At 35.5% G+C, this 121,896-nt stretch overlaps 10 protein-coding genes and 1 long non-coding RNA gene across 15 annotated transcripts in view; 9 read left to right on the plus strand and 2 right to left on the minus strand.

Moving 5' to 3' along the window:
• LOC106079453 (uncharacterized) overlaps positions 1-7,994 on the plus strand; it is a 17,616-nt gene extending 9,622 nt beyond the window's left edge. For both annotated transcript variants that reach the window (XM_056014548.1, XM_056014549.1), the window contains exons 5-8: positions 993-1,028; positions 4,104-4,187; positions 5,984-6,076; positions 7,598-7,994. In XM_056014548.1, the coding sequence (XP_055870523.1) occupies positions 993-1,028; positions 4,104-4,187; positions 5,984-6,076; positions 7,598-7,662 (278 nt within the window). In that variant the 3' untranslated portion in view covers positions 7,663-7,994. The remainder of the gene's footprint in view (positions 1-992; positions 1,029-4,103; positions 4,188-5,983; positions 6,077-7,597) is intronic.
• Positions 7,995-26,791: 18,797 nt separating this feature from the next.
• On the plus strand, positions 26,792-32,167 carry LOC106079446 (uncharacterized). The gene is made up of 4 exons (XM_056014438.1): positions 26,792-26,895; positions 26,994-27,137; positions 27,423-27,593; positions 31,275-32,167. The coding sequence occupies exons 2-4, from the start codon at positions 26,996-26,998 to the stop codon at positions 31,451-31,453; spliced, it is 492 nt and encodes a 163-aa protein (XP_055870413.1). The 5' UTR covers positions 26,792-26,895; positions 26,994-26,995; the 3' UTR covers positions 31,454-32,167.
• Positions 32,168-36,322: 4,155 nt separating this feature from the next.
• On the plus strand, positions 36,323-40,988 carry LOC106079454 (uncharacterized). 2 transcript variants are annotated; one of them, XM_013240619.2, is made up of 4 exons: positions 36,323-36,479; positions 36,717-36,864; positions 37,505-37,711; positions 39,544-40,988. In XM_013240619.2, the coding sequence occupies exons 2-4, from the start codon at positions 36,717-36,719 to the stop codon at positions 39,756-39,758; spliced, it is 570 nt and encodes a 189-aa protein (XP_013096073.2). In that variant the 5' UTR covers positions 36,323-36,479; the 3' UTR covers positions 39,759-40,988. The 2 variants fall into 2 exon arrangements, with proteins under 2 accessions (XP_013096073.2, XP_055870567.1); XM_056014592.1 differs by having other exon boundaries at positions 37,541-37,711.
• Positions 40,989-45,227: 4,239 nt separating this feature from the next.
• LOC106075683 (uncharacterized) lies at positions 45,228-52,714 on the plus strand. The gene is made up of 4 exons (XM_056014811.1): positions 45,228-45,348; positions 45,839-45,998; positions 50,985-51,155; positions 52,412-52,714. Exons 2-4 carry the CDS (start codon positions 45,839-45,841, stop codon positions 52,618-52,620), a joined length of 540 nt encoding a protein of 179 aa, XP_055870786.1. The 5' UTR covers positions 45,228-45,348; the 3' UTR covers positions 52,621-52,714.
• A 2,504-nt stretch (positions 52,715-55,218) lies between these two features.
• Positions 55,219-72,742, plus strand: LOC106078769 (uncharacterized). 2 transcript variants are annotated; one of them, XM_056014121.1, is made up of 4 exons: positions 55,219-55,952; positions 68,786-69,001; positions 70,952-71,113; positions 71,575-72,742. In XM_056014121.1, the coding sequence occupies exons 2-4, from the start codon at positions 68,791-68,793 to the stop codon at positions 71,790-71,792; spliced, it is 591 nt and encodes a 196-aa protein (XP_055870096.1). In that variant the 5' UTR covers positions 55,219-55,952; positions 68,786-68,790; the 3' UTR covers positions 71,793-72,742. The 2 variants fall into 2 exon arrangements, with proteins under 2 accessions (XP_055870096.1, XP_055870098.1); XM_056014123.1 differs by lacking the exon at positions 55,219-55,952 and adding an exon at positions 60,940-61,054.
• LOC106078766 (uncharacterized) lies at positions 61,540-65,723 on the minus strand. Its single transcript, XM_013239774.2, has 2 exons — positions 65,566-65,723; positions 61,540-62,683 (listed from the first exon to the last, which is right to left on the minus strand). Exons 1-2 carry the CDS (start codon positions 65,630-65,632, stop codon positions 61,695-61,697), a joined length of 1,056 nt encoding a protein of 351 aa, XP_013095228.2. The 5' UTR covers positions 65,633-65,723; the 3' UTR covers positions 61,540-61,694.
• A 9,634-nt stretch (positions 72,743-82,376) lies between the features above and the next one.
• LOC106078767 (uncharacterized) lies at positions 82,377-86,765 on the plus strand. Its single transcript, XM_013239775.2, has 3 exons — positions 82,377-82,817; positions 83,160-83,321; positions 85,822-86,765. Exons 1-3 carry the CDS (start codon positions 82,622-82,624, stop codon positions 86,262-86,264), a joined length of 801 nt encoding a protein of 266 aa, XP_013095229.2. The 5' UTR covers positions 82,377-82,621; the 3' UTR covers positions 86,265-86,765.
• Positions 86,766-97,007: 10,242 nt separating this feature from the next.
• On the minus strand, positions 97,008-100,244 carry LOC129923388 (uncharacterized). The gene has a single exon (XM_056014105.1). The coding sequence runs from the start codon at positions 99,674-99,676 to the stop codon at positions 97,025-97,027; it is 2,652 nt and encodes an 883-aa protein (XP_055870080.1). The 5' UTR covers positions 99,677-100,244; the 3' UTR covers positions 97,008-97,024.
• A 770-nt stretch (positions 100,245-101,014) lies between these two features.
• LOC129923390 (uncharacterized) lies at positions 101,015-105,912 on the plus strand. The gene is made up of 3 exons (XR_008775345.1): positions 101,015-101,174; positions 103,674-103,880; positions 105,817-105,912. It is a non-coding gene; the product is annotated as an uncharacterized LOC129923390 (long non-coding RNA).
• A 22-nt stretch (positions 105,913-105,934) lies between these two features.
• On the plus strand, positions 105,935-107,363 carry LOC106078768 (uncharacterized). Its single transcript, XM_013239776.2, has 2 exons — positions 105,935-106,036; positions 106,771-107,363. Exons 1-2 carry the CDS (start codon positions 105,952-105,954, stop codon positions 107,181-107,183), a joined length of 498 nt encoding a protein of 165 aa, XP_013095230.2. The 5' UTR covers positions 105,935-105,951; the 3' UTR covers positions 107,184-107,363.
• Positions 107,364-112,527: 5,164 nt separating this feature from the next.
• On the plus strand, positions 112,528-121,128 carry LOC106078993 (uncharacterized). Of its 2 annotated transcripts, none has more exons than XM_056014119.1 (5): positions 112,528-112,687; positions 114,235-114,369; positions 115,941-116,156; positions 117,799-117,960; positions 118,797-121,128. In XM_056014119.1, exons 3-5 carry the CDS (start codon positions 115,958-115,960, stop codon positions 119,198-119,200), a joined length of 765 nt encoding a protein of 254 aa, XP_055870094.1. In that variant the 5' UTR covers positions 112,528-112,687; positions 114,235-114,369; positions 115,941-115,957; the 3' UTR covers positions 119,201-121,128. The 2 variants fall into 2 exon arrangements, with proteins under 2 accessions (XP_055870094.1, XP_055870095.1); XM_056014120.1 differs by lacking the exon at positions 112,528-112,687 and adding an exon at positions 113,989-114,097.
• The last annotated feature ends 768 nt before the right edge of the window (positions 121,129-121,896 follow it).

Below are 121,896 nucleotides of genomic sequence, written 5' to 3' on the forward strand. Positions count from 1 at the left end.
GAATTTTTTTTTCTTTGGTAGCGACCAGACCGGCGCATTTGGTTCTGGCCCACCGGACATTTGCCCGTTTACCCATATTGCCAGTCCGCCCCTGGAAGCAATTAAAAAAAATATCTATGCAATTGATTAAATATTGGTAATTAATACATTTTTGTTTAATTCTTTAAAAAGGGAAATCATTCTTACAGTATTGAGAGATATGGCTGTCATGTGCAGTTCGTTCCCTTGTATAGACTTTGTATTTTATACATGCGTTATCTACATCTCATTTTTTAAAATATTTTGTTTCATTTATTTTTTTACATTGTTGTTTTTGAGAAGAAAGATTGCAAATGCATATTTCAGAAAGTTAAAAAACTGCAAAGTAATGCCAAAATACCAAAATAAATGTGTTCGTATAGAGGTGCATAATACCGTGTGGTGACTTATCTGTAGTGACTGTACTACATTAATAACTGTATTTATATAATGAGTTGTTATTAAGCACCTGCCTTAAGTTCAGATGAACTATAGATTTGTTATATTAAAAAATTACGTAAGTGTGTAGTTAAGGTATAAAAAAAGGTATAATGTATATCAAAACTGTTAAAGTATCACTCAGGCCTTTCAATTTGTCGGTCGTCATACAACGAGAAGGTCAACACTGGGATATTTTCTTTCAGAATCTTAAGGGCCCTATGAGTCCTCTAAAGGGTACTTGACTTTAGTTGGGGAAACGTAAAGGCGGTTGGACGTTGTGCTGTCTACATGGCACCCTCGTTAATCGTTTGCCACTGAGACTGACGGTCTTCACATCAACTGCCTCCTAGATCACAAAGTCTGAAAGGGAAACTTACTTACTTACAACAAGACCAAACGTCGCGGTTTACCCTTCCCTGGGTTTTGGGGGGGGGGGGTGGCTTATATTTGAATGGAATCGGTATCTAAACTTGGTTTAAATATTTCGTAATTACTTAATCATCACGCGCTAACTTAAACAAATATTTTTTCAGTTTCAGATATATTTGACGCGAGGTCACTAGCTGCTGGTAAGTAATTTACATGGTATGAAAATACCAGTTGAAACACAAACACTAATTAATTATTTTTTTTGGTGTGCAAAGGTTGACGTTAAGTAAAAAAGATGACACCTCTTTGACATAATGGAAAGCTGTTATTAATGAATGAGCTTGCTACAGCTTAAAACTCTAGTTAAGTCTAGTAAATGAGTATCTCTATAAAGATACAATAAAAATACTTTGAGATTTTAAACCAACACAATCTTCTAATACCTAATGTAGCTTCTGGTTAGAAACCTTGATAGGTGGCCGGTTAATTTAGGAAAAGAAAAACGATTCTCGAGAGCCTTGTGTATCTGAGTTCATTACACTTGACGTGGTTAAAAATAAAGAAAATAAACTTCCAGATATTATATTTAGAAGCTCATCATATAAACTATAAGATCATACATGGCCATCCTCATAAGCAGACGTTACCTACTTTCTTTAAACCACAATGTCTTCTCTTTTTTTCTAGGAATCCATAAAACATATATCGATTTTTACATATTAAATCAACCATGGCTTTCAATCAGTAATTTATCTAACCTTATCAGAGTGAAGTCCCTTTGTTCCATTTATAAATCCATAGTGTGTCCCACATTATCATAGTCCACTATTCTATGGTGATGTTACGTGCGCATCGTAGTGCGAATGGGAAATGGTGCAAATGCGTGCTAAAAGGAGGGGGTGGAACAAAATGGAGGAATAGAAACTAAATAGTATTTACAGTGTTAATGAAGATTACATTAATTATAAACTATAACATTGTCGTTTTGTGTTGTTGTAGTGTTAAATGAGTTTCATCATATAGCAAAACCTAACAGTTACAACTCCTTTTAAGTTGATTTGCAATAATACCGCAAAAATAAAAAAAAAAGATTGCTTTTGCAGTAGGGAGAAGGAAAATAATTTGAAAATCCCCCCGGGCACCCACTTGAGGGTAGACAAAAAATTAGTATTTTTTAACATTAAAATTTAAATCTAACGCTAAATTCAGGGCCATTGCAGGGACCCCCAAAGAGGCTAAGCCCCCAGGGCCCCCAAATGATGGGAAATGCCTAGCTACGCCCCAGTGCCTTTGGTTGCGCTCATCTCCAATACTGAGTGGATCATCTAGATGTCTGATCAGACGAACCTGTCGAATGTTTAAGATTGCTTCTAATCTGCATACACCATCCAACTGTTTAACATAGTTCCGAATTATATGGTATAGTCACAGTCTTACCAGCGTACGCCCAGTAGCGTCATGCATCTTTAATGGAAACTTTCAAGACCTTCACCTTTGCCTTCAGTCCTTCACCTTTACCTTCACCTATCCCTTTGTTGATGTCTGTTGAACCATTACGGCACCACACAAGATCTGTTGACCCTCTTTTTTCCATTTGTCTCTGTCTTTTGCATTAGATTGAATTTATTTCAATGACAGGCCCATTGTTAGGGAGGGCAGGCTGCCCCAGGCCTTCCACAAGAAAGGGCCTCCGCAAAAGAGATTTTTAAAAATTCCGATTTCGACGGGTCAGAAAGTTTCGCAACATTTTTTTCGCATTTTTATCGCCAGCACTTTAAATCTCACGTGGACTGTCGTAATTGAGAAGTTTCGGCTTGTAGCAGGCTTGTCGTACCATGCTAATCGTATGTAAATGCAGCTCAGCAATTAAGTAGTTTATCTACATTGGGCCTTACCCTCCATAAAATAAAATTAAAAAAAAGAAGTTAAAATTTGTGAGAGCTCAACTTTTTTCTTCAAAAGTATGGCTTCCAGAAACTTAAATCAGGCCATGGACCCGTCTATTCTTTTATTTTGTCTTTCCATCGCTTTCTCTGCCTCTTCTTCTTTTTCTGGTATTTTACCCTAAAGGAAGATCTTTGCGAGCCCTGAGGAACTTGTTATAGGGCCATAGAGATTTTTTTTTTTTTTTTTTTTTGGACAGTAGTTAGCTAGCAGGTCGTCGAGGGACTGGTGTACTAGCCTGTCTTTAATGTCTTCGTTTGCGATGCGGTCTTTGTAAATGATACCTTGGATAAATTTGTAGCATCTCAATGTCATTGCTAGGATCCTCCTCTCTAGTTCTGCAGTCAGCGTCCAAAATTCGCAAGCAAATAACAATGTGGCCATAATTAGGAAGCGCATCCGCCTGATCTGCTTCGCCTTTGACTTTCCAGATTGTTTTGAGATTTACTGTAACGGATACATATGTCTAAGTTGTATTTAAAGTATTTCTAAATACCTTAATAATTCTAGATGAACATCAAGTTCTAAAGAATGAAAAGTAATGGACAGGATCAAAGTCTCAATGACTAAGTTCACTCCAGGTGAAAATATAACAATCTTTAATACAGAATCGGCCACAGTCGAGTCAGTCACTACAACAACGTTATCCATTTGAGAGCCTAGCAATAACTGAATCTAAAAGTCTATCTTAATCTCTAACCCCAACATGTATGTCGTCACTATAAAATGTGCGTTCACTGCCATTCTCTTATAGTGTGTAACTGAACTAAATAAAATGTCTAACATCACTTATGCTGCTGTGGACTGTGGCCAGCAGTTCAGGTCCGGTTTCTTCATCCGAGACAACAACGTCGATGTATTTAAAACTATTGACACTTGTTAGCAATAAACTTACAATACTGTCCTTTTTAAGGCTATGTTGACAATTGGTCAAAGTTTTTTTTTTCCGGCATACCAAAAGCTACGTCTTGTTTATGCTCATCACCAAGTCAGAATATTTTCAAGAAGCACTCTGTAGCACCTTCTTCGTGGTCAAAAGTTAGCATGATCTCATTTTCTAGAAGCTCTAATGTGACGGCGAAGCCGCATCTTTTCGTTGAACAGATTATTTTACTCAAAGCACGGTTAGGATTGGTCTGTTTTGTTGTTGTTGTTTTTTGGCTACACATATTTAATTCGCTGATGACTGAAACAATTTAATGCTGATACATACACTCTTGGATGGGTTGGATATAGGGGTTAGTAGGAAGTCTGATGTGTGTGTGAGAGATTGAGGACCCTTTATATAAGTGAGCCACTAATTATATATACTTATTTTTTTTATTTGCTAGCTACGAGCATGGACTTATCAAATAAACTGAACAATCAGGTTTTTATTTTGGAACAGTTGTCAGCGAGATACAGCGTTTTACTAAGTAAGTCTGAAAACATAGGTCAGGGAACTTTCTTAAAAGAATATTAACTACTTACAATAGACTATCAAAACAAAACAAGCTAAACGTTGGACTTGATAAAATATGAAATATATTTAGATTTTTCTGACATTTTAATTATATGACAGAAGACTTTAATTATCTAGCTATTTTAGTGTATAGAAACATAATTCGAATAATATTTAAAAAGGTATGCGGTCATTTTTTTTTTTGCAATTTTTGACATTGTAAATTCACATGTCTTGAGGCTTGTCAAACAAAGTACATTTCATAATTAGTTGGCAATCGTGAAATTTCCATATCGCATCCTTCACATTAGCTAGTTTGAATAAGAATTCTAAAATCTTTGACAATTCCCTTTTTAATACGTTTTTTTTTTTTGGGGGGGGGGGTACCGTCGATAGCCCCCATCGCCCATATATCAAAATATACCTATCACACTGCATCCACGCCTACGAAACTTTTAATCATACTGTCCTAAAATGCCGACATATAAACAATGCATCCCTGATAGACTAAACAGACCAGTTGAACCAATACTCTTTATTATAATGTAACTAAGAAGAACAGCATGTCAGTTTTCCCATTCACAGACTTCTAATCAGCAAGCTGCAAAGCAACAAAGCAGCAAATAGATGTCAACATTTCCACATATCGCTTGTTCTTCTTTGACCAGTTTAATGTATTGCTTAAGGAACACAAGCAGGTTTCTTAAAAATCAGAAACAAAATTTCATTGAGCGAATCCCACTAATTTATTTTGGTTTGTATTTTTACAAAGCTTAAATAAACTCAGTATGTCTGTCTGTCTGGTTAAACGTTTGTTCACGCTATTTCATCCGACACTCAATCTCGGATCAAGCTGAAATTTTGCACAATTATTTCCTTTACCTGACAAAACAAGAATCAATTTTTAAAATATAAAAAAATAGTTAATTAACTATTGGTAATTCTTTATTTTGTTTGCTATCTCCAACAAGAGAAAATGATTGTATTTGACTGAAGTGGTGGTATAAGTTGAATTAGTCCCCTTTATAGGTCGCCACTTCAAATTAACTTTGAAACAAACAATACCATACTATACAATCTTCTATAGTTATAAATACGTCACCAGCAGAGTGGTTAGTGTGTCAGCTTGAGGAGGTCTGAGAACGGAGTGCGAATTCAGTTTCTCTACCACTTTATTATTATTATTTTGTAAAAAAAATATTTAAAAAACCAATTATATATATTATATTCACCCAGATAACCCTTTCTCGCCCCCCCCCCCCCCCCAAATTATCTCAACTAATCCCGGTTATTTAAGGATCATAGCGTATTGAGAAAGCTAAAAGCTAAAAAAAAAAACAATTGGTAAAAATATTTCTAGTCTCACAGATTTCAGGTTGTTGGTCTACATTTGTAACATATTTAATTACACATCTGATCCAAACTAACTGATACAAGTGTACACATCTTAATTTTTTTTATTTTTTTTTCAAAAAAGTACTTTTTATGTTTTTCTTGTTTGTTTCTCTTTTTTACTATTTCTGTCTCTTTATCTCTTCCGCCCTGTTTTTCTTTCTCTCAATGGCTCTTTATTCCTTTCTTTCGTTTTATTTATCTCGCTTTTTTTCCCCCCTCAGTCTCTTCTTCTACCTCGTTTTACCATTGCTGTACTCTACGATCAGCATCAGTCTACATCTATCTATCCTTATTCCTCCTCTTTTATCTTCATCATAGTTTGAAGTCATTTTAAACCTAATTTAAATGTTTCATTGACACTGATATTTGATTTAGAATCTAAAGGTGACGACCAAATCAATTCACTGGTACTTTCTTCTATGTACGATGTAATACTTAAAATAGCAAGCTTGTCAAGAGTGATTCAAAGTAAGTGGATTCACTAAATATCTTTTTGTATTAAGGTAATTTTAAGGAAACTTTGACATCTGCCGGTCCCAGGAGGAGGTTTTAGCGTGGGGCTAGCGACCACACTTTGTAAATTCTAAATTGCTATAGAAACGGCAAACTTCAACAGATCTTTGAGGAGAAAGCTTGCCGCCCAATCCACTAAACGGCCGCGGAAGGATCTAAGTCTAGGTATAAGACTGTTAAGGAGGCTCAGTAGCTGAATGGGAAAGAGCTTGGCTTCGTAGCCAAGAGATCCGGGTTTGATCCTGAGGGAATTTAATTTGGGAATCTTTAGGGCGCCTCAGAGTCCAACCAGCTTAAATGGGTACCTGGGTACATTAGATGGGGAAAAGGCGGTTATATTGACTACACGTCACCCTGATTAACAGTGGACCATACATCATCTAAACGGGGACATTACTGTCTCTATACATTACAGATGTTCCTTCAAAGAGAAGATAATTAGGTCCTAAGCGTATCTATATGTCAATCTAGTCATGCATGTTGGGCTGATTCAGGCAACCATTCCATGCTCTAGTATCACTAGGAAAGAAGTATAACTTATACAAGATTGTCCTAGCAATTGGAATAAGAAATAATCCTTTATCGTGTGTCTTTTTGAGTAGTATTTTAGGTTGCGATATTGTATTTGTAAATGATAGATCAGTGTTTTAGATATTATCACTACACTGTTTGTTTTTGTCCTAGAGGTTTTTTAATTTAATTGAATTCGCTAGTGGCGTTGCTAGGGTAGCAGGAATGGTCCAAATGGAAAACTCCCATCGAGCCACTGATTGAGGAGGGCATCCAAATGAATGTCTTTTTTTTTTTACAATAAATATAAAATATTACGCCACTATCATGTAATTTTGCTATTCACGTGGAGTCAAAAATACTAGATACTCTTTTTTGTCGACTATCAGTTTCTTTATATTTAATCAAGAGTAACTAAAAAGGTCATAATTAGTAGCGTATAAATATTAAAGAAGTTTAATGGACCCTTAAAAATTGCACATTTTACTAAGTTTTTATCAATTCACTCTGTCTGTCTGTTTGTCTGGTAAAATTGTGTACATGTTATTTCCCCCACATCCATTCTAGGATCAAGCTAAAACTTAGCGCAATTATTCATTGGCATAGACAAGGCATAAATCAATAAAAAAAACACTAACCAATTAGACAATTAATTGCTGGTAACTCATTATTTTGTTTATTAGCAACAGTGGAAACTAATACATCAGTATTCACATATATGGCTAAATCTGTCAGGTTTAGTCCATGACTCAATTTAAATAATAGTTAATTTATATATTCATATATATATATGAATTAATAGTTAGTACTACCCAATCCGTTCATTGACTATTGGTAATTAATTATTTTGTCGAAAAAAGGAAAAAGATTGGTAGACATAGTTTTAAAGAGAGGAGTTCTCTCCCTTTAGATTATTATTGTTTTTCTAAATATAGTTTAGGTATTTAGCTTGTTTCTTATCTACAGGAAGATTTCCAACTGACAGCCAAGTCATGACAACGACCGACAGTAATATGTTTGATCCTTTGTGACGCGATCCTAGAGGCCTTCTTCCAGGAATTTTTCCAGAAATTTGTCCAATCGTTTGCTTTCCTAATAATTGGAGAGGGGGATGCTGCTGGAGAGGAAGGAAGTAGATGATGCTTTTATCTGCATAGGCCCGGATTTACGACAGTACAAGAGAGTGTAACTACCCGGGGCATCACCTTTGTAGGGCGCCCAAACATTTTTGTTTTCAAATATGCATATATATCTAAACCAAAAAAAAAAAAAAAAGGAAAATGAGATTATATATACAAATATGACATGATTTAGCCATAGGCCCACGCACTACTAGTACCTATATAAAATCTTGCATTGAGTGGAGGAGTCTCTCTTACTAAAATGTGTCACTGTTTCTATGTTTTGAGAGCGTGGAGGATCAATTGGAATAAATGCAACCTAACAAAACTAATTTCATAAAAAAAAAAAAAAAAACTATCTTAAAAACATTTTAGAAAATCATATACCAACTAAATACACATCAAACAAAATAAATAAATGCTGGTTTAATAATAATAAGCTTTGTAAACAGAGGTAGAACCTACATAGGAAATTTAAAGAAACTAAGGTAGGAAGAGTTTATAAAAAGTACATCAAAATTAAACACCTAACCCAAAAGGTAAGCAGACTGCTGCAGAGTGAATAATTAAACAATGGAATATGTAAAGATAACAACAAAAACCTATGGTCATACATTAAGTCTAAAAAAAGGCAACAACAGGCATTTTGCCATTAAATGAGTAGATAATATATAATGATAATGAAACTGAAGCAAACATCCTAAATAAATACTTTGCATCAGCATTCTCAGCTCTAGGAGACAAAGACATATTACTGAATTTGAACCAAGTGGACAACATAGAAGATATAGTAGTACAAGAAAGGGAATGCAAAAACTATTAGCAAATATCAACATCTGGACCTGATGGTATTCCAGCTAGTATACTCAAAGAAGTAAGCAATGAGCTAGCACCAGTGTTTAAAATACTTTTTCAGGTATCTCTTAACCAGGGCAGAATACCAAAGGACTGGAAAGAAGCTAATGTCACCCCCCTTCCCATTTAAACAAGAAGAAAAATCTGACCCAGGAAATTAAAGACCCGTATCACTTACTAGCATCACATGTAAAATCCTATAACACATAATATGTAGCAACATCATAAACAACTTAGATAAACATAATGCCCTTACTCATTACCAACACTGCATTAGGAAATATAGATCATGCAAAACACAACTAATAGGACTAATTGATTATTTTTTTAAAGGTTTAGATGATAGTGATTTTTCCAAGGCTTTTTGACAAAATTCACCACCATAGTTTGATATATTTATAATACGAGTTCTAGTCTAGATATAGTAGATTCTATATCTAGATCTAGACTTAGATCTAGATATAGCCTTAGATCTAACTCTAAATCTAGACTGAGATCTATTTCTAGATCTAGACTCAGAGACTTAGATCTATTTCTAGATCTCGGCTTAGACTTATATCTTGAATTTAGATTTAGTTTAATAGGCGAGGGGAAACTCTTGTCATATGTACACAATTGTAGCTTAAAGAGTTCAAGAATTTTTTTTTTTTCGTGTTGCCAATTTATCTAATTTTGTTAGAAAAGAAATATTTTTTAGTTTCTCTTTATTACAATGTGACATGTTATTAATTTTGAATATATGGATCAGGTTAATAATTATTAATTTAAAAATATACGTCTACGCTAAATGAATATATGGAGATGCTGTGGCTGAGGGTAAAGCACTTGGAACTGGAAGTCCCGTATTCAAATCCTGATGAAGACTCTAGGTGGATCACTTCGGGGGCCGATTTTGAGTTTGTGTTTCACACAAACTGTATTTGTAACCTTGCTTCTCTTTTTAAAAAGTTAAAAAGTTTTGTATGCAAATGTAGTGGTTAATTTAACAGTACTTACTTAACTTAGCAATGCAAATGTAAAAAAAAAAATTGACAAAATCTAAAACCGTTTGAAAATATGTTTCAAAAGTATGGCTGATAGTCCTCACCCCTACTACTGCGCCTCCAGTGTTTGCTACTATTAATAGTGAATAGCTGTAAAAGTGGTGAATTTTTATGGCAAAAAGAACTGCTTGCATAAGTGATTTAAAAAAATGAGATTTTTCGCTTTCAGGAAAAAAAAAAAGTAGCCGTTGCATCAGAACTTTAAATGGTCTAAAATATTATGATGTCAGATTTTCACTATCTTTTCTAGTTTATGAGATCTAAACTGGACGGGCGGACGGACAGACATTTCACACAAAACTAATAGCGTCTTTGTTTTCCCTTTCCGGTTAATGTTCGCAGAACTTAGCAAAGTATTGTAACTCCGCCCCCGCGGTAACACTGATGGTGCGCAACAGAGCACAGTTCAAGAGAGTAGAAGACATATGGATTGTAGAGGAAGAACTGTTCCAGACCGGGCTGAAGGGATCTGCAGGTTATGAGAGTTTGAACTGTCTGGGTCTAAGTGCCGTCCTGCATGATACATTGTGAACTGTTTGAAGTAATTGAAACGACAATGGGAAGTGTGTCGGTGGTCTGTTCTAGTATTAAGTAGGATTTGTAGAACTTCAAACATTACTTCCTGTGACTTGACAGCGAAAGTCCAGGTCTCACTTTTTTTTATAGCTGTCAATATCGTCTATCATTAGCTCATTCCGTTCGTTGACTGTTTGCATTAGAGTTATTACAGTATCAATAGAACTGCTGGTGCAATTTTGTTTTTCAAGTTGTCCAGCCAACTTTTCTTAATGACGTTTAATAGTAAATAAAAAACAAATTCATTGCCATGGTAATTATTCTCATGGAAATGTCATTTGTACGAAAGATACTTCAATATAAGTACATCAGTACTATTTTGCCAAATACGTTTTTAACAGACGAACACTATTTTTTAATTATTCAAGTCTTGTGCTTCTGTATGTCTGTGTAAATGTATAGGTCTAATTTCTTATCTTCTTAAAATCAGGTTAAAGCTCGTCAAATTCAAACTTAATCCCATGCGCCACTCCTACACACTTTCATTTAGTCAAGTGCAGATAAAAGAGGAATTTGAACCTAAACCATATCTGGATGTTTTAAAAGTTTCCTGAACAAAAGGTGTTACAACTATCTCATTAGTTCCTATTTGTTAGTGATTTGTTTAGGACACATAAGTCTTTATTTTTTATTATTTACAATATATGCTTATTTTTGTATATGTTAAAATAATTCTATTTTTTAGAGCCCCCCCCCCCCCCCCCAAAAAAAATATATTCTACTAATTTTTCATGGTCTGCATGTCTGTACGTCTGTCCGTCCCGATTAGATTTCATAAACTAGAAAAGATAGTGAAAATCCAATAACATGTCTAAGCTCTACTTCAGTCTTGATCCTTCACTTGGTTTCTGTCCGATGCAGAATCGAGCAGAATAGAAGGTTACAATTCAACCAAAAATATTTGGTATCAAAGGCTTGACACTCTGTTGCTCTAGTACTTTTACATTCCTCAAAACTCAAACACTGCGATCTTATTTATTTTTTGGTCAAATGAAAACATTATTTCTTACTGTAATGTGTAAAATTGCCAATGAGAAAGCTAGTTCCAGATTATAATCTGGGAATCACTCTTGTCTTATAAAGCCAAATTCCCTTTTCATCCCCTCCCCATTTGATCACATAACTTGGTTTTATCTCTAGTTTTCTAGGTTTTATTACTAAACAGTCCTTATTATTTTTCCTGTTCAAACGCACCTCCCGCTTTCAAGGCCCTGCCCAGTAACCCTGTTATTTCCATAATTGGGTATCTGTGACACGTAACTCCTTCCACAATTGATTTGTTTTTCCTGTTATAATTGCTTTGCACGGGAGAACATGAACAAAGGGAGACTATCCACAGGTCATGACATGTTTCGGTATTGCTAGGTATTTGTTCTATTCTTTGAAAGAGATTCACGTTAAGGCGAAGGACCGAGAGGAATGGTGAAAGGTGGTCGACAGATCATGTGTGGTGCCCCAACGGACCAAAAGAGTAAGGTATAAGAAAAAGTGAAGGAAGATGGCTTTGTAGCATTTAGATCTATAGACTACATAGAGAGAGTATTGTACGAAATAACTTTGTCCCACGTTTCTCGCATAATGATTGTGAAGTAGGTGCCGGTTCTGCCATAGTGCAGGGCTGTTCTTTCAATATTAAAAAGAAAAACGAGAAAAAACATTTATCCTTTGGGGTGATGAACCATTGGGGCACCATACTTGATCTGTCAACCGTTTTCTCCTCCCCCCTCTCTCCCTCTTTCTCTTTTGAAGTAGATAGAATCTCTTTCACTTCAAGGCCCGTCTATTCTTTAACTCTTTCTCTCCATAATTATTTATTACAATTTAGTGGAATCAACGTTGGTATCGTCAGTTAGGAGAGAAAGAGTTAATGCTGTCTTCCCATCGCTGTTTCTGTCTGCCTCTTCGTCTTTTTTCGTAATGTCGGCGTTGTCAAGTTTCAAATCTCCTTCGAGTGGAAATTGACTTTGATTTGCTATTTTCCAGATAAACTTCTAACCTAAAAGTTCTCCTTTCACACTTTGCGATATATAGGGCAGATCTGTGGCCCACGGTTCACGAGGTTGTCATGTGGCCAGCACAACGACTAACCGCCATTACTTTCCCCAACTAATGTCAGATACCCATTTTTGCCGGATGGACTCGGTTCGGAATCCAAGCACTTTACCGCTTAGCCACCGTCCGTCCTAACCTACTTGTGCTGCTATATTAAACTATATATTTCTCGTTAAAGATTGGGTTTAGATGGATAATAATTGGTAATTATAAAGTGTCATTATGGATGTCTAGCTGATTGTGGCTTAAACCCGTTCCTCTGGAGTTCGGATCCCAAAAGCAGCACAGAAATCTAACAAATGAAAACCGCTTGCCACTATTCTCAACACAATACATTGGACCAGTGGCTGGTAGAACCAGAAAATGGTGACAGACGACAACAATTCACAAATGTATGCAGCAAATGTGTACGTGTGTTTCTCTTCTATCTATAGAATTCTTGAATCTTTACTGATTGACTTACCCATGATCCATTATCCCACTTGCGGAGCACGCTAAAATACGAAACTATAATCTTTTATTAGTTTACTTGCGCTTAGGTCACCGAGGCAATTTAGAAGAGTTAAACCGAAGAGGATACACATCCCGTCGTCCTGCGGGAGGTTTGGACTAGGAAGTAATTATCTTCAGCTCTGAAGGAACATCCGAAACATGTAAAACATTTTACACACAAACATTTTAGAGAATCACGCTCCCTAATTTTTTTCTCTCGCCGTTTCTTTTTGTTTTTCTCTTCTCCTTATGAACGTCTCTCTCACTCTCTCTGCTTCTCTTTCACTCTCTCTCTCTCTCACTCATCAAAGTGAATTTCAAATCCAAAAACGGGACAACGTTGTTTGACAAGGAAAAAAAAACCAGAACAAATACCAGTAAAAAAAAAACAGAACAAATACCAGGAAAAAAAAACCAGAACAAATACCAGGAAAAAAAAAACAGAACAAATACCAGGAAAAAAAAACAGAACAAATACCAGGAAAAAAAAAACAGAACAAATACCAGGAAAAAAAAACAGAACAAATACCAGGAAAAAAAAACAGAACAAATACCAGGAAAAAAAAAACAGAACAAATACCAGGAAAAAAACAGAACAAATACCAGGAAAAAAACAGAACAAATACCAGGAAAAAAACAGAACAAATACCAGGAAAAAAACAGAACAAATACCAGGAAAAAAAACAGAACAAATACCAGGAAAAAAAAAACAGAACAAATACCAGGAAAAAAACAGAACAAATACCAGGAAAAAAAACAGAACAAATACCAGGAAAAAAAAAACAGAACAAATACCAGGAAAAAAAAACAGAACAAATACCAGGAAAAAAACAGAACAAATACCAGGAAAAAAAACAGAACAAATACCAGGAAAAAAAAAACAGAACAAATACCAGGAAAAAAACAGAACAAATACCAGGAAAAAAAACAGAACAAATACCAGGAAAAAAAAAACAGAACAAATACCAGGAAAAAAAACAGAACAAATACCAGGAAAAAAAAAACAGAACAAATACCAGGAAAAAAACAGAACAAATACCAGGAAAAAAAAAACAGAACAAATACCAGAAAAAAAACAGAACAAATACCAGGAAAAAAAAACAGAACAAATACCAGGAAAAAAAAAACAGAACAAATACCAGGGAAAAAAAAACAGAACAAATACCAGGAAAAAAAAACAGAACAAATACCAGGAAAAAAACAGAACAAATACCAGGAAAAAAACAGAACAAATACCAGAAAAAAAAAACAGAACAAATACCAGGAAAAAAAAACAGAACAAATACCAGGAAAAAAAAAACAGAACAAATACCAGGAAAAAAAAAACAGAACAAATACCAGGAAAAAAAAACAGAACAAATACCAGGAAAAAAAAAACAGAACAAATACCAGGAAAAAAAAAACAGAACAAATACCAGGAAAAAAAACAGAACAAATACCAGGAAAAAAAAAACAGAACAAATACCAGGAAAAAAACAGAACAAATACCAGGAAAAAAAAAACAGAACAAATACCAGAAAAAAAACAGAACAAATACCAGGAAAAAAAAACAGAACAAATACCAGGAAAAAAAAAACAGAACAAATACCAGGGAAAAAAAAACAGAACAAATACCAGGAAAAAAAAACAGAACAAATACCAGGAAAAAAACAGAACAAATACCAGGAAAAAAAAACAGAACAAATACCAGAAAAAAAAAACAGAACAAATACCAGGAAAAAAAAACAGAACAAATACCAGGAAAAAAACAGAACAAATACCAGGAAAAAAAAACAGAACAAATACCAGAAAAAAAAAACAGAACAAATACCAGGAAAAAAAAACAGAACAAATACCAGGAAAAAAAAAACAGAACAAATACCAGGAAAAAAAAACAGAACAAATACCAGGAAAAAAAAAACAGAACAAATACCAGGAAAAAAAAAACAGAACAAATACCAGGAAAAAAAAAACAGAACAAATACCAGGAAAAAAAAAACAGAACAAATACCAGAAAAAAAACAGAACAAATACCAGGAAAAAAAAACAGAACAAATACCAGGAAAAAAAAAACAGAACAAATACCAGGGAAAAAAAAACAGAACAAATACCAGGAAAAAAAAACAGAACAAATACCAGGAAAAAAAACAGAACAAATACCAGGAAAAAAACAGAACAAATACCAGGAAAAAAACAGAACAAATACCAGGAAAAAAAACAGAACAAATACCAGGAAAAAAAAAACAGAACAAATACCAGGAAAAAAACAGAACAAATACCAGGAAAAAAAACAGAACAAATACCAGGAAAAAAAAAACAGAACAAATACCAGGAAAAAAACAGAACAAATACCAGGAAAAAAAAAACAGAACAAATACCAGAAAAAAAACAGAACAAATACCAGGAAAAAAAAACAGAACAAATACCAGGAAAAAAAAAACAGAACAAATACCAGGGAAAAAAAAACAGAACAAATACCAGGAAAAAAAAACAGAACAAATACCAGGAAAAAAAAAACAGAACAAATACCAGGAAAAAAACAGAACAAATACCAGGAAAAAAACAGAACAAATACCAGGAAAAAAACAGAACAAATACCAGGAAAAAAACAGAACAAATACCAGGAAAAAAAACAGAACAAATACCAGGAAAAAAAAAACAGAACAAATACCAGGAAAAAAACAGAACAAATACCAGGAAAAAAAACAGAACAAATACCAGGAAAAAAAAAACAGAACAAATACCAGGAAAAAAAACAGAACAAATACCAGGAAAAAAAACAGAACAAATACCAGGAAAAAAAAAACAGAACAAATACCAGGAAAAAAACAGAACAAATACCAGGAAAAAAAACAGAACAAATACCAGGAAAAAAAAAACAGAACAAATACCAGGAAAAAAAACAGAACAAATACCAGGAAAAAAAAAACAGAACAAATACCAGGAAAAAAAACAGAACAAATACCAGGAAAAAAAAAACAGAACAAATACCAGGAAAAAAAACAGAACAAATACCAGGAAAAAAAAACAGAACAAATACCAGGAAAAAAAAAACAGAACAAATACCAGGGAAAAAAAAACAGAACAAATACCAGGAAAAAAAAACAGAACAAATACCAGGAAAAAAACAGAACAAATACCAGGAAAAAAAACAGAACAAATACCAGAAAAAAAAAACAGAACAAATACCAGGAAAAAAAAACAGAACAAATACCAGGAAAAAAAAAACAGAACAAATACCAGGAAAAAAAAAACAGAACAAATACCAGGAAAAAAAAACAGAACAAATACCAGGAAAAAAAAAACAGAACAAATACCAGGAAAAAAAAAACAGAACAAATACCAGGAAAAAAAACAGAACAAATACCAGGAAAAAAAAAACAGAACAAATACCAGGAAAAAAACAGAACAAATACCAGGAAAAAAAAAACAGAACAAATACCAGAAAAAAAACAGAACAAATACCAGGAAAAAAAAACAGAACAAATACCAGGAAAAAAAAAACAGAACAAATACCAGGGAAAAAAAAACAGAACAAATACCAGGAAAAAAAAACAGAACAAATACCAGGAAAAAAACAGAACAAATACCAGGAAAAAAACAGAACAAATACCAGAAAAAAAAAACAGAACAAATACCAGGAAAAAAAAACAGAACAAATACCAGGAAAAAAAAAACAGAACAAATACCAGGAAAAAAAAACAGAACAAATACCAGGAAAAAAAAAACAGAACAAATACCAGGAAAAAAAAAACAGAACAAATACCAGGAAAAAAAAAACAGAACAAATACCAGGAAAAAAAAAACAGAACAAATACCAGAAAAAAAACAGAACAAATACCAGGAAAAAAAAACAGAACAAATACCAGGAAAAAAAAAACAGAACAAATACCAGGGAAAAAAAAACAGAACAAATACCAGGAAAAAAAAACAGAACAAATACCAGGAAAAAAAACAGAACAAATACCAGGAAAAAAACAGAACAAATACCAGGAAAAAAACAGAACAAATACCAGGAAAAAAAACAGAACAAATACCAGGAAAAAAAAAACAGAACAAATACCAGGAAAAAAACAGAACAAATACCAGGAAAAAAAACAGAACAAATACCAGGAAAAAAAAAACAGAACAAATACCAGGAAAAAAACAGAACAAATACCAGGAAAAAAAAAACAGAACAAATACCAGAAAAAAAACAGAACAAATACCAGGAAAAAAAAACAGAACAAATACCAGGAAAAAAAAAACAGAACAAATACCAGGGAAAAAAAAACAGAACAAATACCAGGAAAAAAAAACAGAACAAATACCAGGAAAAAAACAGAACAAATACCAGGAAAAAAAACAGAACAAATACCAGAAAAAAAAAACAGAACAAATACCAGGAAAAAAAAACAGAACAAATACCAGGAAAAAAAAAACAGAACAAATACCAGGAAAAAAAAACAGAACAAATACCAGGAAAAAAAAACAGAACAAATACCAGGAAAAAAAAACAGAACAAATACCAGGAAAAAAAAACAGAACAAATACCAGGAAAAAAAAACAGAACAAATACCAGGAAAAAAAAACAGAACAAATACCAGGAAAAAAAAACAGAACAAATACCAGGAAAAAAAAAACAGAACAAATACCAGGAAAAAAAAAACAGAACAAATACCAGGAAAAAAAAAACAGAACAAATACCAGGAAAAAAAAAACAGAACAAATACCAGAAAAAAAACAGAACAAATACCAGGAAAAAAAAACAGAACAAATACCAGGAAAAAAAAAACAGAACAAATACCAGGGAAAAAAAAACAGAACAAATACCAGGAAAAAAAAACAGAACAAATACCAGGAAAAAAACAGAACAAATACCAGGAAAAAAACAGAACAAATACCAGAAAAAAAAAACAGAACAAATACCAGGAAAAAAAAACAGAACAAATACCAGGAAAAAAAAAACAGAACAAATACCAGGAAAAAAAAACAGAACAAATACCAGGAAAAAAAAAACAGAACAAATACCAGGAAAAAAAAAACAGAACAAATACCAGGAAAAAAAAAACAGAACAAATACCAGGAAAAAAAACAGAACAAATACCAGGAAAAAAAAAACAGAACAAATACCAGGAAAAAAACAGAACAAATACCAGGAAAAAAACAGAACAAATACCAGGAAAAAAACAGAACAAATACCAGGAAAAAAAAAACAGAACAAATACCAGGAAAAAAAAAACAGAACAAATACCAGAAAAAAAACAGAACAAATACCAGAAAAAAAAAAACAGAACAAATACCAGAAAAAAAACAGAACAAATACCAGAAAAAAAAAAACAGAACAAATACCAGGAAAAAAAAAACAGAACAAATACCAGAAAAAAAACAGAACAAATACCAGGAAAAAAAAAACAGAACAAATACCAGAAAAAAAACAGAACAAATACCAGAAAAAAAAAAACAGAACAAATACCAGGAAAAAAAACAGAACAAATACCAGGAAAAAAAAAACAGAACAAATACCAGGGAAAAAAAAACAGAACAAATACCAGGAAAAAAAAACAGAACAAATACCAGAAAAAAAACAGAACAAATACCAGGAAAAAAAAAACAGAACAAATACCAGAAAAAAAACAGAACAAATACCAGAAAAAAAAAAACAGAACAAATACCAGGAAAAAAAAAACAGAACAAATACCAGGAAAAAAAAAACAGAACAAATACCAGGAAAAAAAAAACAGAACAAATACCAGGAAAAAAAAAACAGAACAAATACCAGGAAAAAAACAGAACAAATACCAGGAAAAAAACAGAACAAATACCAGGAAAAAAAAAACAGAACAAATACCAGGAAAAAAAAAACAGAACAAATACCAGGGAAAAAAAAACAGAACAAATACCAGGAAAAAAAAAACAGAACAAATACCAGGAAAAAAAAACAGAACAAATACCAGGAAAAAAAAAACAGAACAAATACCAGGAAAAAAAAACAGAACAAATACCAGGAAAAAAAAACAGAACAAATACCAGGAAAAAAAAACAGAACAAATACCAGGAAAAAAACAGAACAAATACCAGGAAAAAAAAAACAGAACAAATACCAGGAAAAAAAAAACAGAACAAATACCAGGAAAAAAAAACAGAACAAATACCAGGAAAAAAAAAACAGAACAAATACCAGGAAAAAAAAAACAGAACAAATACCAGGAAAAAAAAACAGAACAAATACCAGGAAAAAAAAACAGAACAAATACCAGGAAAAAAACAGAACAAATACCAGGAAAAAAAAACAGAACAAATACCAGGAAAAAAAAACAGAACAAATACCAGGAAAAAAAAAAAACAAATACCAGGAAAAAAAAAAAACAAATACCAGGAAAAAACAGAACAAATACCAGAAAAAAACAACAACATCGAGCAGAGATTGTTTCCTGGAATTTCGGGACCGAAGAGATTTCTTGGAACTGTGACTGCCTTTGTGTGAAAAGGTCTGGCCATCGTACGTTGTCGTAAATCAAATGTTGAATAATATTAGATGTCGATTGCGTGTGGGCTGTTAGATCGAATCAAATTACTTTAGGAATTCTAGTTCCTGGATTCTAGTACTGTGTTAGATAATTCCAAATGTTAAACATGTAAAATATAAACACGGTTACCAACAGTCTTTGTGTTGAAACACAAACTCATTATCCGCCCCCCCCCCCCCCCAAAAAAAAAAAGTTATCCTCTGAGGCAGGTAAAAAGGTAGCTTTCAATATTTTCAGCAAGAATATAAGCTATGCACTAAAAACTCTCAACAACCCATAACCTTGTCTCCACCAATACAAAAAGAAGACACGTGTTGAAAGTTTCGACGATATTTGAAATCAAGTGGGGCCTCCAAATGAGTGGGGTTTTATATTAAATATTAACTATTGTACAAAATTCAGGGCCCCCAAAAAGAGGTCAAGCCAAACGGGCCCCTAAATGATGGCAAATTCCTAACTACTCAACGGCTATCCCTCAGTGTAATACCTGCATAGTATGAAACACTGCTTATTAAATGATGTTTTAAAGTATATTCAACGTGTATACATACTTAGTATATTCATTCACTTCTAAAACAAAAGTAAAAATTTTATTTAAAATTCAAGTAGCTGTTATATAATAGAACACACTGAAATTATTAATATTTTTTTTCTACCTGTATAGGCCAATACCTAAATAAACTATTTTCTGAGTGGACTATTACCTGCACAGACCACTAATTGAACCCAGTTAGCTAGCACTTACTTAGAGCTCGCCAGACTGTATAAGTCATGTACAGAATACAGGCCAGTAATACGTTATTAAAGGTAAAAAAAAACAACGCTTTATTTGTTGGACACTGCGACCCTCCCCACAATATAACGTTATAATTAATAAATAATGTTCCTATAAACTCTTAAAGTAAATGCTACATACCATTGCTGGCTATCACATGTCAGGAAAAAAAAACTTTTACTATTTAACACTCAGGTTGTCAACGTGGAGTGTGGGGTGTGGGCCTCCTCAATACAGAAAAGAGAGGAAAGATGAGCAGGTTAGGTCGTATTGTAATACAAGACTTTGAGTCATCCTTCAAGTTACAGATGGGGGAGCAAGATTAAAAGCTATATGGACAGCGTAAAAGAACGAACTGGTGTCCCTCTTGATATCCTGAGAACTACTGATGACCGGAAAAGTTCAAGAATTGGTTTAGGCAAATTGTCACAGGACCAATCGCTTATTCATAGCTTCGAGAAATATAACTCTTCATCTAGTAGTATACACTAAAAAAAAATCACTTTATTTTCCTATTTGTAAGTGCATTATGCTAACCTATCGGGGCTACAGTGAACGCGAATAATATGACTATTATGTATTATGCGTTAAATTATATTCTACTATATGCATACTAAATAGATTTTTTTTCTCTTAAAAATGTATTTTTTTATATGTAGGTACATTGTAAGACAGAATATGTTTAATGAATTTTTTCCCAAAACGTCCGGCCAAACTAGAAGAAATAGCCCAGAGAACAGAGTTCTTTCTTTTTCATATCTAAAGTTTCTCTTTTCTTCTCTCTCTCTCTCTCTCTCTCTCTCTCTCTCTCTCTCTCTTATTTCCAATTTCCTTAGTCTCCTACAATTTCAATTGTTCCAAATTTCTTGTGCATTTATTTTGACCTTCTCGCTGACTATATTGACCTTCTTGCTGACTATAAATTCTGCTTTGCAAGCAAGTATTTTGTTTACTACTTACGGGGTTGCAGTAAATTAACCGTCAAAATTTTAGGTCCTACTTTATTCAAACACATTACTACCAGAAAACATTTTTTGACCTAAAATTGGCCAATAGCTTAACGGTGACCTACAAAGCACGCAAGCCCAACTGTTTCCAGGTAATATCGACCAGATTAAGTTTCCACGAACTGGGGGGGGGGGGGGGGGGGTTGTATTTGCTTGAACATGTTGTCAAGTTCTTTAGTGACTGCTGAGAATTTCCAGTAGGTAGCAACCAACACTTCAGATCACGTGCCATAAGTAGTTAAGACTTTTATTCCGCTATAATTTACGACTTTCGGAACTTTTTTTTTTTTAACTATTGATTAGCACATTCGTAAATATTTTTTTTTTTTTACTTTAAAATTTTATACTCGAATATCTCATTAATCATTAATGTGATATAGAGATTAATTATGCAAGATCCTTAAGGGTAACTTTAGTTAACTTACTTACTTGTTGATTTAAACTGTAGAACATTTAGAAAATAAATATATATCAATTAATCAATTTCGGTTTTCGATAACCAGCTGAATCTACGCTGAGTTAAAAGTGAAAAAAAAAGCAAAATAAAAAAATACTTTTCTGAAAACAAAACTCGTACAAGGGAAAGCAGTCACTGCAACATATTCAAATACTGCAATATTTATCTGTCCTTTTTCTATAAAAAAGATATGCCCACTTATTTATGAACTATTATTTGTTTTTTGTTTTTTTATATATATTGATTCATGTATTTGTCCTCTACTATGGATAAGTTTGCTAACTTTCAACTTGAGAAAAAATGTAAAAGATTCTACCCAGACAGCCAGACAGAAAGACAGAGTTTCAAAAATTCTTAATAAGACTTGTCTCCAGGTCCGAAGATTAATGAGTAACGCAGTATTTCCCGTGGCTGTGCAGCCCCAGCTGTGACCTACATATTTTGCCAGATCCATTGTCCCTCGGTGGTCGATTAAGATTTTCTTTTCGACGTCTGCCTCTGTCCTCGGCAGCGGATTTTCGTTTGTTCTCAAACGTGCATCCCCAGGTCTTTGTGCGTGACCTCCAGCTGTCTCTTTCAGAGGCCGCATGCAACCAGATGCTCTCTTCTATGTCAGCTAAGGAAAGTTTGGCGCCTATTCTGGTCTTTAAAGCCGAAGAGCCTACTTGACTCAGTGGTGACTAGGCAGAGTCACCCCACACCACTACTACAAGCACGGCTACTACGACTTGCCTGACCACCTCGCGAAAACCGCGGTCGCAACGGCACTCGAGCATGATGAACCGTGCACTTACCAAAGTGTGCGAGCCCTAGCCGACAAACGCTTGTTGGCATTTTGGTACGATGGCTGGGATTCTTCGGACAAGGGACGTGAGCTTCACCGGGCAATGAGTAGACCAGACAAAAGAGATGCATGGACACTGTCCAATTGGTGCTTACCTCGGACGGTGGAAGGAGAATTACGACACACGGTGTCGTTATTGCATGGAGGACGACGAAACAATAAAACACAGAGTTCTGCACGAAAGGCGATAGGGAGAAGGATTTGATAGAGAGATAACTGGTTCATGGCCGACATAGAGGCTGTCCATGTACGGGGACAGGGCAACCTTAAAACTCACTGCTCGCTTCCTCTCACGTGCTCTAAGGGAGTAATTCTCAGCATGGTTTTCGCTGCCAATGGGGTTTCTGAATCGGTCTTTAAAGCGTTTCCATGGGGCACCTCAGTTACGTCGACCACCTTTTAGCTCACCAACAAGTCTTAATAATAAAAGAAACGTACAATTCTCATATGCAATTAAAAACTTATTATCACTATCTTCATGTCATTTAGAATGTTTACACCCTATACAAAAAAAAAACAAATAAACAAAAAACTGATCATGATATAAGATAGCAGGTTAAAGGGGAGGTGACTAATGAGGCTGATAATGTAAAAAGCTCACCTGTTTCTGTGGTCGACGAATTAGAAAGGGTGTCACGTGGCCAGCGCAACAACCAACCGCCATTACTTGTTCAGCGTCTGTCATATACCAATAGAGTCGGGTGGAGTCAGGGGCGTCTCAAAATTTCTGATGTTTCAGAATCCCAGTCTTTACCGGAATTCGAACATGCGACTCTCGGTTCGCAAGACAAGGACCTAACCACTCGGCCCCCAGGAGATTATTAAAATTCACTCATGATCAATATAAAAATTTAAATACTTTTCTAAAAAACAAATAAAGCTTATACGAAGTGTAATTGTATCAGTTAGTTTCGGATCAGTCATGTAATTAAATTTTTAATAGTTCTAGACCAACAATAACGCTGTGCCATTATAAATATTTGTACCAATTGTTTTGTTTAGTGCTATTTCATACTTATAGCTTTCTCTATGCGCTGTAATCCAATCATTTATCTGGACCAGTTGGTGGAGGGTAGAGAAGGAAGAGGGTATATGGTGGAAATTTTGTATAGCTTTATTTTTACTAGTAAAATATAAAAATACGTAGAAAAAAAAAAGGTACTATTATTGATAGTACATCAATAATTTTGAATTAATCATGTCATTAATTTTAATTGATGTTTACTATAAATTATAAACTTGTGTAATGTGAAATACAAGTATTAATTGTTTTTGTCTACGGTTACTTTCATATTAAAAGCTTACTCACTGCTCTATGGTTTGATCACATAATAAAACAAGCGAAATGCATGTATAAAAATACGTTTCAAAATCTAACAATGCTAATAAGGTAGTATGCATTTAAAGCCATATTTCTAAATACTGTAATATTTATTTCCTTTTCTCGGTGTAAAAAAAATTATTATTTGACTTTTTTTTTATCGATTCGTGTTTTGTTAGGGACAATAAATAATTATGCCTAGTTTCAACATTGTCCTCTAATGAGAAGCCATACCAATAGCGTCAACAATATTCATACCAGACTGGGTAAGCAGAACTAATCTTTGTAATAAAACATTTTTTATTCCCTTGAATTTAATTTTCTTAAAATGGTAACTATTAATTTAATAATGAAATGTTAATAAAATGTGTTGTCATGTAGCTCTAGTTGTTCAACCCTTTTCATATTACAAAGACGAGGAGAAAAAAGAATAACTTAAAAATCAAATTTTGATAACCGTTCCTTATACTATCTAGCTGCAGTCCGGTGTTATGCCGAGCATGGCCGCATTCTCTCTCTGTATATATAAAGCATAAATTCAAATATTTCAATGAACAAAATAGATTTACTTTTTAAGCCTATTTTCTTTCTTTCTTTTTTTTTTTACAAAGCTTATATCAGCTCACGTTGTCTGTCTGGTAAAAAGTGTGTATACGCGTTATCTCCCCCACACCCATTCTCGGATCAAACTGAAATTTCGCAAAATTATTCATTGACATAGACAAGACATAAACCGAAAAAAAAGTAACCAATTAGACAATTAATTACTGTTAATTCATTTTATAAATAGCAACAAGGGAAACTAATACTTCAGTATTTACATAAATGTCTAAATTTGTTGGGTTTGATCCCCTTAAATAATTGATTACGCTATTTCGCCGTCTCGCATTCTTCGATCAAGTCGATACTTTAAAAAAAGTACGTATTGTAACTATCAAAACATGAATTCATTAACAATAGTACTCAATTAGTCAGTTAATTATTGGTAATTAATTTTGTCTGGTATCAAAAAAGGGAAATAGCTTGCACATAATTACTAGGGGCTGGGTTTAGGTTTCAGCCTAAACATTACTTGAGCTTGGGCCAAATTAGTAAAAAAAAAAAAAAAAGTCTCTTATAAAAAGCTTGATATAAATATTTTGATTTAAAAAAAATACAATTCCGAAAAATGATCATGTAGTGTTTGAAAGACTATTTTTGAAGCAGAAAAAAAGGAATGGGGGGTAGATACGTTATAATAGAATTTACGGAACGGGGGGGGGGCGTTATATTGAGGACCTTTCAAATTAGGCCTAGTATATACTGCGATTGTCAGATAGACGTTTTTGGGAGCGTTACTGAGTGGGAGCAAAAAAAGGTGACGCGGCGGCTGAGTGTTTGAGCGCTTGGCTTTCGACCCTGGTTAGAAAATCGGTGAAGACTGGGATTTTGGGTTTTATAATTTGTAGGACGCCCCTGAGACCACTCTACTCTAATGGCTGTCACAAGTGTGTCGCTGAATAGTTATTTTGTTTGTATAAGCATGGTAGTCGGTCTCTCAGGGATCAAGCTGTCATTGTGCAGACAATTGGGAAACAGGGACACTGGTCGGACATATAGCAGGGCCTTATGTTTACCTAGGGGAAAATGTTGGGATAGCAGTCTGGGTGATAAAATGATAATAAGATAATTAATTAGGCATAACTTTAGAAAATGTATAGACAGAAACAGTTTGAGCTAAAAGAGAAGACATACACTCGGCACATTTAAGTATGTAGCTTAAATAACTGAATATCAGTGTTATGTTTAATTGTAATTTAGGTGACGGTCAGAGACGGTAGATACATGCGGTGTAACCATTGCCTGCTACATCAATAAATATCACACTGGTACTGTGCGGACTGTGACTCTGGGCCGAGGATCTGTGCAGAGAAAAGAGAGAGAGAGAGAGAGACAAAATTGAGAAAGAGAAAAGAGAGAGAGAGAGACAAAAGTGAGAAATAGAAAAAAGAGAGAGAAGTGAGAGAGACAAAATCTTATTTTATCTTATATAATACAGACGTTACTTCAAAAGTGAGAGAGCGAAGAGTGAGAGAGAGAGAGAGAGAGAGTCCATCGTGACCTGCATTCAAGTATCAATGTCTTTGTGATAATCAAATTCTAATTCTAGAATCACATGAGTTAAATACAACAATTTATAATAGTAGTTTAAAAATAATTTCTTTTTACATATTAAACTAGAATATTATACGTCATATTAAACTGTATATTATATATATTAAACGAGACATGTTAATTAAATATTTATTTTTTAAACATGAGTGTGTCGGGAGATTATAATTTAGATCACTATTGACTATTCTAATAATTATTTGAGGTGGGGGGGGGGGGGAAGAGCTCTCATTTAAATTATATTTATTAATATATATATATATATATTCAGAAGTGCTTCTGTTTATCATCACCTGGTCAAGGCTGGCGCCATCCCTTGCATTCACCAAAGAAGTTTTAATCATAAGTCTTAATTCCCGAACTATCGTTCGGAACTTTGAAGCTAATAAAAGATCGTAACTTCTATGGTTTCATGTTAGATTCATTGTCATATAGTTTTCTAGGGGGCTGTAATCTTTGAAAAAACAACAACATATCTTTGATAATGTAGGTTTCTTGGGCAAGATGTAATGCTTAAGCTTTCTGTAAAAATGTATCATCTCCATTTAAGACGCATACATTAGAATACCTTTCCTAAGACATCCAATGATAATGCAGTGTTCTCTGTATTCAAATTATAAGTTTTATTTAATACTTTGCACTCCCACGTGGACGCCATTTTTCACTTTTAGAATCGTGTCAAGACTGATGGAGAAATCTACTGCCCTGAAAAGTCTATATTCCTACTGATAAGCCTTTCACTATTGAGCGTACATTTTAAGGGTTACAGAATGTCAACAGACACGTACAGGCTTGTAACTTTGATTTATTCACTCATCGAATATAATAAGAGGTGGACTGAAAAGGTAGAAAATAGTCACATGTCTTGGGGTGGTAAACGTCGTTGAGGATGGTTGGGTCACATGACTACTTTAACTTTAAAAAAAAAGTTTCATATAAAGTGCTGATAAAGTTGTGGGAAAATAAATTTGCTGCCATTAGCAACTCGTCAAAACTTCCGACCTAGCGGTCCGTTATAAAGAGTCGTTCTCTCCTGGCTATTCCACTGATGCAGTTCTCATGCAAATAAAACAAAGCCAAAAGTGACTGCTTTCGTGTTTTAATTTTATTTAGGTTTTAGTTTTGATAATTGAAATTCTAACAGTAACTTAATTTTAGATTTATTTTTTTCTTTTCACAGCCATGGGCAAGATTCTGAAATACTCTTTGATTGGACTTATAGTTATTATCATAGCATTTATTCTTATTATTGTCGGCGTGGCAACTGATGGATGGGTTTTCAGATCAGGTGTGAACTATAAAGTTAGCCTTTCATCAACTACAGGTAACTAAATATACATATCCTTAGCTTTAACCACTGTTCGTGCAAATGAATGCATCTAATTTAGTGCTAGCTGACAGGGCAGCTTTCTTTTTCTTTCTCTTGAGGCAGCTGCGTTTCTTTTGCTCGCTGCGAGGTTCTGTCTTAAGAGAGCATTGATTGAAGACAGGATCATATATCTGTAAAAATTAGAAATGTTACGATTTTATAAATACAAATAAAAATATATAGTATATCATTTGAATATTGATATTCTTGTACTACTTGTTTTATTTTTCATCATATTAGGCGATGCCAAAGGAGAAGCTTCTTATGCCTTCTGTATTATCTCTACTCTTGGGGCGGCCACAGCGTTGACTTGTGTTGCTCTGGACGTTGTGCTACAGTTTATGGAGAAAAGGAGCGAGTCTTTCGCCAAAGTTCTGCCTCTGGTGACTCTTATTGCATCGATCGTTGGGGGTAAGTGGTAGAACCGCAATTAAACTATTTTATATTTAACTGTAGGGGGATCGGGGAGTAGTGGCCGAGTAGTCCAGATGCCACGAGCTTTTACTCTTATAATGTAGTAGAATTTAAATTAAATATTTTTTGATACTGTGATCTAAATGTCATGTTACCTATAGAGTACAAATATCATGTTACCTATGGAGTACCCTATAATATTTTAATAAATATACAGTTTCGTGGTCCTTTTTACAAAGCTTATATCAACTCACTTTGTCCAGTATAAAAAGATTGTACACTTGATTTCTCCCACATCCAATCTTGGATCAAGCTGAAAGTTTGCACAATTATTTCTTTGACCTGACAACACAAAAATCAATTAAAAAAAAACAACAATTAGTTAATAAGGTATTGCTAATTAATAATTTTGTTTGGTATCTCAAACAAAGGATAGAAACTGTACTTGATTAAGTGATAGTATAAGCTGAATTAGTCCCCCTTATAGGTCGTCGTTTTACTGAATGCAAACCTTAAAAATAGGTCGAGGCTATAGAAACTATAGATGACTCTACAACAGGGATGGGCAACATTTTTGCATTGAGGGCCACATTAAAAAAAGTTTTTGAATGGCGGGCCGCATATATATATATATTAGAAAGATAGGCTTGCTGTGTAGAATGTCTTTTAATTCATATATATACTGTATTACAATTTTTTTTAATTGCTGTTGTCTTTTTATATCACAATATCCCCACAAATATACTGTTGTATTTAATGTGCAGTATTTTACTTCTTACACTCGTGCTTAATGTTTTTAACTGTGAAACTATCTTACTAGTTGTTACCTCTGTGTGTGACTGCTGTCAAATTACAGTCAGTCAACATTGACCAGTGATTATACTTGTTTAGTTTCCACAAAAAATTCTTGCTCACTGAATGAGACAATTTATGTTCCGGAACTTAAATGTTGGGAATATCGAAGCCTGCATGAATGCCGAACAAGACTCTTCAAAGACTATTCGGAGAACTGTCTGATCTGAAAACCACTACGCGGTTTATCTCACTTATGGGATTACTGATCTGAACCTTTCAACATGTAAAATGAGAACGAAGAAGAAGAACTGATGTATGTGTACCCAAATAGTGTGAACAGCAACAAAGGTTTTTTTAAATGTGGAAATACAGCTTCTGGCACCCATAAGGCTCCCTTGGTAGTGCTGACTGGAACTTCTCTTTGCTATGAGTTATGTCCTCTGGAGCTGAATCGGCTTTTCTTAATAAGTGTTGTACTTTTAATCATTTCACTAAATATAGTTTCACCTTTCAGAAAAGGAAGTTGAAAAACTATTTTTTTTTTGTGCTTGCCTGTAGAAATGGGAAAGCCTTGTTTGAAAAGATTTAACATGCATTTACATTTCATATGTAAATAATCAACTGCATCTGCTAGAATATAGTACATGAAATTTTGTCTTCCACTCTTCATTAGAAATATTGGTAACCAAGTCACAGTCAATGTCCTTCAAGTAACATAACAATTTCATCCTTGAGATTTTATATTCTTCTCCTTTGCCTTGCCCATGCTAAGCTTGCAGATACATTGGATTATTATTTATTCATCAATCAAACCTACCCGTGGTGAACTCCCCTAGCTCTTACAAGTTTCATTACCTTTTAAATATCTATATTACATTATTAAATGTTTAATAATATGGAACTTTTTGCAAACTTTCCTGTTTCAAGTTTATGGTTCTCAGTCAAAGATCGAGCTCCATCAGTTGTTACACTTGCCATCTTGTTCCAAGCCTACCCAACACTAAGACATTGTGTCTTGAATTGAGTGTATTGATGTATAGCCAATAAGCATAATCTTCGTTTACTTAAAACTTTTTTTAATGAGACAGTTTCAATAATTTATATAGATTTTTTTTTTTCAATATTTGCATTTTTATATCTATATACTGTGGGCACACCTGATTTCTGTAGGTGTCGGCGGGCCGCATAAAATACCTTGGCGGGCCGCATGTGGCCATAATTTGCCCACCCCTGCTCTACAAGCTTCCATGTTTATAACATCTCTACTAGCAAAGTGGTTACTTTATGTACGTGATTCACCATGAGTTCGAATTCAGGTCGTTCCTCCATTTATTTTATTTATATAAATGCTTTTTTATTGAAAGTCAAGATTTATTACTAGTTTAATTACATGACTGATTTAAATTGATTGATACAAATACGCATAATATAACCTTTTTTTTTTTCTTAAAGTATTTTTCATATATTTTATTGTTCTAGACATAAAACTTCCTCACACTTGAATCATACATTGTTTAAAAAATGTTTCGCAATAAAGTGTTTAATCTCTTTAGCAATTTCTTCCACTATAATAGCTGCATGTGTAACAGCTTTATGAGAACTATCAAATTAAAAAACAAATTAATGACTGATTTGGGAGATTTTCGGCTTATAGACCTCTCAGGCACTGTGATCTGTAGTGGTAAGCGAGCGTGGTCCTCTTGCCAGCACAACGATCAATCGATCAAACGCCATTACTTTTCGACAGTGTCAGGTATCTCTTAGAGTTGAGTGAACTTAAGGGAGTTCAACTAAATTGAGTTAAATTACTGTTAAAAAGTTTACTAATAAAACAATAACTTTGGGTGAATTATACCAATTAAAAATGCTACATTACTCCTATATATCATCTGGTATTGAAAACTTTAATTCATACATTGTGAATAAAAAAATTTATTTTTAATTATTTTTTTAAAACATGTGCCGGACCGGATTAGACTTTTCCTTGGGCCGAACTTGGCAAGCGGGCCTAGTTTGCCCATCACTAAGGGATAGGTGAAGGTAAAGATATTGCGCCGGGGCTATCTGGGAGAAGATTTCTATTGTCTCAAGTTTAAGTCTATTTGTCTCACATAGTTTTTCATTTGTAAAGATTATTCATTGATTTTTTCAGAATCATTAGTCATTGTTATTTACATGTCGATAGCGTTTGCCTAGTTGTAGCTGTAGACAGCAAATCTTAATTGCCCCTGTAACTTGATAAAGAATTTTGAAAACAGTACGGGCATTTTTTTTTCAATTAAAACCAGCTTTCCTTTATTTAATTGTTAGGAGGCGCGGTGGCTGAGCGGTAGAGCGCTTAGCTTCCCAACCGGTGGTCCAGGGTTCGAATCCTGTTGAAGACTGTGACGTTAAATTTCGATTACTCTAGGCCCATCGGATATTAGTTTAGTGGGAGAGTAAACGCTGTTAGTCGTTGTGCTGGCTATATGACATCCTCGTGTGTCTCATCTAACCTTTACATCATCTGCCCCATAGATCGCAAGGTCTGAAAGGGGAAACTTTACTTTTTTATTTTTTATTTTTAACTGATTAGCTGTTTTATTAATATTTTAATTTTAAAGTAGAAAAGTGTAAAGACAAAAAGTGAAATCACAATCTACCAAATGGTCAACACACTTGAGAACTAAATCACACGTGGTTCTGTCTTCGGCTCTCTCCCAGTCCTCACGTCTCTATTAACGTGTTTAATCCTTTCATCTTGCGCAATCCTCTTGACAGACAGACAGACAGACAGACAGACAGACACACACACACACACACACACACACACACTCACTCACTCTGTATAACATTGCAGTTCACAGCAAACTGATGGACATTTTCACACATTCTTTTCCTCAGGCATCTTCGGCCTTATCGGGGCGTTTCTTAACCTCGGAACATTTGTAGCAGCCAGCTTTGTGACTGACTACATTCCAGGCTATTCTTTCTTCCTGACCGTCATTGGTTCTATCATCCTGCTTGTTGGCGGTGGACTAGCACATAGGACAAAGTCCGGAGGAAATGTGGAAGGAATCTAATAGACAGAATTTATGTATTATCGCTAGTTATGGTTTTGTAAATATGAATAACGAAACCAAAAAAAAAACGACGGACCTGGACATGTTTAACATGTACACTTGCAAAATAAAGATGAATCGCAAAATAATAACAATTGTAAAATAATGTAAACATACAGTGGCGTAACTAGTATATTGCCATCATTTCAAGGACCGGGGGGGGGGGCTTGAATTCTTTAGGGACCCCTGCATTTTGCGTGATATTTAATATTTAATGTAAAAAAAACCCACTCATTTGGAGGCCCCCATCAAGTGTCGTCCGGGGGAATTTTCAAATTCTACACCTCCCTCCACCCATCCTAGCTACGCCTCTGTAAACATATTAATTTTTCCCAAACTCTTTTTCGTTATAAGAGAAGAGAGCATTAAGGGGAAATAATTCTGTCATTACATGGTTGTCATTATTTATTTTCCTATTAATTACTCTAACAAGAATTCTCATTTATTATGCCAGTGAGAATTATCTGTTATTCTTTGCATTTGAGTTTTTAAAATCCAGTTTATATTCTTTAGGCCACCCCCTTTTAGATTTTTTATAATGTTGAGTACCACTCGCCCCCTCCGCCCCCACACACCTTAATTTATTAACAGAACATAATAAATGGGCATTTAAAAAGATCAGCATAGTTAATGAGGTGAAACGCGCACCAAACATCGATTCTGCCCATTTTTTTTTTAAGAAAAGGTTTTAAATCCATAGCTTATCAACGCCTTTGTATTTCGCACACCTTAAACATCTAAGATTCCATGTAAAAAAAAAAAATCCCTGACAGGATTATTGGGAATGGATTTGTTTTTTAAAAATAAAACCACAGTGGAAGGAAGAAGATTAATGTTAGACAAATAATATCCCGATTCTAAGAGATTGAATGAATGATAAAATGAAAGCATGTTTAAACAATTGAGATGACAATATTAGTCGGCATTTTCGTTTCTGTCATGCGTATTCATAATCATTGAACTCCGTCCTAATATAAGTCTCTAGACTATCATTTGGCTAGGGGTTATCTCACTTAAAAACGATAACCTAGAACGACTCGTGTGGTAATGTAAATAAAATGTCAGTCTCGTCAATATAATTAAGCCGTTATTACTTCTTTTTAATTTTTTTTATTTTATAAATCTACACACTCTGGTATTTTTTTAAAAATGTAAACTGCACCTGTGATAAATAATTTTAATAATTTTTATTGACTCTTTTTTGTGACTATGTCGATTATACATTAGAGCACAGAAGTACATTTTTTTTTCTGGTTTGCATGATGTGATAATTTATATTGACCTCATTTTGTTTCAATTTCAACGCATGGAATAGTGTTTTCTGAGTCATGTTTTCATTTACCTCTTGTTATACCTTCCTATTTTATCTATCTTTATGGACACTGCATTCGTATTTCACCATGTCCAGGTGTCCTTGGGTCCCGCTGTAATTACAAAGCACTAAATAACTCAGTCAAGAGGAATACAAAACTATTACTCTTGATAGCATGTATCACACACTGGCCTCATGAGAACAAATACACTTCCGGTCATTCGTGCATGCATTGTAACTGGCATACATAAACAAAAAAATGATTATGATTACACACACATGCACACATTCATCAGTGACACCTTTAACCACTTTTTACAATACGTCTGTTCAAGTCCATAATCCCTCATAGAACCTGGGTGGACGAGATTCTCGAATACTGCTCTAAGGATTTGCCTATAAATTTAACAGTTGGTGTGTATCGCGAAAAGAATTACTTGCTTGTTAGCCACATTGGAAAAACCAAAGTTAGAAAGTTGTAATTTTTCAAAGTAAGAAAAAAAATGTAAATTTGGATAGAGACCAAAACTAGTTCTAGATACTTCTTCTTCTTCTTCTTCTTCTTCTTCTAGCCAGCTTTATTGCTGCTGAGCTGTCAACTCTTTTGCAGACTGTGCCAAGGAAAAAAAGTGTACTGTTTTCTTCAGTTGTTCAGCACTGCCATACAGGGTGTTGGTTATGTTGGGCTGTAGTGGAAGTAGGGTCTGCCTAAGGTGGATTAGGGACGGGCATTCAAAGAAGTTCTAGATACAACTATCCAACCATCATTGGTTTTCAAAGGACTATCGTGTTCTTGAAAGGACTGTTGTATTCGGAAATTTTGAAGGCTTTATTGAATCAAGAGTATAATAAATTAATGTTCAGGAAAAGGTTGCGCATCGACTTGTCCGTCTAGATTTAAAGGCCTGTCTTTGGGAGTTATTGAAAATTTTAAAGTCAATATAATATAGATTAATCTATATTCTAGGTGGCTGCCTGGTCGTGCGGTTGCGCGCTTGACTGTCGTTCAGATTTATCGATGGTCCCGGATTGAATCCCTGCCCGCTCCCATCCCCCTTCGTCCTTCGGGAGGTTTGGACTAGGAAGTAAATTATCTTCAACTCTGAAGAAATATCTGAAACATGTAACACGAGGAAACAAGATGTAGAAATAGATTTAGACTAGATCCTACCAAGAGTTCTATATTAGAACTTTAGGTGTAGATATTCATACAATAAACATACCAATAAATAATTGTATAGTTTGCCTTGCCCGCTGGCACAATCAGAAAAATCGTACTTTAAAGCAGCTGACGGTGTGACGAGTTCAGATTTGAGTATAAAGTATTTTTTAATTATTATTTTTTATTATTGTATTATTTTTTAAGTTTCATAACGGAGGTATTGTCTTTAAAAAATTATTTTTAATGTGTTTCTTTTTATCTGTTAACAATCTCTATTTGTGACATTTATCCACCTTAAAAGAGGATTCCAATGGCATGCCAGTCAGTGTTGTTAGCCAGTCTCTATTTCCTCGGTGACATTTGTTTTTATAATTTCCTTGTGATCGCTTTTCATTAATGTATAGACAGATAACACCCAACCCAACGGGCTAGAACAGTGATGCCCAAATTACGGCCCGCGGGCCACATCCGGCCCGCGACGTGGTTCCATCCGGCCCGGTGTAGGAAAAATAGGCGTATCTTTATTTTTTTTTTTGTGGAACATGATAATAAGCCAACATTTTTTTTTAAAGAGACCATTAAAGGTCACTTTGAAACCAATAGGGTGACATTCTTGGTTTGAGCCGCTACTAAAAGATTGTTACGCCTAGAAATTGGAGAACTCATTAGAGCATTTACCAAAAAGAGACGACAATGAGTCGGTGGTAAAGCTCCAACGTTGTTCACATTCTAATTAGAGAGATGAAGCCAGCTTCCGACAATATACTGCTCAGAGCGTTATGGCCCAATCTCATTTGTGGATTAGTGGGGGGGAGGGGTATCTGGGAGAAGGGTTTACGTGCTGCCTTTAGACTCTCAGTAAACACAACGCTGCTCGAGCCCCCTTCGTAGGAAGTCAAGCCAAGCCAAATTTGGGCTTACTTAGCTTCTCGACCACGCATCCCACAAGTCAATTTCATCTCGTTTTTGTATCTTTTTGGTCATGTGGCCCGCGACACGAGTGTCGGATATTAAAATGGCCCGCATCTCGAAATACGTTGGGCTTCACTGGGCTAGAATATCTACTGTGATTTTCAACTAACATGGGTCGATAGAAACAAGATTTGAGAATGAGAAATAGTTAGGTATATTCCCTCTAGTCCTTTAGTTGTTTTGATATATGTAAACTAAATGAGTCTATTTATGTATCCTACCATATTTAGTTATTTCTTTCCTGTAATTATCTATATTTATTTAACGCCGGTGTTTGAATCAGAAAAGATTAAGTTTTTATTCTTTTTGTTGTTAACCTCACTCTCACTTTAAGCCAAGAGACGTGTACATTTTTCGATCTAGGAGCCAAACAAATAAATACCGCAGAAAAATAACTTGTCGAGGACTTTCTAGAGCTGGGTGGCTCCGCATCAAGGTCCAGATCTGTCCCGCGTTTGGTTGTTTCGGACTTACTCTCTTAGACGGTTACCTAAAATGTACTAAAGGAACGCAGTTTAAATGTGTGTGCTGCTAAGTGTCTGCGTGTTTGTATTTAATCTTACTATGTAAAATGTAATAAAGCGGGAAAATTATTTGTTTTCATTATAGGTAGACAGTAAAATTATAGATTCTTAAAAATAAATTGTGTTTAAGAAAAATTGTCTAGTTTTTTTTTTAATATTAGCAAAATATTTTAGAATGTTTTCAAATAAAAAATCAATTAAAAAATGTTCAGATTTTATTTATTTTGTCTTCATCTAGAGTTATTTTACATTTTACTTTTAATTCTGCAAAAGAAAATGAACAGAAACGCTGAAAAAGTGAAATCAATAGAGCTGTAAATATGATTTACATTGACAGACAGATTTCCTCTCGATTATTTTGCTTTCTTTATTTCGTGTACCAGAAGTTAAAGTCAAACACTTTTAATTACTGGAATCTAGAAGCATTTGAAGGAAACAGATCAAGCTTGACTTCGATTGTCAATACCAAATAACACTTTCCTTTAAGGTTTCTCCATTAACTCAGTATCAAGATATAAAATTTGGAACGTGAGACTTTTGGTAACGTATAAATCATTGCCTATATTACTATATGCAAATTTACTGAACCTCCCCTAACAGCGCAAACAATAATTTATAGGATATTCCCCCCCCCCCCCAAATCTTTCAATGAACATTATACATCCGGGTTTGTGCTAAGAACAAGGGGTATGAATGACATACCGAGTTTGTTTCCAAGAAATGAGTTTTGTTAATCAAATGTAAATATAGTTTTATCGATCTGGTTTGGTAAATGTACATATGAAATTGGAAGGGTCAAAGGAGAGGGAGAATAGAGGCGCAACCCCCACCCCCCCCCCCCCTCCAAAAAAAAAAAACAATAATTAAAATGTGTAAAGTTTTTACAATATAGGTCATTGCCGTTAACAACTGATTCAACATTTAGATTCGACATATATAAAGCTGGTTAAGATTCAGACTTGTATTTATGTATGAGGAAGTTGGCTTAACCTGTAACAAAGCAAGAATCCAATCACAGTATGTACATTTAGCCTTTGCGATTGTATCTTTGAACTTTCTCTGAATATTACAAACTAATACTATTCAATAATAAAATGTATAGTTACGTATACTATTATAATCAAAAGGCATAATCTTAGATCATGGAAAAATAAGGATTAAAATATTTAGGCTAAGCATTTAAAGGTATAAATCTGTTATTTTAAAAATTCAATACAAATTCATGCTTCTGACATAGAAATTTATCTTCACCAGATGGAAATTGGAAAGCTGCTGAAATATACCCTAATTGCCGCCATTCTGATTGTGATAGCGTTTATACTTATTGTGGTTGGAGTTGCGTCACCTGGATGGGTTTATTTTAATAGCATCAATTCTGGAATTAAACTTCAAGATTATGACCGTATGTATTCACATAGACATCTAGTTCTTTATAGTTTATGCTAAGTTACATAACTGTTCTTTTCAAATGTATTATTTACACACTGAAAGTTACCTCTATCCTGTCAATCCCATCTGTATGTCATATATAATACAAATGAAGGCATAATTTTTATTTCTAAAGGTTTTATGCATTGCAATTATTCATTTTCAGCGTACTCAAAATGAGAAAAGCTACTATTAGTTTTGTGTTGTCTGTCTGTTCTTCCGTCCGTCCGCCCGTCCCGTTTAGATCTCAGAAACTAGAAAACAAAATGAAAATAGGACATCATGATATTTCGGACATTTCTAAGTTTTGGCAACGATTTGTTTCGATACTGAATCATTTCATTTCTAAAATTAACGATCCCAATCATAAAGAGCTAGATGAGTCTTATTATGGATGGCATGTTGTCCTGTTTGCTTTCAAGTTAAAAAATAACGCTAAAGAATTTTTGAAATTTTATTAATTTAAACTATCAAAATGAGACCATGGCTAATCATGGCTTCAATATTTCTGGTCCATGAGCGAATTTGAGTTAGGCCTCCTTTGAGTTTATGTGATAACACACACTCTCTTTCTAATGTTTTTATTACTATTATTCTCTTTTTTTTTGTCTTAGTTGCCTATTCAAATTACAATGGCAAAGACACATCAGACTCATCAGCTAGGCAAGCAGCCTACGCACTCTGTGTCATCTCGACACTCGGGGCGGCTACGGCCCTGACAGCCGTGTCGATTGATGTTTTGTTACAACTCCTAAACAAAATGAACGAGACTACGACCAAAATTTTACCTTTGGTGACCCTGATAGCTGCCAATGTTGGCGGTAAGTAATGATCATATATATGTTAAGCACTCCAGAAAAATGTTTATAAAGACAAAGGTGTAGAAAAAGAGCAATGATTTTGAGTCTTTGAGTCTTTCTCTCTCTCTTTCTCTCTCTTTCTCTCTATTTCTCTCTCTCTTTCTCTCTCTCTCTCTCTATTTCTCTCTCTCTTTCTCTCTCTCTCTCTCTTTCTCTCTCTCTCTCTCTCTCTCTCTCTATCTTGTAACAAATATCAATATTAAGACTCTCTGCAACTGCACCACACAACACTGCCAACTCATAGATTTTAACAACTCAGGTCTCCGATATAACGTACAACTTTAATATCCAATAAATCACAACCAATACTGTACAATGGGCAACAGGTAACACTCACTGTACAATGTTCTGCCGTGGATATCTGAACCGCCGTATCAACTCTGTACTGTTAAGCAGGAACTCTACTGGCTTCGTTGTACCTCGATGAGCTCTGACTCCTTAGATGGGGAGCTGTGACTGACTCGACTCTGATCATTTCGCACTTTATAAAGGTGTGAAAGTCTTGTCTATTTCAGTGGAAGATGTGAATACTTTAGTTTTTGATGCAAAGATTTCTTGATGTTACTATAAGATTGTGTTGATCAGACAATGCGCTTTCAAAGTAAAAATTCAAAGTAGATTTCTATTTCGAAATATTATTAAACACTCAAATAAAATCTTCATGCGGAGATTTAAATGTAACTATTAATTTAAACTATTAAGATTCTTCAACAATAAATGCAAAGCTTTAATTCTGGAACTAGGAAGCACTTGAATAAAACACATCATGTACAACAAAATTACATAAGTTAACTGTCTTCGTCCAAGCTCGTAATTAAAACTAGATATAATAATGGTACTGGTACTATAACTCAACCTAGAAAAGTCTGCCCTCACCTATGTATCTCAATCAGAATCATTAATCTAACGCCTACATTTGTATATATGCTAGGACAAATTTGTACAAATACTCCTTCTTCCCTAGTGCTATTAGAGCATGGAATGGGTTGCCTGAGCTAGCCAGAAAAACCAGTGACTTAGCAGAATTTAAGTCATTGGTTAATATGCATGACTAAATGCATGACGCGTAGGACGTAATAATCTTCTTTTTTTAAAGTAACGTCAGTATTTTATAAGATAAGATAAGATACGTACAGAAACAAAGACAAGAAAGTTCTATTCGGTTGAAATTGCACGGTCAAAAGGTTTCGTCTACATTCACAGGCTTAGAACGATTGGTCAAGACCTCGGGTTATAATGTAAAGTTGATATTTAACAAAATTGTTGTTGTAAATGTAGATGTTTCGTTTGCGACTTTCTAATATTTTAGCCATTATCCCTGTTAAAATTCTATTATTTCTAATTATTTTCTAATTTTTTTTAATGTTTTATTTTAATTGATTTATTTCTCCAGGGAAGAAGGTGGGGGTGAGAAGAAGGGGTTATCTTAATGAATTTTACCACTATCGCTTTTTAAATAAAAAAAAAAAGTACACGACTTAAATGTAGACACTAATTCAAGTTCAATCATCAATCTATTAAGTACGATTACCTTCTCTTGTTTTATGCCAAACATAAAAGCTCATTATTATTTTTTATTGATTGTTGCTTTTGTCAGGTAGAAAATTGTGCAAAATTTCAACTTGATCTGAAATAGGGTGTTGGGCAAACAACGTGTATAAATTTTTTACCAGACAGACAGACAGACAGAGTTAATTTAAACTAAAAAAAAACAACAATACACTACTTTATCAATGTGTCAGGAGATAATTCTAAGCTAGAATTTTAAAACTAGCATGTTTTTTTCATTTCAGGAGGCTTTGGAATCATTGGTTCTATTATACATGTGGCGTGGTATGCAAGTAAATTTAGCAACACTAGTTCGATTTCGACAGTATACTACAGCCTAAGCTACGGCTACATCCCAGGTTACTCATTCTTCTTGACCATCATCGGCTCTATCATACTCATTGCTGGTGGAGGTTTGGCCAAGAAAGCTAGCAAAGGTGGACACATTGGTGGGGTCTAAACGTGAAACTACAGGAACACCTTCAAGTATCTGTGATAAAAATTCCGTTTTTGTAAATTATTTTATGACACTTGTTAGTATAAAAAGATTTTTTGTTGGTATATGTGTCAAGGGTCAAAAAGTGGCTTAGGCTATAAGCATGTCATCATTAATACATTTGTATGTCATGATTGCGTCATTGGTATGTAATAATTGCACTATTAGTATGTCACCATTGAGCCATTAGAATGTCATGATTGCGCCATTAGTATGTCATCATTGAGCCATTAGTATATTATGATTGCACCCTGAGTATGTTATGATTTTGCCATTAGTATGTTATGATTGCGCCATTAGTATGTTATGATTGCGCCATTAGTATGTTATAATTGCGCCATTAGTATGTTATGGTTGCGCCATTAGTATGTTATTATTGCACCATTTGTATGTTATGATTGCCCCATTAGTATGTTTTAATTGCGACATTAGTATTCTATGATTGTGCCATTAGTATGTTATGATTGCGCCTTTAGTATGTTATGATTGCGCCATTAGTATGTTATGATTGCGCCATTAGTATGTTATGATTGCCCCATTAGTATGTTATGATTACGCCATTAGTATTCTATGATTGCCCCATTAGTATGTTATAATTGCGCCATTAGTATGTTATGATTGCACCATTGGTATGTTATGATTGCGCCATTAGTATGTTATGATTGCACCATTAGTATGTTATTACTGCGGAATTTATACCAAAAGGTTCACAGTTTCAATGTTCTTATCCCTTCCATTGCTTTCTCATTCTTCTTTCTTTCTCTCTCTGTTTCTTTTTTCACTCTCTCTCTCTCTCTGTTTCTTTTTTCACTCTCTCTCTCTCTTTCTTTTCGCCTGTCTCGTTCAGCTTTTTTTTTTGTTTTGTTGTTTTGTAGTTTTTATTTCTACCGAATGATGGTAACGATGATAATCTTTGCTGCACTATTGCAGATCATGTGAGGATTTTATATATTACATTTTAGGATCATGTAACTTTATCATGTTGTATTAGTGTACTGAATGTTTTAAATGTATTGTTTTCAGCAAATAAAAAAAAGGAAATGCTTCAAATTGTCTGTCTGTGAATATGTTCATAATGAAATATACATGTTGCATATTAAATTTAAAAATAAATAAAATGAAATATAGATCTTGTATGTAAATGTTCATAACCCAATACATTTTAAAATCTGAGTAAATCGTTTATTCTCGTAAGATTTTTAAAAAACTTATTTGAATGATCTTGATAGCAAAACATAATGTGTTGTCACGTTAGTGTCAAGGACCAGCTAGTTAAGAAGTCTTTTGTGTGGTCTAGTTAGAGTCAATTACTAACTAGTTAAAAAGTCTTTTGTGTGGTCTAGTTAGAGCTAATTACTAACTAGTTTAAAAGACTTCTGTATGGTCTAGTTCGAGTCAATTTCCAACTAGCTAAAGAATGAGGCCTAGTTGTATTCCCTTGTCCAATTTATCAGGATATGCGGCTCTGTTTGTCACTGACAACAGGGGCGTAACTAGGGATTTGGGGGCCCGGGGGGATTGACCTCTTTGGGGGCCCCTTGCATTTTGACATTCGACATATGACATGAGATAATGTACCCAAAAATATATAAGCCCCAAATCAAATTGGTTCAGTATATCAGTAAACTTAACAAAAAGTAATCATCAAGACTCTTTAATGAATAATACCGTTGTTTATAAGTTAAATAATGCACAAGTGACAAATCTAAATTGATATCGCTTCACGTCGTGCATTCTGTGCATCAAAGACATCTATAACATCAACTACATCGATACTTTCTAGTATTTGTGACTTCACTGACATTAAAACCATGATAAGCCTTTCTTGCGTCATTGTGCTCTGAGATACTTTTTGATGAGCTTGAACTTTGAGAATGATCTCTCACATGACGTAATGGAAGTGGCCTGAGTTAGCGGTATTCGGAGGAGGTTGCAAAGTCTGAGCACACGTAATACCCATATGAAGCCTGTTTTTTTCAATATGTCTATTGGTGATTGTATTACTGTTTGTTGATGAAAAGTGCTCGTGCATCAATGACATCATTGAAAAAGCGATTTCCCATTTATTTCATCATACAAACAGGAAAAGTAGCACAGTTTGTCACAAGCGTGTCTTCTAACAGGTGTCTTGGTTCAAGAAGAAACCCAAAGGTATCCATTTTCTTTCCAGCCTTTGGAATCTGCCCTTCATCTCCATATGAAATCTGTCCAGCACTTCTGTCTCAACACGTTTGAATTGCAGTTCTATTGACAGTCCTACATTAGAACTCAAATTCCAATTAAGTCTTTTCTTTCTTATGGTTGATTTGATTACAGGGAATCCATAGTATTCACTACCTTCTTTTGCTTTTTCGATGGATTGGGTTTTTGTCAGTTTCTCATCATTTTGCAGAAAGCATGAAAAGGAACTAATTTCTTTAGCAGCTTCCCGTATATGCAGTCCAGACTTTTGTAGTTTCTTCCGAACTATATTAATTGGGCGCAGGAGCTTTGATCAGAATTCCAGATAGGCAAAAAATTCTTAATTTTCCACTACATGAAAAAGATTCTGTGCTAATATTATATGGTATTACGTCATTGTTGGTTGTTTATGTTTTGTGCGAAAGCAAAAGGATTCAGAGCATACAAAAGTGGGAAAGATCCCTATCTCGTTAAGCTCGAGTATAGAAATACTCCGATAAGTGGACTGCCGTATTCACCATCAAAACTGCTGACGAGTAGAAGACTCAGGGAATCATTCCAATTGATCACAAACTATTGAAACCATCGGTAGCTGAAAATGCAGAGACATTACTCAACGAACGACAGATAAAAAGCTAAGTGAAATACGATGCAAAAGCTAGACTACCTAAAGATTATTCTGTCGGAGAGTTCGTCTAGGTCAAACATGGCAGAAAGCAGTTGTCATAAAAAAACATTCAGCACCCAGATCTTACATCATAAAGACAAACGATGGGAAAACATACAGAAGAAATCAACGCTTTTTGAATAAGAGTTTCGATAAAGACATCTCTGGGTACTATGATACCGATGAAGACAATGAACTGCAAACTGCTGGAACAAACGAAACAGACAGTTATAGAACAATGTCTAGAGAACTTGTTGTGCCAGTCAAGACAACCAGAAGTGGACGAATTGTTAAAGTTCCTAGTAGACAGGGCCGGCTTTAGGCCTCTGCAGCCTATGCGGTCGCAGTGGGACCCGCGCTTTCATAGGCCACGCGCTAATTCTAAGTATTAAATTAAACCATTATAACGTAAATAAATTGACATGGTTTTCGCGACCTCCTGATTTTCCAGGATTTGCAAATGCTAGGGCCGGCCCTGCTAGTAGATATCACTCTTAAGAACTTTAAAAGTAAAGGTGTGATAATAACTTCAAAAGGAAGGATGTGCTAATATTATATGATATTACGTCATTGTTTGTTATTTATGTTTTGTGCGAAAGCAAAAGGATTAGATAGAAATAAAAAAGGAGTTTCCATTGAATGGAGGAAAATAAATAGAGGGGTAATAACTCGAGTGTGAAGTTTAATTCTGAAATTATAGACGCCAAACCCGAAGAATGGACTATTTTAGCATTATTAAGAATAACTTTTGGATCTGTTATACTCGATTCTGTAAATTTTGGTTCAAGGTTAAGTAGTGTAGCCACACAATACTCGCCATTTAGATCTATTATTAGTAAAGGTAACAAGATAACTGGAATTCGCTGTATATCATGCAATTGTATTCGTAGCAACAAAGTTTAATATGTTAAACTAACTTTTAAAAAAACTTTGATCTCTGTGGGAAAAAATATTTTTAAAATGTCAACAAAGTCAATGTACTGATAGACCTAGATCTAGGTTTAGTCTTTGTGATAACTTTAATCTATAAATGTTGAAAAAAAAATACACCTGTTGACACTATTTGTCAATCAAATATATTAATTTATGTATTTACAAATTTATTTCGGACACCCATTTGGGGCCCCCCCCCTAGGTGAGGGCTCGGGGGGTTTTTAAAATCCTCCCCTCCCCATCCCCCCCCCCTAGTTACGCCACTGGGACTAGGAAGTAAACTAATTTTCAACTCTGAAGGAACATCCGAAACATGTAAAACAAGATTATCCGTTCGGCCCTTGCCTCCCTACGGCTGATCAAACAAAAATGGTTGACAACGAATTGCTATTAACATCCGCCGAACAAATCATCTCAAAATTGTGACTGGGTTCTTATTTCTCAGTTCATCGTGTCTCACACAAAAAGGTAAAAATGAAACTGTTTCGGAAAATAGAAAGTCTTCTTGATGACACCAACAGCATTGCACTTATCTTTACACTTATGAATCGAAGACAAAGCTGTTATTTCTGTTTATAATTTACTGGTATGTTTTACTTTTTAACCCTAACTTTGTCTTGTTTTTTTTTCCCCTTCTTTCTGTTCATCTGTGGAATTGCAGGTCCTTGGTAAACACTAATCCTTTGGCTCGAAGACATTGCCTCGTGTTAGTTAATTTATATTTTTGCATCTGTAAAACCCAGGCTAGGTGGATAGTTGATGCTAAAGGAGTTTAGAGTTTTATATCCCGTGGGTTATGCATCTCGACTAGAGATTACAAAACAGAAATGTGATGGCATATAAGCAACTCATCATTCAAACGTACGGTTTATATTTTTATTGTAAATGTAGTGATAATTACAACATGGCAAGTATTTCATGTGTTCAATAATAATTACTATGATAATGACGGTAAAGATGTGGTTTCTTTTGGTTAACAAAAAAACAAAAAAAAAATAGGTATGTCATTCCAAGGTTAGATCTGTACTATTCCAAGAAGTATGGACTTGGCGCTCTGGTTCAGGCATGCTCTAGTGTGCAGTGTTTCCCAAACTGGGTTCAGTGGGACCCTAGTGTTCCTCGAGGCATGAATAGGTGTTGTCCAAGCTACTAGAACAGAGGTTCTCAACCTGTGGGTCGCGACCCCCTTGGGGGTCGATTGACGATTTGCCAGGGGTCGCCAAAAACCATAGAATAACTGGATTGTTTTGTCTATTCTTCTCGTGTGTGTGTGTGTGTGTGTGTGTGTGTGCAAAGGGGGGGGTCGTGTCAGAAAGGGCAATTGTAAAAAGGGGTCGCCAAGCTGAAAAGGTTGAGAACCGCTGTACTAGAATAATTAACATGAAGCCACCACGTGAATTAATAATAAAAAAAAGTGTTCCGCTCAATGGTCAGAATGTCTCCCGTTAAGAAAATAGTTTGGGAACCACAACTCTATTGTGTTCTATACGGTCTATTGGATTCAGCTCGTCAGTGGTTGTTTCAGGGAAATGGGGTTAAATAATAAGCTGCTATTTTAGGGGGAGGGGCAAGGATACATCGAATATCAAATATCTGGGGGTTGTATAGCATATATCTTCTTGTACTCCGGAGCAGAACTATTTCCTAATTAACAGAATTAAAAAAAAAAAAAACCACCATTGATTAATGTGTATCTACTTTGCTAACATTCATTAGGAATTTCTTTGTATCTTATAAAATACAGTTCTAAGTCTTCTACATTATATTTTTCAAGTACGTAATTTTAACATTGTTTGACAGTGAATTTTTATTTCAATATCTATTTAAAAAATTTGAATTGGGCGATTTTTATTGGATAGTTTTAAAAAGAAATGGAGCTTTTGAAACATTCCGAGGAAATTTTCATTTAAAATGTAAATAACATTTGTCCACGGTATTATATTATATAACACATATGTTCATTTCATATGAGATAAGAGGTGTTCAGTATAAAATAGAATAAAAAATCTGTGAACTTACGCGTATAATTACCATTGTGGTAGTTATACTGAAACTGTAGTAAATATATTAATGTTGTATTTTTTCTTATAAAATTAACGAGGTGTGTTATGTTTAAAATAGTGGCCACTACACAATGATAAAATTAGAATCTTAAAAATCGTTATATTGCTTATGACGTGTTCGTCTACTTTATATTTTGCGACGATTTTTTTTCATTTATTTTATACGCAATCAAGTGTGTTTGTTTTCTGGTTTTACTTAGATGGCGAAAGTAGGCAAACCATTTAAACTAACAGTTGCCGCCCTTGCAGACATCTTTGTGGCATTTCTGTTTATTGTGATTGGTGTTGGCTCTAAGGGCTGGTTCACCCTCCCAAGTAAGTTTGGTACAGATACATGGACAGGACTTTCTGATACTTCTTGTGAGTATTGCTTTCTTATTTACGACATCTCATTACCACTAGGTTCCTATAATTATTAATGTTATATTCTGTTAATGACATCATATCCTTAAATAGCAGAGGTGGGCAACCTTTCTGTATCGAGGGCCTATAAAAATTTTTTGGGGTAAGAGGGAGCCACATTATATATAAATATATCATGGGCGTAGTCAGGGGGGGTGGGTTTGGGGTTCAACCCCCCCCCCCCCGAAATGAAATCCCCCCCAGGGGGGGGGGGATCGGAATTTAGTTACTGATTTTTTTTTTGCTTTGATTTTGTTTATTTTAGGTGAGATTTCAATACTAAACCATCACTTGCCCTAGCACAGCAAAGGAGGTTTTGAGTTTAAAACCCCCTACCAGGGTTTTTTACAGGGGTTTTTTAGTTTAAAATCCCTACCGGGGGGGGGGGTTGAGTTTAAAACCCCCTACCAAGGGGGGTTCGAGTTTAAAACCCCCTACCATGGGTTCTCGCAGTTAAATTCCCCTTTTCTATAACATAAAACCAAAAAAAAAATGCAAACGACAATCCCCCAAATTTCACGAGCACAGTTAAGGAAGATTTTGATTTTAAACCCCCTCCAAAATTTACGCTAAACCCCCTCTTCAATATAAAAAAAGAAAACTACACACTCAAAATTCTATGAGCGTAGCCAAAGGGTTTTGAGTTTAACCCCCCCCCCTTTCAGCGGAGTTTGAAGGTAAAAAAATACCTCTTCAATATAAGAAAAAAAAAGGTAATTAGGCACTCAAAATGCTATGAGCGTTGCCAAAAGGAGTTTTGAGTTTAAACCCCCCTTCAGAGTGGTTTGACGCTAAAAAATATCTCTGCAATATAAAAAAAAGAAAATTACACACTAAAATTATTTGAGCGTAGCCAAGACAATTGGGGGATTTGAGTTTAAATCCCTCTCCTACAGATGGCTTTTTTTAAAGTTTAAAACCCCTCCAGATGGTTTTGAGTTTAAAATCCCCCTACAGAGCGTTTTGAGGTGGAAAACCTCTATCTTCAATATTATTCTTAAGCAAACTACAGATACTAAGTTCTATGACCCTAGCTAAATGGGGTTTTGATTTGAATTTAAGGGGAGGTATCCCTAGAGAAAATTGAGTTTTAGGTCTAGGATATCGATTTTTAACTAATAACATAATTAAGTAGATCAATCATTTTTCTTTACATTATAATCATTTTTATTGCTTAAATCTGTGTCTAAAACATGTGTTTTTAATGTTTTTGAAAGGTCTATGAGACAAAATCTTAATAAAATTTATACTTTAAACTCATTTTTCTCAAAATGTTAGTTTTTGCACATGTCATTGTGCTTTACTAGGAATTTCTCCTAAACTACTTGATAGATTTTGATGAAATTTGAAACACTTCTTAAGGACATCATTAACTTTACTCGTACAATGATTGTTTTTCAATATTTTATTTACTTTTTTTTTAAAAAGCATTTTTAATTAATATTTATCCTGTTTTTTTAGGTCTAAAAAATACTAAAAATTCAAAAATTTGTAAAAAATTTAACATACTTAAATCTTTAATTCTGACGTTGTACCAATTTAGAGGATCCTTTTTTCTTATCTTTTAATTTAATTTCATGTATTTCTAATCTATATTTTTTACAAAATTCAGAGTTTTAATTTGTATACAATAAACAAAATGGCCGCTGTTACCATGGCAACCATCATTCAAAAAACTTTTTTTTTAGCATTATTTATTTTAGAATATCATTATATGTTACCATAACAAATTTCAAAGGCCTAGCTTAAGAAATAACAAAAATAAGATTTTCAGGGATACCTCCCCTTAAAAAAAAACAACATAACTCCAGAGATTTTTTAGCTTAAAACCTCCAACAGATGATTTTGACGATAAAACTTCACTTTTCGATATAAAATCTAAAGCAAACTACAGTCACCCAATTCCAAGAGCGTATTCAAGAGAGGTTATACATTTCTACCAGTGGCGGGCTCAATTAATAAAGTGCAGTGAATAGTCAGCTGCCGAAATTGAAAAACACTTAATGTGGCTCAACAAAGATGGCTAAGACAGATTTTAGAAGTCAGTTATAGAGATCGGGTCTAAATCAGGGAAATACTATGCCGCACTGGGAGTCGACCCCTTAGTAAGATTGTATCCGACAAAATGAATTAGGCATAAGAAGAGTTGCGATGACATTGTAGTAGAACTTAGCGCCACACATTCATGGAGGTCCTCAGAGGCTTCAGACATTACCAGTGACAGATTTTTGTGGAAACAGCTTGACGGCGAATGCGCCGAACGGCGCGGAAGGGTCTAAGTCAGTAAGAATAGCACATTAGGTTTTTGAAATAAAACTTTTTAATAGCAGGAAAAGGCACTGTAGATACCTCAGAATATGCATTTTGTTGGCTTTCAATATCAGAAGTAGTGCTTGGCGGCGGGGCTCCGCCCCGTGCTGAGGGAGCTCTTAGCGCTCACCAAGACCCCATTGATGGCAATGGCGGGGGGTCTACAATTTTGCCACTAACTCAAGGAAGAACCTATTCTAGGGCACAATAAACGTCTTCCGAAAGAATGATGGGTCAGAATATAATAAAGATTATATATATACACACACACACATACATACATACATATAAATATATTTTTTTCGGGGAGGGGAGGCGAGGGGGGAGAGAAAAAAAATCCCCCCAACCCCCCCCCCCCCGAAAAAAATCCTGGCTACGCCCATGATATATATACACACGTACTTGCAACTTACAAAAATACCCTAGCTTTGAATAATGTCTTTTAATTTATATTTATACTTTTCATGTTGACACACTCCCAAATGAGGGATTGAACAAGAATTAGCCATTTCTGAAACCAATTTTACTATTTAAAAAAATTGCTATTGTCTTATTACATCACAACATTTGCAAATAATTGTTGTACATTTCAACCATTTCACTTGAAACAGTTTCATATTTCAGCAAAGGAAAATGTTTTCAAAAGCATGGCTGGAGAAATGGAAAAGCTTTGTTTGAAAAGATTTGACATGCACATACATGTGAAAACACTCCATTGTAATTACAATCATTAAAAACATGAAATCTGTCTACCACTCTTCATTAGAAATATTTCTAATAAAGTCACAGTTCAATGTCCTTCAAGGAACATACAAAATTCTTCCTTGAGATTTTATACTCTTCTCATTACCTTGCTCATGCTAAGCCAGCGGATGCATCGGAATATTTTGTTTTTAAATATTCAAGAACTTTTCGAGGCTTCCCGTAGTTAAGACTCCCTAGCTTTCATGTGTTCATTTGCTATTAATATGTAGCTTTTTTATTCAGCTTTGTGCAAACTTTCCTCTTTAGGGTTTATGGTTGGTATAACAAAGATCAAGCTCCATCATTTGTTACACTTGCTATCTCGTTTCAAGCATACCCAAAAACTCAGCACAGTGTTTCATAGCATTGAATAAATATTGGCATGAGATTGTTTCTTAGTGTGTTGAAGTATATCCTATAAGAATAGTTGTCGTTTATTTGAGTTTCAATACTTATATAGATATTTGAATTATTAAAAGAAATATTAGCATTTTTATAAGTTTATGCTGTAGGTACACCTGATTTCTGTAGGTGCCCGCAGGCCGCATAAAAAACTCTGGCGAGCCGCATGTTGCCCGCGGTTCGTAATTTGCACACCCCTGTTATGTAGGCAACATATAAGTACACTATATTACCTGAGTATGAACAGATCATGTTTGTATAATTTCTGTTATAGTACACAACATGTGTTGTACAATCTTTGCCCATTACATACTGAACATCTGTAAGTGGACACCCTGGACAATTATTTTTTTATGGTCATTTACCCTCATTTAACTTTTATATAAATAGTGATGTAAAAGTAGAGGCATTATATTGTGATAAATGTGCTGGCTGGCACGTGGCCAATCGTTATAGAAGGCCTCAACACTGACCAGCAACGTCGCAACCTGTGGGTTGTTTAGACCAATAGCTCATTGCCATGTACAGGCCTGTGAGGTGGCAACGAGCTATTGGCCTTAACTGCCCACAGGTTGTGACGTCGCATATAAGTGTTCAGGCCTACAATAACGATTTGCCTCGGCTGGACTCATGTGAATGACGTCATTGAACTTCTGGAATGTATGTCAGTAAACAATAGATGACGTCATGTGCTCTTCCAGAATAGAGTCGAGCGAGACAGGCTCGTTTCTGCTAGTTTCCAGAAGGTTTTCGATAACCTTAGTAAGGCCAGAGAGAGAGAGAGAGAGAGAGAGAGAGAGAGCCTGCAAGTTTAACAGTAAGGTACAGCTTGGTACAGATCAGTACGGCTTAGTACTATCCAGTACAGTGAAGCGCCACGGCAATTTTCTACACTACTTGTGTACCGTAACAGATCGAAGAGTTCAGAATAAATAAAATTATATAAAACAGGAACTTGAGCCGTCTACTTATTTGAATTGATTGATTTTTATTTGTTTGTCTACAAGCAAATTAAGCTAGAACAAGATAAATTCGTAACCGTATTAATATATTCACGTATTGGACACTGTAGCGAGGGAAGAACTCAAATATTTATAAATATAATCTCAATTCCATTTTCTTTTATTTGGATATGTATACATTAATTAATAATGTATATTTTGTTTTCAAATGTTGAGGCCCCATTTTGGTTTGTGGCCCTAGGCGGTTGCAAAGTCTGACCAAGTCAAAATAAGGCCCAGTATACTCTCAGTCCCAAAATCTGACTTTGCTAAGATTTCAAGACTAGATTCATATTTCATTTTTCTGCTGCTATTTACACCTAGAAACAATATTTTTTAAACCGGAAATGCAAATACCAGTCTATTATTATAAATTATGTTTATGTGTCAGAACGTAGGACGTAAGTATCTTCTTTTTTTAAAGTAGCGTCTGTAATATATAAGATAAGATAAGCAGAGAAGTTGACCTTATAGTAATCTATTTCAGCGGAACCAAAAGGTCAAGCTGCCTACGCTTTGTGTGTGATCTCAACGCTGGCTGCGTCCACAGCGCTGACCGCAATAGCCATAGATCTAATAACACAGCTGTTGAAGAAAAAGTCCGAAAAACTCGCCAAGATCATCACTTTAGTCACGCTTATAGCGGCCATTGTTGGGGGTGAGTATTGATAAGGTGGTCGTTGGAAAGCAGCTCCATACCTCAAGGGGAGAATTGTACTTGTAAGAGGGAAAGAACTGCACATTTATAATCACATCTCTCATTACTGTAAGATTTATTTCTCATTTTCTGTTTCCATAAATTAATTAATTAAATGGTTAATTTTGTATTGATTCATGCTTTGTTACGGACAACGAATAATTATGCAAAATTTCAACCTAATCCGAGAATGGGAAATGTGAGAAATAACGTGTACAAAATTTGTACCAGACAGACAGACAGGGTGAGTTGGCATAAGCTTTGTAGGAATAGACTTCAACAATACACTTGAGTCACTTGATTTTTACGTTGATATGCAGTGGCGTAACTAGAATATTTGTTGCCTGGTGCAGCAGCCCCTTTTAATTATCTTAAAAAAAATAATAAGACACCGAACATGAACATTTGTTTAAAAAAAAAGTCATAGTTCAGTCGTTAGTGCTTCTTGAGCGTTGACTTGTGGTACTCCTGCACTACACGGTGTTCGTTAGGACTTCTCATCCAGTCAACCAACTTGCAGGTCTGGGTGTGCGATTTAACTCTCCGACTTTCGATATTTTTTTTCATCCGCGCTTTCACCCCCCCCCCCCTTTTTTTTCTATTCACTTATCTGCATTATTACAGATAAAGGTCAAAAGTTACATAATTCCGCAACCAAATAAAGTCACCTGTTTCTGTATGCAACGGTTTTAGAAAATGTCATTCGCCCATAACGAGCAACCACCTCAACTTGCCCTAATGTCAGGCGCCCCTTAGAGTTGGGTAGACTAAGGGGCGTCTTAAAAATCCCAAAGCTAAAAAAATATGAGACTTTACCGAGATTTTATCTAGAGACCCCCCGGTTCTGAAGCTAAGTGGTTTACCAATTAACCACCACGCCTACCCCCCATTTGAGGGAAGCTATTTTATTTTTGAATTCCTAATTATTTTTGTCTGGGGGGGGGGACATGATTAAATGAGCTGTGTGACGATTGATGAATTATTATTAATTTTTTTTTAACTCGCCTCGTTCAATAAAAAAAAAAAGATTTTTATTAGACTATCTCTTCTTCAGAGAGAGGAACAAACGTAACAGATCAGTCGCTTCTAACATATTCTAGTGATAATCGGCTTGGGATTGATTGAACTTGATCTTGTCAAGAGAAATTAACTGCATTCAGACAAAATTTATTTTCTAATTATTTAGTAACTGTTTCTCATTCATCTTTTTTTTTCAGGAAATTTTGGCATCATTGGCTCGATCATTCATGCAGCATGGTTAGGAGCGTTCTATTCTGACTCGACCATCTCATATACCCCAGGTGTTTCTTACTATCTGACAGTGATCGGCTCTCTGGCGCTCATCATAGGTGGAGGACTAGCTCGTAGAGCCAGGAATGGAACCAGAATAGGCGAGAATAGCCAGGAAATCGACAATGAAAATTAATATGCTTCTTTTGTCTAGCTCAATATTTTTTTGCAGTGTTGGAGATTTTGTTATATTTATTTATAAGCGTTTTTACGACAATTATAAATAAAACAAGGTTACGGCGTAAAGAAATAATTCTGAAAAATTATTTTGGAATAGAAATCCATAAAGGTTTACTTTTTATAGTCTAAAAAAAATTAAAAAAAAAAATATATATTTATATATGAACTAGATTCTAGATATTTAACATTTGAGAGTAGCATGTAATGATACTGGGAAAGGGGGGGGGGCGGCATTTGAGTGATTAAGCGCGTTTGGCTTCCTAACCTGGAGTCCTGGATTCGAATCTCGATGAAGAGGGGTATTTTTAATTTCGGGAATTTATGGCACCCCTGAGTCCATCCAGAACTAATGGGTACCTGACTTTAGTTAGGGAAAGTAAAGGAGGTTGGTCGTTGTGCTGGCCTCACGACACCCTGCTCGTTAACTGTTGGATAATGAAACCTTAAATTTCATCTGCACTATAGATCGCAAGGGGAATTTTTTTTATTCGTTTTTTTACTATGTACTATGTAATGACAAATTTACAAAACTAGGAATATTGCCAAAAGTCCACTTGTGACAGAGATATGTAATTTTAGTGAACAACGGTGTGAAATTAACTTACAGGAGAGTACTCAAGCAATATTAGCAATTGGTAGTTCTGGCTTAAACATATCCATTGACTTGACTAATAATTACTATGAAGTGTTGTTTATATTTACTTATTTATTTTTAGCTTCACCAAACCTTTAGAGAATTTGTATCTTTTAAAAACTTGAAACTGTTGTATATAAAATAAAGAATCTATGGTGGCAGATGGTAAAGCTATCTCTCCCCAGCAAACGTTAGGTACCCATTAAAGTTTGGTGGACTCAAGGGAGTCCTTAAAATCTCGCAAGTTACCATTATGTGTGACCGTTGTATTTGACCTTTTTGTTTTTATTTTGTGTGTCACATGATACCTACTTTTTCACCTTGTGACTGAAAAAAAACAACAACAGAAATATATATTGGCACATTTCTTATGATATCAACGACTTTAGTCTCATTTTGTATTTTGAACCAAATATTAGTAATAACTTTTGGTAGTCTCTACTCATCTTCATTTAAGAGATGTAAGATGCTCATGATAAGAAAACGATTAGTTAATGAAGTAATCGTAAACATCTTAGATGAGTCAAATAACAATCTAAGTGACAGACAGACAACACAAAGACATTGTATGAACTGCTGTTTTTGTTTGACACATTTTGGAAGTGCATTCGGCCTTGAAGATTATTACATCCTAGCCCTAAACCCGCTCAACGCTAGAGAGTGATGGCCGAGCGAAACACTGTGTTTTATTTCTCAAGATTAGATTTTTCGTTTAGTCTCAGAAGGCATTTTGACTATTTTGTTAACCTGAGGATTTGATTATCATTGCTGCTTTTTTCCCCAATGCAAACTGGCGTAAATAAAATTGTATTTTTCATATAAATGTATGTTTTGCACAGATGGACAATTGGAGCATGTTTTATAAGCCTTAAATGTATTATGATAGTATTATGCATTTAAAAATTATTATGTATTATGAACATTTATATAAATGAAAATTAAATGCACATTTTATTTATCTTATCATGATACTGGTTTATGTACAGTTGTGAAGTACTTTCTACATATATAGTGATATTATTTAAACTTTTATAGCAATATTTTTTTGTTTTATGAACAGAATTATAAACATTTTATTAGATTATAGATATAAGCTTGTAACACACATACTACAGCTGTTTCTTTTATTTTGTGTCTTTTTATATAACTCACTTTTTGTTTGCTACTCAATGGTAAGCTAAGATAGAGGGCTATATTATTACATTTGAAATCCTCTAGAAAAAAACAACTTAAGCTGAAGTTGAGATGTTTTCAAATTCAAACTTCAGAGTTATCAAACGTTCTACATGTTTCGGATGTTCCTTCAGAAGTGAAGATAATTACATTCTAGTCCAAACCTCCCGCAGGACGAAGAGGGATGGCAGCGGGCAGGGTTCAAACTCGGAACCTTTAAAACCCCGAACGACAGTCCAGAACGCGTACCGCTAGACCATGCAGCCATTGTGCTTTCAAATGTCAAGACACAGCAAAAGAATAGCTTAGTTTTCGATGTGCTCCTTCTCTCGACAACGCTTTGAAAGGTAAACCTTGCCTTCGTGTACATAGAGGCAAATAGATTCTGTACGAGACAGCGGGAGGACATGACACACAATAAGAGTCTTTGTTTAGTCATCTGTCTCCCTGTCTGATTTAGGCAACCGCTTCCAAGGGCACGATGGAAGAAAAAGAACTTGGGCTTATACGTCCTAGCATTTGGAACAATAAACTCGCTTTTATCTTTGTGTCTTCCTGACAGGCTTTGTGTGTGTCTTTACATTGAGAGTGTTGTCAACAGGTGTGATGTAGTTTTGTAATCATAAGTGCAGTATTGTCTGCTTACATAAATACACTCACGTGTGTAATATATATGTATGTATATATATATATACAGAGAGAGAGAGAGAGAGAGAGAGAGAGAGAGATACATAGATAGATTCCCATATCAACACAAAAAGACACACAACATTGCACATACGTTGAACAAAGAGGACTTCACTGCACAACACATAGGATCACTCGTGCGCTATCTACACAATACCAGGCTGAATGACAAGGTTCGTGAACTTTAAAAAGCCCTTTAACCTATTACTTTGTTCCCGATGCTAAGACCACGGGCTTGCAACACGAACGTGCTTCAAGGGTTGACTAAACACATTCACAATATGTTATCATGCAAGTGTTCCTTGTCGTTTCGATTGATGTGTCTCTTAGTTAACTTCATAACATAACGACATCTTCTCTAGTCTGTGTTGACAAGACGCACACTGTGGTGATTCGTAGACAAAGTGGATTAATATACATTATGATTTCGTCAATTCTTTTATGATCATCTATAGTGCATCAATAAGGAATTTCTTCCATTCCGTAGAGTAGAAAAAAAGTAACACATTGAACCCAATAGGATAATAAAATTAAATAGGTCAATTTAAAGCCTCAAATGTTCGGAAGGCTTTTTTTAATCTAGTGAAATATCTCTAGACACTGATGACACACAAAAAAGAAGAGTTTGTTCCAAAAGTAGCATGCTTCGTACTGCTGTGAAGTTTATTTGTATTGGACGAATGTCAACATCCAGTCTATTTGCCCTCTATTGGTATCTAAGGCCATCTGAGTGTCTCGTATTGGATACATTTTGAATAATACCTTCAAACCAAGTATTTACATAACATCACCAGGTAAGAATCGTATCATTTGCTGCTGCTTTTTGGTTCTGTACATGTAATTATCTAAGCATGACCTTGCTTCTATTTCCGAAAATTTCCGAAAAAAAAAATCACTAAATAATAGTAGTATAGTTTTAGTTCTTCAAGGCCTACTTGCGTTGTATACTCCCAAAAATAATACCCGATTAAAGTGAAACCAATCGTTATAGAACACTGGCCTGCAAAGTCACATCCTGTGGGGCACTGTGGGCAGTTTAGACGAATAGCGACGTGGTAACATCTATATCGAATAGTCTCGAATTAGGGAAGCGTATGGTCATAGCTCAAAACCTGGTCACATGACATTCGTAGATTCTGACTTGTCAGATGAGCTCTAAACTTTACCTGAACCAAGTTCTCGGCAAAGATCTTTACTTTTAAAATTATATTTTCTAAGGTCTATCCAAAGAGAAAACTCCTAACACTGGTGCAGTCACGTGTTTGTCGCTCCAAACAGCTTGTATAAATAAACCGAGGAAGGCGTATACAATTCTTAATGCAGAAGTAGAAATGACACCAACAATCTCTTTGAAAACTACACTGAATATACATTTTTTTTTATAAACATACACATATTCAAGATGAAAGTCAAGGTATGTAGTAACAAATGGGAAATGAGAATTTAAACAAGATATAGCTCACTAATAATACACGACTCTTTTGTCTCACATCTTTTTTGTCTCAGGTCTCTTCCTGTTTCTTACCATTTCAACTTTCACAGTATTTATTAACTTGAACAAGAAAAGATTACCTCGTAAGCTCATCAGAATTTTTATCAGCGCGGTACCTGAGCGTTAAAGCGCTTGGCTTCTGAACCGGAGTCCGGGGTTCGAATCCTGGTTATGACTGGGATATTTAATTTTATAATCTTCGGGCGCCTCTGAGTCCACTCAGCTCTAATGGGTACCTGACATTAGTTGTGGAAAAGTAAAGGCGGTTGATCGTTGTGCTGGCCACATGACACCCTCGTTAACCGTAGGCCACAGAAACAGATGAACTTTACATCATCTGCTCTACAGACCGGTTTTGAGCCTCCACTAACAAACCATCCGCCTCTCCCTTTTCTCGTGGTTACATCAAAAACTCGCACACACACTCCATAATGCACATATATATACTCTCACAACTGCTCAAACACACACACACACACTTACTAAGGCTCTTTCACAAAGAATGTCCTTAAATACAGAACTCAATGCACTTGGCTTCTGGTCTGGTTTGAAATGTAATAAAGAGCATTTGAAGTATAATGTTGTATTATCTCCAGATTTTTACTTACTCTGCTACTCTCTCTCTCTCTCTCTCTCTCTCTCTCTCTCTCCCATGGGCGGCTAGTTTGATTCATACATAAAGCAAATATATCATACATTAAAAAACATACAAAAACACAACTCTCAGTGTGTCGTTTCAACACTCTCATAAACATTTTAAATATCCGAGTGTCAAACTTTGTTTATGAAAACGATTGAACTGCTCGTTATGTCTTCTTTTTTAAGTTAATTTTAATTATGATTTGTACTTTAAACTTTAAATACGGTGAAAGAAAACAAAACTTTTATTATCAACTGTTAACAGCGACATCCCTAAGATTGGTTATTGAGTTTACCAACCCAGAGCGGCTAACGTAATTAACAAGTTTGAGTCATCGCCACCTGCAATGTTCAATCAAAGAATAGAAAGAAATTAGACCACCACTCTCGATTTGAATTTTTGTAGGTAAATTAACCTACAACACATGGACTTTGGTATTCGGGTGATATAGACCGGTGGTAATTAAAAATGTTAGGGCTTGTTTAACAAGTTGTTCAGATTAATTGTGTTAAAAAGAGTTAGTAGTATGGGAGTTAGTTTCAATTTTAGAGCAAACTCCATGCGTTTCATTATCATTTATTGTATGAGTCAGTCTGACTTGACTTTTATTTACTAAGCTCATTTGAACTCTGTCTAGTAAAAAGTTTGTACACGCCATTTTCACTTCACTCTCTCTAAATTTCTCTCTCTCCCTCTCACTCTCTTTTTTCCTTACTTTTCTTCGTCATCATATTAATCATAATTAATGTATTCGCATGTCTTTCTACTTTAGCCACGTTGTTATTATGATAGAAGACAAAATTTGGAATTGAGTCCGGTGCTAGTCCACAATCTTCCTCCTCATCGTCACGTGTTTGTTTTTATTCTTATAAAGTTTTACTAACTTAACGGAGTCATCTGTACAGAATCATCGTATACAAAATCATCTTTATACTAGCATCTTAACGCAGCCATCTTTAAAGAATAAAGGCGTTGCAACCCTCCTTACATTCTTTATCTCACAGACTTATTGCTGAATCGTCACGATGTTAAGGAAATCATCTTTGTTTATACTACCAAGTTTCTTAAACTTCACTTTTGTGTGTATTCTAAGCAAATTAAAAACATCTAAACATAGATCACTTCCTGCAGTCAATCTGCAAAGCTTTGGGAACATAACTCTTCAGTAACTCTCATCCATAGACATAAATAAATATAGACTGGAAGTAGGAAGTTATTTTTATTTGGGGGGAGTCAATATGTTTTATGTACTATATCTATGTGAAAAAAAAATGGCGGCGATTGAGCTATAAATTCTAGGACTAACATTTCAGCCAATATATACCTTTGATCTTTAGTTTTGAAAAGTGCAAAACTGCCATATTCCCAATATTTTGTCTTTGTTTTATAATCATAGACATAGGCAAATATATATAGGTTTGTGATGTGGATCTACAAACTTATCTTTTCCCAAATATTTCCGATAATAATTTGTTCTTTATCGTCCAGTCTATATATATATATGTCTATGCTCTCATCCAACAAGTGTTTACTTGTAGGTATTCTCCCCTTGCCATGGGCATTTTTTTTTAAATACCTTTTTTCACTGAACAGTTCACCGGGTCAAACACAAAATGTATTAGAAGTTGAACGACCAATGACATCAAAGACTGACGTATGCAGTCTCGTTGATAGCGACGTCGACGTATCTGATTTTAAGAATAGAAGATCGGCTGGAATGTCTTGTCTGACAGGTCCTGGATCAATTCAGTCGAGAAATACATAAAGGGATGAATTTAAAAAGAGTTGTTCAACCAAAACAAATGTGTAAATAATTTCTTTTACGTAATGTAAGCACAAACTACCATTACAGTTTACAAAATTTAACATGTGAATATATATATAATATATATATATATATATATATTTACAAAATCGCCAACAATTATTTCTTCTACTGGCGCGGTGGCTAAGAGATATAGCGCTTGGCTTCCGAACCGGGGTCTGGAGTTCACATCCTGGTGAAGACTTGGATTTTTAATTTCGGAATCTTCGGGCGCCTCTGAGTCCAGCCAGCTCTTAGGGAAAAGTAAAGGCGGTTGGTCGTAGTGCTGGCCACATGGCGCCCTCGTTAACCGTAGGGCCACAGAAACAGATGAGCTTTACATCATCTACCTTATAGCCCACAAGATCTGAAAGGGGAACTTTTTTACTTTTTATTTCTTCTATAAAAGTTTCGAGATTAGTCTTAATGATCATTTAAACACGATTAACAATTCGCTTATACAGTCGAAACGGTTTAACCGGACCATACAAAGACTTAGTCGTTTTGGACCTAATAACCGGAAGTCCTATTAAACGGTTTCGACTTTATTTTTTTTTAAGTAGTCAATGGTAAAAATAATTTTATTAAAATGTTTAAGTTTCGACGGAACTGTTATCACTGAAAGTAGACGGGTCAAAGACGAGCAACTGGCACGAGAATCAAGAAAACTTTGGGTTTGTTAGCAATCCCTAGATATCGAATTGGAAAACCGAATCTAAATCTGCTGCCTTTCGGCTATACCAAAACTTGAAAAGGCTTTGGTAGTAAAGGTCGAAAAAAAAATCAGAAGCCGGCGCAACGCCATATAAGAAAGTGCGACACACTAATTCCAAACTTGATCGCTACCTGCCGATTCCATCAGATGTATGGAGATGATAAGAGGACTGCTGTGTGGGTGACATTTTTCCGACCTTAGCTGGTGTCCAGCCTTTCATTTCAGTTCTATGAACTACTATGAAGTGAATGTGATTGAAATAGGCCAAGTCATGTAATCTATCTATCTATCTATCTATCTATCTATCTATCTATCTATCTATCTATCTATCTATCTATCTATCTATCTATCTATCTATCTATCTATCTATCTATCTATCTATCTTTCTTTCTATCTATGTCTCTCTCTCTCTCTCTCTATCTATCTACCTCATTATCTTATAAGTATTGGCTAAATAAGGAGTCGCGGTGGTTGAGTGGTTACTCGCTTGGCTTCCGAACCTGAAGCCCTGGGTTTGAATCCCGATAATGACTGGGATTTTTAAATTTGGATTTTTAGGGCGCCCCAAAGTCCACCCTTCTCTAATGGGTACCTGATTTTAATTGGGGAAAGTAAAGGTGGTTGGTCGTTGTGATGGTCACATGACACCCTGTTAACCGTTGGCCAAGGAAACATCTACCCTATAGATTGAAAGGTCTGAAAGGTGAACTTTTAATGTCTGAGTCAGGTGGCTCAGGTAAAACAGCAAACTAGTTTGTGCGAATACACGGGGATACAGTGTTGACATGTCTTCCATTGTGGAAAACAAATAAATACCTTCACACATCTACCTATGTCAGGTGGTCGGAAAAAAAACAACACATAAATGTCGCCTTCTGTTGGAAACAATACAGTTTTGATAATAGGTCCTCCACAACCTGTTATCTTGAGATGTAGCTGTATAGCATAGCACTGCCTCTCTCACCCGTACCCTACAATAGAACCTTTCAATAAACTTTCTTGTATTGTTTTGTTATTGTTGTTGTTGTGTTTGCTCCCTTAAAAAACACACATTAACGTTTAACAAAAGAATATATCTATAAAATACACACACTCCAACATTTTTGTGTGTTTACTTTTTTTCTCATATTCACTTTAGTTAGGTCTTTGTTTGATAGTTAGTTTAATATTTCTTTGAGCTATCTTGTGATTATCTTGTTAGCTTTCTTCTGAAGTCCCTAGTATAACTTGTAAGTTTGAATTAAGGTAAGAAAAATTTTATTACTAACTTAAACTGGAGCCAAGGAGGGGCTGGCTGTCTTGGTATTTGTAGAAATAATTGTTGGGTGACACTTAATGAAATGCTTATGCCACTTGGAAAAGCACGAAGACCTGTATTGCACTGTATAAGGTTTTATATTAATCCCTATAATAATATCTTTTTTAAGTGGTGGTGCACTGGGGGGGGGGGGGCTGTGATTTTTATTCTCTTGTACAAAAGGTCGTTTACAGACTTTACAGTTTAATATTTCATCTCATCTCATCTCTGCCTGTGGTCCCTTCTGGGGCACTGGTCACCTATCAGCTTCCTCCAGGCGTCTCGGTTCAGGGCGAGTCTCTCTAACTGCCCCCAGGTCTTGGCCATCTGCTTGGATTCTGCTTCAAAATCGCGGAGCAATTTTTTCCTGAGCCGTCCCTCTTCCTCTTTCCCGGTTAGGCTTGCCTTGTTATGTTGGATGCGGGCTTGCAACTACTATCTACTTTTATCTACAGGCTATCTACTTCAATGGGCTGGTGCTTTGTTCTTGGCCACAGCTTCTCATTCGAGATCTTCTCTGGTCTGAGGATCATAGTAATCTAACCTTGTAAAAAAATAAACACATGATTTATTTGCACTATAGATTATTTATTCTGGTATTTCACATAGAAAACCTACTTTGTCATACGGATAGAAAGAGCACGAGTTATCAATTAATTTACCATTTAGAAGATAAGCCAGACAGTTTTCACCTCGACCTCCATTTGGTTCACCACCGTTCCAGTCTAAATATTTGACTCTGGTGTTACTGTGTTTGTACTTCCATACCCCCTCCTGCTCTTCGTCTGTCCCACCAACATAAACAATATTAAATAAAGTATTGTTCCTAATATAATCATAAATTATGTTCAACTCTCTGTCGGAATCAATTTCTGCTAGATACCCACCAAAAAACTCACAGAAAGACTCAGCCTCCGTCACCTTGAAGAAGTACTCTCTGTTTGTTAGCCAGTAGCGACGACCGTCGATGAGATGGGAAGGATAAAAAATTGCGTACTTTAAAGCCGACAAAGTCTTGCTGTTAAAAGTGTATACTTTATTCTGAAAGAGAGTTATATCCTCACTCTGCTTTTCGAGTGTTTTATCCATATTGACGACGTTTTGATTGGTTGATTTTAAGTCCGCCTGGAGCTGCTCCACGAGATCTGTTAGTTTTTTAAATGCATCTACCACCTGTTCATTTCTAGGAAACGAACCAGACGCCAAAGAAGTGCTGAAGGTAGAAGCGGGTTTGCCCAATGGATTTATTCCATTCGCTTCGCACCTGTACACACCAACTCTGTTCTCTTGCGGGTATTTCCAAACAATGCGCAGCATTGATTCCGCTGTGTTATTTATAGAGCCAAAGATTTCCGTATCTGAACTATTTGCTACATTTCCGTAGACACGAGAGTCGAAGCTGTTGATGGTGACTAGATCTGTGTACTCAGGTTCTTTGGTACTTGGGGAAAAGTATAAGGACAGAGACATCAGAAAGGTCAGGGTCGAATTTTTGTCACGCCTGTAAAGGCATTCGACTTTAAGACTTCTGGTCAGCCCTATTTGGAATTCTGCAGGTTCTATATTAGTTATTAAATCTGGAAAAAAAAAGATATATATTATTATTTTTGTTTCTTTTACAATATGTATTGTAGTGACCTAGCTTAGGGTTAGAGATTATGTTCATTTTGTAAATAAATATATTGTGCAGTGTTTTTAGCATCGGTAAAAAAGAAGTGACGCAGTCAAATATACGAATGACGTTGCAGAATACGGGTACACGATAGAAGAATAGGGCTAGGGCTTGTAGAAAGAAGGATATTGATGAGACTCATAAGTAAATGACGGAGAGAGAGACAAGACGATCGTCTCCATCTAAAATAAACATCGGTTCAATTATTTATCAGTTCTATTAAGTATGTCATAGTTAAGTGTGGTGTCCCTAGGATATTTTGGAACTCGTGTTTAAGTGAAGTAGTGTTAGAGTTAGACAACACACAACATACAAGCAAGTACAGTGTCCGGTATCGGCGATTCTTCTTTGCGCGATCACACGGAGAGACATTGTTGCTTCGTATTCGTAACGCAAAGTTCTAACAGTGACTCGAGATGGTCAGGAGAACTGGACCAATAATGTCAATGCAATACAGGTCCCACAAATCTTAAAACATCTTAGAATGCTATGGCAGCGTGTAGACGAGGTGGTATGTAATGAACATAAACAACATTATAACAACATTATAACAACATTACAACAACATTATAACAACATTATAACGAGATTATAACAACATTATAACAACATTATAACAACATTATAACAAGACTAATAGATCCCTCTTGTCAATTTTAATTTAGCGTGATACGCACCAATTTCCTTTCTCATGCCCACTTTCGTTTCGGACATGCGTTTTACTTTACCTCTCTGAGGTCAAAAGGTACTAGAAGCTGCAGGTGATCACTCCAGACGTCCTTAAATACGTCTGCTCTACTTTGTGCGACTATGTCCGCGGTCACAAGAGTCAGGTCAGGTTTAGACTCCCCTCCGTGACCCGTATATGCGAACGTAGGTGGGAACTCGCATTTCTTTAACACAGCGGTTCTCAACCTTTTAGGCTCGGCGACCCCTTTTTTACAATCCCCCACTCTGCTGAACAACCCCAAGCTTGGCGTTGAAATTTCTAGGTCGAGGAGAATATCCATCCTCGGAGGGTTATAAACGTTCGTGCAGACCAACTTTTAACCCCTTTTGTATACCTCCATCGTCAGCGTATCGGTTCTTCTAGGCCGTTTGGAAGCTTTTTCCACGACATAATCAAGTAGTGGATTTCTGACAAATGTGACTAACTCCTGGCATTTTTCGCAAGAGCACTGGAAAGCCGAAAACTCTGAGAGCAACAGAGACATTGCTTATGGGCGTACCAGCTTCCTGTCTCATTACCACATCGGCCTCGTACTTAGCACACAACCTCTCGGTATCAGGCCGCTTGAACACCGAAGCTGCCTGTTGACGTTCAGTTGTATATCCTTAAGCTGTTGAGTTGCACCTAGGTCCCCTTTTCCTTGTTTCGTGGTGCCGCCACAGTCGGTTGGTTGAGGGTCACAACTCCCTCGTCTGTGGTTGATCCGCCTCTCACGAGTGGAGGTTGTACCACGTTAGCCGCTGCTTCAGACGTTTGCAGCTTTTCCAGAGGCCGCCACGAAGATGCTGAGACCAACAAAGACACATACATTACTAGAGCAAGTGATACTGGGATGGCTCCCTGGCGTTACGTTTGTAGTCATGTCATAAATCATTTTAAGTGACAGCGAAACAGATACTTGTTTTAAGGGGGGAGGTATCCCTAGAGAAAATCGAGTTTTAGGTCTAGGATATCGATTTTTAACTAATAACATAATTAAGTAGATCAATCATTTTTCTTTACATTACTATCATTTTTATTGCTTAAATCTGTCTCTAAAACATGTTTTTTTAAATGTTTTTGTAAGGGCTATAAGACAAAATCTTAATAAAATTTATACTTTAAACTCATTTTTCTCAAAATGTTAGTTTTTGCACATGTCATTGTGCCTTACTAGGAATTTCTCCTAAACTACTTGATAGATTTTATTGAAATTTGAAACACTTCTTAAGGACATCATTAACTTAACTCGTACAATGATTTGTTTTCAATATTTTATTTACTTTTATTTATCCTGTTTTTTTAGGTCTAAAAAATACTAAAAATTCAAAAATTTGTAAAAAATTTAACATACTTAAATCTGTAATTCTGATGTTGTACCAATTTAGAGGATCCTTTTTTCTTATCTTTTAATTCAATTTCATGTATTTCTGATCAATAGTTTTTACAAAATTCAGAGTTTTAATTTGTATACAATAAACAATATGGCCGCTGTTACCATGGCAACCATCATTAAAAAAACTTTTTTTTAGCATTATTTATTTTAGAATATCATTATATAACAAATTTCAAAGGCCTAGCTTTAGAAATGACAAAAATAAGATTTTCAGGGATACCTCCCCTTAATAAATTTTTTTAGAAAATATTGATTGACATCATGGTCAAAATCAGCTCATATCGCACAGGTGGGATACCAATTTTACTAAAATACCCTACTCTTGTAATTAAACACCAGAAAAACTTTTTAGGCCTTAAAAGGGGCAACAAAAAAAAAAACTCGGTATCTGTAAGTACTGTGGTTAACTTTCATTCGAGCTATATGGATTTAGTATTTAAAATACACTGTGTTTCTAGTTATGGGTCTTCTGTTTCTGTGGCCTACCGTTAACGAGGGTGTCATGTGACTAGCACAACAACCAACCGCCATTACTTTTCCCCAACAAATGTCAGGTACCTATTACCCTTTACTCAGTAAAGATCCCAGTCTTCACCAGGATTTAAACCCTGTAAGGAATCCAAGCGCTTTACCACTCAGCCTAAGCGCCTCTTATAAGATAAGATGTATCTAAAATAGTTACCCGCTCTAAGGAATGTCCAAAGCACTATTAAAAGCAAAACAGTGTCTAGTGTACGTGATGTGTACATTGTATCGTTTAGTTTATTGAACAACGCAATATTCACAACGTACACAATGCGAGCTTAAATAAAGGATACACGTAGATGTAAAGGCATAAACGCTACCCTAAGTGTTGTAACATCTTTACTTATACCCTCTCGAGATCTAAGTTGGAGCGACCATTAATGGGAACAGTCTTTAGATTTAGAATTGGCAGTTATCCATTCCTACAGAAATAATATCTGGAAAATGACATTTGAAAGTTTGCACAAGGAAACGCCTATGCACATTTCTATTTTAGGCAAAATTATATTGATGATTATTAGGTGGATTCTTTAAGAGTAAAAACATTTAGTAACATATACGTTTTAACATGTAACACGCTGTATCCTATGTAACAGATGGCAAACCTATCTTGTTTTCACACGCTGAAAATTTCCCTCTGGTAAGAGTGTGAAATATTCAATAAGAGACAATTGATTTATAAACCAATTCTCTATCCAGACCAAATTGTCCACAAAATGTATGACGATATCTGCATATATTTAGCATTAGTGTTACGTGGACTGCACACCAACTGAAAAAGTTTTAAAAATGGTTTATGAATATTGCATACTAGCTGTAGACCTCACATCGGCTAAACCCATTGATTTGTTTCCAGGCTTTATATTGTTTATTATGGCCGGAACACCCTCTACTCTCATTTTCCAAAATTATAATAAATGGGCCACATTTTAACGTTCAACTTTACATACATTGTTAGCCCTTGAATTAGTGTTTCTGTTACAATGAAAATTTACGGTCCGCTTTCTCTTTCCTTTTTTCTCTTTATCTCTCTCTCACACTTTTCTTCGCTCTCTGGAACCCTCGTTTCTTTTTGTTTTGTTTTGTTTTTGTTTTTTAACCTGCTCTTGTAATTTTTTGACAGACTTCTGGCTTGATTTGGAAAGACCCGCTTCATAATGCGCCCCAGACACATCCAGACACACCCAGACACATTCTCACACTTATATTTTGGGCACGTTTATTCTATTAGCACTTTCCTTTGTCCGATACCCCCCCCTCCCCATCCCAGGCCAAAAACCAAAAGCTAGTTCTTCGTACACTCTATACATTTTCTTCGGCTTCTCAATTCAATCTATGTTATATTTCGTATGTGACAACCCTCCCCCCTCTTTTGGTTAGTTTTACATTTTTTTCAACCTTGAAGTTCAATGCAAGGAATGTTCGGTATTAAATACTGCATACATTACCTCATACCAACAATTTCAGGCCTAGAGAATTGAATTCATGCTCCAAAGGCCCAAATAAAATGTCACATTTCCGTTCTTATTTTGTACATTTATTTTGGTATTTTATTATCTAAATAAAAAGAAATATCAATTTGGTTTTATTTTTTTATTGAAATCGTTTATCTTACCACTTTTGAATGCAGCTAAATAACAATAGCTTTAGATTTATCTTTTCAGTGTTGTTTGGATTATTGGTTTTTTTTTGGACAATTTTACAAAGAACACTTCTTTGATCTTTCTCTCTCTTTCTCTCTCTCTCTCTCTCTCTCTCTCTCTCAGAAAACGAAAAAGACTCTAGATCTATCTTTTCAATGATATTAGGATTTTTTTTTATTTAGACCTCGTCTAAAATGAAGCGGGAAAGACATAAGGCGTATTAAAAATAAATAGACTTAGGGAAAATTTAAAAACTTTTTTTTTAAACGGAAATTTTCGTATATCTTTTTAAATAAATGCTTTTATGTGCAGATCAATGCACTCGGGCAAATATGGAAAATAAAATACAATGATTTGAAAGAAAGCTTGCTCTGGTCAGGTAGCGAATATGCCGAATCCTGTTATTGCCAAGTGCTTAGGAGGTAATAGAAACATGTGTACGAAATTTCATGCTATTCCGTACCACAGTTTAAGAATCTCTTGATCAATAAGTGAGTGTGATGGCATCACATTTTTAGTTTTTGGTATGTTAATTAAAAAAATTGACAGACATACAGACGGACAAATAACGTATAATCAACAGCTGGTTGACCCTATAGGTGTTGAAAATAAACATGCAATGAAAGTACTTGCCTTAACCATTATAAAACATATCGTTGTGAGCATCTACAACGAACGTACATAATGGACAAAGATTTATTTTAATTACTCAACTATAAGGGCTCACAATGTACTTTAATAAAAACGTTTCAATTACTCTATCAATTCGTTACGTCACTTAGTGTAAATGTGTAATAACCTTGACATTATGAAATAAATGATTTTAATGGTTTTCGCTAGCCAGAATCCTCAATATAGCATATACTACCACTGTATATCTAAATGAAAAAAAAGCCTTGTTATACACGTATATATATATATATATATATATATATATATATATATATATATATATATATATATATATATATATATATATATTATAAAGTAGAAAGTAAGGCGTATGTATGTATGTGCCGAATAGAAATCAAAACCGTTTGACCAATCTTGATAAAATTTGGCAGAAATGTTCCTTGGGTACTAACTTAGACCATAGTGTATGTATTGTAGCCCTAAAACAATCTTAAGACCCTCAAAAAAATAGTCGACCAACTCTATGAAAGTATAGTATCTTATAAATCTAGGCCATGTTTACAATGTTGACATGAGAAAAGATCGAAAGGAATTAGATCTAGATCTAATTTTAAGAACTACACTTTGCGCAGATAGTTTTTTTACTTTGACACACGAAAATACAAAACAAGGTTCATTGAATTCGTTATATAATAAAATTAACCTTCAAATGTGTGTTTCAAAAGCATTTTTTTACATAAATTTGTTCCTTATATCTGCGAATTCAGATTTCCTTACGAGCATTCTTTCATTAGACAAAACCGCAATGTTACACATCTTTGCATTCCTAGATCTAAAATTCTAATTCAACTCTAAGATGATATAACTTCTCTTCCCAAAGATAGTTTTATACTTTAACAAACTAATTATAGTCCATTCGTTTCATATTTTAATCAAATTGGATTTTCTAAAGCATTTTAATACATTTCGTACGCTTAAGCTGCTAAGCCGTGTTGAGATCTATTCATTCATGAATCGCCTACTAAAAATGGTCACGCAATGTGATTTAAAGCCATTGCATTATGTGCACCTTATTTATTTTAATTTTTTTATCATTATCAGTTACCATGAACGAAGAAGAGTTTGATGACATTGCAGAATTCAAGAAGACTCAAGCCCACAATGAAAACGTCAATTCACGTCGCATAGGACTCTGTTGTTTCCTGTTTAGTCTTGCTTTTGTCCTGCTGGTGGTCGGAGATGTTTACCCGTTTTGGACTTTACATCAGGGACGGAACTATCATTACGACCAGTACGCTTCTTACGGAGGCAATTCAGGTAACTCTAACAGTAGAGCCGGACTTACGACAGTGCAAGACTGGGCAGCAGGAGGGCAATGAAGGCCTCACATAAAGGGGCCTTCAAATCGCAAAAATATTTTTAAAATTAAAATAATAATAAAAACGAATATTAAATATAACAAAATAAAGAAAATTATGTTAAAAGGATTCTATTTCTTGACATATTAAATTTTTATTTTGAATTCTTTAATATTACTTATGGCTTGTAATATTAAACTTTAGAGGGTAAGACTCAATTAAAAAAATCTCGTTTAGAGTCCTCATTTACTTATACCTGGCACGATAGTAACTGAAATAAAAAGAGAACAGAGTACCTTGGGCAGGTCACCTAGAAAGAATATCAGACAACATATGAGCGAAAATTGTATACAGGCAAAAAAAAAAAGGCAGGCGACCCAAAGGCAGACCCCGAATGCGATGGAATGATGATGTGGCGGCAGATTTGTAACAGGAGATATCTGAATGAAGAGATGTGTTGAAGTAGGCCAGAGCCCTCCATAGGCTCTAGCGTCACTGGGATGGATGGATGGATGGATGGATGGCACAAGTGTCTAGTAAGCAGATAATATATGCCAAGAAGTGTGTAAAAAAAATAAATAAATAGGAGATTATGAGCTTCACATTTCCTATGTTCCCCAGTCTATGAGCTCATTTGCCAATCTTTGTATTTGGTGTACATCATTCTTTGACTCTCTTTTCTCTTAGTTGGCCTTCTCTTTGGCTTTGACTCTCTTTCTGTGGGTATATCTTTTAGTATCTCTCTCTTCTTTTGTCGCAATATATCTCTATTAGACTCCCGTCTCTCTAAATAGTTATCATACTTTCTCTCTCTCTCTCTGTCTCTTTATCTCTCAATCTGTTTCTATTTCCCTTCATATTCTTTACTTTCTATAGCCATTTGATTTTTTTTAACCGCCAAGATTTTACAACGGCTAGTCCGATTACCACAGCATTTTCAAGATTTTTTTTTAATATTTAATATTTTTTCCAAATAAATGGCTATACGATTATCCAGAATCGAATTTATTAATGCTTACTTTCTTGCTAAAATATATCTTATCAGTACAAAGAGTAGCAGTTTAGTACAGTTGATTTCCGGTGTGAGTCTTCCGCCTTTTTAAACTTTGTCCAAATTGGTTCATTATACTTTGTCCAAATTGGTTCATTACACTTTGTCCAAATTGGTTCATTACACTTTGTCCAAATTGGTTCATTACACTTTGTCCAAATTGGTTCATTACACTTTGTCCAAATTGGTTCATTACACTTTGTCCAAATTGGTTCATTACACTTTGTCCAAATTGGTTCATTACACTTTGTCCAAATTGGTTCATTATACTTTGTCAAAATTGGTTCATTACACTTTGTCCAAATTGGTTCATTACACTTTGTCCAAATTGGTTCATTACACTTTGTCCAAATTGGTTCATTACACTTTGTCCAGATTGGTTCATTACACTTTGTCCAAATTGGTTCATTACACTTTGTCCAAATTGGTTCATTACACTTTGTCCAAATTGGTTAATTACACTTTGTCCAAATTGGTTCATTACACTTTGTCCAAATTGGTTCATTACACTTTGTCCAAATTGGTTCATTACACTTTGTCCAAAACGACTTATAAGATAGTCAATAGCGCAAGAGCGCATTGAGGCTGGCTTGTTGAGGCCAATTTTATTTTTGTATGACAATTACTTATTAATGTGTAAGTAATGCAAACAATTAAAATATAGTAAGCTCTTATTGTAGTTGTATTCGGTGCATAGTAAGCAATACATATAAACTTAGAATCTGATAATTTTTGTCCAACGTTGGTAATTTATTAAGAGTTCTTAGTTAATCAGCTTCGCAATGTCTAATTATATTGGTGTGTTGCGAAATAATTTTTTTTTCCTTCTGTTACTTTATGCTTCTGGACACCACCAAGACTTTTCCAAACTTGTTGGCTACGTCACGATTGTGTCCCTTGTCCTTGGAGCTGCCAGCATACTCGTCAGCCTCGTCATGGTGTTTGGATCTTTCTACCCAGACATCAGAGAGTACCAGCACATTGCCTTCAGGATCAACGTAGCTATCGCTGCATTGGGAGGTAAGTTTTAAGTCAAAGAGTTCAATTGGCGAATGGGCCCAAATGAAATAGTTCCATGGGAGGTAAGTTTCAAATCAAAGAGTTCCTTTGGAGGTAAGTTTAAAATTAAAGAGTTCCATGGGAGATAAGTCCGAAATCAAAGAGTTGTAAGGGAGGTAAGCCCCAGATTAAAGAATTGTTTTTGGAAGTAATTATCAAGGATGAATTTTTCCCAGAGGCCAAGATTTAGAGATAGATTTTTCTTACATCTATTTTGTGAAACACAGATCTCTAAGCTCCACCTGGGTTTTTCCCATCATAACGAGATCGGAGGCCGAGCTCAAGAGGGGTTTCTATGTATATACATACTGTTCACCAGAATAGACATATGCTTTATTTTGTCTGGTATTTAGCATGATCCCTAAAAACATTTGTTTAGACTATCATGTAAACTGTATTTCTACTTTTTGTTTTTCACTTAGGTGTTCACGCCCTACATGCGTGTGTCATATTTTTGGTAGACGTCTACGCCATGAGTCCCAGCATACCACACAACACAGTGCCCGGTTGGTCATTCTATCTCGTATTCGCCAGCGGCCTCGTGGAGCTCATCGGCGGCTGGCTTTGCAGCACCCTGGAGTACCACTTCACCGAGATGGTGGAACATGTGGACCACGTGGACATCTTTCAGAATCACTGAATAGGTCAGCAACATGACATCTCAGCAAGACAAGGATAGCTCTGCTTAAAGAGTGAAATCTCTACATAAAATAACACATCTATAATTAAAAAAAACACTGAACACATGCTATAACGCAATACTTCGCAAATACTTTTCATTAGCCAATCTCCCTATTTTAATCACATATGAAGTAGCAACAGGTAAAGATGATTTTTTTGTCATTAAAGTTTTTACCTGGCTCCCAATTACATTCGAGTCCGGTTTATCGAACCACATCAGAACGCAACCGTTTTGGTCATATAACAAGTTGGCTCTTTTAACCGGATTCTATTGCAATTTAGGATTCTAACAAAATAACTTGCTGGTTTAATTAACCAGCTTCTTCTGTTTACGTTGAATTCCAATAAGTTGGTTTATTAAAATTTTCCATAATACTTAAATCCCATAATTTTTTTACATAATTCTCGAAATTGGTGTGAATAAGAGAAATCCAATTACCAACTGAGCACCATACACACACTGAAATCGTATGAGATAACAATAATTTAGATCCCATGATAATTGTATAACTTGAAACTCAAATAATGTTTAGATGTATTATATATGATGTAAATATGTAAAATATAGCTGTAAATGTTCTAATTATTTAAGGCATTTCATGTACACGCCAGGCTTCATATATTCTGGACTCTTAGTATCTCAAGACTTTTTAGAAACTCCTGTCGTTTTTTTTTAAATCCCATATAAATAATAAATGTGTAGTTTGCAGTCTATGCTTGGTTACTTATTCTTAACATTACAGTTATGAAGGAAACAAACTCTTGGTGGCAAGTTTTGTATTTAGACATTCTGATCCATATACTGGCATATGCAGTTGAACATAGAACTTTCTTAAATATATTGCGTATGTTTGTAAATAAGTGTACATTTCAGTAAATGTAAGATAATAAGATTCTTATGTTACATTTGTATTGCTTTGTGTTTTAAATATCAAAGTGATTTTGTTCTTCAGTTTCATTTCTAATATATATATATTAATTCCCGGAACTCCAGGCCCATAAACTCTTCCATTAATATGCATTTTAGAACCATTCGGGGGAGATCCAAACTTGTGGATATAATCTTTTTCTGTAGCACATCAGCCGTGACGGGGGAGATCCAAACTTGTGGATATAATATTTTTCTGTAGCACATCAGCCGTGAGACGACATCTGGGGAAAAAGCAGTTTGTAGATTATGACTCGTTGGTTGGGTCACCATCTGTCCCCACCCAAAAACCACTCTGTTTGTAGACTCCTTATCATTGCCAGGTTAGCTGACATAAAAGAGAGCACTTTGTTGCATGCGACCTCAGAACGAGATAGCCGGAGGTCACTCACAAATACACATTGGAGACCCCCAAAAAATCCGATGCCGAGGACAGACGCAGACGGCGAAAAAGAAAATCATTAATCGGCCTCCGGCGGACAATGGCTATGCTTGCCCTGGATGTGGCAAAATTTGTAGGTCACAGGGCTGCGTAATCACGGGAAATACTGCATTCCTCATTAATTTTTGGACTCGAAGTCAAGCTTTATTATTATTGCTAGGTATAGGGGGTATTCAAAACTAATTGTCAACAAGTGTTTTTAAAATATTTTAAAACTATATTCCTAACATAATCTGGTGCTTTTAAATTGATACATGTACCTTTTTTCAAACTTTTACATTGTTTCTATCTAACTTTGCTACTGAATGAAAATAATACTCTTATTATTTTATAGCGTGTTGGAATGAACATACTAGCGACACTAATGCAGGACAAGAATAAATGGTAAAGAAACTGAAGATAAGATAGTAGCTTGTTCACGTGGAGCTCAGCATGAATTAAATACATTTTCTATTTCCTACTCTTAGTTTGGTGGCTGAGCGGTAAAGGGCTTGGCTCGGGAGTTATATCATCTTAAAGTTGAATTAGAGTTTTAGACCTAGGAATGCAAAGATGTGTAACATTACGGTATTGTCTAATGAAAGAATGCTCGTCAAGACTTCTAAATTCGCAGATATAAGGAACAAATTTATGTAAAAAATGCTTTTGAAACACAAATTTGAAGGTTAATTTTATTAAATAATGAAATCAATGAACCTTGTTTTGTATTTTAGTGCGTCAAAGTAAAAAACTATCTGCACAAAGTGTAGTTCTTAAAATTAGATCTTGATCTAATCTTGGTCCCGGGTTCGAATCCTGGTAAAGACTGGGATTTTTAATTTCGGGATCTTTGGGCGCCTCTCAGTCTACCTAGCTCTGTATAGCTATCTCTATAGCCATAGAAAGAAACCCTGCAGCTTGTTGTATTTGGACGATGTTCAAGCAGGACCATCATCAATTATTTTCACGGGTATTTCCAGGGGTGTAACAAAGTTACTGTGTTTAGGAACAGTTTGTTAGGATGAAGGAAGGATAGTGTTCGTAGACAGTTGCGGCTTATAGTTTCAGTATGATTGCTATGACTCTTTTTCAACCAAAAAGAATCCTTAGATTTTGTGATAAAAATATATTTAAAAAATCACTAGTGGCAAATTCAAAAGTAAAAAAAAAATTAATCAAAAGCGTAATGGACCTCATTCACCAAAAAAAAAAAAACCAACTGTCACATGATGACCATTAATAAAACAATGAAAAAATACGGTCACGTGATATCCAAAAAAAATGTAAGAAAATTTCCTTATGAATAATAAAGATTATTATTATTATTACCATTATTTTGAATCCCAATTAGATCGTAAGCTGTATAGAATAGATAGGGAAGAGCATGAAATAGTGTTTGTTTACGGTTGGTGAATGAAGTCCATTGTAATCCAGCTTTACCTGTCCCTTTGTCTGTTATTTTGTTAACCCCCCACACATCTGACAACCGCCTCTCTCTTTATGCTTCTCTGTCTTTATGTTGTCCTCCAATAGCTTTCTCTGTCTGCCTCTCTCTCTCTTTACACTCCTGATATTTCAGAATAGATTTTACGAACCCTGAGGCTCTTGCTATAAAGCCGTAGAGTTTTACCTTGTTTTTAAGCAAAGCTTATATCAAGTCTGTCCGTCTGGTAAAAATTCATAGATGTTATCTCTCCCACGCCTATTCTCGGATAGATTTGAAACTTTGCACAATTATAAATTTGCATAGACAAGACATGAATCAATAAAAATAACCAATAAATGAATAACTAATTAATAATATTAATGATATAATTAATTGGTAATTAATTATTTGAATTTATACCATCAGTATTTACAGCTATGTCTAAATGTGTAGGGTTTGGTCCCCTTAAACACTCGTACACGTTATTTTTACCACATCCATTATCGGGTTACGCTGAAAAAAACAGTTATTAATTGTACCTAACAAAACATGAATCGAATAAAAAATTAAACAATTAGTCAATCAATTATTGGTAATTAATTATTTTGTTTGATAACGAATAAAGGAAATAACTTTTACATTGTTGAATGATATAGTTGTAAGTTGTATTATTGCAATTATTGTCTTACTAGCCGACCCGCGGCGTAGCATGCGCCGCTTTTTAGTGACGGGTGAACACTTCACGAAAGACACAGTTGTCCAATTTGGGTGGGTTTGGGCAAACGACTGTGTCTGCATGCCTGGAGAGCGAGAAAAGCGCAGGTGCGAACGGGAGTGGGCGGGAGGAGGGTTAGAGAGTCGGCGTACGTGCGTTGTGTCCCGCATGGTTGGGCCACCTAGAGAATTATATATACAGAAGTTACAGAAGAAGAAGATTACTTGTTCTCCCCCCCCCTCCTCTTTTTTCTTTTGAGCCGCGCTCTGTCACAGCGAGAGTTACGTGGGATAACTCTAGTCTAACTAGCAGAAATAAAAGAATTATCTTTCCATGTCTTTTTATTGAGAGTTGGAGAGTCGGCGTGCGTGCATGGTTGGGCGACGTAGAGAATTATATATACAGATTATTGTCCGCTTTTCAATGGTTATTACCCCCTAGGCATTGTAAGTTTTGAGTATAAGTATTCGTTATTCCAAGAAGATGATTTTAGATGTCTTTTATTTTTCTTGACTTTGAATATTTGGGCACGTTAATGTATTAAAAAGTCGTGCTTCATTTTTCATTTCATTACTGCCTTTTTGTAATAGTTTCCTTGATAATTATGCATTATTTTAACACATTTTTAAAAATTGTTTTTAGTCAGAGCAAATGTTTAACGTTCCACTGCGTTGTCATTCAAATAAGCGGCTTTTAAAAATTTCTTTAGAGCGTTTAAGATATTCGCTCTATATACATTATTATACAAAAAGTAGTGAAGTGAAACGAATGCTCTTTACAAAAAGAAAAAAAAAAGGTTGTATGTATTACATCCTCAAGTTGCAAGCAAGAGTTGTTTCTGACATAAAGAAAGTTTATAAATAAACATAACGGTGAAAATATGAGATCCTATGAAATAGCGACTAGACTACAAATAAAATGTATGTAGATCATCTTGAGATTCGGTTAACATTTGGCTTCGCTCGGTGTTCAATTTAGTTCTTAAGGTGATTATTTAGGTTTTATGTTGCACAAAAATATTTCTATTGAAAAAAAAAATCAATTGTTATTGCTTGTTGTATAGTGTTGTTGGCCTTACTGGGGGTGGCCTTGCAGTTCAATGAAAGTGTTATGTGTATTTATTATAAGTTAAAGACCTACGAAAGTTATATTTACCCATGGGCGTAGCCGGGAGGAGTTGGGGCTCAACCCCTCGAGAAATAAAATATTCCCCCCCCCCCCACTCGGAAACATTTGACCCACTTATTTATTATCTTACAAGTCGCAGAGCTTCATTGATAAAGTAAATTTAACGAGACTTCAAGCAACAGTCTTAGAAAAAAAAGCATGCTATTGTCACCAAGTGTCATCGAAGGAGGGGGGGGGGGGCTGTGAGGTGTGAGGTTCAAACCTCTCTCCCTAAAAAATAAAAAAAAAATTAAAGCAATACTAGTGTTACAAAAATTCATGATCGTAGCAATGGGAAAGGGGATTAAGCATCACTTCCTCCCACTAAATACTTCAAAGAATTGGTTACGGCGTTACTACCAATGGGATCCATTAACAAAACGTATCTCATTCTCCCCGCACACTTCCTTTTATTTTTTTATTTTTGGTTTTTACTTCTTAACTTCTGATACACTTGCTGAAGATCTTGAAACATGCGTTGTTACCAGCGTTTCTTACCTAGCAGATCACCTTCAACCACTAAGAGTTTTGTGTAAGACACAAACTTTTTTTGTTTGTTGTAATTTCGATTAATCTTGTTTACATTTTTTTTCCTATGTCTGAATTCATTTTTTTTCTTTTTTACATGCATTTTATGAAAGTTTTCACTATGTACGATTCATCTATACAGCTTCAAAATTCTTGAGCACTGTTTAGGAGGATGCGATTCTCGAAAATGGCTGTAACTATTTTCCTAGAAATTGGACTCTTTGTGTATATCTTAAGGAAAAGATTTACTAGCTAGTCGGCCTCACTGGGAAAACAGTTATAATTTTTCAAAATATATAAAAAAAAAGAATAGCTAGAGAATCTTTATCTTGCACAGATTACGTCTTCGGGTATTTTCCCTTGTAGGTCCAATTCATTAAAGAGTTGAATAATTTAATAGACGTTCAGGAACATTTTGCGCAACTTTTTTTTAACTCGCACGCTGGCTTAGCGGTAAGGCGCTTGGCTTCCGAACATGAAGGTCCCGGGTTCAAATCCTGATGAAGACTGCGAATTTTTCTTTCGGGATTTTTATAGCGCCTCTGAGTCCGCCCAGCTTTGATGGGTACCTGACATGAACTGGGAAAAGTAAAGGCAGTTGGTCGTTAGGCTGTCCACATAACATCCTCGTTAACAACAGAAACACGTGACCTTTACAACATAATCCCTATAGATCGCATGGTCTGAAAAGGGGCACTTTACTAGCTTTGCTTCTTCTAACCCTGAACCTAAAAGCCTATTATTAGTATATTATATTCTTTGGTTCTGAGTAGATTAATAGAAACATTTAACGAGGATTTTTGTGCTGCTGGAAGAGGGAATTAGGGTGAGGTAGAATATGTTCCATTCTTTTTTTTTCAAATCTATCATTCTTTAGTTATAAAGAGCACAATGTTAGCTCATCTGCTTCAATTCCATTCAATAGGCACCTTCGTGGAAACTAAAACCTAAGACATGGGATCTAAACTCAAAACCTTGATGTACTCAGTTATCAGAAACGGCTTTAACAATTTGTAACAGTTGATGTATAGAGATCTGGTTGGTGAAAGAATGATCAGCTCGTTGGCCACCCTGGGAAAACTTTAGTTTGAACGTTGTAATTTTTTAAAAGAATAAAAAGAAATTTAAATTTGGCTAGAGAACTTGAAAATATCTGTGTATTTTCTTAATCCTTTCAAGATCTTAATGAATTAATGTTCAGGAACATTGTGCGCACCGTGTTCAAAGTCTTGATCTAAATGGCGATCATTAGAATATTATATAAAGTCTAGAAGATATATACATTCGCTTATCATCCGGCAGTTGTTTCCGGAAAGGGGGAGGGGTAGAATATGGCAGGATAAAAATTGTTACAGTTTTTTAGTTTTTAAAAATATCTAACATTCATTAGTTGTCACTGGCAAAATAGTCTTGTATAAAGGATGTATTGATTTTGTTAAAATATATTATTATTTTGATCTTTTAATTTTTTTATTTATTTTACTTGTTTAATCGGAAACATAATAGCTTGTCACAATGCAATACGAGCCTTTCAAAAGCTACCTATATATAGATTTCTAAGAACTCCATACCCAGTCGTGTGGTAAGTAAAAACAGGATACTACCTGAGTTGACCGCTCCAAATCCGATGTCATGTACAAACCTGTCCGTCAAGGAGCATACAGCGTTTAGAATAAGTAGGTCATTACGCTACGAGACGTAACTATTCCAGGAATGAATTCTAGATCTAGTACAACTCGGGTAGCTACGCCTCAACTAGGCCACGTGATTCTCGGAACTGCAACAGACAACCAGGTTAGTAGCCTGGTATGCGACCTTGTCCCATGTGAACATGTGCTCGACACAGGTTCGGATTTAAGTATCTGGAGTCCCATGGGCAGACTTTTGTAAAGTCCCTTACATTTTTTCCAAATCTAAAATTAAGATCCACTTATGAAAGAAAATACTTAGGTCTAAAAACATGCTCTATTTTAGAAGAAAGGCATAGAGCTCTGGAATGTTTTATCTCAATTTTCCTTTAAAAAAAATGTATGCTTTTAATGCAATTGAATTAGAGGAGGGCAAGGCTTTTGGTAGACGAACTGTCATAAATCGGAGCTGTATTTACTTACTTCGAGCATGCTACAAGCGTACACTTCTTAATCACGACACTGTTACCCGCCATAAAAATGCGAAGCAAAAATATTAACAAACTGTAAGAACAAAATGAAAGTTCCCGACCCTTCGAAATTCAGATATACTTTTATCTCTTTTGTGAAGGCCTCTTTCTTGTGGAGGACCAGTGGCTTAGGACCCGCATACCCTCCCTTAAATCCAGCCCTGGCTCCACGGTTCGAGGGCTGAGAAATGTGTGAGTTGCGTAGAATGAGGAGCGGTTAAGGATCGGATCTCTTGATTGATTGTTTGGAACAAACTGAACACTAATGCAATATAATAGTAATTCAAATGTGAATTTCGTTCGAAGATAAAGAACTGGTGGGATTTACAGGAACTAAGCATTTTTATTTGGAAGTAGATCAAACTTTAACTTCTAAGTGATTGATTTACGTATCGCAACCTCTGTAGTAAGACTGATACAACAGACAAATACAAAATCACAAGGGTGCATATAAAGAAAAAAATTTGAAGAGGTGATGAAGGAGATATAAAGACAGAAACAAAAAAAACGACCAAAAGAGAAACAAGAGAAACAAAGACATGCATTTAGTGAAAGCAACTGGAGGCTAAGTTAAAGTGAGAGAGAGAGAGAGAGAGAGAGAGAGGATGGGAGAGACTAAGGATATGGAGAATTAAAGAGGAAAGAAAAAGAAAAACAGCAGGAGACAGAAAGTCAAATGCAGATAGAGCAAAAAAAGAGACACACACAGAGAGAGAGAGAGACTAAAAGAGAAAGAAATTGAGAAATTTGACAAATGAGGAGAGGTTGAGAGACAGAGAGAAACAGCAAGAAAGAAAGAGAGAAAAAAACAGTGAAAGAGAGAGACAGCAAAACAGCACTAGAGAAAGAGAGAGAGTAAGAAAAACAACACCAGAGAGAGAGAGAGAGAGAGAGAGAGAGAGAGAAACAGCGAGAGAGAATGAGTAGAGTAAGAAGGAGAGATAGAGAAAAACATCTAAAGTAAGAGAAGGAAAGAAAGAGAGAAACAGTAAAGAAGAAAGAGAGGGAGAAAGAAAAAGAGTAACAGCGAAAAAGAGAGAGAGAAAAAGAGAGAGAGAAAGAAAAACTTAGAGAGAAAGAGCCAGAGAAACTTAACATTCCTAATGATACTCAAGCAAAAACAACTTCTGTTTCATAACAACTTTACTTATATAACCCATCTGTCTTATCGTATTACATTTCAAACTAAATTAAGTTTAGTCAAAGAATCTGTGCAAACCCAGACATGCTGAACAATCAAACAGCAGTAGAATAACATTGCGCATAAAAAAGGGGCGAATTCTTTAACAATAAATGCTTAACGCTCATGCACAGATTATCTATTATTCAAAACTTACCTAATTACCTAGTCAGCTCAAATACACACGGTTAGCCGCAATGTGTGCAGTTAGGCGTGACAGGTGCATTTATATTTCTCAGAAAGACTTTGCATTCTTTTGAACACGCATTGTTTAGACTAACCAGACCGAAAATACCGCTCCCCCCCCATTTCTTTTTGTTTTTTCTTACATACCTGTGTATGAATACTATTACTATTATAAACAAGTAATTGACTGAATCGATCTCTGTAAGATATGTCATTGTTAACGTTGTCAGATCCCTATTTGTAGAAGAGCAGCTAGGTGAGTGAGATATATGCAGAAATAAAACCAAAAATACAAACAACAATTAAAACTAATATCTCAAAAGTGTATATAAAAGGACATACATGCAGGGACTCTATGCGAGACAGATTGCACGGGGCCCAGTCTGTGTAGGGATAAGGATAATAAGTGAAAATAAAGATTTTGTATTAGAAAACAAAAATCACGATGGAATTTAAAAAATATCGCTTTTGAATTTTTTTTTTCAAGAGATCGAGAAAGATTTAGATCTTTATTTATATGCCAGTGACTCATAAAGTAAAAAAAAAAATTATTGAAGTTACAGCTTTGGTTAAAATTCGCCCTATTATTATATTTTTATTCAAAGAAAGCTGACAATGCATTTAATATCGCGCGTTCAATTTGCCTTTTTCATATTGAATGACACCCTAAAACGACCATTTTGTCTATTTTTCCTACAGATTTTCATGAGTTTTCCGGAGATTTAGAATTAGCGCGGGGCCTATGAAAGTGCGGGCTCACTGCGACCGCAAAGGTTGCAGTGGGCTAAGAACGGCTCTGCAAACATGCAAAGTACATAAATTGTTTCAAAACAACTTTAATTAGCAACATTAGAGAACAACTGTCACCTTCACCTATACTTAGCCTGTTGGACAGTTTGGGGCACCACGCGAGATTCATCGACCGTGTTTCTCCATTCCTCTTTGTCTTTTGCCTTGGATAGAACCTAATATAATTCTATTATGATCTATATTTACTTTCGTTCAAAAGCAACACAGTCAATGGGTCAATTTTCAAACTTAAAATTAAGTAGTGGCAGCATAAAAGAGAAAGAGGTGATTACAGAAATAGAAACTGATGTGATCATACCTTTCTACACCAAGTGATGGTACATTTAATACTTATATCTGACCGTACCTTACTATACCATAGTGTGACCGTACATCTATATAACATATTGTGAAGGTACCTCAATTTACCATATTGTAACCCTATCTATCCATATCGTCGCGAGATCGTACCTTTCTATAACATAGTCTAATCGCACCTCTCTTATACTCAGTGGCGTAGTTAGGAATTTCGTGGGCCCCGGGGGTGGGCTTGAACTATTTAGGGTCCCTGCATTTTAACATTCGACATCATGACATGAGATAATGTACTCAATAAATAAATAAGTCTAAATTCCACTTGGTACAGTATATAAGTAACATTTTAAAAATGTAGCATTAAGAATCTTTTAATGAACAATAAAGTTATTTAGTGGCGAAATAATGCTCAAGAGACAAATTTCAATTCATATCGCCTCACGTCATGCTTTCTGTGCAGTAGAAGATCTTCATCTAGAAGATCAACGCTGTCTAGTATTTTTGACTCCAAGTGAATTGCAGGATTACATGACAGTCGCGAAATATTTAGTATTAAATGTCAAAACAATAATAACATTCATTTGGGGGCCCCTTCAAGTGGAGGCCCGGAGAGACTTTCGAATTTGTACCCTCCCCCCCCCCACTTCCATCCTAGCTACGCCACTACTAATACAATATACCTTAGTGCGACCCTACCTCTCTATACCATATTGGTGGTGCATGATGTGGGAATGAGATCGTCTTCAAAGAGAACAATGGTGCAGCGCGTATTCTTCTGTATCGATCGGGTTGTATTAACTGATCTGTTTCAAGAGCAATCACTGCGTCGTTAATTGGAAGAGCAATTCCGCACTCTACAGAGTACTACATGGGGCTGCTTGACAGTACACCAACTACACTTACATATTAGTCTAGTATTGATATAAAAAGAATCTTTTTACATAGGCAAGTGACGTAGGCCTACGGACGAAAACAATGGCGAACTATACATGTCGATTGGTTAGCAGCTTCCTGATGTACATGTTAGCTGTGATACTACTTTCTACGGGTTTGAGTACGTCTGGATGGTATGAGATCAACGGATATTCCTTTTCTTTTGGTGATCAGACGAATGATTATCAGTATCAATACAGTTCTTATGATGCAGATTCGAGTACAGGGTCTCCCAACGGTATGTAATAAAAATAATGATTAGTCAGAATGATGTAAATAAGAAAATATGCTAATAACGTTGCAAATTATTTATTGTCGAAGACAACAGATGAATCACTTTAAAAAATATTAACCAAATAGTTAATTAAATAGTAGTAATTTGTTAATTTTGCTTGATATTGAAAAAAAGGAAACAATACTTACATATGGAGATTATTGGCTCTAAGTGTACGTTTCTTCCCTTTAGATATTTTTTTTAAATGTCTTATTTTTATTTTGCTGGTTTATATTTCTCTTATTAAATCTTACTTTGATGTATAATATCATTCTATTATTATTGGTTCAAAATGTTATTTCTCAGGCTACACTCTGGCAATACTCTTTACTATTATATTAGCCATCGCCTTTGCCTCGTTGTGCTTAGTTTTAAGTTTGGTCATGCTCTGCGCTGACTGTTGCTGTCACATTACAAAATGTATGACTGTCATCCCAAAGATCATCACAGCCTGTGCCACACTGTCAGGTAAATCTTCCACGTTTTCTTTTTCATATTTAATTTTGCGTTCCAGTGTTCTCAGTAGGTTTGTAATCACTGTCCTATTAAACAGTGGACCTCGAAGACATTTCAGCGCAAAGCCCGAGACCTCATTTCCGGTTTCAGTAAGGATAATAGGAATTAAAATTCTCTCTTTCAAAAGCCCTGGGCAAACGTTCTGCTTTATCTTTCCATGCAGATCAAGGTCATAAGCTTTCCACACTCGAGTCGCAGTTCCGGCAAGTCTGGAACAGACAAACACTACTTTCTCTTTTTCGCTGAAGTGGGGAAGGGTCACTGTAAGTCAATACGTAGCCTTTACGATTAAAAAACTTGCCAAGTTTTGAGAATTTTACCACGCACTGAAATGTATGTTGCAAAAGTGACCAATATTGCCTGGTAGCATTCATGAAGAATGTTGACAGGTAGACAGAAAGATTCAAGCACTTTGGTCACGTTTTCGCACGAGGCACTGTCCGATAGGAGCATACTTCGCTAGGATCCGAGAGAACCACAATCCCAGATGCTGACACTTGTCACACGGTTAAGACTAGACTTGAAACAGAACTGGTGCATGCGGGGGTCATGCCCTGTAGCGAGACATGTGAACCCTGCCGAACACTGCCAGCTACGTGGACCGTACTAAAAGCGATTAATCTCATAATCTCAGCATGGAGGCTTACGAATGGTAGCTTTCGTGATGTGCGAATAACCAGATACCCTCTTCTTTCACCCAGATACCCTCTTCTTTCATCCAGATACTCTTCTTTCACCCAGATACCCTCTTCTTTTGCCCAGATACTCTTCTTTCACCCAGATACCCTCTTCTTTTGCCCAGATACTCTTCTTTCACCCAGTTACCCTCTTCTTTCACCCAGATACACTCTTCTTTCATCCAGATACCCTCTTCTTTCATCCAAATACCCTCTTCTTTCATCCAGATACTCTCTTCTTTCACCCAGATACCCTCTTCTTTCACCCAGATATCCGCTTCTTTCACCCAGATACCCGCTTCTTTTACCCAGATACCCGCTTCTTTCACCCAGATACCATTTTCTTTTACACATATACCCTCTTCTTTTACACAGATACCCTCTTCTTTCACCCAGATACCCTCTTCTTTCATCCAGATACCCTCTTCTTTCACCCAGATACCCGCTTCTTTCACCCAGATATCCGGTTCTTTCACCCAGATATCCGCTACTTTCAAAAAGATACCCTCTTTTTTCATCATAATACCCGCTTCTTTTACACAGATACCCTCTTCTTTTAACTAAATATCATCTTTTTTCTCTATCATCCCTTTTCAATTGGTCCAGACAAGTGGGATCATTACGTATTAAAATCATGAAATTACCAAAAACAAAAGACAGTTGGTAAAAATATTTATGATCGAACAGATTTATTATTTTTAGTGTAGATCTATTTCAAACTTAATGGGAAACTCCGAAGGTTTTTCAAATTTGAGTTATTGACATATTTAAATTCCGCGTGAAAAGTTGTAATACATTGTACCATTTTGTATTTAAATGCTTAGAAACTTTTATATTTAATAAATTAGTCAGTAAATTCTTGACAATTAAAAAAAAAACGGGATTCTTTGAGATTTCGTTTTAAGCTATTTCAAGCGTCACTTCCCTCAACAATACTGAAAGAGAAACTAGATTTAACCAATCGTATCGCTTCTTTCTTACAGTAGCTGTTAGGCTTAGTGACGGCCAAGTCCAGATCTATGATACAGTTATATATACTTGTGTAAATAGATCTAAAAGTATTGGACAATCAACTCGAGAAAAAAAGTAACATTTTCATCTAAGCCTTTCCCTGTTCCAAGAAGTAAATAGATCGTGTGTCTGACTGATTCGAACAAACTGGTCAGTGTAAGGCTAGTCGAGACCATGGGCAGTCGGTCATGACAAGACAACCAAGCGATAGTGTTTGTTGTGTGTTGAGTGGTCGAGAAGATACAGACTGCCGTGGTTAGTCAAACATGTAAATCTACTTTTAATAGGCATTTTTTTCTTTGCATACAAGACCCTAGATCTAACTGCATAGACCAAGATATATTTCTTTTACGAGAATGTAAACTTTGCTGTATGGTCTCCCGTTATACAATAAGTCAATAGATTAAATTAAACGTATTTGTGACGTCACATAGAAACGGGTGAAAGTCTGACTGTTTTGGATGCGCAGGAAAATTACGTTGGAAAAACATCAATTACTAAGTTATTAGTGCAAATTTAAAAATAAAAAGAATAATATATTCATTATCTGTAAATCAAAACATATTTTATATTAAAAATTGTCAAAACCATCGGGGTTTCCCTTTAGCTACATGATTGATTAAAACTTATCGATACAATTACTCTTAGTATAGTTTTTTTTTAAAAGTATTTTCTTAAGTTTTTCTGGTTTATTTCTTCTGTTTTAGATAGTTTTAAAAATTATATTACAATATTTTATTTAATTAAAAAAAATATCTCCACAGGTCTATTGGCTGATGCGGCGTGTGTGGTATTTCTGATCAAACTTTACGTATACCTCAATAAACAGAATATCATTAAGGTTGATCGCATTCCAAGTTACTCATTCTTCCTTGTCGCACTGACAGGAATATTCCTGATGATAGCGGGGTGCATCACTTCCGGTGTGAAACACGCTACAGTCGTTGAAGACTCTCAAATTGCAGTCCAGGTCATGGTTTCGGGATCGGAGAGTCAGTCCCAGGGGACGTCATCCTATGTTAACACGCCGCAAAACCTGTTCATGGGTGCAGGCCCCTTCTATCAGCCCCAACCAATGACCACCACGAACCCAGCTCCAGTTTTTAATGACTCCACTGCTGCTTACAAACAGATTGCAGCGAAGATTTTCATCACCAACAACGCGACCCAGACTTCTATGGTGAACGTTAGAAAGGCTGCTAATTAATGCAAGCAAATATAGTTGTCCAGATGTAAGGTCTAGGAATGTATTTCTATTTTTACTCTTTTTTTTTAGTGCGAAGCAATTACTTAATTGAAATAATCACATTTTATTTACTCTTGCACATCTCAGATCATATTGACCAATGATTCGTACGTAGTGAAATGGTCTTCGGTTTTCCAACATTCCTAAAGCAGGTCTTTGTTTTATTCTTTATTTTATTTTGTGTATAGGAGGGGGAGGGGGAGGGTATTAAAGGGATTTACAGCAAAGAATTTCTTTTTCTATGATTTTTTTTTTTACAACGCTTATATCAACTTACTGTTGTGTCTGTCTGTCTGTCTTGTTAAAAGTTTGTACACGTTATTTCTTCCACACCGAATCTCGGATCAAGCTGAAATTTTGCACAATCATTATATTCTTTTGACATGCCAAAGAAAGAATTAATTAATAAAAAAAAACAATTAGTTAATTAACTATTGGTGGTTAATTATTTTGTTTTGTATCTCGTACTTGACTGAAATTGTGGTATAAGTTAAAATAATCCCCTTTATGGTGCGTATAAAGAAAAATTTGTAAATATCTATAAACAACTATAAAGCCTGATTTCATAAGCATTTCCCTGGCACAGTGGTTACCGTGTCGGCTTTCGAAGCCTGAGGAGGCCTTAGCCCTCGAGTTCGAATTCAAGTCGCTCCCTTTTCTTTTTATTGATACACTTAAATGCGAGCACCCAGATACCCCGTTCTTTCTTCCTCCACCACTTTCCAACTGGTCTAAACAAGTGATAGAATCATAACGTAGTGATAAGCTAAAATCATGAAATTGCGCTAAACGAAAACAATTGGTAAAAATATTTCTAACCGCCACAGGTTTATTATTGTTAGTCTAGGTCTATAAAATAATTTAATTAGATGACTGATCCAAACAAATAACTTCACACGTTTATGTTTTTTTTGTGTGTTTTCTTTTTAAAGTATTTTTAGTTAAATTTATCTTGTTTGTAAGATATGTTTTTACGATTGTTTTTAACGGTCTGTAAAAAAATTGTAAATAAGACTATTTATTAAGAATCAGATTTCAGGGCCGGTCCAAATTAAGAAATAGATGCTAGAACTCGTAGGTCAGAGCAGTGTATGGGTTAACGTTTACTTGTAAGCCTTTATATTACTGATAGAAGTATGAGGAACAAAAAGTGATGGGGCTCCATAACAAAATAAAAAAATCTATAGCCTTGGAAAAAATTAACGGGCGTAGCCGGTGGGTAAAGCTAGTTATTTAATAAACCCTAAAAAAAATTGCTTAATAAATTGTAATGTAGATTAATTTCATGTTCAATGTCTTTGAACTTGTCCTTCTTTTATACTGTATTTCTTCTTCGCTCCTTCCATACGAAGTTTTCTGTGATTTCTAAGTACCAAACATAATGATTTGGAAATATGTATACCATATCATATAATTTTTAAATTGATATATATAATCTGAATGTAGACAATATGTTCTTAATACGACTAATACAAAAACAAAATCTAGTAAAATACTCAGAAAGACACAAAGATAAAAGGCACATTCCTCGTCCCATATGCTAGGACGAATTTGTATATATGCTCCTTCTTCCCTAGTGCTATTAGAGCATGAGCTAGCCAGGTAAACCAGTGACTTGGCCGAATTTAGGTCATTGGTTAATATGCATGACTAAACGCATGACGCATAGGACCTAATCATCTGCTTTTTTTTTAAAGTAACGTCTGTATTATATAAGATAAGATAAGATTAAGTCACAGCCGTCAACGTCATTTGTTCCCCGTCAAAGCTTGTTTAGAGGTAGAACAAAAAATGCAAACGACTCCAACGACTTCCATTCTCGTCATTTCCCATTTCGCTCGTACAACACCACAAATGTCCGAGTTGCAGAGATATGAAGCTTGCATAGATATTTCGTTATATTTAATTACCTTTTTCCAAAGCTTATATTAACTCACTCTTTCTGTCAAAAGTTTAAACATGTTCTTTCTCCTACTTCTCATTATTGGATCAAATTCAAACTTTGCACAATTATTTATTGAACCTAAAAAAGGCATGAATAAACTTTTTAAAAATTAAATAATTAGTTCATTAATTGTATCTTGTTTGATTTTGATATAATAATATAATAATACTATAATAATAATCTTTATTATCCGTAAGGAAATTTGTCTTACAATTTGTGCATTACACCAAACAAAAAACATTATAACTATAAGAAACCAAAGTGTACATTCACACCAGACTCACTCATAATTTACATGTGACAAAGTTTATACCAGATGCTACCTAATGAGAGATGTCGATACATAGATATATATGGATTTAGTCCCCTTATTACGTTTTGACACATGTAACCCTCCTAATTCCTGTTCCCGGATCAAGTTGAAATTTAGCATATTTATAATCGATAACAATTACATATGCCCAAGCTTGGACCTCAGCTGTGTATCAAGGATTGGCCTCTTTGGTCACACAAGAAGTTGCAAAGGGAAAAGATCATCTCTCGAGACGTAAAATGCCACAGAATAATACACGAATCAATTAAAAGTAAAACAATAATTTCATCATTTAGTACTAATTAATTAATTTTGTTTAAATAGTAGAAAGGGAGTTAGATTTGTAATTTGTAGATGGATGGTAGTAATTAGCTGTTATTTTCCCTTAGATTGCTTGTTTTTTTTTTCTTTTTTTCTGTTTTAGGATTATTATGTAATAAATGTAAATAATTATAATAAAAGAAACATCAAAATTTGTTGTTTATCCCTCTGCTGTATTACATTCTTATGTACAATAAATAGATGTATACAATGATATGACCCAACTGAGTCATCTATTTTTAAAATAAATATGTGTTATATGTTTCAATTTGAACCCGTCACCACAGTTTTCATGATGGATTGTTATATTCATTAGAGCTGCCAGGTTGACATTAAATGTAGACACTTAACAAGAAATTGACATACTAAATAAATATATTAAGGGTTGCAGACAATAAAATGAACAATTTATCATGTTTAAAAAAAGGAACACACTCAAAGAAGTGAAAGACTGCTATAATAATTATAATAATCAAAACGAAACTCGACCCTGGCAGGGCCAGAGAAGGAATACTCTTCGTTTCTAACATAATAATAATAATCTTTATTATCCGTGAGGAAATTTATTTTACAATTATGTATTTAAAAAACATACATGATTAGTATAGCACAATAACACACAAGATATGCGTTCATACCTCAAATAAGTTCTTGTCTGTTCAAACATCAGTGATGTGTTCAAAAGTGAATAAATAGTAGATTATAAAAAACCGAATACAAAACGAATATTAAAAAAAATAAAAGCACAGTAAATTAGTAATATAGTGGGACGACTTTGTAATACAAATTAGCTTGGTATTCTTATAAGTTCACACTCTTTTCTTTGTGGGGTACAACAACATACTCGATTCTTTATACATTTAAATGTATGCATGTATACTGACTATTGTTGTTGTTCGTCCTATACTCCAGCTGTTATTATGTATAATGTGATAGGTGCACTAACAGAACATTATTTAACGAGATTAAATTTTTACCCCAACCCAAATGTATTACACCACCTACCATATCACTTGGTAATAAATTACTACAAGAAGAAAGAGTCGATGGAATCTTAGGTTATAAAAATATCTGAAACGTTAGGGCTTTAACACAATATAGCTAAACATACACACAGTAAGGACATTTAACTTGACCTCCGTTAAAGTTAAATACAGCACACCTTTATACAGCCATGCACATTTGAATAGTCTCAAGGCCAGCTGTTTGACGACAGAGCGCTGTTGAAATATGACCAAAGTTGATGCCCTACCCTTGTTGATCGATTTTTTTAAAAAATATTTTTACGCTGTGTATTTCTTGGAACTAGAGGACGTCCATGTAAAAAAAGGCGGTTATGTGACCTTGCCCACATGATGACCTGGTGACAGTGCATAGACCCAGTGAGCTATGCCGCGAGAGTTGAAGCAGGTAATAAAGAAGAGTGGAAGGAAGGGGTATTAGCAAGTATAGCTAGAAGCATAGCTCAACTGTTGCTCTTTAGCAATATGACTGTAACAGACATAGACTGTAATAGACATAGACTATAATAGACATAGACTATAATAGACATAGACTGTAATAGACATAGACTGTAATAGACATAGACTGTAATAGACATAGACTGTGATAGACATAGACTATAATAGACATAGACTGTAATAGACATAGACTGTGATAGACATAGACTGTAATAGACATAGACTGTAATAGACATAGACTGTGATAGACATAGACTGTAATAGACATAGACTGTTCTAGACATAGACTGTAATAGACATAGACTGTAATAGACATAGACTGTAATAGACATAGACTGTAATAGACATAGACTGTATCTTATCTTATCTTATATAATACAGACGTTACTTCAAAAAAGAAGATGATTACGTCCTACGCGTCATGCATTTAGTCATGCATATTAACCAATGACTTAAATTCTGCCAAGTCACTGGTTTTCCTGGCTAGCTCAGGCAACCCATTCCATGCTCTAATAGCACTAGGAAAGAAGGAGCACTTGTACAAATTTGTCCTAGCATATGGGACGAGGAATGTGCCTTTATCTTTGTGTCTTTCAGAGTATTTTATTAAATTTTGTTTTTGTATTTGAAGATTATGGTTCAGTGTTTTATGTATTATTGCTACTTTACTTTTGAGCCTTCTGTCCTGAAGGCTTTCTAAATTTAGTGATTTTACTAAAGGTGTTACTTTAGTCAAATGTGAATATTCGTTTGTTATGAATCGCACTGCTCTATTTTGTGTCTGTTCTAGTTTCTTAATGTTTTCTTGAGTTGAGGGGTCCCAAACAGAGGATGCATATTCTATTATTGGCCTAACCAAGGTTAAATAACATTTTAGTTTTATGTTCTTATTTGATTTATAGAAATTTCTTTTAATAAATCCTAATGCTTTGTTTGATTTTTTTGTAGTTTCATCAATATGTGGATTCCATGACAGTTTTTCATTTATTATAACACCTAGGTATTTTGCGTTTTTAGTCTGTGTTACTGGTTTGCCATGAATAAGATAAGTGGAATTAATTTGTTTTAGTTTTTTTGTTACTCTTAACAACTGACATTTTTCTGGGTGGAAAGACATGCTCCAATTTGATTCCCATTTCTGTAATTCATCTAATTCTCTTTGTAAAATATCTGTGTCTTGTGTTGTTTTTATTGTTCTATATATTATGCAATCGTCTGCAAATAATCTGACTTTTGTTCCTGAAGTAATGCAATTTGGTAAATCATTTATGTAAATTAAAAATAGTAGTGGACCCAAGACTGTTCCTTGAGGTACACCTGAGTTTACTGTTATCGGTGTTGATTTAGAGCCATTTATTATTACAGTTTGTTCTCTCCCTATCAGAAAATCTTTAATCCACTGATGCAGTGGACCATTAATGCCGAAATATTTTAATTTTTTAAGCAAACTATCGTGGTGAACTTTGTCAAAAGCCTTAGAAAAATCTAGTAAGATAGCGTCTATTTGTTCACTATTATCTAAACCTTTTGAAAAATCATCAATTAGTCCTATTAGTTGTGTTTCACATGATCTATATTTCCTAAAGCCATGTTGGTATGGTGTGAGGACATTATGTTTGTCTAAGTGGTTTATAATGTTGCTACATATTATGTGTTCTAGGATTTTACATGTAATGCTGGTAAGTGATACTGGTCTGTAGTTTCCTGGGTCAGATTTTTCTCCTTTTTTAAATAGGGGGGTGACATTAGCTTCTTTCCAGTCCTTTGGTACTCTGCCCTGGTTAAGTGAAGCCTGAAAGAGTATTTTGAACACTGGTGCTAGCTCATTACTTAGTTCTTTGAGTAATCTAGCTGGAATACCATCAGGTCCAGAAGCTTTATTTGGTTTGGTGTTGGCTAATAGTTTTTGAATTCCATTTTCTTGTACTACTATATTTTCTATGTTGTCTACTTGGTTCAAATTCAGTAATATGTCTTTGTCTCCTGGGGCTGAGAATGCTGATGCAAAGTATTTGTTTAGAATGTTTGCTTTAGTTTCATTATCATTATGTATTATGTTATGTTCATCTTTTAATGGCGCTACGCCTGTTGTTTCCATTTTCTTAGACTTAATGTATGACCATAGGTTTTTGTTGTTGTCTTTAGATATTACATTGTTTATGTATTCACTCTGCAGCTGTCTGCTTACTTTTTGGGTTAAGTGTTTAATTTTTATATACTTTTTGTAAACTCTTTCTGCATTAGTTTCTTTAAATTTTCTATATAGGTTTTCCTTCTGTTTACAAAGCTTCTTTAGTCTATTAATTATTAATTGTAATAGACATAGACTGTAATAGACATAGACTGTAATAGACATAGACTGTAATAGACATAGACTGTAATAGACATAGACTGTAATAGACATAGACTATAACAGAACCAGGCAAAAAGTAGCCAATAAGATGTGATTGCTATTTCTGATCCCATTTGCATTTACAAAACTAAAAATAGACTGATGTGCTCCGCGGTCACGCCTCATTCTTATATGCTTAATAATAATAATAATAATAATAATAATTTTATTTACAGATCGCTGTTAACAAACAAAATGTATGTGAAACACTGTGAAAACATTACACACAAAACATTACACGCAAAGACGAGAGCTAAAATGACAAACTAATCTAAAACAAAAGTTTTAAACAGATAGGTCTTAATGTTCTTCTTGAATGCAGTGTAGCATGTTGTCTGTCTGATATCAATGGGGAGTGAGTGAGCTTGTGAGTCTTGGACGCTGACTGCTTATCTAGAAAGGAAGATCCTAGCAATAGAATTGAGATGCTACAGAAAGATTCCAGGTATCACTTACAAAGAAAGCATCTCTAATGAAGAGATTAAAACATGTGTAAAACAGCTATCGGACTCCATGATGGCTCGCTAACGTCTATCAAAAAAACGCAAGCTTAAAATCTAAGGTTATATCACAGGATACTCAGTTCTCGCAAAGACCTTCCTGCAGTGAACAGTAACAGGAAAGGAAAACAGCACAAACGAATGGTCTGTCATTGAAATACATTCTATCTAAGACAGAGAGCAATAAAGAGAGGATGAGCAGATCGTATGTGGTGCCCCAACGGTTCAACAGACTAAGTCGCTAAGGGATAGTTCAAGGTAGGTAATAAACCCTAAGAGGTCACAGTCTATGAGAGAGGTGACAGTATGCAATACTTTTTTTAGCTACAATTTATTAAATGTAACATGCTATTAATTTTGAATGATGGATAATGTTAATAATTATTATTTTTAAAAGTATAATTATACGCTAAATGAATATATGGAAATGCTGTGGCTGAGGGGTAAAGAACTTGAAACCGGAAGTCCCGTGTTCAAATCTTGGTGAAGACTCTAGCAATTTTGAGTTTGTTTCCGCACAAACTGTCTTTGTAACCTTGTTTAAATTGATTCTTTTGGTGTCAGTAACCGAAATAAATGTGTAAGATTTCAGCTTGATCAGAGATTGGGTGTTGGGAGAGATAACGTGTATGATTTTTTTATAAATCAGACACATTGAAATAGTTGAAGTTTTGTAAAATAAAGATTGTCGTTTAAACACATTAGACTCTTCAGTTGACTCTACAAAGGTAAAAATATAATTGTTCTATCTTTATTACCATGCCCCTATTCTGCTTGCATATTCATGGAAATTGGGTCGGTGGGTGGCCGCGGTTCTTGAAAACCGCTTGTTGTGATTGTTGTGAATTTGTAGCCTATGACTTTGACATGTATACATCACATATGCAATACTTCAAGAACACCAGGGATGCGTTAGGAATAAGAAATATTTAATAAAGAAATAAGAATAAATTATAACTGTAGATAACGCCAACAAAGGCTGAATTCCTAAATATACATTAACTATCAAACTGCCTTATAATGGTTCCTACTACGCTATCACAAAACTCCGGTCCTCTGTCAACAATAACAAAACCCCAAGGGCCGTCACCCCGCTTTACCTAGTCAACCAATGGAATAATAATAAATACAATAAATAAACATAGAAATCCTCACATCTTACAACCAAGGTTCTATAAGGTGTTGTCAACAATGGTCTATACAAACACAATCACCACATTCCCCCCTTACCAAAATAAGCTATTAATATAACTTATTAATAGCGTAAAGAAAGAGTGAAATGGAGAAAAAAAATACACACAGATCCACGATTCTACATTTCCCAAATACATCCCTTAGTTACAATATCACCAAATTAAATTCTCCACATCAAAGACAACTAATGTAGGAGAAAAAGAATGTAACAATTCAAATTTAAATCAACAGGGTTGTCGATAGGACTGGTGGCAATTTGAGAGAAAAGAATTAGCACATTCATTTCTTTACATTTAGCCTTAGAGTAGCGTAATTATAAAACAGGACATTTAGTCTATAGTTAGGTCGTCTCTGAGTACATTAAACAATTCAACAACTTCAACATCATTCTCGATATCACTGACTTTGCAGGCTTAAGGCCAGTGGAATATGTCTTATGAAGCTCTTTCTAAGGTCCCCCACTATGAGGCTCAATAACGAAAGTCGATGCGTAACAGTCTCACCATTTCCACAATGTGGGGTCAGCCCTCACACCGTTCTTTTAGTTCCTCAACTATAAGGTCTCACTATTTTCCAACCTTGACAGAGTGTCTGCGATGACGTTGTCTACCCCTTCCACGTGTTTGACGTCATATTGAAAGTCAGACAGTTTTAATGCCCAACGGGCCATTCTTCCATTGTTTAATTTGCGACCGTTCAGCGCTTTGAGGGGTGCATGGTCAGTTTGGAGAATGAACGACTTGCCTAATAGATATCTAGCAAGTTTAGCGGTGGCCCAGACGATGGCTAGGCATTCTCTTTCTACAACTGCATATCGTTGCTCTGTGTCCGTCAGCTTACGGCTGATGTAACATACGGGATGGAGATTGCCCTCATGTTCCTGCAGTAAGCACGCTCCAATCCCCGTAGACGACGCATCGGTTGCTAAGGTAAATGTCTTTGACAGGTCTGGTAGTTGTAGGATAGGTTCCGATTGGAATACTTGTTTTATTTCTTGCACAGATTCCTCGCAATGTTGGTCCCACTCAATTTTCCTCTGTGTGTTATTCTGCCTACGTTCCGTTTTACCGTTCTTAGTTTTTGTCAAATCCGTTAAGGGTGTCATCATTTCTGCACAGTTAGGAATGTATTTCCTGTAAAAGTTAACCAAACCGATTAATCTCTTAACGTCCTTTACGTTCTTTGGAGTCTCAATTTCTAGGATTCGTTGTATGGTGTTTCCCTTTGGTATTAATTGTCCATATCTTATGTCATGGCCTAGAAATTCAATAGTATCTGTAGCAAGTTCTAGTTTACTTGGTCGAGCAGTTAGACCATGTCGTTGAAGGGTGTTCAAGATTGACTCTAAAGCTTCCACATGTTCCTGCCAGTTCTCACTATACACACATATATCATCCATATATGCGATCACATTTTTATGGCCTGCCAGAACTATTCTCATAAGTCTGTTGAATGTTGCAGGAGCATTCACCAGGCCGAATGGCATATACTTCCATTGGTATAGTCCAAATGGAGTAGAAAATGCCGTTAGGTGGCGTGCACTTTCGGCTACTGGAATCTGATAGTAACCTTTTGCAAGGTCTAGCTTACTAAATATTTTGGCATTAGCTAAAGTAGCAAACAAGTCCTCTGGGTTGGGCATGGGTTCTGCGTCTAAATCTGTAATGCTGTTTAATTGACGATAGTCTACGCACATTCTGGTTTCTCCGTTTTTTTTCTTGACCATTACTACTGGAGCTGCAAATGGGGATTTCGATCTTTCGATAATTCCCAGACTTGTAAGTTCATCTATCTCCTTTCTAATCGCTTCTCTGTAATTTAGTGGCAAGTTGTAGCGGATTACCTTTCTTGGTTTGTCTCCCGTAGTGGTGATGTCATGGGCTATGGTTGTTGTCTTTCCCGGCACGTGGGTTAATACTTTCTCATACTTTTGTAGGATTGCCTTGATTTGGTTTTTCTTCTCTTCCGCTACGTTGCCGATTTTTACACATGTCCAGTTTTCTGCATTTGTTGTGAATGTAGGTAGCGTATTCTCATTATCATTATCTTCTTCAGAAATCATAGCAACATTTATGGTTTCTGCTTGATGGGTTTCATTGATCAATTCACTGGGTCTCAAATGATATGGGGATAAAATATTAATGTGAAATATTTTCTTTTTTCCATTGACTTCAATCTCGTAATCTACATTGTTCATTTTCCTTGTGATTTTAAATGGCCCTCTCCACGATAGTTCCATTTTGTTCTTATCTGGTAGCAACACACGAACTTCTTCACCAACTTTAAATGTTCTTAATCTCCTATTTCTATTCACTCTTTGTCTTGTTTCTATTCCTTTGTCGTTGAGTGATTCTTTTGCGATATGACAAGCTCGAATTATTCGGTCTCTAAGGTTAACTATGGCCTCTAGCGAGTTTCTTCTATCTTCATCTAGATCCTTCTTGTAGAGTAGAGATTTCAATATTTGGAGCGGCCCCCTTGGGTTCGCTCCATAAATTAGCTCAAATGGTGAGAACCCAGTACTATTTTGAGGAACTTCCCTGTATGCAAAAAGTACACAAGGTAAAAATAAGTCCCAGTCCTCTTCTCTACCTACTTAAGCCTTTTCTAACATGGTTTTTACAGTCCCGTTTAGTCGTTCGCAGACCCCATTGCTCTGGGGGCAGTAGGGGGTCGTGAAACACTGCTTTATCCCTAGGGTGTTCGTAATGTGACGAGTAAGGTTTGCTGTGAACTGTACCCCTCTATCGCTTAGGATAGTATCCGGGAACCCAATTCTAGTGAACAAGTTCAGCAAAGCTCCAGCTGTTTCTTCTGCTGTAGCCTTTTTCAAAGGATATGCTTCTGCCCATCGTGTAGCGAAATCTACAATTGTTAGGATATACCTGTGACCCCTTTTTGACATTGTGGCTGTCGGTCCTATAATATCAACTGCAATTTTCTCGAAAGGTCTACATGCTAGATCTGTTCTCTGTATAGGAGCTGGTCTCGGTTTGTTTTTCCTCATGTCCATGCATATTTTGCAGGATGACACATATTTAGCAATATCTTTGTCCATGCCAGGCCAATAGAAGGAGTGTTGGATTCTTTGTTTTGTTTTTGCGCGACCCATATGTCCAGCTACTGATAGATCGTGACCTTGCTGTAGTATCATTAATCTGTATTCCTTGGGTGTTACTAATTGTTTGAATTCACCCCTTTGATCGGTATATTTTCTAATTAAGGTGCCTTGTTTTATTATGAATTCTTTTTTACTTCTCTTCGTGCTTGCTACTGTTCCTTTCTTTGCCAAATTAAAAATTTTAGTCAGAGTGGGGTCTTTCTTTTGAGCTTCTTGAAATTTTTCTGGATTGCATTTCTCTGTCATAGTGTCACCCCCAGGCGTTTCGTCACTATCGTCTCTTCTAGTTCTGTTCAGGAGGTCATCGCCAGAACTTTCCTGTTCTCGTTTCAATTTTTGTTGTCTGGTTTCAACTTGCTGTATGGTTTCTATAGGACTTGTCTGGCTAGGGATCTGTACTTCTTTTCGGTTGGGGTTTTGTGCCATTTGTTGTTGCATCTGCATACAATCATCTTGTTGAGGTAACTTCCAGTTATACAATTCTTTCCAACTGTTGATCTGAGCCTCTTTTGGAAATTCTATGTTTGGAACATTTCCTATCAACAAATCGAATGGTCCATTATCAACAACTATAGCTTCAACTGTTTTATTGAAATAAGGGGAGTTAATGTGTACTATAGCGGTCGGGTAACTTTTGACCTGCCCTCCAAAACCTTGTACTTTGCATTGTCTTTTGGTGTACTGATGGGGACTCACAAGTTTTGCTAGAAGTACACATTTCGTGGCCCCTGTGTCGCGTAGGGAAAGGATGTGATTCCCGTTAACTATTGCAGGGGTAACGTACGGTGAAAGACTCTCTGCTAAGCCTCCTACGTGAGCTACAACATCATTCTTCCAGTATTCTCTTCGCCTTGCCTCTCTACAGTACTTCGCTATGTGTCCTATTTTCCTACAGTTAAAGCATCTCACTTCATTTCTCTGGGCCGATGACTGATTTGGTCTATAATCATTTTGTTCTCTCTCTGTATATCTCTGTATATCTCTGTCTTGTGGTGGGCTACGTTGTTGTGCTGTTTCTTTCCTTGTAAATCGTGCTGCTGTAGGGACTGTTGTGGCGGCAAATTCGATTTCTTCACTGTTTTCAACCTTTTGTAGTATTTCGCCCGGATGTGCTGCTACATAAGTTTGACACAGTTCCATAACGGTCTCCACACTTCTCGGTTTTCTTTCCTGTAGGAAAGCAAACAAATGCTTCCCAGCAGTTGATACGATTTTGTCCACGATGATAAACTGCTTCAGATTCTCGAACGATTCTTCAATTCCAGACGCTTGAACCCATTTTTCGAACGTTATTTTCACATCAGAAACAAATTGCTTCATGTTGCCGTCTGATGGTGGTTTTAGCTCATGAAACTTCTGTCGGTAGTCGTCTTCGCTGTATTGATAGAAATCAAGTAATGTTTTCTTGAGGATGGCATAGTTTGCTACCCCGTCATCGCTTAGGACTTGTAGTGCATCGAGGGCCTTTCCTCCGACCAAACTGAGAAGTTGTATGGCCCATTCGTGTTGTGGTTCTTTTTCAAGTTTCATCAGCATTTCAAATCTGTTGATAAATGCATCCATCTTATCCGTGCCTTCCACGAATTTTTGTCTCTTTGTTTGGGGCGTGTTTCTTTTCCTCGTGTCTCTATTTTCCTGCTCCTCTACATCCTTTGCTTTACTCTCTTTTTCGATTGCGGCAATTTTGGCCTTCGATTCCTCGTCGTCTCTTTTTATTTTGGCCGCTACTTGGTCCTCTTCTAGTTTCCATTTAAATCTCATCTCTTCTTCCTGCATTGCCATCTTCCGTTCTTCTATTTTCGCCTTTTCTTCTTCTACTTTCGCCCTTTGTTTCCTTTCTTCTTCTTCTACTTTCGCCCTTTGTTTCCTTTCTTCTTCTTCTACTTTCGCCCTTTGTTTCCTTTCTTCTTCTTCTACTTTCGCCCTTTGTTTCCTTTCTTCTTCTTCTACTTTCGCCTTTTCTTTCCTTTCTTCTTCTCTTTCTTTCCTCTCTTCCATTCTAGCATCTCTCTCCTCATTCTGTTTTATGATTTTAGCAACCCACTCGTCCAATTCTTCTCTTTGGTAGCCAAGACTCTTCCCCGTTTCATATAGTTTTAGTAGGTCACCGTATACTTTCTCGGCCATTTTATGGACGTAGGTTTGTTCTTATACTTTACGACAAGCCTTTTAGTCCCTGAGTTACTTGATTTCCCAGCTCTATATTTGAAGTCAGTAGAGCTTACTGCTGACCAGAAGATAATAGATAACAACTATAATGATGAAATAGTTCACCTGTCAACTTGTTGACACACTTGCTGCTCCACCATTGTTGTGATTGTTGTGAATTTGTAGCCTATGACTTTGACATGTATACATTACATATGCAATACTTCAAGAACACCAGGGATGCGTTAGGAATAAGAAATATTTAATAAAGAAATAAGAATAAATTATAACTGTAGATAACGCCAACAAAGGCTGAATTCCTAAATATACATTAACTATCAAACTGCCTTATAATGGTTCCTACTACGCTATCACAAAACTCCGGTCCTCTGTCAACAATAACAAAACCCCAAGGGCCGTCACCCCGCTTTACCTAGTCAACCAATGGAATAATAATAAATACAATAAATAAACATAGAAATCCTCACATCTTACAACCAAGGTTCTATAAGGTGTTGTCAACAATGGTCTATACAAACACAATCACCACACCGCTAATGAAAAAAAAATTAAAGTTCCCATATTAGACCTTGTGATCTATAAGGAAGATGATGTAAGGGTCAACTGTTTATGTGGCCCACGGTTAACGAGGGTGTCATGTGGCCAACACAACGACCAACCGTTTTTACTTTTGCCCAACTACTGTCAGGTACCCATTAGAGCTGGGTGGACTCAGAAGCGCCCTAAGATCCCGAAATAAAAAAAAATCCCAGCCTTCACCAGGATTCAAACCCAGGACCCCGGGTTCGGAAGCCAAGCACTTTACCGCTCAGCAGCGCTATATCTTTATTACCATGAACGCGGTTCTTGATTAGCCACTATAATGGTTTTATGTTGTTGTTTTTTTTTAAATATATTATTCAAAAGTTGTTGAGAGAAAAGTAATCGCTCTTACAATTAGTTATCTCCCTTTTGAAGGAGAAATTATCTTTAAAAGAAAACAAATTTATGTTACTTGTTTTAAATACTATTTGATATTATACATTTGTTTATAAAAAAAGATGAAACGAGCTCGTACTAACCGAAGAGAGGAAAGAGAGAGAGAGAGAGAGAGGGGAGAGAATAAAATCAACGCTTGTATCGAAATTGTACTTGTTTACGGTTAGAAGTTACACCTTATTGAAAAGTGCTTTTCTTGAACAAGAAAGTAAAACACCTGGCCCCTACTTCCAGTATGTTCCTAAAACATTTATACAGGAAATGTTGCCACGGTACAATTTAAAAACAAAAATTGTCATGCGCATTTGAACCTTTTTTATTTTAGTACCTAAATGTGCATTTTGTTGCACCAGCCAGTTCCAGAGAAAGGAGTATATATATGTTGTGCAATCATTGAAAGGAGTTTCCTCAGGGCTGTGGTTTAAACATATTTGACAACACAAAACTATGATCTCAAGCACTACACATAATATCAAACGTAAATTTTATAGATATATCTTAAACTGATTTTTTCTCATATACATATAAATAAATAAATAGATAGATAGAGAGATTAGGATATATATATATATATATATATATATATATATATATATATATATATATATATATACATATATATATATATCATGGGCGTAGCCAGGGGGGGGGGTTTTGGGGTTCAAACCCCCCCCGAAATGAAATCCCCCCCCCTTGGGGGGGATCGGAATTTAGTAAATGATTTTTTTGCTTTGATTTTGTTTATTTTAGGTGAGATTTTAATACTAAACCATCAATTGCCCCAGCACAACCAATGGGGTTTTGAATTTAAAACCCCCTACCAGGGGGGGTTAGAGTTTAAAAACCCCTACCAGGGGTTTTGAGTTTAAAACCCCCTACTAGGGGTTTTTGCAGTTAACCCCCCCCCTCTTCTATAAAACAAAACAAAACAAAAATGCAAACGAAAATCTCCTAATTCCAAGAGCACAGTTAAGGGAGATTTTTATTTTAAAACCCCCTCCAAAATTTACGATAAACCCCCTCTTCAATATAAAAAAAAAGTTAATTACGCACTCAAAATGTTATGAGCGTAGCTAAATGGGTTTTGACTTAGTTTTTAGTTTAAACCCCACTTCAGCGGGGTTTGAAAGTAAAAAATACCTCTTTAATAATAAAAACAAAGCAAATTATACACTCAAAATGTTTTGTGTGTAGTCAAAGGGGTTTTGAGATTAAACTCCCCTCCAGTGGAGTTTGAAGCTAAAAAGTACCTCTTCAATATAAATAAAAGCAAATTACTCACACTAAAATCTATGAACGCAGCCAAAGGGGTTTTGAGTTTAAACCCCCCGCCAGAAGAGTTTGAGGCTAAAAAATACATCTTCAGTGTAAGAAAAAAAGCAAATTACGCACTCAAAATGCTATGAGCGTTGCCAAAAGGGGTTTTGAGTTTAAACCCCCATTCAGAGGGGTTTAATGCTAAAAATACCTCTTCAATATAAAAAAAAAAGCAAATTACACACTAAAATTATTTGAGCGTAGCCAATCCAATCGGGGGTTTTGAGTTTAAACCCCTCTTCTACAGATGGCGTTTGTTTAAAGTTTAAAACACCTCCAGATGGTTTTGAGTTTAAGATCCCCCTACAGAGCATTTTGAGGTGGAAAACCCCCAACAGATGATTTTGACGAAAAAAATTCTCTTTTGGATATAAAATCTAAAGCAAACTACAGTCACTTAATTCCAAGAGCATATTCAAGAATGGTTACACATTTTTATCAGTGGCAGGGCTCCCTTAATAAACTGCAGTGAATAGTCATCTGCCGAAATTGAATAATACTAAATGTACAGTGGCTCAACAAAGATGGCTAAGACAGATTTTAGAAGTCCGTTATAGAGATCGGGTTTAAATCAAGGAAATCCTATGCCGAACTGGGAGTCGACCCTTTAGTAAGATTGTGAGAGAGCGACGCATGAGGTTTGCGGGACATGTTCTCCGACAAAATGGATTACGCATAAGAAGAGTTGCAATGATATCCTAGTACAACTTGACGCCACTCATTCATTGAGGTCCTCATGGCAGGTGGGAAGAGGCTTTAGACATTACCAGTGACAGATTTTTATGGAAACAGCTTGACGTCAAATGCTCCGAACGGCGCGGTAGGGTCTAAGTCTGTAAGAATAGCACATTAGGTTTTTGAAATAAAACTTTTTAATAGCAGGAAAATGCACTGTAGATACCTCAGAATATGCATTTTGTTGGCTTTCAATACCAGGAATAGTGCTTGGCGGCGGGGCTTCGCCCCGTGCTAGCGCTCCCCAGACCCCATTGCTAGTAATGGTAGGGAATCTACAATTTTATGGAAACAGCTTGACAGCAAATGCGCCAAACGGCGCTGGAGGGTCTAAGTCAGTAAGGATAGCACATTAGGTTTTTGAAATAAAACTTTTTAATAGCAGGAAAATGCACTGTAGATACCTCAGAATATGCATTTTGTTGGCTTTCAATACCAGAAATAGTGCTTGGCGGCGGGGCTTCGCACCAAGCTGGGGGAGCTCCTAGCGCTCCCCCAGACCCCCTTGCTAGTATTTGCGGGGAATCTACAATTTTTCCACTAACTCATGGAAGAACCTATTCTAGGGCACAATAAACGTCTTCCGAAAGAATGAAGAGTCAGAATGCAATAAAGATTATGTACACACACACACACACATAAATACATGTAAAAAGAAAATTTCGCGGGGGGGGGGGGTCGTGGGGGGGGGGGAGAAAAAAATCCCCCCCCAAACCCCCCCCGAAAAAAAATCCTGGCTACGCCCATGATATATATATATATATATTGATTGATTGATTGATCAGTGAATTGATAGATAAAGAAACTATAGAACAGTCATATATTAGGATTCGAATTAGCACTTTTCAAATTGCATTCTTTCTACCTAACCTTGTTAATACATACACTTTACTTTAACCATTTGTCTGCATTTCCATTTTTGTAGAGTTTTAAAAATCTCTTGACCTAGATTGAAGAGGACAGTTAACCATGCCGAAGTACAAATGCCGTTTGATTGTCAGCTCTGTCATCTATTTGACAGCAGTGGCACTACTCTTTGTAGGGCTCCTTACTGAGGGATGGTTTGAATATTACGGATATTCTTTTAGTTTTAATGGAAGAAGTTCTGCCGACGATACTGTGGATAGAAATGGTAAGTGAAATAGTAAGTGAAATAGTAAGTGAAATAGTAAGTGAAATAGCAAGTGAAATAGTAAGTGAAATAGTAAGTGAAATAGTAAGTGAAATAGTAAGTGAAATAGTAAGTGAAATAGCAAGTGAAATAGTAAGTGAAATAGTAAGTGAAATAGTAAGTGAAATAGTAAGTGAAATAGTAAGTGAAATAGCAAGTGAAATAGTAAGTGAAATAGTAAGTGAAATAGTAAGTGAAATAGCAAGTGAAATAGCAAGTGAAATAGTAAGTGAAATAGTAAGTGAAATAGTAAGTGAAATGGAATTAGAAATAGTAAGTAAACTAGCAACTGAAATAGTTAGTGAAATAGTAACGGAAAAAGTAAGTGAAATAGTAAGTAAAATAGTTAGTGAAATAGTAATTGAAATAGTAATTGAAACACTAAGTGAAATAGTTAGTGAAATACTAATTGAAATAGTAAGTGAAATAGTAATTGAAATAGCTAGTGAACTGGTAATTAAGATAGTAAGTGAAATATTAAGTGAAATAGTAAGTGAAAAAGTAGCTGAAATAGTAATTGAATGCTAAGTGAAATAGCTAGTAAAATTGTTAGTGAAATAGTAAGTGAAATAGTAAGTGAAAGTTTCTATACGAACAATACGATGTCTGTAGACTAGGAATGTAGTTTAAAAAGGACTGATTTTGGTATAGACTTTATAAACAAGCAAAATATAAAAGGTAATCTAAGTGGGAAGAACCTCACATTTACAGCCGCAACTCTCAGTACTGTAAGATTTATTTCATTTTTCGATTAAAAAAATAATAACCCCTGTTTAATTAACCAATCATTCGATTTTTAGCGACCTCCGAAAGGGGAATAGACGCTATTAGCTTTATGTGGTCTGTCTGTCCGTCCGTTCGTCCGTACCGTTTAGATCTCGTAAACTAGAAAAGATTTTGAATATCCGACATCATGATATTTTAGACCATTCAAAGCAACGGCTACTTTTTTTTTTCTAATAGCGAACAATTTAATTTTTAAAATTTTCATAAAAATTCACCATTTTTACAACTATTGACTATCAATATTAATTGACTATTGTTCGGGAAGCTATTTAGAAAAGGGTACAACTGTTTACCATATTTTGGACATAATTATCAAACAGTTTTAGATTTTTGTCAAAAAATATTTTATTTTTTCATTTGTATTGCCAAGTTAAAAGTAAGTTTTGTCAAACTAGTTACTATATTTGCGAAAAAAAACAACTTTTTTTAAAAGAGAAAAATCTATTTAGCATGCATATAAGTGGAACATAATAAACAACAACAATTAATGGGCTGTTTTTCGAAACATGATGTGAACAACTTCGTTTTCACCGTACGGCAGAACACTGAACTAAAGAAAGGGGATAATTTTCTAAATATATATTTTATTTAACTGAAATGTTTTTTTTTTATCCTGAGGCTTTGAATAAGAGATTAATCATTTACAGAACAATTAGATCAATTAGATAATCATTATTGGACATTAGTTTAGCCAGGTTTACATCGTACTTCTTCACTTTCACCTATCCCTTGGTCTGCTGGACTGTTGGGGCGCCACACAAGATCTGTCAACGTTCTTTCTCCATTCTTCTCTGTCATTTACATTTGCAAGAATTTCATTCGGATATTCTTTCTGAAAATATTGAAACCTGCCTTTGTACCTTCCTGGGTGGACCACTTTGGGGGCCGATTTTGAGTCTTTGTAGACTTGTTTTTAATTGATTTATCTTTTACTAGGAGCAATAAATGATTGTTGAAACTTGAAACTTGGTTAATTTGCATGACTAAATGCATGAGGCGTAGGACGTAATCATCTTCTTTTTTGAAGTAACGTCTGTATTATATAAGATATAAGAAACAATTTTATGGACTTTGGAATATGATTTGAATAAAAACTTTCTTTGTTTTGCAGGCTACATTACAGCAATAGTTATACTACTTATTATAGCGATTAGCTTTGCCTCTTTGTGCTGCCTTCTAAGCTGTATCATGTTCTGTGCTGCCTTCTAAGCTGTATCATGTTCTGTGCTGCCTTCTAAGCTGTATCATGTTCTGTGCTGACTTCTGTTGTCGTATCACTAAATGTATGACTGTCATCCCAAAGATCATCGCAGGGTTTTCAACGCTGGCAGGTCAGTTTTCTTTCATTATGTTGCTACTCTTCATGAATATACCTCTGATGACTGTATTTTGCCCTTTGCAACCAGTGGGCAGTGGAGACCTACAACTCTTTGCAACGTACGACGTTGCAAACAGCTATTGGTCTCCACTGCCCAGAGGTTGTGACGTTGCAGCCCAGTGTTGAGGTCTTCTATAACGATTGGTCTCGACTCTTGCATGGAGTCGACATGGCGTTGAAGGATTAGATGTCTCTTCTCCCCAAATAGCGCCTCACAAAAGAGATAATCCAAAACAGGACCACAATGGCGCTTAGATGACTTTAATCCATTATCTCCAAAAGTAGGATAAGAGTGTAGTGCCATATCACGAGATCCTCGGAGTTCGCAACAACCTTACTCAGACTAGATAGTCAATTTCAGGCCTGTGACTAGATGGAGTATATTACACATTAGTCCATTCGTAAAATAGTTTTTCGATTCTACGACTGGGCGTCTGAATGTTTCACATCGTCTACATTTCTACTTTGATTGCATTGGAGTGACTCTCTGTCATAAAATAAAGACACTTTTCAGAAATGTGAAAAAAAAAAAAAAAAAAAAAGATCCTAAAATATAAAGCAAGCATATTAACCGTTGTAACTATTGTCTGCCGGTAGTCGCGCCAAAAAAGATAGGAATAGTATAAAAATGAAGGTAAATATTTAAATGTATGCAATGTTTTAAAGTAAGGATTATTTTATCCTCAGGTGTGTTAGCTGATGCGGCTTGCGTGGTTTTTCTAATTATGATCTACGTCGACTACAAAGCGAAGTTAGGATCTGGGTTCAAACCCACACCAAGCTATTCCTTCTTCCTTGTGGCAGTGACTGGTATATTTCTGATGGTTGCCGGATGCATCATTTCCGGCGTCAAGCACGCTACGAAAGTGGAAGACTCTGAAAAAGGCGTTATTGTCGTGGCTTCTGGAGTCAGAGTCAGGGGATGGCACCTAATGTTAACGCGAATGGGTACGCGGGTACAGCACCCTTCTATCAGCCCCAACAAATGGTCTTCACTACCCCGACCCCAGTTTACACCAACGTCCCTCCAAATTACAGCCAGGTTCAGACCAAAATTTTTATGGCCACTAGCGCGACACAAACATCTCTGGTCGATGTGAAAAAGGCTGCTAAATAATCTGAAGAAATGTGATTGTAATAGATTTTGCTTTTACTGTAGACATATAAAAATAAATAGTCCATTTAGTCTTTTTTTAGAAAACTACCTAATATTTTTTTTCACTGTCTATGTATACAGATTGAATCATACTGATATATATATATATATATATATATATATATATATATATATATATATATATTTATAAAGTCGGACTGGGTATTAATCCCGAAAAAAGTCTCTAATAATCAAGACCTTATTAACTTTCTAGCTTTCTATAGATTTTCTTAATAAGTTCCAATTTGAATTTCTCTTTTGAAACTATCTGAGGTCTTTGCGTATTTTTAGGGCTCTTCTAAGTTCACCCAACTATAATAGATACCATATTTTTTTTTGATAATTAAAGGTTGTTTTACAGGCAAGATGATACTATCATTAACCGTAGCCATAAAAAGAGATCATCTGCCCCTTAGATCGCGAAGTCTGGAAGTTATTTATACTATTTTTTTTATTTAACTCTTTCTCTCCTAACTGACGATATCAGCGTTGATTCCACCAGAATATGGTAAATAATTACGGAGAGAAAGAGTTAAGACTTATGCTGCTTTATTGATCCTTATGGAAATGTGTTGTGATTACATGGACTCTTTTCTCATATAAAAACAAAACAACAGAAACAGACACATAAACAGGACAGACTCAGACACAACATAAAGAGTTCATTGAGAGACAACACACAGGCCTTTTAATCCTTTTCATGTTTCCTGATCAACGAGTGGCGTTGATATAGTCTGACCAAGAAATGTACGAACGATAATTTCTACCGCTTTGTTCTAGTCTTGATTGACAGAAGTCGCCCACTTCGCGACAACTTGACGTAGTTACGATGGAGCCGGTGGCTGTTGTCTTCCAAGATTTTTCCGATTTTTCTTAGACATTTTTGTTTTAAAAAAAGTTATGTTAACATCAATACATAATTCTTTTTTATGTATTCATAGATGTATTTATTCACTTGTACCTTTCATTCGTCTTTTTTTTTCTTATTGTTTGTTTAAATCTCGAAAGACTTACTAATGTTCCTACATGGCCAGTACGATAAAGATATAGTGAAATAGAATCTCACGAACATCAAGTCTGTCTACAAGTAGCTTTACATTCCCCAAATGTGATAACATCTTTATGTAATCTATTTTATATATGTATTATTTTAATCTATATACATTGTGATACATTTTTGTTGTATAATTCAACAACAAAGCACTGCAATTGCTATGAAATCTATATTATAGTTCTAAGGGCCCTAATTGAATGATTGACGGACCTATCATTACTGTTCTACAGCATATCTTTCATGCTACATGAAGCTTAATATGTCCTGGTCCAATCTACCTTGTGTACCCTTGAGGGGAGGCAGTGGCGTAGCTATAAATATGCCATCATTTAAGGGTCCGGGGAGTTTGACCTTTTGTGGTAAAACGCGTATATTTGTGTTGTGTTGTGTTTAGACAGCTCAGCCAAAACAACTCAGCTCGAAATGGGTTTTGAGCTTGGGCCCCTACGCCATGTAGCGAAGCGGTATTCGCCACTCAGTCGCACATCTTAATTCATAAAAGTGACTACAACTTTGTAAATAATATATTGTTCTACAATTAATATAACATGAAAGTCGCTATAGTTTATATATTAATATCTAGTTTTTTCTCTGTACGCTATTTGTTAATACTGCTGTTTATTTCACCCATTAATATGAAAAATAAAACTCGAGTTACGTACCAATTACATGATGAATTATTTTTATTTCTTGAATTTGAGTCATGGCCGTGGCCATGGGGAGCTACTGGATTCTAACACCCTCAGTCGATCGAAATGAAATTCCGCCCAGCAAAGAGCTTGGGGGGGGGGGGGGGTCAGTTTTGAGACTCTTTTTTTTTTTCTTTAATTTTTTTATTGTAAGGGGAAAATTTAATGTACAACCATCACTTGGCTCAGCATTGCCACTGTTCAAAATAAAACTAAAGCAAACTACAGTCAACGAATTCCTATATATATTGTTACGATTCTCTCTCCTAATCATCAGGCCTTCTGTAAACACTGCTAAAACTCAACACAACACATCAACACATCAAGAACTTGACAACAAGAGCTCCAAAATATCGGGTACTTTAATAATGAGTGAATAAGTAGATAACAGCCAATACTAGACAATTGGCATCAAACACATCAACAACTGAAATGTCACTCTGTACATCACCGTACAAAACTCTACTGTCTCTCTTTCTGGACTTGTACATCAACACATGAGGACTCGACCAGGACCGACTTCATAGCCGACTAACAGTCCCGGTCTCGACGCTCTCCGGTCTTGAACTGCCGCTTTCCTACACACTGTGTCACTCGTACATGCAGGCTTTCGATCACATCACCATAACATTGGTCATATTTGCGTGTAATCGTGTAATCGTAGTACTGTCCCTTGTCCATGGCCCCGCTGACCTGAGTGATTCACGTGTGTGTCAGCTGAGCCTGAGTTAACCCTTTTGCGCCGCCAATAGGGTCGTAACACTGCCCCCTTCTCAGATTTGTCCGTCCCGGACAAAATCTATCACACGACATGGGCAGTGGAGATGAATCGATGCAGGAGGAGGTCTATCGGTGGGGGCGACAATGGGCTTATATTGCCATCTCGATGGAGCCATCTGTGTTGTAGTCAGCGTATGTCTCTTTCTCCTGCTCCAGTTGACCTTCACCTGGTTGCACTGACGTCTTGGTTGCATCGCACTGCACTTTGGACTCAGCAAACGTCGCCTTCTTTGGTCGCTCACTACTGAGAGCAGCCACTTAACACATGGGGAGGGATATGTCAGGACAGGGGTCACCAAGATCGTTGGTCTAACAGGTCTCTTCATAGGGCTTTGAAGAGAAAGACTTGGGGTTTGGGTTTCAGGTTCACAGGAGGGGACATTGTGGCTAACATCATCTTCAGGCTTGCCCGGAGGGCAAACTAGTGGAGCAAGTTGGCAGAACTCCACTTGCGAAGGTCCCTCATCTTCAGCATCAGGCTCCAGTTCACTTACTTCACCATCACCAGGGCTTCTCACTCTGGTCTCGTCAGCTGGACAAACGTCTGCTGGGTGCAGACCTTGCCGATGGGTTCCTTGGAGTTGGCGTTCTCCCTGCAAAGCTCGACACACAAAGTTCTTGCCAAACAGCTGGGTGCAGCCACCAGGATTCGAGTTCCTCCCATCAACACTGGCAGATTGACAGATGTCTTTAATGTCCTCAGCTACGAGCTTGGGGAAAGACACAACGTTGTCATGTTCTGTCTGGCTGATGGAGGCACTCAGATCAGGTACGTCTACAGCAAAAGTGTTGGTTGAGCTATTGGTCTCTTCTCTTGTTTCTTCACCTGTCTCTTTCTGCGAGTCACCCTTGATCACATTCTGAAAGCCAGCCAACATCTGTTTTTGAAATGTGATCAAGAGCTCTACCACATCAGGTTCGAGTTCAAAGAGGAACGTGTTCGGATCTTCCTCTTCATCCACCAGGGCTTGCCGGAGACGTTCTTTAAGAGTTTCGTTGTTCCTTTCGTAGTACTTCAATCCTCGCCATTTCAGCTCTTGTTTCAGTTCTTTCAGATTCAGTTCATCTAGCAGTTTTACAGAAGCCATAGGAAATCCCACTTCAAGACACCAGTGTTACGATTCTCTCTCCTAATCATCAGGCCTTCTGTAAACACTGCTAAAACTCAACACAACACATCAACACATCAAGAACTTGACAACAAGAGCTCCACAATATCGGGTACTTTAATAATGAGTGAATAAGTAGATAACAGCCAATACTAGACAATTGGCATCAAACACATCAACAACTGAAATGTCACTCTGTACATCACCGTACAAAACTCTACTGTCTCTCTTTCTGGACTTGTACATCAACACATGAGGACTCGACCAGGACCGACTTCATAGCCGACTAACAGTCCCGGTCTCGACGCTCTCCGGTCTTGAACTGCCGCTTTCCTACACACTGTGTCACTCGTACACGCAGGCTTTCGATCACATCACCATAACATTGGTCATATTTGCGTGTAATCGTGTAATCGTAGTACTGTCCCTTGTCCATGGCCCCGCTGACCTGAGTGATTCACGTGTGTGTCAGCTGAGCCTGAGTTAACCCTTTTGCGCCGCCAATAGGGTCGTAACAATATATATTATATATATATATATATATATATATATATATATATATATATATATATATATATATATATATATATATATATATATATATATATATATATATATATATATATATAAAACTAAAGCAATCGATAGTCACCAAAGTCCAAGACTGTAACCAAAGGGGCTAACCAAACCTCTCCTTTTCCTTTAAAATGGCAATCTACATTCACCAAATTCTGTGAGCGGAGCCATGGGAAATGGATTGAATTTAAAGTCCGCCTCCAATCTTGGGCTGGGTTAAATCCTATTCCAAATTATTCATTTTTCCTTGTGGTGTACAATACTCCTGATGATTGCCGGCTGCTTCAATTGTGGCGTCAAACACGCTGCGAAAGTAGAGCACTGAAAGTGCATCATTGCCGTGGCTTAAGTATCACTCAGTCAGGGGATATAATCTTATGTTAACTCGCCATAACTACTATATATGGGTACTGGCCCATATATCAGCTCCAACAAATAATAATGTACAAATACCACACAGATTTCTAACAGTAACGCAGCTCACAGCAAGGTTTGGGCAAAAGTTTTTACGAACAAATTAGAGGGACACGGCTCTCAGGGTCGACGTTAAAAATGATGTCCAATAATCTATGCAAATATTTTACGACCTGTGTTTCATTTTTTTTTTTGGGGAGGGGGGGGGAGGAATATGAGAGACCAAGTACAGTTTGAGCCAGGTCATGTGACGGTGGTGGTTCAAGTCATCGACGAAATCAATGTCTCATTATATTCTCTGAACTTTCTTCTGTTACAACTCACTGTACCCTAGTGTCTAGACTGCAATCGTATGTTGCGTGTAATTTTTATTCATTATTTGTTTCAACACTCACAGTTAAATAACTAAACATTTGGGTTGCTTTATAGTACGCCGAGTAGTTCGAGATTTAAATCAAAACTCTCAATCTTTCACCAGCATTAAGATTTACATTTAAGACTTAGAAAAAAAACAGTCAGCTTTCTGAGCTGCAACACACAGGGAGATATGCAAATGAATGAACAGAAAGTGAATAAAGGATTTCAAAGAACTGTATACAACAGAGTTGGGCTTAAACAGATTATCGATTTGTTGAGCTGGTTGGGCGGGGGGGGGCACCAAGTCAAAAGGTACAACGTTTCGTGTTGAAACGTTTTCTTTGTCTCATTGGCTTAACTCGGATGACAAAGAAAATGTCGTATGTTTTCTACTTTCAGTAATAATATAGATGAATAAGGAAATTCGCGTGTCTAGCACAGACTTCAAAATAACAACACCAACAGTAAAGTAAGTACTGATTGTTTAAACAGTTGATAAAATGTAGGGGAAAAAAGCAAAAATTAAAAAAACAACATTATGTGTATGTATGTATATGTATGTATGTATGTATGTATGTATGTATATATGTATGTATGTATGTATGTATGTATTAAGACTAAGACTAAGACTAAGACTGCTTTATTGATCCTTACGGAAATTTGTTGTGATTACAAGGACTCGTTTCTCATATAAAGACAACACAACAGAAAAATACACATAAATACAACAGACAACATAAAGAGTTCATTCAGCGACTACACACAGGTATCTTGGTGCATTTCATGTTCTCTGATCAATGAGTGGCGGTGATAAAGTCTGACCGAGTGAGGTACGAACGAGTTTTTGTACCGCTCCGTTCTTGTTTTGATTGACAGCAGTCGCCCACTTCGCGACGACCTGGCGTAGTTCTGATGGAGCGGGTGGCCGTTGTCTTCCAAGATTTTTTCGATTTTTCTTAGGCACGTTTGTTCAAAAAGTTCCTTTAAATGTGGTAATGTTGTGAGTGTAATTTTTGATGCTTTTTTAATGATGTTTTCTAGACGTTGCAACAGTTTAGATGAGGCGTTGCCTTGCCAACAACTTATTCCGTATGTTAGCAGATTTTGTACAGTCGCGCCGTAAAATGTCTCAAGGATCTTCTTATTTAATTTAAAACTGTTGAGTTTGTATAGAAAAAAGAGTCGCTGGGCTGTTTTCTTTGTCAGAGTTCCAAGGTGGTCTTCCCATGAAAGCTTGTTGTTGATGATAATGCCTAGATATTTATATGCCTTTACTTGTTCTATAGATGTAGTGTTTATTTGCAGTTCACGTATAGTTTGTTTTTTCTTTCTAAAATCTATTATAAATTCTTTAGTTTTTGTTACATTCAGTTGTATGCATGTATGCATGTATGTATGTATGTATGTATTTTTTGTGTTTATGTATGTTTGTATGTGTGTATGCATGTATGTATGTATGTATGTATGCTTCTGGAAAAGGATGGGCTTTAGGGCAAGAGAGTGATTTCGACGTATTGCACGAATTCTCCTATCTTTGATAAAAATTTTCAGTGCTAGTCACTTAGTCCCCCCCCCCCCCGCCCAATACAACGAACTATAAATATATATATTTATAGTTTCCTTTGCGTTCCTCACTAATCTTTGGACTCAAAGACAAGCCTTGTATATATATATATATCATGGGCGTAGTAAGGATTTCATTTCGGGGGGGGGGGAGAGGAGTTGAACCCCAAACCCCCTTTGGTTACGCCCAAGATCTGTATATATAATATATGATTTCGGAACTGACATTGATTTCGACTATACATGCTCCAGACAACTAGATCTACCTGTTCTTAAGCGGAACCGGATCTTTATATATGTATTTAATTTTGACCAGGTATATCCTTTGTCGTGAGAACGTCATTCATGCATATGTGACGAGTTTTTTTTTTACAATATTATTTTGTTTTTTTATTTTTAGTCTAAAAAATTCTAAGTAATTCAGTCTCCCCCCCCCCTCACTTTTGCTTACAGTTTACTGCAAAGTATAGCCCCACTGGAAGGCTCATTCTCGCAATCAAGAGTAATGCTATAAGACCGCTGGGAGTGGCAATGCATGTTCTACAAAACTAATAAGTAGTTTGTAAGACTTATGAACTTTAAATACAAGTAAGTGAAAGTTTAGTTATTAAAAGATTGTTATTTGTATTAAAATTCACTTCTTTGACTTCACTAGTTTCTCGTGTTATTGTTTCTATTATGTTGATATTTGGTCATCTTTGTCTTTCGTTACTACGGTATAAAGTGTATATTGATATATTATTTTTATTTTTTTACATTTATTTATTGACAGAGAGATAGAGAGAAGTAGAAAGAAATACATAATATTTAGTTTCGTCATCATCTTTACATTGCGTTCCACATGGAACTTAGGGCCTCTGTTAAAACACGCCACTCTCCACGGTCTCTTGCTAGTTTTTTAATGACTTTCCCAGCTCTTTCCTCTCGGCTTCATCTTGTACACGTTCTTTTTAGTCTTTCTCTACTTCTTGAGCCCTGGGGGTTCACTTTAAAACATGTCTAGTTCTATTGTTATCTTTTTCTAAATATTGTCTTTACTTTGGGCGAAAAGTTTTTTTTTATTTTTGCATTACTGTACAGAAAGGTTCAAGTTTTACATCTTATTCTTAAGAGTAATTTAGGGGCTTGAATTCTACAATCATTTCAGTTTTAAAAAATCTAAAAATAGTCATATATAAACATTCTTCCTACTTTTCGGCTTCCGATGCGTCTAAATGTAGAATGAGCACTTACAACTTTTCGTACACACTTTAATAATTTACTACACACGTAAATACTTGCGTGCATGTTTGTAAACAAGAAAAATATGAAGAAAAATATTTTATTTAGAACAAAGCTTACATTAAAGGTATTTCTATCAATTATCTTATCTTATCTTATATAATACTAAGACTAAGACTAAGACTGCTTTATTGATCCTTACGGAAATTTGTTGTGATTACAAGGACTCTTTTCTCATATAAAGACAACACAGCAGAAAAATACACATAAATACAACAGACAACATAAAGAGTTCATTCAGCGACTACATAGAGGTATCTTGGTGCATTTCATGTTCCCTGATCAATGAGTGGCGGTTATAAGAGTCTGACCGACGTTACTTCAAAAAAGAAGATGATTAAGTCCTACGCGCCATACATTTAGTCATGCATATTAACTAACGATTATTTTTTTTTAGTGATATTTCATGATTTTTAGTTTTCTCAATACGCTTTGATCATGTCACTTGCTATTCCATGCTCTAATAGCACTAGGGAAGAAGGAGCATTGGTACACATTTGTCCTATCATTTGGAACAAGGAATGTGTCTTTATCTTTGTGTCTTTCTGAGTATTTTTTTAGATTTTGTTTTTGTATTTAAAGATTATAGTTAAGTGCTATTTTACATTTCAGTCTTTTTTTTATGAAGGTTTTCTAAATGCAGTGATTATTACTAAAGGTATTTTGATTGTAACACACACATATATTTATATCTATTAGCAAATATTTAAATACACTATTTAATAGTTACTAGATGCAATACAATTCTATAATGCTTTTTTAAAGATTGGATCAATGATAATATAATTTTAATAATCAAATATATTCTACCTTTCAATCTTTACTTTGCTATATATTTGTAATTTAATATTTATATATTTTTTTGGTTTTAAATCCAGACTGTGAAAGAAAAAGAATGGCGAAATATTTGTGTCGTCTTCTCAGCAGCTTCTTCCTGTATCTGATCGCAATAGCTCTACTTTCTACTGGTCTGGCGACGTACGGCTGGTACAGAGTCGTTAATAGCAATTTTTATTTTAGCGGAGAAGTCAGTTATTATTATGATTACAACTATAACCGGTATGTCGGAACACCGTACGATGGAGATAAATCTGGTAAGCCTAATTTTCGAAATAGATACTATATTCCTTTGATCCCTTTAAAGGGTATCCAGGGTCGTCTACACAGTAGTTTCAACAAAAACGAAAAAAAAGTCTTATTCATTTCTCCGCATTTCAGAGAGTTGAGTGTCCCCAATCGAAATCAACACAAGCGCCAAAAAAAGACACCCTTAAATGGAAACCCCGATGGCTTTGATAATTTTTGATATAATATATGTTTTGATTTACAGTAAATTAAATTATTATGCTTTTTATTTTATTTTCAATAATAACTTAGTAATTGATGGTTTTCTGACGTAATTTTTCAGGCATATGCAAAGCAGTTAAATTTTCACCGGAACTTTTTTGTGGCGTCAGAAGTAATGATCACATACTAGACTTGGCCTACACATGTATTTACATCATAATAGACTATCGAAATTAGACTTTTTACTTTATATTTTGGGGGAGGGGGGAAAGGTCAGAGATCAAGTTAAAATTAGAGTCTAGACCAGCGGTTCTCAACCTTTTATGCTCAGCGACCCCTTTTTTACAATCCCTCACTCTGCCGCGTTCCACCCCCCCACACACACACACATACAGCAATAGAAGAATAGACAATAACAATTCTTATTTTCAATGGTCTTAGGCTACCTCTGGCAAATCGTCAATTGACCCCCAAGGGGGTCCCAACCTACAGATAAATCCATGGTCTAGACCTAGACAGTTATTGTCTATGGGTTTAAACAAAACAGTTTGAGAGACTAGACCAATGACTATCAAAGCTCAATTCTATTGACTAGAACTAGCAGTCACGGTAGATATTAAACGAGCGTAACGTTTGTAACCTAGATAAAAGATGCCAAGGCGATGTGATTAGTTAGATTTTGAGTGACTTCAACATGACTAAAAAAAATCTCATATTCTCCCTTTTTTTTTCTTGAAGGGGGTGAAAAAATGTAATGTCTAATTTATTACGTCAGGCCTATCATTATTTCCAAGAATGATAGTGACACTTGCTTATTGACACTTGCTTATTGACACTTGCTTATTGACACTTGCTTATTGACACTAGCTCTCGACCGCTCATCTAGACTCGAAGCCGCTAATTTCGGAGTCAGAGCATGAAAGAATGCAGAGCTAACAAAAGACTGAGAGAAGAAGCAGGCCTATCTGTAGTGGACACAACTTATCCATGCTATGTACAAATTTGTAGAAATGCTCCTTTTTCCCTAGTGATATTAGAGCATCGAATGAGACATCCAGGAAAACCAGTGACTTGACAGAACTTAAGTCATTGGTTAATATGCATGGCTATACGCGTAGGACGTAATTATCTCCCTTTTTTTTTTTTTGAAGTAGCCGCTTTTTTTTTTTTTTTATAAAATAATAAGATTTTTTAAGCGATAATGGACTTCATGGCCATCTTCGAGTTCAAAAGAAAATTAGAAATATGTTTATCTTCCACCTTAAACCACAAAGGAGGAGCTGAAATTCATCCCTGTATAACATTTCGTATGATAACAGGCAATTTTGTGGTTGAGAAAGTCAAGCGTTTGTCTTAGTTATAAAAAATGAAAAAACGAATTTATAAATATTTATATTGAAAATGTTAATCATTTTATCTGTTACAATTTTTTTTGTATGTAATCAACAGGATATACGATCGCCATCTATATCCTGCTGTTTGTGGCCATTTCCTTTGCCTCGTTGTGCCTGATTCTCAACTTTGTCATGCTGTGTGCTGACTGCTGCTGTCGCATCACTAAATGTATGACTGTCATACCGAAGATCATTTCAGGGTTCGCCACACTGGCAGGTCAGTTATCACTCGTCTAAGTATTGATTTATCTATATTGACCACTTTTACAAAGCTTATATCAACTCACATTGTCTGTCTGTCTGTCTGTCTGTACAGGTTATTTCCCCCATGTCCAATCTTGGGTCAAGCAAATTTTGCACAATTATTTATTTTACCTGACAACACACGAATCAATAAAAAAATAACCATTTAATTAATTAGCTATGGTAATTAATTATTTTGTTTGGTATCTCAAACAAGGGAAATAATTTGTACTGGAATGCAGTGTTAGCATAAGCTGAATTATCTCCTTTATAGATCGTCTTCGAAGTTTTAGTGAACATAGAATGAAAAATAGGACGAGACTCTGGAAACAATAAATAACGTTACAATCTTCAACGTACATAAGCTTTCCACAAGCAGAGTGGCTAAAGTATTGAACTTAAAAAGCATGTGAAGGCTTGAGCCTTGAGTTCGAATTCAGGTCGATCCCCCATTTTATATGTTTATAAATGTTTTTTTTTTTTTATTGTAGTCTAAGTCTATTACAAATTTAATTACATGAATGATCCAAACTTACTGATACAACTATGCTTAATCTAAGCTTTGTTTTTCTTAAAGCTTTCTTTTTTGGTATTTCTTTGTTTTAAAGCTGTATTTGTATAGTGTAATTTCCATGCTTACTGCATGCTCAGTGCGCTATGGTCCAATCTATCTTGTAAACTAGTGGTGGTGGTGGTGGTGGTGGGGGAAGGGGGGGAAAGACTAATCGTATTACGAATGGTCTTGTATTTGGTAACTGATAGAAGTTTTCCATGCTGCCTTATCAACTATTGTATCATTTATCTAAACAGGTGTTTTAGCCGACGCTGCTTGCGTGGTTTTCCTCATCAAAATCTATGTTGGACGCCGACCCTCTGATGTGTTTGGGATCGAAGAGGTCTATCCCATTCCCAGCTATTCTTTTTACCTGGTAGCTCTCACCGGAATTTTCCTAATGGTTGCCGGATGCATCATTTGCGGTGTCAAGCACGCCACCAAAGTGGAGGATTCGGAGAGCGACGTGAGGATAGTGGTCTCAGGGTCAGCAAGTCAGAGCCAGTCGCAGTGGGCGACCCCTGCCAACCAACAGGGCATGTACATGGGGGCACCACCCTTCTACCAGTCCCAGCAAATGGCGTTTGCGAACGGTAACCCGCCCTACAACCAAGTACCCCTGAAGATATTTGTAACTCATACCTCTACACAAACAACGTAATTTTAACGTAGTAAAGGGCTGGGGAAATTTTTTTGTGAAAATAGTTCATTACAATGTTTCTTTTTTTATTCGCGATTTTTATGATGAAATTAACAAAAGAAGGGGGTCGCTATATTTGCCAACTATTTAAAACAAAATGAAGCGAAATTACAAAAAAAAAAGCTTAGAAATGGTTGAGATTGAGATTTGTATATATTCCAAAAAACTATGAACAGCAAGATTTTGTTGGTGTATTCGGTGTACTAAATTAAGGAAATGTTGACCAAACATTTTTATGGTGTAACGGTACTCTATAATATAGAATTCTTCATGTAATCTATGACTTTAAGAAAAATAAATGGGTAACTAGCTAATGGTAATACAGTGGTCTTGAGGTGAAGATCAACTGTATGGGATTGAGATATTGTTTTAAGTTGCAGCTTAATTATTTTTTTATTTAGTTGGGAAAAAATACGAAAGTTAAATTTGGCGTCCTTGACATTTTTAAAGTTTATCTTGAAAATCTCAAATATAGTGCACACAAACTATTCCTCTATAAGATACAGAACTTAGAAATTTCCTTTCTTTTAATGTCCACCGTATGCATCAAAAAGCTAGCTACTTTGTAATCAATCCTCCATAGATGAAAATACCCAATAGTTTATAGATTTTAATAATTATCAAGTTTGTTTTTTCTATGAGCGAAATGTCTTTTTTTTTTTCAATTAGAAAATTAGAAAAAAAAAACAAGACCAATATGAAATCTGATTATGGTTTTCATATATATATATATATATATATATATATATATATATATATATATATATATATATATATATATATATATATATATATATAATTTTATATTGTTATAGGCCTAAACGCACTTCGTACTTAAATATCGTAGTAAAATTATTTATTTATTAGTCTTTGTTTGTTCTATCTAAATCTACGTATAGAAAAAAATGTAATTGTTTTTCTATTATGTTTTACACATTTTTTACTTGACTGTGATAAAAGCAAATGCCAAAAACAAAAATAATATTTATTATGAATGGACTTGTGTTTCCTAGAAAGACGGAATTCCGTTCTTCTTCTTCTTGTTATAGTTGTTTGTTTTTTTAACACTAAGCTAGCATAGTGTCTATATATTTAATGACATACTGCTAGATTGGTGGAGGGCTACATTAAAAAAAAAATAAGTCTTAAACTACGAAACCGCTGAAAAGTGAAATTTTGTTACTAAATCTCCATTTATGGTGAAAAATGGGAGGCCTGAATCCATTGAAATTGGATAGACATTGAATTGACCTAGCACTTGGCTACTATAATCTTTAAAAAAATTTCTTCTTTGTTTTCTAAATTAAAAAAATGGCAAAGAAATGCAACTATTTGATAAAGCTCGAATATTTATTTTTAATGATGTGCTTGTGAGATACAGCTTTTCTATATTATTAACAATCTCTTATTGTCTTGGCATATCGAACATGTGTTTTATTTATAAGAAAATAGTTACTTGCAAAGAGTTTGACGAGACAGTATTTTATTTTATTTTTTATTTTTCAAGCCAATCAATCGTACTAATTATTTACACTTTTAAATCCTGTCCTATTGAATAGCAGTTATAGTTGTTCAATTTTTCAAACACTGACATGTGATAAAACATAGTAAAACTTGACATTATTTTGTTCTTGTTTTGTTGTTCCGTTTTCAACTTAGAGTTGGGTTTATAAACCAGGACTTTAATATTCTGTTTCACTTCCTAATTTGGATGAACTCTATGTGGCATGTGCTTCGGGCTATCTTCTCGTTAAATTCGAATCTATTTTTAAAAAGACGCTACAGAAAGGCGACCAGGAAAACTATTTGTTGCTTAGTACAAACAATTTTAGTAATAATAATAATTAAGCTTGGTTTGTCTTCGAGTCCGAAGATTAAATTGATGTACAGTATTTCATGTGGCAAGCAAATAATTTTAGTACTCAAAGACTAAAAAACATAATATCTTGTTGGTGAATACACAACTAGATTTCAATACTTAGATTTGTGAAAATAATTTTTAGATCTAAACATCATCTTCAGGCTTTAATACTAAAGAGAATTGCATGATTTTACGTGTCTATTCCATTTGGATTGCAAACTGCATATTAGTGCTATATCTCTTATTCTGTGGCATTGTACGTCTCGAGAGACGATCTTTTCCCTTTGCAACTTCTTGTGTGACTAAAGAGGCCAATCCTTGATACACAGCTGCGATCGCAGGTTGGGCATATGTAATCACCAGGCGCCGTTGCATTTTTACCCTTCTTTCTGCTTCTGTTGTGTATGACATCTGCAATCCGAGACCCTTCCTTTATGCTCTCTCTCCATGTGGATCTATCCAGTGCCACCTCTTCCCAGCTGCTAGTGTCGATTTTGAAGAGCTTCATGTCGCGTTTGCAAAAGCTCTTATTATCTCTTATTAGCTCTTTAAAGCTTGCAAACTATTGAAACTTACAAACAAAATCAAAGAATGGACGGGGCCAACCATTGGAAGAGGTTTCATCGAAAGCCAATGAGAGGGATGGAGAAAGACAGTTGAATGTTTCGATGTGGAGCCCCAATGGTCCAACAGACTATTAAATATGTGAAAGTGAAACTAATCAAGGGTTAAAGGAGAGTGGAAGCGGTTCTAGAATACGTCTCCAATAATTTTCGTATATATTTGAAAGTTGGTG

Source organism: Biomphalaria glabrata, chromosome 16 (genome assembly GCF_947242115.1).
Source record: "Biomphalaria glabrata chromosome 16, xgBioGlab47.1, whole genome shotgun sequence".
In the NCBI taxonomy this organism is placed as follows: Eukaryota; Metazoa; Mollusca; class Gastropoda; family Planorbidae; genus Biomphalaria; species Biomphalaria glabrata.

Coding starts and splice junctions, on each gene's coding strand:
- LOC106079446 (XM_056014438.1), top strand. CDS start 26,996: ATGGGCAAGATTCTGAAATACTCTTTGATTGGACTTATAGTTATTATC. Junction 27,138..27,422: donor TAGCCTTTCATCAACTACAG/GTAACTAAATAT, acceptor TCATCATATTAG/GCGATGCCAAAGGAGAAGCT. Junction 27,594..31,274: donor TATTGCATCGATCGTTGGGG/GTAAGTGGTAGA, acceptor TCTTTTCCTCAG/GCATCTTCGGCCTTATCGGG.
- LOC106079454 (XM_013240619.2), top strand. CDS start 36,717: ATGGAAATTGGAAAGCTGCTGAAATATACCCTAATTGCCGCCATTCTG. Junction 36,865..37,504: donor TAAACTTCAAGATTATGACC/GTATGTATTCAC, acceptor TTTTTGTCTTAG/TTGCCTATTCAAATTACAAT. Junction 37,712..39,543: donor GATAGCTGCCAATGTTGGCG/GTAAGTAATGAT, acceptor TTTTCATTTCAG/GAGGCTTTGGAATCATTGGT.
- LOC106075683 (XM_056014811.1), top strand. CDS start 45,839: ATGGCGAAAGTAGGCAAACCATTTAAACTAACAGTTGCCGCCCTTGCA. Junction 45,999..50,984: donor AGGACTTTCTGATACTTCTT/GTGAGTATTGCT, acceptor AATCTATTTCAG/CGGAACCAAAAGGTCAAGCT. Junction 51,156..52,411: donor TATAGCGGCCATTGTTGGGG/GTGAGTATTGAT, acceptor TTTTTTTTTCAG/GAAATTTTGGCATCATTGGC.
- LOC106078766 (XM_013239774.2), bottom strand. CDS start 65,632: ATGTACACATCACGTACACTAGACACTGTTTTGCTTTTAATAGTGCTT. Junction 62,684..65,565: donor TTGGACATTCCTTAGAGCGG/GTAACTATTTTA, acceptor TTTTTTTTCCAG/ATTTAATAACTAATATAGAA.
- LOC106078769 (XM_056014121.1), top strand. CDS start 68,791: ATGAACGAAGAAGAGTTTGATGACATTGCAGAATTCAAGAAGACTCAA. Junction 69,002..70,951: donor TTCTTACGGAGGCAATTCAG/GTAACTCTAACA, acceptor GACACCACCAAG/ACTTTTCCAAACTTGTTGGC. Junction 71,114..71,574: donor AGCTATCGCTGCATTGGGAG/GTAAGTTTTAAG, acceptor TTTTTCACTTAG/GTGTTCACGCCCTACATGCG.
- LOC106078767 (XM_013239775.2), top strand. CDS start 82,622: ATGGCGAACTATACATGTCGATTGGTTAGCAGCTTCCTGATGTACATG. Junction 82,818..83,159: donor GAGTACAGGGTCTCCCAACG/GTATGTAATAAA, acceptor GTTATTTCTCAG/GCTACACTCTGGCAATACTC. Junction 83,322..85,821: donor AGCCTGTGCCACACTGTCAG/GTAAATCTTCCA, acceptor ATATCTCCACAG/GTCTATTGGCTGATGCGGCG.
- LOC129923388 (XM_056014105.1), bottom strand. CDS start 99,676: ATGGCCGAGAAAGTATACGGTGACCTACTAAAACTATATGAAACGGGG.
- LOC106078768 (XM_013239776.2), top strand. CDS start 105,952: ATGTTCTGTGCTGACTTCTGTTGTCGTATCACTAAATGTATGACTGTC. Junction 106,037..106,770: donor AGGGTTTTCAACGCTGGCAG/GTCAGTTTTCTT, acceptor TTTTATCCTCAG/GTGTGTTAGCTGATGCGGCT.
- LOC106078993 (XM_056014119.1), top strand. CDS start 115,958: ATGGCGAAATATTTGTGTCGTCTTCTCAGCAGCTTCTTCCTGTATCTG. Junction 116,157..117,798: donor GTACGATGGAGATAAATCTG/GTAAGCCTAATT, acceptor TGTAATCAACAG/GATATACGATCGCCATCTAT. Junction 117,961..118,796: donor AGGGTTCGCCACACTGGCAG/GTCAGTTATCAC, acceptor TTATCTAAACAG/GTGTTTTAGCCGACGCTGCT.